At 40.6% G+C, this 144,179-nt stretch overlaps 2 protein-coding genes across 10 annotated transcripts; both read right to left on the bottom strand.

Moving 5' to 3' along the window:
* Nucleotides 1–397: 397 nt before the first annotated feature.
* Nucleotides 398–55,033, bottom strand: DHX9 (DExH-box helicase 9). 3 transcript variants are annotated; one of them, XM_029227349.1, is made up of 28 exons: nucleotides 54,902–55,033; nucleotides 52,197–52,329; nucleotides 50,756–50,896; nucleotides 38,331–38,445; nucleotides 35,178–35,290; nucleotides 34,416–34,564; nucleotides 31,971–32,017; nucleotides 30,312–30,448; nucleotides 29,937–30,026; nucleotides 29,670–29,831; nucleotides 29,454–29,531; nucleotides 28,721–28,912; nucleotides 20,584–20,725; nucleotides 20,057–20,139; nucleotides 15,795–15,951; nucleotides 13,593–13,693; nucleotides 12,073–12,286; nucleotides 11,796–11,890; nucleotides 11,419–11,492; nucleotides 10,062–10,214; nucleotides 7,621–7,781; nucleotides 6,684–6,795; nucleotides 5,931–6,092; nucleotides 5,689–5,816; nucleotides 3,362–3,591; nucleotides 3,070–3,185; nucleotides 2,134–2,334; nucleotides 398–998 (listed from the first exon to the last, which is right to left on the bottom strand). In XM_029227349.1, the coding sequence occupies exons 2-28, from the start codon at nucleotides 52,305–52,307 to the stop codon at nucleotides 701–703; spliced, it is 3,762 nt and encodes a 1,253-aa protein (XP_029083182.1). In that variant the 5' UTR covers nucleotides 52,308–52,329; nucleotides 54,902–55,033; the 3' UTR covers nucleotides 398–700. The 3 variants fall into 3 exon arrangements, with proteins under 3 accessions (XP_029083182.1, XP_029083183.1, XP_029083184.1); XM_029227350.1 differs by lacking the exon at nucleotides 54,902–55,033 and adding an exon at nucleotides 32,862–32,998 and having other exon boundaries at nucleotides 52,197–52,328; XM_029227351.1 differs by lacking the exons at nucleotides 34,416–34,564; nucleotides 35,178–35,290; nucleotides 38,331–38,445; ... (1 more) ...; nucleotides 52,197–52,329; nucleotides 54,902–55,033 and adding an exon at nucleotides 32,862–33,085.
* Nucleotides 52,196–101,570, bottom strand: NPL (N-acetylneuraminate pyruvate lyase). Of its 7 annotated transcripts, XM_029227353.1 has the most exons (13): nucleotides 98,716–101,479; nucleotides 97,502–97,556; nucleotides 97,049–97,133; nucleotides 87,390–87,463; nucleotides 86,170–86,257; nucleotides 82,974–83,031; nucleotides 76,908–76,983; nucleotides 75,175–75,267; nucleotides 74,249–74,397; nucleotides 74,071–74,117; nucleotides 71,430–71,514; nucleotides 67,647–67,686; nucleotides 63,369–64,683 (listed from the first exon to the last, which is right to left on the bottom strand). In XM_029227353.1, exons 3-13 carry the CDS (start codon nucleotides 97,114–97,116, stop codon nucleotides 64,499–64,501), a joined length of 963 nt encoding a protein of 320 aa, XP_029083186.1. In that variant the 5' UTR covers nucleotides 97,117–97,133; nucleotides 97,502–97,556; nucleotides 98,716–101,479; the 3' UTR covers nucleotides 63,369–64,498. The 7 variants fall into 7 exon arrangements, with proteins under 7 accessions (XP_029083191.1, XP_029083186.1, XP_029083187.1 ...); XM_029227354.1 differs by lacking the exon at nucleotides 97,502–97,556 and having other exon boundaries at nucleotides 97,049–97,167; nucleotides 100,083–101,479; XM_029227355.1 differs by lacking the exon at nucleotides 97,502–97,556 and having other exon boundaries at nucleotides 64,077–64,683; nucleotides 101,362–101,379.
* Nucleotides 101,571–144,179: the final 42,609 nt, after the last annotated feature.

Below are 144,179 nucleotides of genomic sequence, written 5' to 3' on the forward strand. Positions count from 1 at the left end.
AAGCTTCTTTGCCTAAATATAATCTTTATTCAAGGGTTACGTAGGTTAATTTTGATTAAAATTTTAAAATAATTTTTACACTGGAAACTAACTTAAGAAAAGAGAACGCTGACCTTGGTCTTAGATTTTTCAAAGACAAAGCTAGGTCAAAAGTTTTATTCAGATACAGAGGCCCATGTCAATTGTGTACTGGCCATATTTACTGCAAGAATAACAACTGCATTTCAAGGTTATTTATTCTAACTACTGTAAGTAAATAACATCAATTGGTGTACTTGTGAAACGAAGTACAGTTTTTCCTCTGATGTTTAAAACTAACAGATGTAATTAAGTGCCATTGTAAAATTTTTCTAATGTGTAAATAAGATCAACAATTAACTACATGGCCAGTATTCAATGTAATATTTTATTTCTATTGTATTAAACTAAAGTCAAGAAAATATCAAGTTAACTTTAAAGGCAAATCTTTACTCCTTAAAGAAAAAATACAAACTGTAGTACTTTTATAATAGAGCATGATATTTTACATAATATAAACAAAATCACCAATATACCTAAATGTTTAGCTTCCTTAAACTACGACAAACCACAGAACGGGTGAAAAATGGGTTTACTTATTGGCAGCACATAAACAACTTGGGAAAATGGGCAGCATGCATTATTTTACCTGTCTGTGCACAGGCACTGACACTCGCAAGCTTTAATAGCCACCGCCTCCTCTTCCTTGTCCAAAGTAGCCGCTCCCATAGCCCCCCCTCCCAGCTCCTCGCTGGGACCCCCCAGACCCTCTGTAGCCTCCCCCTGGGCCACCTCCATAGCCACCTCGGGAAGTCCCTCTGTAGCCTCCCCGGTAGGAGCTGGAGCCAGCCCCATAGCCACTGCCACCGTAGCCTCCACCACCCCCATAGCCTCCACCGCCATAACTTGAACCTCCCCTTCTATATCCACTTCCATTGTCATATCGAGCCATCTTGGGAGGACGTGGACCATCTCCATACCTAGCAAGAGCACAAAACCACCACTTTAGCAAAGCATCCTTAGTACTTCTCAACTAGTCACAAAATATAAACATTCAGTCACATTCGAAAATTTAATGCATAAAGGGAATGAAGCCAAAGGCACAAATACTGAATACATCATAGACAGGTTAAATATTAAAATGAGTTAATATCAGAAAAGCACTTAACACAGTGTGGCACACCCTAAGTACTATGCTTCATTAGTTTAAAGAAGTAGTTAACTCAGTTATAGGCAAAATGGGAAGCCAGAATCCATAAAGCACACAGCACTTCTATACATTAAGATAACAGTTTATAACCAAATGCAGTAAGCGAATCTTGATGGGGAGATTAAAGAATATTTTTGAGTGGCTAAAAAAAATTTTAATGGTTGTATATTAGATCGTGTTATTGTAACACATTTTTGGGGTGTGAACTAGTATTGTTTATGCTATGTTCTCAAAAGATACATGAAGCATACTGACGTAAAATGCAACTTAATCACAAACGATTAAGCAAAAGTGTGTAATATTTATATGAAAGCAAGTGTCACAAAATGCTGACAATCAGTGAAACCTAAGAGACTATATGGGAGTTGACTGTACTGCTGTTCTGCCTGCAGGCATCAAGTATTTCCAAAGAAAAAGCTGTGGGCAAAGCAACTTTCTGAAGGTGAAAAAAACTGAAGCAGATAAAACATTTTAAGAATTAAGAGAAACTTTATACTTCTTTACTTTTAGATATCTATGTTCTTGTATTTCCCTAAGATAAACCCTGATGCTTTTCATTTGAAGAATGAATTTAACACCTCATCATTTTTTCTTTGGAGATGGCAAAGCAGTACTGAGAAGAGGACTGTCTGGGGTCTTTCACTTTCCTGTCATGTGACCTATCCTGGGCTCTATATGTACTTTAAAGATCTCCTATCTCTAGCACGCACTGGTGTAATAGATCATTAACACAAAAGTAACACCCTTTTTTCTGAGTGTGTTAACCAGAACTAGACTTCATATTCAGCATTTGTCTAGAACTGTAACTCAAGTAACAAGGCCTCTATTAACTAACGGTGGGAATTTTAGGCCAGTATAAGATTACTGTACTCTGCTTAGTTCAAAGAGGTTACTGTGGTGCTCACCGTGTACTGCCAATCATAAGGTTGATACCAGCAGCTGAGGGCCGAGAGATCTGGCGGATTGTGTTTAGCATACGTTCATTAACGGGGTCCAACTGGCTGATGATATCAGGCTGCTTGGTTACTTCAACAACCAGAGCCTCCATGGCTGCCCGGAGAGCAGTGATACAGGCAGCAGCTTCATGAGATATTTGCAGTCTGATCCTGAAGTAGAGAAAAATGATTAAAAATGAGAGATGTGGTACACATAGAAAAAGACTATTATCTTTCAATTTCACACATGGCAAGTGATGGGATAAATTTAACTTCTTTCCAAGTACCAATACTTTCAACTAATGTAATGGCCCCAGAATTAGGCAAACACAGGTAGGAAGAGTAATAATCTAAGGTAACTTCTTGAAATTCGCTGCTAGCTATTGGCAGGAGTTGTGAACCACAAAGTCTATCGAGCAAAATACTCTTACAGATCACTCAGCCTCCAACAAAAGAATGAAATAAGACACTAAGATAGTTAGTTTTGCAAGTTTTCAAAAATATGACTGAGCCTACTAACCATTCGTTATATTCTATCAATTTCTGCCAAGTGCTTACTACCCACTCACCACTAGTCTCTAAGTACTATAAAGTATACAGAAAAAAGAAGTGCCCAAGCTCCAATCAGACTCTAATTCCTTAGTGTAGTATTCATGGTAGTGGATGCGGCTCCAATGCCTAATGCGTCTGCTTCTGCTGGTATAGTCAATTTAAGACTTGACTTTACTACCAACTATGAACCATACTCCTAAGATATACTACTCGCCAAGAAAAGACAGTGTTATAAAGCATCTCACTTGTGCCATCAAATTTTGCCATGTTTCACAAATTAAGTTAGATTAGCAGCTGAATCCCATTACATTTCAATTTAAGAATTCAGTTGAGTTCACATATGAAAATCCGTACCAGTCATCTACAAGCACAATCTGTCCATCAGACTGGACTTTCTTGGAGGCAAAGAGAAGCAGCTGCAAGGGGGTGACTAAGGTCATGCCTTTAGCAGAGATGGCCCGGGTTCGAATCTGAAGACAGAGAAAGAGGCAAGAGGAAATAGTTGACATTCCAACTGTCAATCAACTACCATATAATGATAATGAACTATGCTTTGAAAATTAAAACTCATGTTCCCACTGCACATTAATAAGTAAAGATAATCTGGATTTTAAATGTAAACTTTTCTAAACTAATCTTTTCTTACCTTTTCACCAAAAACAAAGAAGGGAGATGGGTACTTCATGTCTTGGCTGCTAAAAGGACAATTAACAGATGACTTGTGGATAAGCGCATTACGCCCTTCAGTGGTGAGAATCTTTCTCTTTTCCTTATGATAGCACACATTGGGGTACACGCCAAAGGCCAGGAGAGAGATAACAACATCCAGATTATTGTCTGGTCCAGTGTTAGTAAACACTTGTGTCAATAAACACTCTGTTAAGAGGAAGGAGATTAAAAAAAAAAAATCAGGTATCTGGCTAATCCTCACATTGCATGTATTTACCAGAATTAGATGACAATTAGAAGAATTAACTCCTCCTCCACCCTCCTTTTTCAAATAACCTGTCTAACTTCCTCTCTTCTCAGAACTCTTGCACTCAGATTAAATGCAAGGAGAAATTCTGCTGAGTAGCCACAATAAGAAAATTAAAATGTCTGTATTCTCTTATAGACTCAATAAAATATAAGCTTGGAGTAAGTATTTTTTAAAAAACCCCAATAACCATCTACTCTCAGAATAAGAGCTAGACTGATATGACCACAGTGTTCTATATGCTGTTTTTAAAAAGCTGTTCCTTCTACAGAAGATGGAGTGACAACTTAAGAGGAACCCACTAGAAGGTGGTGGACATCTTCACCCAAACTATGCTTTAGGCACATTGAAAGTACGATGGTAAGAGAGCGGATATACTTTGTTCTAAAAAACTTGAATCCTAGTCTTATAAACTTCCTAATTGAGTCTGGACATGTAACTTAAGCTTCTGTGTCAGTTTCCTCATCTATAAAATGGGGTAGTAATATATGCATCTCAGGACTGTTGTGAAGAGTCTATCACACAAAAATGTTTTTCTCTTTTCCTTTGATTTTGATTAAAAAGCTACGAATTGGGAAATCCCTGGTGGCACAATGGTTAAGAATCCGCCTGCTGGGGCTTCCCTGGCGGCACAGTGGTTGAGAATCTGCCTGCCAATGCAGGGGACACAGGTTTGAGCCCTGGTCTGGGAAGATCCCACATGCCGCGGAGCAACTAGGCCCGTGAGCCACAACTACTGAGCCTGCGCGTCTGGAGCTTGTGCTCCGCAACAAGAGAGGCCACAACAGTGAGAGGACCGCGCACCGCGGTGAAGAGTGGCCCCCGCCGCTCACCGCAACTAGAGAAAGCCCTCGCACAGAAACGAAGACCCAACACAGCCATTAAAAAAAAAAAAAATCCGCCTGCCAATGCAAGGGACACGGGTTCGAGCCCTGATCCGGGAAGACCGCACATGCCACAGAGCAACTAAGCCCGTGCGTCACAACTACTGAGCCTGCGCTCTAGAGCCCGCGAGCCACAACTACTGAAGTCCGCGCGCCTAGAGCCCGTGCTCCGCAACAAGAGAAGCCACCGCAATGAGAAGCCCATGCACCGCAAAGAAGAGTAGCTCCCGCTCGCCACAACTAGAGAAAGCCTGCGTGCAGCAACGAAGAAGCAAAACAGCCAAAATAAATACATTTAAAAAAAAAATTAAAAATTTTAGTCATTTACAACAGAAGAGAATTACTTTAGTTATCTAGATACTGCCCAACTACCTTCTGTCTCTCAACTAAACAGCTGTTTCTGGTTATGTGTTCCAGTTTTCAATGTTTCAGGAAATAACTCTGTCTCTTAATCTAACTGGAGAAAAGTACAATAGTTCAAATTCACACAAGAAATGAACAGCTGGATTACTATTCCTATATCACGTATCAAAGTCCTCTGTAATTGTCCACTAAAACCTTATTTAAAGCCAATTAAAATTTAACACAGTAGAGTTTACTTCACATCTAAAACTGAACAGATGGGCAAATTAATCACCTCACAAACCACTACTTGAGGTATTTCAACAAACTGTTCATTCAAAAGGTGCTAAAAACCTGTGTTCTTCACAAGTGGATGGATTTAAAAAATCCTCCCATCTAAAAGAGTGGATATGTGTACAACTGATTCACTCTGCTGTACAGCAGAAACTAACACAACACTGTAAATCAACTATACTCCAATAAAAATTAGTAAACACAAAAAGTCCTCCCAAAGTAGCACAATTCTCAAAAGGTCTATTAATCATCTCTGTACTAAATTACAATTTGAACATTATAACCTTTTGCATCCTGTAAAAGACTGAATTAATATGAAAAACTGATTATCACCAGAGTTCAAAGAAATAAGAAATAGCCAGGAACATAGAAAAAGCAAAGGGTCTAATGTTTGAAGCTAAAATATACTGCACTGTCAATGTGCATGTATTACATTAAGGTTACTTCAGATGTGTCTTAAGAATGTGAGACTCTTACCTTCTGGAAATCCAGAATTAATCAGAATCTCTTTGAGCTGAACTTTGGCTTCCCAGGTCATTCTAAGTGTAGCCATATTTAGTCTTTTGTGCTCACAAAAACGTATCTCTGCTTCTTCTCCACCCATTCTAAAACAAACAGGTTGTTAAGAGTCATTCCCAAAGCCTAAAGAACTAGATATAGATTACAAAACTAGAGACAGTTCACCCAAATCTTATAATTCTCCTCTTTCAAGCCCATACCTAGCATCATCCCAAGCTTGGAATACTGATAAAAGGGCCACATGATCAGAAAATCTGTTTCCAGCAAAATTTCGATGGATATAACCCAGTCGCTTTCCTTCACTGATGAAAGGCTCCGGAAAGCAGGTGGCAGCAGAGATGGTACAAACAGCATCTCCCACACTGAAACAGACAGGAAAATTCAGTCTAGATCACATTCTTGTTCCAGCAACTTGGGCAGTACTGTCAACTGTGGGTCAGTCTTTATTGGCTATGATATTGCTTTAATAGCACTGAAACTGGCTGAACAAAAACAATTTTACAGCTGCTCTCTTAACAGCTGCAAAAAGGGGAAAAATAATGAGTTCTGGTATTAATGGAAGCATATTTACCATAAACTGACCAAGTATTATATTCTTCCTTTCCCATTCTCCCTCATCTTACAAAATTTCTTAATCTTCAAAACCTTCTAATAACATATACCTGTTTTCCTAATCTTTCTCTTTGAAGGAAAACTACTTAACCTACTTAACTGCACTTCTCTTTTGAGAAGTCTGTGCTCTTTCCCCAAAAAAGTTGGGCCCAGGTGTCCATCCACTGACTGTTTGTTCTTCTCATTTCACACTTTTCTCAGTATCCAAAGTATGCCACTTCTCTACTGAAGAATATTTAGTTTTTTCTTCTATTCGAGCCCATCCTGTTTTTATTGGGAGGGGGATAAAATTCTAAAACTGTTTTACCATTTAACTATCAGCAATAAAACAAAGCACTTACTAGAAAATACACCCCATTATCATCATTTTGCCAAGACGAGGCTCAATGGGGAGCTTAGCCAGGATTCGTCCCAGAGGAGTCAACTCATCATTGGTATCTAATGCATCAAGCTCTGTGGGGAGATATTTCTTTGTGAGCAGAAACAGTAATGAACACCCCTTTAACCTAGGCAAAAATGAAACATCTGTTTATAGATTAAGGTTCAGATACTGCACTTAAGTTTTCCTCAACTGTCAAGCCAACTGCCAGCACCATGCTCATAGCCAACAATTCTCTTCACTCAGAAACAGAACAAAACCAAATTCTAGAGCACCTAACATGAAGAAGGTACTAGAATTAGGCCCTGTAGGCTGTAAAGCTGAGTACCGTCCATAAGAAGTCTATAAATACAGTAATAACTGTAATAGCAGCATAAACAGCTACATGCTCTAACAAGTCTGATAGCATCTGTTGATAATTTCTAGAAAGAAATGAAATCTGGAGAATAAAAGTCTGAAGTTCACACAGCAGGTGAGCGCGAGATTCAAAATTCAAATTCAGATCCCCCTGGACTCCAACGCCCTTATTTTTTTCCACTATACTACACTGCCTCTGTAAGTGTGATAAGAAAATATAAATAGATGTTCTATGAAATGTACATAAAACACTGTGGGTATCATGAGTAATTCACGTTCTGATCATTAACCACTGGTTAAGAGATAACGCGTGCCTTTTCTCCATTTTTTCCCCCAAATAAGACTCACATCATCCTTTTCTTACCTTATGCTGCTCATTTTATATACTGACCACACTAAGTACATTAAGCAACACCGGAAGTTTTGTTATCACAGCCCCGTGGACTATATCCTCTTCTTGACTCATTTGTTAAGTGTTACTTGCCAGGACAAGACAGATGGTATAATTAGCATGTGTTAGGCAGGTCTGTATTTGTAGGTACCTCTAAGTGTGTGCTCTGCTTCAATCACAGCATCCAAAGGCGGAGGTTCAATTGCCTTGGCCAGGAATTGGCCAATTCCTCCCAGACGCAGAAGTTTTATGCTCAAAGCAATTTCATGCAGTGGTGTTCGGAACATCTCCGGGGTCATGTGGGTTTCGAGTCTAAGAGAAAATAAGCATAAAATAACCATCTTCACTTGTGTACACAAACGTTTATTTAACAAAAACTTCACAGAGAGATAATCAGGAATATATAGAGCTGCCCTTTCCTCATCGTTTTACAATTACAAAAGAACGTTTTATATTTACTACAAAGACTCTCTGGACAAGACCCTCTTAAGTGGTTGAGTAGTGGCTTACGACTTCACCCTTATAGCTTGAAGGCATTTTCAGCTGAGTGAAGGAGGATGAAAAACTATCCCAAATCTCTAATGTTATTACCCCCACCCATGGCTTCTTCAGGTCTGGCTGCTGACAAACATGGCTTAAAAATGGTAGCAAGGGGCTTCCCTGGTGGCACAGTGGTTGAGAGTCCGCCTGCCGATGCAGGGGACACGGGTTCGCGCCCCGGTCCGGGAAGATCCCACATGCCGCGGAGCGGCTGGGCCTGTAAGCCGAGGCCGCTGAGCCTGCGCGTCCTGGGCCTGTGCTCCGCAACGGGAGAGGCCACAGCAGTGAAAGGCCCGCATACCACAAAAAAAAAAAAAAAAAAAAAAAAAGGTAGCAAGACCTTCTGTGGGAGATGCAGGCTAATTTTAATATCTCCCTGCTACCTCTTCCCCTACTTCCTGGTCTGTATAAATTTAGTGCCACTGGAAAGGATCTTACAGATTATCTAACCCTTTAAATTTTTAATAATAAAAACTATTAATATAAATCAATATTAACAATAATAACAATAGCTAACATTTACTGAGAGTTTACTACGTGCCAAGTATTGTTCTCAGTATTTTCCATTACTGACTCACTTAATTCACAAATCCTACGGGATTAGTATTGTATTACCTTCCTTTTTCAACTGAGGAAAGAGACACAGAAAGGTTAAGTAACTTAATCTCATTTTGTAGAATGGGGAAACAAAGGCCTAAAGAGTGTAAACGTTTAAGGTTATGTGATACATTAGGCACAAATAGTATAAAATCCAAGTCTCTACGTTTCCAATTCAGGCTTATTCTATATAAACTATTTATAATGAAGATTCATAGGAACCATTTAGAGGTGAATTCCAACATTGCTGGTAAGACCCAGATCAGCTTTAATCAGGTTTACATAGATACATATAGCGTATCTATTCCTCATCCTACAGAGAAAAGAACAAAAATCCCTTACAGATCTATTCATGCTGTTAACTAATTAGGAGCTGGTTTTACTCTAATATTATAGTACTTGTTTATTCAGGTCAAGGGACAAGACAACCTTTAAAAAGAACTAAATGTCTTCCAAATGTTGCAGCCAGTCTCCTGCATCAACTTCTGATGCTCAAATAAACTAACATTTGTAATTACTAGGGAGCCATATGTTACCAGTATAAAAGCAAATCAAAGCTTTGACCTTTCTTCAGTGTGCTATATACATCTGGTCACCTAAATTAGTCCGTCCCACAATTCTTCATTGTGGTACACACAAACACACCCCCTAACTCTACCTTTATTATCAACTGGTTAAAGCTAATGTACACCACACTGATTTCCAGAAACATACAACTAAATACATAACTTAAGCCTGTAATTCAGAGAGAGAAGTTATTTTTTTATTTTTTAAATTGGGGGGTGAGGTGGGAGGCAAGGAATAACGACTTTATTTGGAAAGCTAGCAAACTGAGAAGACGGTGAGCTCACACCCCAGAGAAGTATTTTTTAAACCAATTGGTCTCATCCACAAACATTCTCCAAAAGGATCTGTGGTATAAATGGAAACGGACAAGGTATTAACAGACTTGGATTTCAGTCCTGGAGAAGTCAGCTAAGCTTCTTAAGCTTTGGCTTCCTTACCTAAATAATGCCCTCTGTTTCTCAGGCACATAAGGAGGATCATATGACAGAGGTGATGTGCTAATGGGGGGGTAGGGGAGGGTGTCTATAAATACAAAAGTATTGTTATTTTAAAGTTATTTTTCAGAAAAGTTAACCATTCCATAAATATCAGTAATCCCAAAGTGATAAAGATGTGTGGTGTGGAAAACATGTTATGCTTTTAAAAGGTTATTAGTAAATAGTAAATTGGTATCAAACATGCCACCATTGATAATTTCTGATTTCATCCTTACCACAATCTCACTACCTAAGCTAAGTTTCCTCCAATTAACAGGAAGCACTTATGTTCTGAGTTCATTAAGTTTATGTAAGGGCAGAGAGGTGTGGGGAGGGGTGTGTGTGTAAAAGGCTAAAAAAAAAAAAACCCCCCAAAACACAACTTCATTCTTTACTCAAGAATTGGTCTTACCTCTCAAAACGAGCTCGGCTACAGAGGTGAAAGCAGAAGCCAGGCCGTACGCGGCCAGCTCGTCCTTTCCGCTGCTCGAGGTTTGTTTTGGATGCCCAAACTGTAGCATAATTGGTCATATTGTTGTGAGCAGTGAACAGCTTCACTTTTTGCCTAAATAGGAAAGAGCAGTTAATTCTAAAACTCACGAGTACTATCAATACATAACTATTACATTTCCACTAAGTGGCAGACGCTTTCCAGTCATGCCTACTGGCGATGTCTGTCTGTGAACAGCACCGCTAAGAATTTGACTCTGCACTCTTTCAGGCTGCCAACCTGCTAGGAGGCAATACAATATACATGTGCCACTTACCAGCTGGATGATCTCGGCCAAGTTACTAATCTTTCTGTGCCTCATCTGAAGATGAGTATAATACTATCACCTACCTTGCAGTGTTTTTATTTATGAACATTATGTGAATTAATGAACATATAGCACTTAAACAGGATCTGGCACGTGCAGTTAAGTGAGTGATAATTATCCAAAGCCAACTCTATTCCGAAGTTTAGTTTAACTTTTAGGCAATCTATGATCTAAAGGCTATGTGCTAAACTGGAACATGTAGCACTTCTGATGACCTCAGCAAGTGGTGTTGGCACGGTCCTCTTGAACCCCTAAGCAACCTCAGAATTTGTCAATGTTACACATAGACAGCTGGCACTAAATGACTGGGATTGGCACAAAAGAGGGGCATGCTATTCACTATTCCCGAAAGTGGGCATTGGCAAATCTTCTTCAATTGCCAGGAAAGGCTTAGGGGCTACAGAGAGAAGACATGAGGCACAAACTGGCTAGACAGAACAATGTTTCGACGTTTTTGTCCTCTCTGTGTATCAATTAGCATGTAATTACTTTACCTATACACAATGCCTCCCTGTGTATTTCCCAGGGTATCTCATACCAAATATGAAGTCTTAATCCTTAAGTAGTGTCCTACAAATAGGACACTTGTCATGAGCTAAATATTGGACATCTTTATACACCAAAGAGCATGCCACTGTGTGGCAGTGGTCAATGGAAACACCCAATGGGAAATGAGCAAAACACCAGTAGACAAGAATAAGTGGGAAGCAGTCAGAAGTTAGTGTTAAGCTTCGTCACTTTCTACCATAACTGATATGATGATCAACACCAAGAATCATTAATTACACTATAACTCAGTACATACAGATGCAGCACAGTAATTCTTATGGTAAGAGAACACAAGAGTTTTAAAAATAAGGTGTTTTTGATTCTGTTAACTGATTCTAGACACTACATGGAGTATTGTAAAGATTTACTGTATTCAAGGCAATGGGTTCCTTGGGAACTTACTTGCAGGAGTCAATGACATAAACAACATCATTTATGGTAATGCTTGTCTCAGCAATATTTGTGGACAAAATAACCTGTGAAGAAAGAAATGGTATTAAGAAAAATTACACTTCAGAAAGTATTTTCCTATTATGTACTTAAAAGGAATGGACTGCTTATGTAACAAATGACAACAGAATTACAGAAATCTTCAAATAAATCACTCATTCATTGACTGGATAATTGAAAAACCTACTAAGCTCATGAAGAAAGGACCCCTTTTTTCTTCCTCAATTCAGATGGATTACAATTTTTTTGGATAGCTCTTTGAAGGTCTGTAATAGTTGTCTAATATCTACGTTACTTCCAACCCCGTAACTGTAATGTTTACTACTTACCTTGGTTACTCCACCTGGTACTGGATCAAATACTTTGCGCTGTTCCTCTCGAGGAATCTGAGAATGCAGAGGTAGAATCTGATACCTATGGCTTCCTATAAAAATATGGAAAAGTTAAGGTCTAAAAATAGGAGCCAAGTTTAAAACTTCTATATTATGCATGTTTTTAATCAAAAATTGATACAACACTAAATTTTGTTTTCACATATTGGCTAGGGTGCAAGCAAATTCATTCATTTTTCACTCAAATAGTTGAGAATTCAAAGAAGACTCATACCAAAATGTGGATTCATTTCCAAATGCTTCTGCATAGTATAAATCAAATTCCAGCCAGGCAGAAAAACCAACACAGCTCCAGGAACATTGAGGGTCTCGATGTACTTAAGTAGAGCCTCGATGAGTTCAAAAGGAGTTTCTTTCTCATTCAGTTGAGCCATGCTCATCTTTGTTTCTGGACCATATTCATCACCACAGATCAGGTTGCAATTTGCCTGCAAAAACCAGGGAGACATATTTTGGACTGTCTCCATCAGTACAGCTCATGAGTTAAGTCTCCTTAATGTTCACATGACACCTAATGTCCTTATTGATTCTACCTGATTAGTCTTATCTGGCATATAGAAGAAATTTAATTTTCAAAAACTACTGCACGTTGACATACTGAATTTTTCTACTGACCAATACTTCCCATAGGACATGACTAAAATTCAAGCACAAACTCTTAAATTTGACTCTAAAAATTCTAATGGCTCCTTCTACCAAGCTTATTTGTATCTTATGACTATAAACTCTTGGTTTTTCAAAAATATTTTCCTTACTGATTAATAAACTGCTCCTATGATCCTCTCTTTGTATCAATTATCATGTAATTATATATACACAATGTCTTCCTGTGTAATTCCCAGGCTCACTCATACCGGCAGACAGGGTATTTGATCACCTCATCTACATCTGAAATAATGTGGTCTGTATTTTCCAAAAAGTCTGCCTGAGAACCAGTGATAAACCAAACCTTCAGTAACGGAAAATGAAGTTGTTACAATTGATTTTTCCCCCCCTAAGAAACTTTTTAATTCATCGGATTTGAGGATATAATTCATAATATAATTCATTTATATCCTCAAATCTGATTAAAAATACCCAATCCTAGGTTATGTTTATCATATTCTGCATTGTTGGCTGCCTTGTAGCATTCATTCTGTTCATGTTTCCAGATTCAAGATGCATTTTTAAATATCACTGGTCCAACTCTGAAGCACTACGAAATAAGTGTCACTTTTCTTTCCCGTTTCTTAGGAAATCCCTCATCATCCCCTACTTTAATACTCTCTCCATCTGCTAATGTCATTACCATACAGTCTCTGTAACCTAGGACTGTAGCTGCTGTTGCTTAAACTTTATTGTACGTATGGGTCACCTGAAGGTCTTGTTAAAGTGTGGATTCTGATTTAGGAGATCTGGGGTGGGGCACAAGATTCCACCTCTCTTCCAGTTTCCCAGGTGCTGTGGCCATGGAAAACACTCTGAGCAGCAAAGCCTTACAAAATGGGAGTTATTAAATATCTTACTCCTTTCTCTTTTTTTAACCTTTATGCCAGAGATGATTTAACTCATGGTATGAAAAGCGCTGAACATGGAATTCTTTGGAGTGAAATATATCAATTAATTCAAAGATAGACATTACAGTCAATTTTTAGAAGTTTTTTGTAATGGTAACTCACTGCGTGTTTTTACTAAAATCATTCCCTGCAATAACAGTTTTGCCCACAATGAAAATTCTTCATGAAATTCACTTACATCATCATCTTCACCACTATCATCATCCTTCTCCTTCTTCTTCTTGTCCTTTGGTGGAGGAATGAAGTGGGTCATCTGAATACAGTCTTCCAGAAAATATTCTGGCAGGACAATGCAGTCAGGTAAGTACTATCAACTTGCAGAACGGAGCAGTCTTTAAAACCCATTTTCTAATTCATAATTCAAAACTACTTCATACCCTTCCATCTGATTCTTCACAACTGCCAAGAAGCTTCAGTGTCAATAAACTCTTTTTCCAATCAAACTCAGTGTTTCCATCTCTTGGACCTTGGAGGAGGGTGAGGTATCTCTTACACATGTTCCCACAAAGCCAGTCAGGGTATCCGCTATACACAATATTCAAACATTCATGGAATGCATGCTCTATGTTGTATACTCCCACAGTGTGGGTGTTATATATAGAGAGAAATTACTATCAATACAATAATATACCATAGTCCATCCTTCCTCTATCAGGATGTACAGGTAAAAATGGGTTCCTTTTAGTTATTACTCTTAAAAAAGGATTTCAATGCGAAGGTTGGAACATCTACTGATCAATTATGCTCCTGAGGTTCTTTGAAGTGTTCCAGAAGTGTTTCAGAAGTAACTCATAATCTAAACACTTCCCCTCTATACCCTTAGAGCCCCAAAGTACCATTCTCATCTCATTATATCAAAGGTACATACTATCAACATGACTCATCACTGATGATATTAAACTTGATCAACCTGAGGTAGTGTTTGCCAAGTTAACTCCATCGTTGAGTGACTCGTTTCCCCCTTTCCATACTCTACTCTTTGGAAGCAAGTCATTAAGCACAGCACACACTGAAGGAGTTAAGCATCACTTTGCTGAGGTAAGAGAGAGTATCTACGTAATTTTTTTCTAGTTCTTCCACATGACAGCTTTGTCTTTATTACCCACTTATTTATTCAACCACCATATAAATTCATGGGTATCTATTCTATACTTTAGGTTATAATCCAATACTACGTTATCTACTTTTTTGTTCCAACTATTCCATTTTTGGGCACTGAGAGCTTTCATGTTGACTCCTATGTCCCTTTGTCCCCTTCACTGTTTTTTTATTTTTTGAAAGCACTTCCTTACTTTCTGTCACTATAAGGTGTTTCAGGCTCATCTTGTATATTCCCTGCCTCAGCTTCAGAATCAGTCATTTCTTCAAGGGCATCTGGTTCCTTTAACTGGAGAGTGGTATTGGAAACATGATCTGGGTGTTGGGCATGATCCTTGCTACTGGGATATCATTACTTCTAGGCCTGCTCAGCAGACAGAGCTAGAAAATATATCTATGTATGCTAATCCATGGATCCATACACATGTATATTTAGTTTTGTATCTATCCATTTCTATCTAAACACGAGTTCTCACTAATGTCTCCAATTGTAATCCAGTACCACAGGGTTCACTCAAGCCTTCCCTCATACTTACCTGTAACCTCCCACTCCAGCAGTAAACCTGGTTCCCACCATCTGTCATCCATTTAATTATTTTTTCAACGCCAGTATGCATGCAAAGCAGTTGCAGCATTATTAACCCTCGTGAGATATGAGCGCACTGACTTTTATTTCAGAGCTACCCTCACCTTCTGAATTTCAAGTTAGCATCCTGACGTAGCCATTCATCATTTCATATGTACACTGAAAAATTTTTAGCTTATTTTCATGCCCTCAATTAAACTGTGCTGTAATTAATTTTTAAAACCAAGCTACTAGATGACTATTCTAGAAAATGGTGATGACAAAATCTTCTAAATAAACTCTTAACAATCAGAAATATTTGACCTTGAAACTCATCTTCATCTCACTTCAAAATCTGCCTGCTCTGGCTCTAGGAAAGATTGATTCTCTAGTTAATTTGACCCTGGCTGCTTAAACTTTTAACAGTTATTTCCCATGAACATCTATAGGCATATTAATTTACACTTGACTATAAAATCTTACAAGTTAACTTTAGCTGTAAGGACAGGAAATTCACTGGATATGCAAACTCCTCAAGTTGTAAATGAAACTCACTACTGCTTGACTAAAACCCCAAGAACGCTATGATGCATTTGATACCCTGATTTGGATTTTATTTTAAATATCCTTTAAACTATTACTCCAATCTCTAGGATTAAGAAAATCCACACACTACAAAAAATGTTCCCCCTCCCATCCCACCCCCACAATATTTACCTTGAACTGGGTAAGTCCTCCCATAAACTTCAATGATTGGGCAACTGAAGAAATATTCACAGAACATGCTCGTATCAATAGTAGCAGACATGAGAACAATGCGAACTTCAGGATATGCCTGAACGACATCACGCAACACTACCAAAAGGAAGTCAGTCTATTAAAACACAAACACAAATGGAAAAATAAATGCATTGAAAAGTTCTTGCTCACAAGGTACAGCTAAAAGATTTCTTGTGTTAATAAGCCACAAGACATCAGTGAAATTCAGTTTCTTGGGCGGCTTGTAGAAGTAAGATGAAGGATTACAGTGGGATACGGTAACAGTTATTTTTAAGAACGTTGTAGCCTACTCGTGGGAATTAGAAATGAGCGCTACTAGGGTAGGGGAAGGGAAGGGAAGAGAAAAAAAAACCATTAACGAGAGGAAATTTTCAATGAAATTTATATTTTCAGTTGCACAAACTACTAAAGAAAAGGGGAAAGCCATGATGAGCCAAAAATCAGTTTTCCAATCACCTGTAAAGTGAATCTTACAAGTGCTGAAAAGGCTATATTTAGTCCATTCAAACAAAATGGTCAAGACATTTATTATTTAATAATGTAAAGTTTCCATCAACCCACCAAACAACAACATGAAAGCTAGAACTCTGATAAAACCTTTCTCCAGCTATGGGGTCTTCAAGTCCATCACTCTGTCTCCCCAAATAGAGAAATCCACCATCCTGAATCTTTTTAGTCCTTTTCATATACCTTTTCTCTGATCTATATGCATATCTAACTAGACATACACACATATATATGCATGCATACATATATTTTAAGATTTACCTATTCTATTCTTTTTTTTTTTTTTTGCAGTACGCAGGCCTCTCACTGTTGTGGCCTCTCCCGTTGCGGAGCACAGGCTCCGGATGCGCAGGCTCCGCGGCATCTTCCCGGACCGGGGCACAAACCCGCGTCCCCTGCATCGGCAGGCAGACCCCCAACCACTGCACCACCAGGGAAGCCCTGATTTACCTATTCTTAACTTTATGAGAAGGTATGATATTTTATGTAATCTTTGGGGATTTCCTTTTTCACATCCTATAGCACTGCTAAGACTCACCCACGTGTGAATCACCAGAGTTATTCTTTCTGATGACTATTTAAATATCCCAATGTGTGTATGTACCCATTAATTCACCAGTAGATTTCTGGTGCTAACTACTGCAAGTATGTGGGTTGTTTCCGGGATTTTACTCTTACAAACATTTGCTACTCTGAACATCCTAGTTCATGTCTCCTACGGTACATACGCCAAGTTTCTGTGGGTAAGTGTAGGTATGGAACTGCACTCATAGGATGTGTAAATGTTGAACTTTTGCAGACAATGCTCAACTGTTTTCCTAAGGCATTCCACCAGTTCATAAACCACTATGAGCAATGGATAAGAGATGCTGCTGCTATTTATATTCTCCAATACTTGGCATCATCACTTAAAATTTTATTAACCAAATGGATATAAAGTAGATGTACCTTATTATGGTCTTGGTGTGCACTTTCCTATTCGCCAATGAGACTGAACACCCCATCATATGTACTAGCCAAATATCATTCCTCTTTGTAAAATGCCTATTTCCTTGTTTTTCTACTGAGTCATCTGTACTTTGCTTACTGATTTGTAGGAGGTGTTTATATTTTCTATACTAATCCTTTGTTGGCTATATTGGAATCTTCTAGCTTGTGGTTTTCCTTAAAGTATCTTTTGAATGAATACACAATCTTAATCTTAATATAGATGAATACCTCAGTCTTTTGTTTCATGGTTAATGCATTTCATGTTCTAAGAAATTCTTCCAGAAGGTATAGAACTATGTTGCCCAATATAGTTGTGGCTGGCTACTGAGCACATAAAATGTGCCTGGTCTAAACTGAGATGTGTTCTAAGTGTAAAGTACACAGACAGATTTTGAAGACTTAATATGAAAAAAACCCGCAAAAAAAAGTCAATATATTTTTTATATTGACTACATGATGAAAATATCTTAGATATACTGAGTTAATTTAACCTGTTTAAAATATGATGCTAGAAAATTAAAAACTGCATGTGTAGGCCACATTATATTTCTACTGGATAGTGCTGTCTAGATGTCTACTTGAGTTTTAAAACTGCTTTGGCATTTAAGTCCTTATCTGGAGCTGATTTCTGTATCTGGTTATAAGGTAAGGATCCAAGTTCAAGTATTTCCTTATGGATGACCAACTGTTTCCAGCTCCATTTACTGAACAGTCCATTCCCTTTCCACTGGTCTGACGTGCCATCTATCACTCACTCTATTATACCGAAGCTGCATGCAACACACAATCTGTTTCTACACTGCATTGTTGTTGGTCAAACTGTCATCTCATCTACTATACTGTCTAATTATTATAGGTTCAAATTAAGTCCTGAGATCTGTAAAGCAAGACCCTTCATTCTGCTCTTCTACAGGAGTCCTTGTTATTTTTGGCCATAAATCTTCCCTATAGGTATTTATAATCAGCCTATTAACAAAATCTACTGGGAATGGATTAGAATTGCATTCAGATGTGGATCAACTTCAGGCAAACTGACATCTATATTATATTGGTCGTGAACACAATCTGGCCTTTTCTAATGTCTTGTAATGAAGTTTTATTTTTCCTGTATAGGTTCTGCATATCTTTTTGTTGGACTTAGTCTTAGGTGTTTGACATTCTGACTAGCGCAGTGGTATCTTTAGTTGTTTTCTAGCTGTTTGTAATGTACACAATGCAACAGACTTTTGTATATTAACTTTTTTTCCCAGCCATATTGCTAAGTGTTTCTCTTTTTTTTGGCCGTGCGGCATGTGGGATCCTTATTCCCCGACCAGGGATTGAACCTGTGCCCCCTGCAGTGGAAGTGCAGAGTCCCAACCACTGGACCGCCAGGGAAGTCCCCTATTATTTCTAATAATTGGTCTTTTAAGTTCTCTTGGGTTTTCCCCGTAAAGTGATGTTTAGATAAGGTTCATCTGAAAAAGAACATATGTTTCTGCAAAGGTGTTTTTCCATTTTTACTGTGAATAATACATTAATATAAACAATCTTTCAAGAAAAGTTGACCAAAGCCACTTATTTTGGGGGAAAATAGTAATGATGATCCATGATGTTTCTAGTGTGACCTGGAATAATTTAAACTCTAAGAACATTGGTATGTTACCAAGCTAGTAAAGAAAATACTGAAACATTTATTATGATTAAGTTAATTGGGGGGGGGAAACATTAGTTTTCAAAATATTCTGAATGACAAAAGCAGCAAAAATTTTATCCTACGGAACAGATTTGATTTAAAAAGGTCATCTGAAAGACCATGCAAACTTTCTTACTTGCTTTAGCTCAACCATAAAGATCAAAATTTTGCTAAAACTAAGTATGATGAACAACAACGGCTATGGAATTATTTTCTAAAGAGGATGAGCTCCAATGAACGTTTTAAGTAACAGTAGCTTGGAAACAGTTTGAATGACATACTGTCCACCCACTAATACCTTTGTGTGGATATGTAAAACAGTGCCATAAAAACAAGTCACTGATTTATGGTATCAATCTCTGAATTATACAATTGTATAATAAGTTAATTCTATACAAGTTTTGCCAAGGACCAAAAGAGGATAGGGTGTGAAAAAAATTCTAGTTTTTTCTTATTTCTGGCATGATTATCATTAATGTTGGAAAAGACTAAAGCTGCAAACATCCAAAAACACACCATTAACTATATTAAATTTAAAAATGTGGAAATTCCCTGGCTGTACAGTGGTTTAGACTCGGCGCTTTCACTGCCATGGGCCCGGGTTTGATCCCTGGTCAGGGAACTAAGATGCCACAAGCCAGGCGGCAGGGGGAAAACAATGTAAAGTTTATCACAGAAAAATTTTCAATTCAAAGAAAAACTGATTATTAAAATTCCATCAGCTATTCAGTGATAAATCATTAGTTCAGTTGCTGAATTATGCTAACTTAATGATCACTGCAATAATACTTACTTTACAATAAGAAGAGGTCTTTACTTTTAGAACTCTGTGCTTTTAACAAAGGGAAAAAAAGGGTTTAATGGCTTTGTTAAAAAAGGTGTCCAATATCTTAGTGACTGAAGTTCATAATTTTGATAGAAGTTGTAAGCTATGGGAAAATGGAAATAAAATAAAGACATTCTACTTCATTTCTCTTTATTCAGAATTTTAGCGCTGGTACCTTACCATCACTCTCAAGTTACTTACATTTATGTCTCTTTCATGTATTTCATCTACAATTACATGACTGATTCCTCGAATGCCTGCTTCTAATTTTCTCAGGAGTACACCTTGAAAAGAAAATCAGAGTAAACACTGGAGATGAGTTTCTATGTTTAAAGTAGGGAGGTAAGGAAAAGTGCAAAGAAACCAATTTCTAGACAATCAACTATGCTTCAACTACTATAACTCCAGCGTTTTAGGAAATAAATAATCATTGGTATATTTAAATTATTAAAGAAGTGATCATGCAGTCTGTAACACATTTGTCTAATGAAAACATATTTAACAGTTCCAGCAACGTAAGCTGATTTCATTTGCTCTGCACTACAACAGCCAGCAGGTACGTAACACCCTCCATGAAGAAAGAAATTGCCAAAAGTTCTATTTAAACAAGAATTCTGAAACTGGGTTCTTGATTTATTATTTCCAGTCATTCTGTGCTATTATCAAGTTTTCTTCACAAACACAATGTAAACCCCAAGTGAAAGGCCAAAATAAAACAGATTACTGACCCACAGTACAAAACATTATACTGGCATGAGGGCGGGGAAGTATAGACTCAAATCGAACACTATAGCCACAACTTTTTCCAGGCTCTTCTCCTCTCTCATATGCAACTCGCTCTGCCACAGAAACTGCACTGATTCTCCTGGGCTGAGACAAGACAAAAAAAAAAGTGATTTAAAAGATACAAAATTAGTTACACTTGTTTATTAGGGTTATTAAATCACTGTCGTAAATCTGACCCACTGCCAGCTCAGTAATCAACAGAAACAATAATAGTAGTGATAACATTTAGGAAGCTCCAAAGTTTATTAAAAAAAACAAAAATACCACTTAATTCTATTGTAGACAGTTAAAAATGCTGTTTTTCATTTTGTATATAAAGTGATTCCAAGGTTTTATAGAAAATAAAATTTCTTCACCATTGGCCCTAACCCTTAAATGGTATCAAAGTGATTTTCCAGTAGGGAAGCAGACAGATCACACGTGGAGAGCTTGTTCTTATAACTTCCTACCACAGTGCAGGCACACTGCACTGTGTTTAAAGAACTATTTAACTGAGATGTATGCGTTATTAGGAAGGTGAACAACCTCCTTTGCCATATCTACGATTCATTCACTTATTAACTCATAAAGCAGTCATAGCTTATCCGTATTGATATCACGTGCCACAAAAGGTGCTAGAGATAAAAAAAAACCTCAATGAAATCACTCCTCGTTTTCATGAGCTTATGTAGCTGGGAAAACTGAGTATATTACCTTTTCCAGCAATATACATGCTGTTAGCAATATATATGCTGAACCCTAAGGACAATTATGGGTTAAAATTTTAAGTGCTGGACCTTAACTTTTATGAAAACTTCCAAAGTGTCCCCTGTCTTCTAAATACACAAAACAGCATTTACTTGGTGGATACCATGGCTATTATGATATCCTGAATGTATAGCTATGGAGGTACATGCAGATTTAGACTAAATGCTTCCAGGTTGCCTTGTATTTGACTTTGTCAAAAAGTTCCTGATGATAGACTGTATTTTAGTTCCTAGACTGAGAAAGTTTTTTCCGAGTTCCATATTTAGTTAAGTACCTACGTGATTATACCCCAGGCTATATGACATGACCATTTAGGAAATCAGAGGCTAATACAATCTTAAAAAACAAAAACCAACCAAACCAAAAAAACCCCCAAACCAAAAAAAACAGTAGCTTCACTAGAGCTATCAACATCCTTTTTTTTTTTTTTTTTGCGGTACGCGGGCCTCTCACTGTTGTGGCCTCTCCCGCTGTGGAACACAGGCTCCGGACGCGCAGGCTCAGCGGACATGGCTCGTGGGCCCAGCCGCTCCGCGGCATGTGGGATCTTCCCGGACCGGGGCACAAACCCGTGTCCCCTGCATCGGCAGGTGGACTCTCAACCACTGCGCCACCAGGGAAGCCCTCAACATCCTTTGAATTAATATAAAACACCATATATTAATTTCTATATCCCCTAACACAAGAGTCCCTTATGGTATGTGGCTAGTAACACATACAGGTGAAGTGTACAATCACCTAGTTCATATTTATCCTGTTCAGCAAGGTAAAGGATTAAAAGATGCCATCTCGAACATACCGTACATTTTCCTGAGCTTATATTCTTTCTGGTTTATGTGCCTTGTTTTGCTGAACAATGCTAGCTTTTAATGACCATTGCCAACCAGTTCTCTGCACCTCACTAACTCTGAATAAAAGTGTTACATGAAGGACTGAGTTATGCATCTGTCCATAAAGAGAAGCATTCTGTTATATACTTATGTCAGGGAATGTGAAGATGATATTCCACTGAAGGTATAAAATACAAAGTTTTTTGGGCATTTTCAAGAAGTTCTTTGCATTCTACAAAGAATAGGTAAATGCTCAACACTATTATCGCTTTTCTCTCCTTTTGTCTTTCCTATAGTTTTCAACATTTCTACTAAATAGCTGGCTTCTAGAAAAAGTTCAACTCAATTAGGATATTGGACTCTTCTGAGGTATATTTCTATGCTACTGGATACTCAAGGATTGCTTTTACCAGCTTGAGGCTACTTTCAGGTCAATCACCTTTGTAGTTTCCAGCCTTTTAAAGTGAATATGGGTACAGTCCTCACCTCCCAAGACATCCACGACAGAGGCTGTTACAAATTAACATAAGAAGTGCTAAAACAACCATCTTCAGAAGCCCTACTGGCCAAATTTCCTTGAGTAAAAGTAGAAAACATCAATATCAAGATGACTATTCAAACAGCAAAGAAACAAATGACCCTACAATCTCCTTTCCATGTTTTGTATGCTTCTCTAACTTGTCGCCTTCCAATTTCAACAGCCCTAACTTCAAAATAAACATTTAAAATACATATTAAAAAGAGAAGTGCTTCTTTTATTCATAACTGATCCAACTGGAAATCAGTATGATTCTTCCTGAGGGGAGTATGGCAAAATGCATAAAACTTAAAATATGCATACCCTTTGACCCAACAATTCCAAGTCTAGGAATTTATTCCAATGAAATAATCCAATGAGAGTATAAAATGTATGTACAAGTATATTCATCCCAGCATACATAAATATCAAAATATTAGAAACAATCTTAAAGTATCTCCATCATTTAAGAATAAAATAAACGTTTATGCATAAAATGGAAAATTATGAAGTCATTAGAAAATTATTCTGTTGCTTTAATAGCAGGTGTGCTGTTACATAAAGGGGACAAGTTAGGATGGTGTACATACAGTATATGTACATGAAGTCTGAAAGGATAAAGGCCAAAAGTAAAAATGATTACTTCTGGATGGTGGGATTCTGCATGGGCTTTGGTTTCTTTTAAAATTTACTTTATTTTCTAATTTTTTTCCCAATGGGTATATAATACTTTTAGAGTCAGAAAAAAGCAACTAAAAATAAAATCTTATTCTCAGTATAATTCTTAGCTCATTATAAATATCCACAGGATAGGCATTTTGTGTGGGAGAACAATGCTTAATGTAAAAGACTATTAATGTTTAAACACTTCTCAGACTGCATGCTACCTGATAACCTATAAATAGGTTGCTCTATTTATCCCCTGAATAATTTCTCTCTTTTCCCTTGGATATTCAATAACTGTTTTACATACTGTCCTACAATGAATAAATACAAAGCAAGGTTCACCTTCTTTCTAAACCCGCAGAACTACCTTTCCACATATGGTTTAACTTGTCCTCTCTTAAATATTCTATAGTATATAGAAATATTCTATATTCTATAAATAAACATAAAGATTCAAGACTACACAGACCCCCCAGAACAATCATAATTAACATCTGTGTAACAACAGTAAAAACCATGACTGCATGTACTATTTTATTTGTGCTTCAGAGTAACAGTGAGATTTTTTTTTCCATTCTAATAGATAAAAACACAAGTTCACAGGTAAAGGTATTTTGCCTAAATTCATATACATGACTTCAGATGTAATACAAATTTTCTTTACTCCCAACTAAGCCTTTTCCCAATTATTCTGCCTCTTGTTATAATTTTATGTTGTATTTGGATTAAATAATAGAATAACCCATTTAAGTGAGACTAGTAAAAAGTAGTGGTGATGAAAGCAAGGGATAATGAAGTCATTCCAACAGAATACTTCAAATTATCCTCCAGCATATGAGCTTTTTTTTACATTTTCACTGCGTATTTATCTGCTCTCATTTGCTCTGTACAATCTTATTACTCTTGCCTGGAGACCAGCCATAGCAGTAGTTAGTTCTAAGTGATTACCTCTTCTTCACAATTCTATGTTCACTTTAATTAATTAAAACAGCTAATATTACCGGTAAAACTTTCCATACCACAAGCAGCTAAAGACCTGTCTCAAAGTGTTCTTTTGCAGTATTCAAAATCTGCATCCTTTATACCCCTCTTGACATTTATCCAGAACTGTAATTTCTCTTCTTAGCAACCTGTAACTGAAAGAGTACTGCTTTCAGAACTTTGCACCTCTATTTCTCATCTGGGTATTTAAATACATGATAATAGAACTAGGCTGCAATAAAATACAAGATTTCTAAGACATCAGATATCACAAAACATACCAGACTCCACTTTCTCTATTTTCTAAGTTCTGAGTTTATTTTACATGACAGACAGCTGTATCCTGAAATTATGGTACCTTGGGGTACGTGCAGGACTGCCAAAATATCCACAGATGTTAATTTAACATACTTGATTTGCATCCTAGCAATTTTTTTTTTTCTTTTGCGGTGCGCGGGCCTCTCACTGTTATAGCCTCTCCCGTTGCGGAGCACAGGCTCCGGACGCGCAGGCTCAGCGGACATGGCTCACGGGCCCAGCCGCTCCACGGCATGTGGGATTCTCCCAGACCGGGGCACGAACCCATGTCTCCTGCATCGGCAGGCGGACTCTCAACCACTGCGCCACAAGGGAAGCCCAACATCCTAGCAATTTTAATTCACCTCTCTCAACATCTTTAAGGTCAGAAAATAACTATTTCCTATTTTCAATTGTTGCACACTCACACCCTAAGTTTTAAGTGGCTGGAGTATGAATAGCCTGAAGGCACAAAAAGGATACAGTGAGTTTGGTATAGAATTTACACTAAAGCTGGTGGTAAGGTTACGAGTTAAGGTTTGAGCTACTCATTCTATTTTATTCTAGTTCATAATATCTCTCAACTTGTGCTCTATGACTTGAAATAACACATTTAACCAAGCACATAAAAAACTTAGGTAATGACTTCATGTGGTTTCCTATATATGACTGCAAGTGGAGGAAAAAGGAAAAATGAGGGCTTCCCTGGTGGTGCAGTGGTTAAGAATCTGCCTGCCAATGCAGGGGACACGGGTTCGAGCTCTGGTCCAGGAAGATCCCACATGCTGTGGAGCAACTAAGGCTGTGTGCCACAACTACCGAGCCTGTACTCTAGAGCCCGCATGCCACAAGGACTGACTCCGTGTGCCACAACTACTGAAGCCCGCGCACCTAGAGCCCACGCTCCGCAACAAGAAAAGACACCACAATAAGAAGCCCGCACACTGCAATGAAGAGTAGCCCCCGCTCGCCGCAACTAGAGAAAACCCACACAGGCAGCAACGAAGACCCAATGCAGCCATAAATGAACGAATGAATGAATAAATCAAAAGATGATACAACAGTGATATTACTACAAAAATTATTAATGCTGTCTCAGACTGCCTTAACAGAAGTACTATATAATACCACAATTATTAAGAACTGTATTCTACAATGACCAATCAGTATGTTCAGGCCTACCTTCTCAAGTAGGATGCTGATGCTTCCAATGTGCTTAACAACCTTAGACTCTATCTTCATGGCTGAACTATAGTTGTTTATAAAACAAAGGAGATATACTAGGACACTATACAAACTTTTGAAGACTTACTAGAGGTATGAGAAATCAGAGACTGATTTGGGGACAAGCACTAGGACAAAAACATGGAAGCCACAGAATGTCGATTTCATGTGACAGGTCAGTCATTTGTCCAAAATCAGAAGACACAGGCTACATCTCCACACAACTGGAAATTTTCAAGCAGAAGTAAGGTGACCATCTATTATAAACATTCCATCCTGAGTAGAAAGATGGAATAATTCTGTGAAGTATCTTTCAATTTCATAAATCTATCACTTTATGAAGCAATAAAGAACTAGTGGGTAAGTGAAAGCTGTTTTATACGCAAAAGAAGTACGTTTGTTACAGCCTACATACAGAAATCTGTTCATTTTACAGATGAAACCACCAGAAATGTCCAAATTATTTGGGAAGGGACACAAGTTAGTAAGCAAATTATACAAAGTTGAAGACCACAGTACAAAAACTATTTTTGTCTGGAACAAACAGAAGCCATTTTTGTCTGGAACAATTTGGATTTGATAAGTCAGACAGCAGGCGAGAAAAAATCACTTCTCACTTGGGCGGGAGTTAGTTTTTTTCATACTCATGACATGCAAACAACTTCTGAGTGAGACCATAGGTGTTCAGCTCATTTGGTGAATTCAGCATTTCTGTGTATATGGCTGAATTGTTTTGAATTTAAAAATGGAGAGTGGTAGTAAGGAAGGAGGGCAGAGCAGAGCTCAAAGTTCTTCTGTAAAATGGCGCCCTCCTGAACAATACACCTCCTGAAAAATCAGATAAGCATTAAGAGCAAGTGTATTTTATTGATGTACTTGAGGTTGGAACTTCGGCTGTGAGGCAAAGAAATCATAACCAGTTTTGGGAGTGAGAAGGGCAATCAAAGAACATTTTGAGAAGAAGAAAGCTAAGGGTCCTATCCCAGAAAAATGGAGACCTATCATTTTTTTCAAGCTTATAATATCATCCATTTTAAATGCATTCCTTCAGTCATCTTTTAAAGGCCCCGCCAAACCCAACTCTCCTATAAAATACAGAGGCCAATTTTAAGACATACTTCATTTCAGACATGTTTAAAAAAATATGGTTTGTACATGTCCACATAAATGCACGTGTAAAAACATCTTTTGCTATTTCAAGATTCATGACTCTCCCCTGAGTATCAATTAAGTTTCCCAGGTTAAGAATCCCTAAGTCAAGGTCTGAGCCAGCCTGAGAGGTAGTATCTGGCTACTTGCAATGCTCTCCTTTCAAGTGCCAGAAGTACAGGGTTAGAGCTGACAGGAACTGCTTTAACCGAAGAAGACTGCTCTTCCCTAAGCACTGCAACAAACTTGCAGGCACTGCTTACTGCTAGCAAGGTAACAACAGAATGTAGCAGTCAAAAGGGGGAATACTGAAGGCCAACTGTTTGGTTATGAATCCTAGTTTCAACAACTTCCTGTGTTAACCTTGGACAATTTTAAATCTCTTTGTGCCTTAAGTTACTAAAAGAGAAATATTAAATAATATAGTACTTACATCTTAGCATCATAAACTTTAAATGAGTTAAAAAAATATCAACTGTTTAAAACAGAAGCTGGATAGAACTACCATACGACCCAGCAATCCCACTACTGGGCATACACGCTGAGAAAACCATAATTCAAAAAGTCATGTACCACAATGTTCACTGCAGCTCTATTTACAATAGCCAGGACATGGAAGCAACCTAAGTGTCCATCAACAGATGAATGGATAAAGAAGATGTGGCACATATATACAATGGAATATTACTCAGCCATAAAAAGACACGAAATTGTTATTTGTAGTGAGGTGGATGGACCTAGAGTCTGTCATACAGAGTGAAATAAGTCAGAAAGAGAAAAATACCGTATGCTAACACATATATATGGAATCTAAGAAAAAAAAAAAAAGGTCATGAAGATCCTAGGGGTAAGACGGGAATAAAGACACAGACCTACTAGAGCATGGACTTGAGGATATGGGGAGGGGGGAAGGGTAAGCTGTGACAAAGTGAGAGAGTGGCATGGACACATATACACTACCAAACGTAAAACAGATAGCAAGTGGGAAGTAGCCGTATAGCACAGGGAGAGCAAGCAGCTCGGTGGTTTGTGACCGCCTGGAGGGGTGGGATAGGGAGGGTGGAAGGAAGGGAGATGCAAGAGGGAAGAGATATGGGAACATATGTATATGTATAACTGATTCACTTTGTTATAAAGCAGAAACTAACACACCATTGTAAAGCAATTATACTCCAATAAAGATGTTAAAACAAACAAATAAACAGAAGCTGGTGTATAGTAAGCATTCAGCTAAAGCCAACCATTTATCTGTTTTTCTATCTTTTCCTATCTTGTCTACTCTTGCTCTGACTGGTTTTTATTGAACATTAAGGTGATAAGATAAAGAGAACCAAGGTTTGGATGTAAACTTAAGGAGAAAGTACTCTGTTTTGTTCAATTCTAGGCCCAAAGACTCCCTCTAGTCCAGACAAAAAGAATCCTTCACATGGTTCAGTTTAGCTTATCCGTGAGTTATACTGGAGATTAACACAGACTTAAATTCCTTTCACGCCTTTCTTTTTCTTTTTTTAATTTAAAAGGGCCTAACACTCTACCACTTTCAGAATTTTATGTCACTACAAAGGGGAGTTGATCAAAGAATTAGGAATGGTCAGGCTTCTAGGTGTTTCCACCTCTCAAACCCTATCCACACCAGGCACACACCTCGTAAGCTGGCTTGCTACTTACCTGAGTTACTACAATATTACACTCTGCTGCTCGGTCATTCTGGATAAAGTCATCTAGAATAAACTGGGGAACTTGTGTGGTTTTACCACATCCAGTAGCGCCTCGGATAATAACAACTGGATTTTGACTAATTTCTTCCAGGATTTCACTTTCAAATTTCTTCACAGGCAGTAACTCTCTCTCCTGTAAGATCTGTATTAGAAAAGTTACACCTCAAATTTCTACCAATATACATATTAGAAACAACTATCTTAATTCTAAAAAAAATTTGCCATCTCTATAAAAAGTTATTCCTTTCCACTGGCTGCATATTCAAAATATACTTTTTCATAAAAGAATGTATATATTTATACCTCTAGTTAAACGGTCTCTTTCCATTAAATTTCTGAAGAATCTATCTTTTGGCCTTATCCACACCCTTATTTTCCTCCTTTTCTCCCTAGACATTACATATACATTCCCTTTCTTGTAACATTTTAAGTTGTTTCATTCAGAAAATACCAAAACACTACCAAAAAAAAAAAAAAGTTATTATCCCACATCTTCCACTTTAAGAATCACAGGCCCTTAACTCACAACTACCCTCAGAGGTAACTAGGATTAGCAGTTAGGTTAGTATCTTTGATCTACCTTACTAGAAAGGGCAAAAACATATTATTCGCTGTCCTTCTGCCCATACCTAGAAAGTTCTGAGACTGCGAGCACCTTATGTCTAAATACTTCACAGACTTACTGCTTGCAAATCATGATCCTGTTCCAGCTGATACATTAATTCACTCTTGAGGTCCATGCTTATTTGTTCTGGAGTAGCCTGTAAAATGAGAAGGCAACAATCACACAAAAGCATAATTCAGCTTCAAAATGAATCATTTTTTATCTAGATATCCTAATGAAATATATTCAAAAGTAAAACACGAGAGTCTGATCTCAAAAATAATGTTGCACTCACGTAAGCCAGGGGCCCCTCATCAATGTTGCTACTAGTCCAAGGATTCCAGTTGGATTGTGGAGGTGACCAAGGAACCACGCCCACTTGGTTCTGCCGCTGAGATGGCTCAAAATGAGCCAATTTGCCAAGGTTGAGTACAACAGGCACAGAAGGATCATCAGGCTATTAAAAATAACAGAAAACAAAACAAAACCAAAAAACAATACTAGTTGTTTGTCTGACTAGAGAAGTACAATACAAAGGTAAACTAAATAGCTGTATGCTTACTAGGGGCACGATCTCAAGATTTAGCTCTTGAATGATGTTCTGCAGCTGATGCTCCAAATCTTGAGAAAGGTTAACTTTGTAAGGCTCCACCTGCAGAAGAGGGATGGCCATGAAAATCATGTAACATACACACAAACACTACTCAAATCTACTACAGTAGGGTTAAGAGTATGCAGTCAACATTAGGTCTACAATAGTCCTAAAGCCAACAAGTCAGTTCCCTCGTGAAAGAATTACTTAATGATGATTAGTAGGGCCATTTCCATTTCTTGAGGCGGGAGTCCCAGAACTATCCAACTTCTTTAGCCAAATATTAAACAGAAGCTAAATTGTATCTTACAATGTCTCTTTGGGCTACTAAGTCTAAAGACTCACTGTCTCTCCTTCTTTCTTCTTTGTAAGTCCAGAGTAAGCTTCAATCACTCCAAGGTGGTAGAGTTGTCTGACAAGTGACAGCGCACAGGACTGTGCTGCCAATTTTTTATTTGATCCATGTTCGCGTGCAAAAATCCCTATAATTTAAGGTCAGGATTACCAACGACAGAAGGATAAATCGTCTAAGTAAAGAAAACATCTCAACATAAGCAACTAGGAGGTAAGGTACAAAAGCTGCCCTAAAATACAGAGTACGTTATGAGTTCTAAGTTCCTTTTCATTCTAACTGTTAACTAAAAGCCATACTTTAACAGCTTATCAACTAAATAGCCAACCATCTTGATTACAGGCACACACTAAGACACATACAAATCATTATCAAAGCAAATAACCTCTTTCAACAAAGTTGTTATTATTAACATCATTTGGCATTAAAACGGCAAGAAAAGAGTGTTTCACTTCTGAAAAGTAAAGGATCAAAAAGCAAATCAAAGGAAAGAAAATGGGCCCAAAGTGCCTAGACCAGGAGATACCAATCTTATTCTATAAAGGGTCAGAAAATAATTATTTTAGGCTTTGCAGGCCACATCGTTTCTGTCACAATTACTCAGCTCTGTCTCTCAAGCGTGAAAGCATTCACTGACAATACTTAAACCAGGGTTTGACAAACCTATGGGCCCAGGAACTAAAAATGTTGTAAAATTTTTAAAGAGTCATAAATATAAGACAGAAATAATGTGTGATATATGTGACCCACTAAGCTTAAAATATTTATCTGGACTTTTACAGAAGTTTGCTCTTCCCTGACATAAACAAATGTCTGTAGCTGTGTTCCAATAAGTTTAAAATAAACTCCCATTCACACAGAGTAATTTATATTTAAGGTCTAGGATAAAAAAATTCAACATCATCTCCTCGTGATTCATTCAAAGGCTTGATTCTATTAGAAGTCTTTGATATATTAAATTTAAGTAATCAGAGTTAGTTGCAGAATTCTCAAGCTGGAAAGAATCTTCAGCCATTTCTCCCAATTTTTAGTGAAGTAAATTGAGTCCCAGCAATGTAGGTGTGATTTATTCAAAGTCACAATACTCGCTAGTAACAAAACCAGGTACACAGGGCTATTCCATACTTTCAAGCATGACACACTGCTTGCTTTAAACTTACTAAGAATAAAGGCAATATATCTTTGCCTTTCTACTTCCTTTATGAATAACCCCAACCTATTCCTTAAGTGCTTCCTCAGGTAACCTTCTCACCTTTTCTTCTTGACTCTGTGACTCTTAAATGCTCACATTCACTTTTAGGCCTCCAATCCTGTCATCTGATTAACTCCTTTCTAAATGTCACCTAGCTAGCCTTACCCAAAGGAATTATATCTTTTACGTAGAAAGATAAAAAAACATTTAAAAATTCTTTGACAGTGGCAGATTCTTCAGTAGCCTACCACCTCTTACCCTTTGAAATGTAAACTAACACAATCTTTCTTTTCACATGCAAAAATGGGAAAGTGGGCCTTCTAATATTCTAAAATACCCTAAATGCTACCTTATATCATGGACTCCATCAAATTAATAAAGCTTACATATATGTGGCTCAAGACTTTAAAGCGAATACTACTCCACTATACAAGGCTCAGAGTATCAGGGAAGCACTTACTTCTGCCCAGCTGCTTGATATAAATGGTCATTTCTGCAATAAAGCTCCTGTAAGAATATATATAAACAAGGTTAGAAATTTCACTCTTAGAAATTATTAAATCCAGGACTCCCCAATCAGGCAGGCTTTCCAACTGCTTAGGCAAATCAAAGCAAAAAACCACTGTAAACACTTATGTCTGTTCAATCCTAGAACAAATGAAGTACATAAACTTCAAATAATGCACAACATGGCACGAGACAGCTGTAATCAAAGTTGATGAACCAACTGTTCACGAAAAGAAAATGTTAGGGTTTTTGGTTCTATATTTACTTACTTTTAACTCTTATTTCACAGGTTGCAGTCTGAATAGCTAGAATACATTCAGTGAAAAGGAATTTTCCACTCAGCTTGAGGCCGAGAAATAAAATAGGCCTAAAACTCCTTAAATTATAGTTGTGATTGTTTTAAGATTCCTTTGCATGAGCCACCCACTAATGATTTCAATCTGCTAAGATAAGCTAAATATATGCAGGTATGCGCACATACACATGGGTGTACAACCACTGTGCACATGTCAGTGGTTCCTGAGGCGGGGGTCTGATATCTGCCTGCAGTTGGAAGCAGCCCTTGATAACAAAAAATTTAGCTTACTTATATCACACTTTATTTAAATCAGGTCCTGGAGAACAAAATATTTTTGAAAATTATAGCTAAAATCGCTAGCAGATTCTAGGGAATAAATTTAGGTTTTAACAAGGGCAAAAATGCCCTTTGAAAACTATGCTTTCTGATCCCTTCCACTACTCATGTACATTCTAACCTTGAGTTTGTGCTGTGAATAAAAGGTTAGGTGAGACTTTAGAAAAAAAATAAATGTTAGATTCCTTCCTATACCTCATGTGAACTGACCTTCAGGCACAGCGGCTTCAGGGGTCAAAGGCCACTGGCTTTCAAGGGAACAACATCCACCCTTTCATTAATGACACCGATGCCAGTATGTTTCTCAGCCAGGCTTAAAGTCAGCACTCAATCTCATTCTCCTCCACCTAGGGGGAACAGCAACACCAGAAATCAGTTTACAATAGTTTCCCATGTGATTGCTTAGTTCAGCCTAAGCAGCAGCACATGTGTGTATGAACACAGACCTCTGGTGTTGCTGTCTGTTATGCCTTTAAATAAAGGACATATAAAGAGCAATGCTGTCCTAGCTCCCCCAACTTCTCTGCCTTCCTCATCATAGCCTGAATTCTTCAACTTTGTATCAGAAGCCAATAAGACACTTAAAAAAAAGTTTATAATAAGCTTGAGGCATACTTAAATTATCTAACTGTTCTTAAAGTCACCAAGTGCTACTAAGCCCAATCAGTGCAGAAAAACAAAATATTTTTTAAAAAAATCATCAACAAATGAATCTTTCCTTTATGATCTTTGAATCTTTCCTTTATGATCTTTGAGGGTTTAAAAAAGTCAGACGTTAAATTTGAGTATTTGAGAATTCAGGATTGAACAAAACAGTGCGAAGCAGGGGGAACCATGCTCTGAACATCATTTTGACCAGTGTCAAAGTTTTTTGTTAGTTATAATTATTTTAGGGCTGCTAGATGCAACCAAAGAACCCTTTGATTTTCAAGGGGAAAACTTTTGATGTATTTTCAATAATTTATTTCATATAAGAACAGCAAATTAAATCATCCAGATTTCCATTGTAACATTCCCTCCCTTCCAATAAAATATAGTGCCCCCAGAAGAGTCTAATCCATATGAGCCTTCCTGGGAGTAATAATTACTACACCCTGGAATGCTCTCAGGAAGAACAGCAAGCAGGCTGAGAAACATACTGTCACTGTTAGAACAACCTCCTTCCTTATGTTCAGTTTTATAAATTTAACAGAATAAAAGTGTGCTAATTTAACTCACATACAAAGATTGAGGCTCTCCTTCAACTTTACAATAAGCCCTTAAAACTTCAATAATAGGACTGAAGAGCTGGCAACTTTCCAAGCTGATGGGAACTTTGGATCTAGATGCAATGCCATCTACCTCTGAACACTCTAAACTTAAGTGTCTAACTTGACGCGTTGAAGAAATAAACATTATAACTGCCTCTAATACCACAGTGAACAATAAACTCACTACCTCTGGCTGATTTTTAAGTCAATTATGGACAAACCACTACTTGTGGCTACGAGTTTTGCCTCTCAGATTCATACGAGAACCTAAAAGTCTAGCAACACAAACAGCAGATTTTTGCATAACTTCTTACACAGCTAAAATCACACTCCTAAGTGAAAACCATGGTAAACTGCACATTACAAATCAATAACAATTTTTCTTGGGCAAAGTAACATATCTTTTCTCAATTTGCTGCTAATCCACAAACTGAACCAGATAGCACGTACAAAAATAGAATGACTATACAAAACCCTAACTTACTAAAGAAAGCAAAGAGTGAAACAAGCAAACCTGTTGTGATCAGGACCCACTTGGGTGTACTTATATTCTCCTTGGATCTTTTCTTTTTGGAAATATTGGTTCAGACGAGCCTTAGCATTTTCCAAGGTCCAGTTTCCATGTAGCCCAGCATTTAAATCCACTTCTTCGGATTCAAGGGTCTGTTGAATCAATGATAATTAAATTTGGCTCCACTAAGTTTAGTTTAGTTATGTACACTTAACGCACATAAATTTATAACAATAACTTTTTTGTACCATGCTTTATAATGCAAAAGTTGTTTTTTTAAGTTTCTAATCCTAGTCAAAATTGAGCCAGAATTTAGTTTTTACTCCATGTGATGGCCCTATTGTATAAACAAGCTATTAGTTAATGTACTGTATTTAAACTGTTCCAAAGAAACCTTTGACAAAATTTTTTACGCTGGTTTTAACACTTTACATATATCAAGTGGAAAAGTAAGTGTTCTGTCTTACAAAAACGCCTTTACTATGAGTGCTCATGAAAGGACCTTTACTGAGGCACCTACATTTCCTACAAAGCAGATGAAGAGATCTTTTATTAACACCATGAAAAATTGTTTTATTTCACAGGCAATTCTAATGACCAGATTTAACAGGCAGCTTAGGTTTATGGTGTTTCGGGTGAACAATCAGTCTCAAATAACTACTTCAAACAATCACCAACTTATTAAGTTGCACATATCTTAAACCTTGCCATGAACCAAGTCCTAAATCACATTCCAGGAGGTGTAACACAGGGTTACAGCCTTACCGCTTGTACTTCTTGCTCTTCTTTTCTTGAGTAATAATCCTTCAAATTGGCTCCTCGATCCCAGGTGGGCCCAGGAGCACCATAGCCAGAGGCCCCAATTCCAGAATTATTTTCTATTACGGGAAGAAAATGATTGTTCCCTTGATAAATCAAACTGTATGAAGATCTGTATGAAGATCCTAAGTATTTTTTAAAAATACTCCTAATTTAGATTTTAGCACTCCATTATTAGAAATCCAACGTTTCAGTTATTTGGAAATGGGCCTGAAACCTCTATGACTTACCTGAAAAGTGTTACATGACTGAATACAGGTCTAAATTGCTAATTCCAAAGATGGTATACAGGGGGGTGCTACAAGTAATGATCATAAGTGACTGATAACCCAGCATACGTTATCAGTGTAGCTTTAAGTTGTTGCATATGTACTGGGTTGGCCAAAAGGTTCATTCAGATTTTTCCTGTAAGATGGCTCTAGGAGCACTTAAAGTTGTCTTTAACTTCATTTAAAACAATTTTGTTAGACTGTATGTGACAGCTGTTATATCAGCGAGCATTTAATAAAAGACATATCAAAATTGGTGAATTTTTGTGTAGCCATTTTTTTTTTTTTTTTTTGCGGTACGCGGGCCTCTCACTGTTGTGGCCTCTCCCGCTGCGGAGCACAGGCTCCGCACGCGCAGGCTCAGCGGCCATGGCTCACGGGCCCAGCCGCTCCGCGGCATGTGGGATCTTCACGGCCCGGGGCACGAACCCGTGTCCCCTGCATCGGCAGGCGGACTCTCAACCACTGCGCCACTAGGGATGCCCTGTGTAGCCATTTTAATACTGAAGATGGAAGGAAAAAAAGCAACATTTTCGGCATATTATGCTTTATTATTTCAAGAAAGGTGAAAACACTACCGAAATGCAAAAAAAGATTTGTGCAGTGTATGGAAAAGGTGCGGTGACTGATCGAACGTGTCAGAAGCGGTTTGTGAAATTTCGTGCTGGAGATTTCTCCACGGTCAGGTAGACCAGTTGAAGTTGACAGAGATCAAATCGAGACATTAATTGAGAACATTCAATGTTATACCACATGGGAAATAGCTGACATGCTCAAAATATCCAAATCAACTGCTGAAAATCATTTGCACCAGCTTGGTTATGTTAATCACTTTGATGTTTGGGTTCCACGTAAATTAAGCAGAAAAAGCTTTTTGACCGTACTTCCCGCATGTGATTCTCTACTTAAACATAATGAAAATGCTCCGTTTTTATTTATTTTTTAATTATTACTTTAAAATTTATTTTATTTATTTTTGGCTGCACTGGGTCTTCGTTGCTGCTTTCTCTAGTTGTGGTGAGCGGGGGCTACTCTTAGTTGCACTGTGTGGGCTCTAGGCACACGGGCTTCAGTAGTTGTGGCTCGCGGGCTCTAGAGTGCAGGCTCAGTAGTGGCGCATGGGCTTAGTTGCTCCATGGCATGTTGGATCTTCCCGGACCAGGGCTCAAACCCATGTCCCCGGCACTGGCACGCGGATTCTTAACCACTGTACCACCAGGGAAGTCCCAAACGTTCTGTTTTTTTTTTTTTTGCGGCATGCGGGCCTCTCACTGTGTGGCCTCTCCCGTTATGGAGCACAGGCTCCGGATGCGCAGGCTCAGCGGCCATGGCTCACGGGCCCACCCGCTCCGCGGCACGTGGGGTCCTCCCGGACCGGGGCACGAACCCGCGTCCCCTGCATCGGCAGGCAGACTCCCAACCACTGCGCCACCAGGGAAGCCCCCAAACGTTCTGTTTTTAAAACAAATTGTGACAGGTGATGAAAAGTGGGTACTATACAATAATATGGAACGGAAGAGATCATGGGGCAAGCGAAATGAACCACGACCAACCACAACAAAGGCCTGTCTTCATCCAAAGAAGGTGATGCTGTGTATATGGTGGGACTGGAAGGGAGTCCTCTATTATGAGCTCCTTCCAGAAAACCAAACCATTAATTCCAACAAGTACTGCTCCCAATTAGACCAACTGAAAGCAGCACTCGACGAAACGCGTCTGGAATTAGTCAAGAGAAAACGCATAACCTTCCACCAGGATAATGCAAGACCACATGTTTCTTTGATGACCAGGCAAAAACTGCTAACAGCTTGGCTGGGAAGTTCCGATTCATCCACCGTATTCACTAGACATTGCACCTTCAGATTTCCATTTATTTAGCTCTTTATAAAATTCTCTTAATGGAAAAAATTTCAATTCCCTCCAAGACTGTAAAGGGCACCTAGAACAGTTTTTTGCTCAAAAAGCTAAAAAGTTTTGGGAAGATGGAATTATGAAGTTGCCTAAAAAATGGTAGAAGGTGGTGGAACAAAAGGGTGGATACGTTGTTCAATAAAGTTCTTGGTGAAAATGAAAAATGTGCCTTTTAATTTTACTTAAAAACCAAAGGCACTTTTTTGGCCAACCCAATAATAGCTGATTAAATGATAAAATGGTTTCTTTGCTAAGTATGATCCTGAAAGAAAGCTAACTACTAGTGCTAGAGATGGAAATAAGGAGAAGCTTAAAAGGTGTTGAAAAGTGATGAATCTTGACGAGAAAGCAGAATAACTAAAAATAGTAGTTAATATCGACTGAAACTCTATCAAGTTTATTATATGCTTTTCAAAAGTTTACTCTTCATAATAATCTTATAAGTAAGTACCACTGCTATTCTTGTTTCATAAACACTGGATCTGAGACTTAGGCAATTTGACAAATATTCCACTTAATCTACCCTACAGCGGACACACTAATAAAGTTTTGGTATATATAGAATTCAGCAATGACTGGGATCCATAAGGCAAACAAACAAGCCTACAATATATTTGGTAGAAATAAGTTAGAAACAAGAAAGGGCAGTAAATAAGACCCCTTTAACCAAATGTTCTAGCCTGTGCAAAATCTATCCAGAGATCAAAAACTAGTAAAAGCTAAAGACAGCAAGGAATTGAGCTGTACCAATTTATAAAAGAGATTAAATAATCTGGTGGTATTATGTAGTTTTTAGGTTCTCTGAAAATTATGAGTTTACTATAGTTATTTCTATCTATCCAAGTGAGAAAGAAAGATGATGACCATGCAAGATCGTGTATCTTATTCTCAGTCATGTGCACACGTTCAAGTCCCTTACCTGCCTTGAGAGCCAGATGTGGAGGAAGAGGTCCTCCCATGGTTGTTGGTAAACCTCCACCAGTATCTGCTGTGCTGTCAGGTGCATCAGTAATTGGGGGCGGAGGGGGTGCTACCTGCAAGAGTTTGAAAAGTCAAGGCAGTGTCAGTAATTTCGCCTTCAGAGACTATTAAATTCTTTTATTCTTAAAGGAGGTCCACGTGTCACCCCTCCTTTCCTCATAATATTAACATCTTTGTTTTTTCAGTATTATAAAACTATTATGCTCTCATTTCAGGCAGAAAAGGATAGGGCAGTAAAAATAGTCATAATTTTCCATCTGGAGATTATATAATTATGTAGATGAATACAGTTTTTCCACAAAAAGTGGGATCTTTTTTCCACAAAAAGTTTACGCTGTATAGTTAATTTACCTTTTCCACTTAGTATCTTTTTTTAAATAAAATATTTATTTATTTATTTGGCTGTGTCAGGTCTCAGTTGCGGCACAGGGGCTTCTCTCTAGTTGTGGTGCTCGGGGGCTCTAGAGCGCGCAGGCTCAGTAGTTGTGGAATGCATGGGCTTAGCTGCCCCGCAGCACGGGGATCTTAGTTCCCCGACTAGGGATCGAACTCGCATCCCCTGCATTGGAAGGCAGATTCTGAACAACTGGACCACCAGGGTCCACTTAATACCTTTATACCTTTATAATACCTTTATAAATATACCTTTATAATACCTTTATAAATATACCTTTATAATACCTTTATAAATATGTTCAACTTCCAAGAAGCATCTGTTAAGAGACGTCTACGTGGTAGACATTATTATGGGTACTGAGGATAAAATAATGAACCAACCAGATGTTCTGTAGTTACAGAGCTATATTCAAACAGCTAACATTCTAATTCTGTATTCTTACAGAGCTAAATAAACAACAAATAAATACACAGTATGTCAAGTATAATACAATACTACCAGAAAAGAAAAATAGGAACTGTTAGAGATCACAGTCTCCATGTTAGCAGACATTCAGATTGTAGCCAATCTTAAATCATAAAACAGCATTGCCATAAACTCTTTGTACTTTGGCTTATTTCTTTTGGGAAAAATTCACGAAAGGGAACTTCCTGGGTTAAAAGGCATCAAGATTTTAAAAAAGCACCATAGCGCTCTGCAGAAAAGCTGACTTCCAAGCTTGCACTCTATATGAGAACCTACTTCCCCACAGCCTCACCAATCCTCGGAATTACAGCATACGTCTTACATCTTTACCAGTATTAGTTTTGTTGTTATGGTGACCGGTTATTTTCATTTACATTTTATTTGCCCATTACTCTATCTGGATAATTCATCATTCCCACTAATTTCTAAGAATTTAATATTTCAGTGGTATTCACTGTGTCATACACGTTGCAAAATAATTTGTCCTTTTCCTTTTAACTTTGTTAAACGCTGCTTAACGTTATTTTGTTTTTGTTTCCGCAGTCAAATCTAGTTTCTGCTGTGACACCTCAGTAAAATGGCCTTTCCTATCCTGAGACCTGTTCTACGTTATTTGCATACACACATAGGCACATGTATGCATATACCATCCCTCCCCATCTTGAAACTAGTATCATGCAAATTTAGTTACTGCAAACTAAAAATAATTAAAAATCTTTATTAATATATAGTAGGAATGGCTAATACTTTTAACTTCTTCAAATTCTTCAGCAATAATTTTTCCTAATTACCCTTTTCATCTAATTTACCAAATATTATGTTAAATTTATAGAACTTACGCAGGGAGAACGGACTTCCTGACAATGAGCTGGCTGCTGTCTTACAATAACACTCCCACTGGCTGACATCTTCCAGTAACACGCGCGCCCAAATATGTGGCTCTACATTTCATCACTTTTCTATCTGCTGAGACAATTCCCCACAGGTATCTCAAGCTTTTTCAAGTTTTATTTAAACATTTTTTCAAGGATGCTTGGAGAGCAAATAAACTTGCAAGATGAAGACAGTATCTTCCTCCAGGGTAGGAGGCAGGTTTGTTTCCTAACAAGTATGATAAAGATAGCCGGCAGGTTTGCCAGCAGCCCCCCAACACTGGGGGCTTTCCTTAAGCTCAGGTGCCTCAGCTGTGATACAGACCCACTGTGTCCTCAGCATCCACCTGGACCTACTCCACACTGTCCCCCAAGGGGTTCAGGGACAAGGGGGAACTGAGGCAAACATGAAGAGTATGGTGCCTACTATCCCATGAGTAACATCCTTTGTCTCTGACTCAGAAGTCTTGTGTCTTCTGTCAGTATCTATGAAACTGTGGCAGTCTGAACTGTTAGCTTGCAAGTATGGTAAAATCTCAGACTCTTAAGAGTTCTTGATGCTATCCTTCAGTGAAAATCCATTGCACTGTTCTTACAGGTCCTACAAACTACATATGCACAAGTTCTTTATAATTTTTACTATTATAGTAAGATATGTGTCCAATTAAATTCTTTATAATATTTACACCTCATTTCTTTCTACATATTCCTTTTTATTTACTGCATTACACTGAGTAATGGTGGTGACAGTGGACACCTTGGTCTTGTTGTAACTTTACAGAAGTTCCCCTGGAGCAGGGCATCTCCAACTATCCGCAATGAAGAACTGGCTTTGAGTTTTTTCCCTTAATCCACTGGGGACAATATTTTTGTAAAATATACCAAAAATAAATTCCTAGAAATATGAAATAGAAAAACATAAAATACATGCCCAAGTTTTCTAATGATTAGATTCAACAAATACAAGTTTACTGTCAAATCATTAAGTATTTCTAAATTCTTATTCATCTCTGTATTTACCTCCTCACAAACTGTAACAAACACTTTGAGCAGCACTTTTTTAGTACAGTGTTCACTATTATTTTTGGATGATACCTCTTAGCATGTCTAGGAAGTATTTTTCTACTCCATTTCCTAAGTACCTTATTGGTAATAAGCACTTAATCCTGTCACAGGTGTTTTTTAAAACCTCTATTAAGTTGATCACTGAGTAGATATTTCTTCTAGACTCATCAATGTGATATAGTAAAAAAGTCGGATTACAGAGTTCTGACTCAGATCTGCTAGAGGTGTCATAAGATATGGTATGTGCAACAAATTACTTTTCTCAAATACGAAACATGCTGCATTCTCAAACCCATCTAACCATGTGAGTTTTTGATAAAGGACTGTGAATCTAGTTACTTTTTTCTTAATTAGACTTGGGATGAACTATTTATCTTTTACAAAGAACATCAAAAATTTTTACTTATCACTTTTACTGATACTTTTTTCCTTTCTAATTCAGCAATTTCTGATTTTGCCTGTATTAATTTCTTCCTGTTTTATCTGGTGTATCTTCCTGAATTGAAACTTATTAGCCCATTCATTTAAAAAACTATTCCTTGTATAAAAATAAAAGCATTCGATGATGTTCCTTTGAATAGAATATTCTTCTGGCACTCCAGAGTTTTGATAGAAAATGTTATCTAAACAGTCTGTAATTGTAATTTTAAATTTTCACTTAGAACTAAGAATTCAAATTTCCAAGTGTTTGTAATTTTTTGGTCCCTTTGCCACTGTCTCCCATTACCATCTTGGTTTTGCCAATACAAACATTAGTATTTCTAATGCTAGACAGACTGACACACTGAATTGATGTTTCTTTGTCTTTGTTGTCTTTGCTGCTTCCTTCCTTAAAGTTTGCTCTGATATTAATATTGCTACTCCTACTTTATTTTGTACTTCATTTGCCTGGTACAGCTTTATTTATGTCTTTATTTTCAATCTTTTTGACTGAAAGATTTCTTTATACAGATAGCATAGGGCTTGAGGCAAAGTACAGCCTACTCCTGGGACACCACTAATAGCCAGGTCCCAGCAAAAAACCAGTGAGCAGCACTGGTGCCACAATGTTTACTTGTCTTTCCTCTTTCCACCACCTTGCCACTCCAGGGCCACAATTCCATTCTACCTCATTCTCTATCTACATCAACTTAAGAAAAAATTTCTTCAAGATTGAGGTTTTGTTAGTGGGACAACCTCCTACTTTCCAGTGATGGGGAGTATTATGGATTAAATGCCTGTGTCTCCCCAAAATTCATATATTGAAATCCTAAGCTCCAATGTGATAGTACCAGAAGTCAGGGCCTATGGGAGGTGATAAGGCCATGAGAGTGGAGCCTACCTGAAAGGGTACAGTGCCCTTACTAAAAAAAAAAAAAAAAAAAAAAAAAAGCAAAGCAGAGAGCTTTCACCAGACATTGAATCAGACAGAACCTTTATCTTGACACTTCGCAGTTTAAGTGTGATAAGTAAGCCACTCAGTCTATGGTACTTTGTTATAGCAGCACTAAGACAGGAAGGATTTCCTTTTTTACATTTACTGATCTATTAAGATTAAGATGCAGAAAGGGGTATTAAAAGGCGTGTCATCGTGCATAAACTTGGCTCTGCCCTAAGGAAGGTTTAATGACATGAGAAAATGTTTATTATATTAAGATAAGCGAAAAAACAAGGTTATAAAATAGTATACGCAATTTGTATCCTATCATGTTAAAATACACATTTAAATATCTAAATAAAAATACAGATTTTAGCGACACTGGCAATACTATGGTTTATTTATGTTGTCTTTTTAATAATCTTTATGCTTTCTAAAATTTCTGCAATGAACATGTATTAAACACTGTAAAAAATGTTATTTTTTTAAATTCGAGAATAGTAAAACATGAACTACCAATAGATAAGCAAATAGACAATTCAAAGGAAGTTAGAAATAATTAACATTTAGAACAAATGGTCTACTTATTAATAACGAAAGAAACACAAATTAAAACACTATCACTTTTTCTCTCTTAAATTAAATAATTTTTAAAAAGACTACCAAACTACTAAATCTGTTGATATAGGTGGTACAGTGAAATGTACAATGGTTCAAGCATTCTGATAATCTTGCAATATTACATTAAGAATTCAACACAGTATTCGACGTAGACTCACCTACAGATTGATGTGACCAACCCCCCGCCCAACATAGATGACAAAATAGGTTCGTTATTTCAGAGGGCATACTGTTCCTATGAATAAATCAAACAAAATCCCCATCAAAAACCAAAAAGATTTTCATCTAATAGAAGGAAGCAAGGCCAGAAAAACTGTTCACTGTACATAATTTAAAAATTCAAGTTTACGAAAAGAGACAAGTTGTACAGGGAAGTTTCATAAATTCTCACTGCGGTCACTTTTTTGGGGAATGCCTGTTTGTTTAAAGTTGATCTATTGAGGTGAACGGTTTTGTTCAAGATGAAGAAATATAAGCTCCATGTCAAGTGATATCAAAAGATTAATTATGGTTTAGTCTAAGTAAAAGTTAAGGATTGATGCATTCATTACAAAAAAGATTCAAGTACCAATACCTGATAGAATGCAAAGCTTACAGAGTAGTATGAACAAAGGATGAGATAACTATGGTATGGAATACTTAAGGGTATAGGACCATACCCTACTAAGTGAGGGAATGATAGAACACAAAATTAAGGAGCAGTCAGAGAGACAGGAAGAAAATCACGAAGATGGGGTAATAGAGGAGACAAAGGAAGAGTGTGTTGAGATGGAGGATGTGAAAAACAAAGCTGAACACCGATTAGGTAAAAAAAAGGGAGGGGTGGGGGAGTATTCAGTTTACATTAAGAACATCTTTTTTTGGTATGGCAGAAAATACCACACGCAAAAACAAAGATATAAAGGACAACCTGGAAATAAAAATATTTGTAACATATCACAGATAAAGGATTACTATTGCTAATATGCAAATAGCTTAAAAAATAACAGAAAAATGAGTAAAATATATGAACAAGTTCATTGAAAAAGAAATGCAAATGGCCCTTAAATGCCAAAAGATCTTCAATTTCACTCAAAATAAAAGGAAGGCAAATTAAAGGTATACTGAGTTATCTATCACAGACTGACAAAAATAGAGCAGTGGTGAGGTGGTAGACTGAGGTTTCTCTACCCTGACACTACTGACATTTTGGACAGTTAATTCTTTGTTGTGGGGGACTCTCCCTGGCCTCTACCCACTAGATGCCAGTAGCAGCCCACCCCTGCCCCCTTGGTCAAAAATGTTATCTATATATTGCCACTGACACCCCACCCCGGTGGGGGGCAGCTGCCCCTATTGAGAACCACTGGAAATGACTGAAATGGTGAAAATTGCAAAATAATACAATTCCTATCCTATGGAGAGAGAAAACTGTAATAGCTTGCAAAATCACATGGGCATATATCTTTTGACACAGCAATCCCATTTCAAGGAATCTGTCCCACAGACAGATTAACAAAAATACAAAAATTCATATGCATAATATATAGGCTATTCATGTCAGCATTGTAAGTAACAGTAAAAAGATAGTACAAAACTCTATCAATAGAGGCTAGTTGAATAAACTATGGTACTATGGAAGTGAAAAACAGGTAGGTAAAGAAAAAGAAAAGTGTACACAATAAGATAGTGTTAATTTAAGAAAGAGTTGGGATAAGGGATAGTAATACATATACATTTTTTTCTTTTTTTGCTTATAGTTAGAAAAAGGTTGACCCAAAACTATATAACAAAAACAAAAAACTGGAAGACAGGAAAAAGGATGGAGGAGGCAGGAACAGAAGCCAGACTTTTCTAAATATACTTCTTTTGTTAATTTAACATCAAAACTATGTAACTATTTAATTCAGTTCTCCAATTTTAAAAAGGTGATCCCTAAAAATCAAAAGCAAAATGAAACAGATGAACCTGAGTATAGAGTTGAGAGTATGATCACGAACAGGAATTATTTCAAACTTTAAAGTGCAGTAATTTGTATGTCTATAGTAGGATACACCCTAAATATGAAAAGAATTGCAAAAAATGTTAAACTTTTCAGTAATCGTATTATTGGTGGTAGCAGTGGAATTTACAGTGGAGACTGTTGTACATGTATATCGAATAAAGCAACAGAGTAATTATGTTGGGGCACTGCAAGGAACCATGGTTTTTGGATTGGGGGAAAATGGACATACAGATCTACACTGAAGTTAAGCAAAAGCCCTGCAATTCTGAATTTAAACTGGAAGCATCAGGTTGAACTCAAAATATATCTTGTCTTGGAAAATTTTTTCCCAAGCTGTGTACACTGAAAAAGCTAAAACAGTGACCAATTTAGTAGTAACTTCTGGCACTCAGTTTGTGGCCTCTAAAAATCAACCCCCAGTGAAAAGAACCAGGGATCTTAAGAAATGGCTGATTCCAGATCTGAGATAGGAAAATTCAAGTTGAGCCAAACATATGGTATGCCACAAAGCATGAAAGTGATCAAAGATGAAGGTTAAATGAACTTAGAAATCAATGTGAAGAGGGTCCTACTGGTCCAAAATGGGACAACTTAAAATAAACATCAACAATAAAAATAATGGATTAAAATATGTTATATATTTGAATCAATGAGTTCATAATAATTGTGGGAAAAAACCTAGCTGGTAACCTTTGGAAGATGCTAGGGACAAACTTATTTCTTTTAATTGTTTTTTTTTTTTTTTGTTTTTTTTTTGCGGTACGCCGGCCTCTCACTGTTGTGGCCTCTCCCGTTGCGGAGCACAGGCTCCGGACGCGCAGGCCCAGAGGCCATGGCTCACGGGCCCAGCCGCTCCGCGGCATGTGGGATCTTCCTGGACTGGGGCACAAACCCGTGTCCCCTGCATCGGCAGACGGACTCTAAACCACTGCGCCACCAGGGAAGCCCTCTTTTAATTGTTAAAGGGAAAAAATCAGAACATTTATCTTGCTTTTCCTGTATAAATTATATCTCAGAGTGACTAAATTATTGATAAGGAGAGGTTCTGTTTTTGTTTTTTTAAGGCGGTTTCTTGTTATAAAAGTATTCCAGCCAGAAATCAAAGGAATGTGCTAATGAAATAAATCTACACGGTGATATCAATGGCTGCTAACGTCACATCATGCACCTCCTCCTGATGAAGTACAGACCATCACCTTTGGAAATTTCTTGCTCCTGCCCCTCTACCCCAAACAAATCTGAATCTGATCAAGTCTCTAATCTAACCACTAAATATGGGAAATAGAGGAACAGAGAAACATGTTTTATGATACCAGAGGGATATAGCTGCAAAATCTAAACTGTGGGAAACTAAAGAATAACATGCTTTCTTCAACAACAAATTCCAAAGAAAAATTAGAGACAAAGGAAGAGGGAGAGAGAATCTAATGATTAAAAGACTAGATATCAATCAATTGTAGTATATGGACATCATTTGGAGCATGATTTAAATAACCTATTAAAAATGGATTTATGAAACAATCAGGAAAATCTGAATACTGAGGGTATTTGGGAATATTAAGAAACTATTCTTCAATTTTTTTTTTTTTAGGTTTGATAATGGAATTGCTATGTTTTTTAAAGGATTATCTTTTAGGGATACAAACTGAAACAGTAACAGATGAATCACAGGATGTTTGGGATTTGCTACAAAATAATCCAGAAGGAAGAATATAGATAGAAATTATAGAGATGAGTCATGATTGGCCATGCTGAAAAGGGTTGCAACTGGATTATGGGAACATAGGGGTTCATATCATTCCTCTACTTGCTTTGATACACATTTGACATTTTCCACAATAAAAAATTTAAGTAGGGCTTCCCTGGTGGCGCAGTGGTTGAGAGCCTGCCTGATGATGCAGGGGATACGGGTTCTTGCCCCGGTCCGTGAAGATCCCACATGCCGCGGAGTGGCTAGGCCCGTGAGCCATGGCCGCTAAGCCTGCGCGCCCGGAGCCTGTGCTCCGCAATGGGAGAGGCCACAACAGTGAGAGGCCCGCATACCGCAAAAAATAAAAAAAATAAAAATAAAAAAAATTTAAGTATCCTTTGCATTTAGAAACAGGTCATTTTTGGCAAGTGCATTCTGTTGAGTGAAAACGCAAGTGAAGTGACACAAACAGGGTTTGGCAGGGATGGGGAGGTGAAATAAAGATGGTATCTAAAAGTAAAGACTGGCTTGTGATACAATATTTTTCCAAATTCATCCATTCTTCATTCATTCATTCATCTAACCAAAAAATATTAAATGCCTGCTATATGGGCCAGGAACTATTCTAGATGCTAGAGACACAGCAATGAACTAAAAACAGACAAAAAAATCCTCTGCTCTCATGAATTTAATTCTAATATGAGGATCTAGGGGGAAAAACTAGGTTAGAAGCAGGTTTTTCAATCTTAGTATAACTGACATTTTGGGCTGGATAATTCTTTGTTGTAGGATGCTGTCCTGTGCATTGTAGGATATTTGGCAGCACCCCTGGCCTCCACCTACTAGATGTCAGTGTCACCACCACTCCCTTCCAGTTGTAACAACAAAAATGTCTCCACAAATTGCCAAACATCCCTGTGGGACAAGATGACTTCCAGTCGAGAAGCAGCAGGCTAGAAGTTAGTAAGTGCTATGAAGAAAAATGCAACAGTGAAAGGAAATAAGAAGTACCAGTGTAACAGCAGATTTGCAATTTTAAACAGGATGGCTGAGGAAGAGCACTACAGGCAGAAAGAATAGTTAAGTACAAAAGTCTTGAGGTGGAAAAGATGCCAGCATATTTGAGGAACTGCAAGAAGGCCAGTGTAGCTGGAAGAAGTGAGGGAGAAAGCAGAAAATGCATATTCAGAGCATTTAATGGGAAAAATCTGAATGTGCTAAAATGCTAACAAGAAAAAACTGAAAGTAGGATATTGTTTATGGTATGACCAAGTAAGCTCCTACTAGACTGACTCCTGCAGATAACATGAGCTCTAGGAAAATAAAAACAAGAACTAAAACACCCCTAAAACCCCCTCGACTATACACAGGCACTAAAAAGTAAACAAAAGCTGGCAGATTCTGGAAGGAACTTGAAATGAGAAAGCAAGAAATAGCAAGGGTATAATTCCTGTTTATTATGCCTTTTAGCTCTAGGGAAGACCATGTGAGGCAGCTAAAACTCAACAGAAAACCCAGTCTTCCTGGCCTGACATATCAGAGGATAAGAATTTGGGGAAACCAAAGCTGCTATAAAGTACGAAAGGAATCCTGGAAAGGAAAGGAGCAATCTCAAATTCTGTGTATAAACTCTCCCCAAATCTATGGCTAACCCCTGAACTACATATATACAGGAAAGACTCCAAGCCTCCTAGTGTAGGATCAGAAAACTGAAGTGAGATTTGAGCTATCACTCAAAAGATAGTGTTATGCAGTTTGAGTCCAACTAAATTAATTGCTTAACAACACAATAACAAAACAAATACTCTTTGGAGGAATAACATTATTTAGAGTCTCCACAGCATAGTATTCACAATGCCCAGGATATAATCCAAAATTACTTGACATACAAAGAGGAGAAATCTCAAGAGAAAGCAAAATCAACAGAGCCCAAGCTGAGATGGCCCGATGTTAGCATTAGCAGTCAAGGATTTTAAAGCAGCTATTATAACTATGGTCAGTGACATAAAGGAAATTCACAGTCATATTATGAACATATGCTTATAATAAATGAAAAGGTAAGAAATGCTATCAGAAAAATGAAATCTGTTAAAAAAAAGTGATAATTCTAGAAATGAAAAAAACATCTGAAAAAAAAATCACTGATGGACTTAACAGCAAAATGGAACTGAGAAAGCAATCAGTGAACCTGAATACACTGATTATCTTCAACATATACTGAACATACATATATATATGAAATCACCTAATCTGAAGAGTAGAGAGAGGAGAAAAAGAAGAGAGCCTCCAGGACCTTTGGGATAATATCGGAAAGTTTAACATACACGTAACATAAGAGTCCCAGAAAAAGAAGACCAAAAAATGAGGCAGAAAAAAAATTTTTTTAAATAATAGCCCAAAGCTTCCCAAATTGGGTGAAAGACATAAATTTACAGATTCAAGAATTTCAGTAAACCCCAAGCAGGATAAGTACAAAGAAAACCATGCATAGTTATATCACATTGAAACTGCTAGAAACCAAAGATAAAAAAATGAAAGCAACCAAAGAAAACATTACATATAGGGGGAAATGATTTGATTACTGCTGACTTCTCATCAGACAACAGAACGTTATCTTTAAAGTGCTGAAAGAAAAGAGAACTGGCACCTCAGAATTGTATATCCAGTGAAAATGTTCAAGAAAGAAGGTAAAATAAAAATAGTTTTCCATAAAAGAATTAAAGAGAATTTGCCACAGGCAGACCTACACTACCAGAGGGAGGAAGAGGCTAAAAGAAACAGAATAGGTCATAACAGATGGAGCAAAGGCCAATAGCTTCAAACATTTGAAAGATATTTGCAACATTCTTTTCATAGCCAGAAAGAGTCTTCAAGGTCATCCTGTCCAACCCCTTCATTTTATAAATGGCTCAACCAATCTAATTAAAAATCCTGTAATTATCTAGTGGTACAGTAGACTAGAAAGTAAGACTCAATTTCTGGGTAAAAGCAATGGAAGGAAAAAAACCATGTATTTTTACCTTTATAAGCAAGTCAGAATACAAAAACTCAGTGAAAAGTGTTAAAATTGATAGATTATTCCTAAAGGTTTTATAAAAACTGGGTACTACCTAAGGCATCTACTTAAATCATAATGTGAATCTTTTTATAATATCAACACCACCTGAATTTTTGTGAAAATTCAAGTTTTCATTTTTTAATTAAATGACAAATTTATTTCTTAAAAGCATTACTGGAAAGGGGTTTTTGCTGCAAACTCCCAATATAATTAAAATGATCATGGTATCAAAAACACAAGAATGATATTCCATTGTACCAAATACTATTTTGTCTCTACTATCTAAGGGAATGTCAATGGGAGGAAATGTATCTTAAAATGTTACTGACTTTGGGACTTCCCTCGTGGTCCAGTGGTTAAGACTCCAAGATCCCAATGCAGGGGGCCCGGGTTCGATCCCTGGTCAGGGAACTAGATCCCGCATGCCCAACTAAGGATACTGCATGTTGCAACTAAAGATCCCACGTGCTGCAACTAAGACCCGCACAGCCAATTAATAAATATTTTTAAAAAGTTACTGATTTTTATATTCTGTTTAAAATGTTATCTTTGTAAGTACACAGAATACAACAGGCTCTGAAAAATCAGTTTTGAATGAATGAAATATATAAAACCTTAAGACATACAGATTAAAGGGATCTCCCAAGCCCACAAGTCAGGTACATAATGAGAATAAAATCCAAATCTTCAGGAAATCATCCTAGTTCTCCGAGAAAACAAAATGCCAAGGTTCACTCTGGAACACATTAAAATACTATTTGAAAACAACATCGAAAAATTATCACCCTGGGCCTCCATACATACTGGATTAGCATAACCTTATAACATATGTCTAAGTGCTTGGCCATACTTACCCCAATAGCTGGGACTTCTTCACTCTTTACTTCATTTATTCGAACCAAATAGTTAACAAAGTCTCTGGCAGCATTGCTCTGTGCATCCTTTTTATTGGTGGAATTACCCATGCCAGTGTAATTATATCCTTCCACTCGAACCTTTAACAGTCAAGAAAAAAATACCTTGAGAGATTGACCTGCGTAATTCTGGTATTTAAAAAATTCATAATTCACTAGTCCATTAAGAGACTACAGTTAACTGTTGGAAATATACTCTATAAACACACTGAAAATAACACACAAGAGAATTCACCAGTTGTCTTATTTAAAAAAGCTTAACTCGTGTTGTCTAGTAATAAACTAATCCAAAAACAAGAATGTTAACTTATGTGGCTCAGATATTCTCTTCTCACGTAACAGAATGTTCCAGTCTATGGCCATTACCACCCCAAACGTGCCCAATCTCGTCTCATGTAACAGAAATGTTCTACATTAAAATCTGACTTTATAAGACCCAAGAACAAGCTCTCTATTTGTATTTATTTTAAAGTACTCTGACTTGAAGCAATCAAGAATTGATCTACTTTCCATGGAAGCAACCTAAATGCCCACTGACAGACAAATGGATAAAGAAGATGTGGTACATATATACAACGGAATATTACTCAGCCATAAAAAGGAATGAAATTGGGTCATTTGTAGAGACGTGGATGAACCTAGAGACTGTCATACAGAGTGAAGTAAGTCAGAAAGAGAAAAACAAATATCGCATATTAACACATATATGCAGAACCTAGAAAAATGGTACAGATGAACTGGTTTGCCAGGCAGAAACAGAGACACAGATGTAGAGAACAAACGTATGGACACCAAGGGGGGAAAGTGGGGAGGGGCGTGGTGGCGGTGGGATGAATTGGGAGATTGGGATTGACGTGTATACACTGATGTGTATAAAATGGATAACTAATAAGAACCTGCTGTATAAAAAAATAAAATTAAAAAAAAAAAGAATTGATATACTTTCTACTGGAACTAGTAAAACTACAAACCGTTGGTCCAACTTTTCTAATCTGCACTACTGGTACTGTGGAAGCTGTGGAAGATTCACGTTCTAATTAGAATAATTTACCTATCAGATTGTTTTAAAAGTAATGCTCAGGGAATTCTCTGGAGGTCCAGTGGTTAGGACTCTGCACTACCACTGCCAGGGGGCCCAGGTTTAATCCCTGCTCGGGGAACTAAGATCCCACAAACTGCGTGGTGCAGCCACAAAAAACCCAAAAAACAGTTATGCTCACTTGAAAATGATTCATAATGAAGTAGACATAACAAGCAAGTCACAGTAAAGAAGATTCCCCAACGTACAACACATTAACATTTTCAAACAGAAAACATTGTTCTTTTAATAATAAAATAAGCCTCAAAAGTCACATAAATGTAAACTGTATTTTTTTAGTACCTCACACATGAATTTCTGCCTGTTTTTGTTCCCCACTGCTCTAATTTCATAGGTTGGGGTCATCTTCCTTTTGCCACACCAGGCGTACAGAAAATTTTTTACATCACCCATGATTCAAGTGTCTTCTTCAGACCTAAGAAACAAGTTAGTTAAAAACAGCATTATTTATAAGAACAAACACTGGAAATTACCAACCTGGAATTTACTGAAAATCTAGGTTAAGTACAGGATATTCTATCATGCTGCTATTAACACTGCCTATGAAGAAATTTTAATGACATAACTGGAAAGTCTACGACATGTTATAAGAAAAAGCAGGACACTAAAGTATGATCTAAACTACACAAAAAGTATGCATAGGTAAATCAAGACTGGAAAAGACATATCCCCCCAAGCGTTATCTTCAGGTAACTACAAGTGGTTTTTATCTTTTCTTGAAAGACATTTTATGGAACGTCCTACTTTTTACAAAAGGCACTTTATGTGTTTCAACTAATTTAATCCTTACAACAATGATAGATAACATTATACACAGTAGATCCTACTATATCATCTTTTTACAGAGGAAGAAACTAGGGCATAGAAAGTTTTAGTAACTTTTCTAAGTTATCCACTGTGGAGGTCTAAATTCAAACCCAAACTACTATATTAAGAAATGGTCATCAATCATTTTATATATAAATCCAATAGTTTATCCTCATTTGGATTATGTCTCGTAACAGACTGCCCTCTAAGTTGTAGGCAATATATTATGTTAGTAAGTCCAAATACAGCACTTAAACTGGAAACAGTAATCAATGAACTTAAATCTCCTGTGCCAAATCTCTACTTTAGGCCTTGTTATTCATTAAAATTGGAGAATATTATGTCTTTTTGAAGTGCAACATACCATACTTGTTGGCATTCTCCCTCTACTCCAGGTTATAAGATAGCAAAAGATATGGAGCCTGAGTCTGAGTTACAAGCAAGGTATCTGAGAGTAAATTAAGAACCAGAGAAAATATGCTACGAATTTAGTTTGCTGTGATGTGAGAAGAAACCCCACTGCTAGAGCATTGTCTCTGTCTTCTGTTAATGTTTAGTGCATTTTGTTAGCACCTAAGCCTTGTGTCATCCAACCTCACCCTAGTATAAAAAATTTATTCTGTAGTCATAGGTTAACCCTGGGGACATTCTATTAATGAAAAGCTGTGGAACGCTGATGATGTCTATCTACAAATTCCAACCATGAATAATTAAAAAACAAGCCCTCAGCGTGAATGAGTAGCATGAAATATGAAAGACTACACTATCAAATTCCTTCCTCCCTCGGTAGTCTCTTCTAACTCCATAATATTAAATATCAACTATATGCTAATGATGCCCAAATATATATTGAAAGTTCAGTCTTTTCTCTTTAAGCTCCAAAATGAAGCTCATCCAACTGCAGCACTAACGGACCCATCTGAATGCTAACTTGGGATCTCAAACAGAATTTTAAATTTCCTCCCAAACCTGTTCCTCTTCCCGCCAATCCCAGTGTTCCCATCTCCCTAAATGGCACCTCCAGCCACCAAGTTACTCACGTCACCATTTGGGAATTTCCCAGTCCCTCAAGATCCTCCATAGCTATCCCTTGTAGAGCCCTTATTATGTGCCAGTCGGTATCCTTAAAGGAGCATCTATGTGAACTATTTTACTTAATCCTTACAACACTGTATAGATAAACATTACTATTATTCCCTTTTTACAGGTGAGTAAACTGAGCCAAAGAATAACCTGCCCCGGGAAACAGAGCTCCTAACTGGGGGACCCAGAAATCCAAACCAGGTAGTCCTGATCTACTACTGATTTACTGGGCACTTCTGCCTCCAAAACATGTCTCCAATCCATTCGCTTCTCTCCCTTCTCCCTGCTACCACTACTGCCCACCTGGAGTACGGCAAGAACGTCCTAAATAATTCCCATTTCCACTCTGGCTACCCCTAAATCCATTCTTCTCTTAAATTCTCACCACACCCCAGTCACATGGCCTTCTTTCAGTTTCTTTCCAATCCCTGCCAGTAAACACTAACTAATCCCTTCTGCCTCTGCAGTTCTGCTTTTCTTCCGCGTCTTCACAGCTGACGCATTCTCCGCCCGATGGCCGAGCGGCTCAGAGGTCTACCTCTTCCGAAAAGCCTGCCCTTGCCACCCTATCTAAAGTAGCTCCCTCCCTTTACACTAATTCCTCATGATCTTTTTACCGAAACCTGCAGACATTTGTTTCCCTACTGCCACCCCCGCGCCACGACCGCAACCTCTGGGAGGGAAGGGCAAGGACTGTGCCTATTTACTCTGTCCACAGCACCCGCAGGACAGCACCCAGTATTTGTGGCATGGGCCCTAGGCGTGGGTGGCGCCTCGACGGGCTCACCCTCAGACGATTCACCCCCTTTCACTCTGTGGCGAGGGCGACAGCGCCAACGCCGCGAGCAAGACGGAGGAGAAAGTGGGGTCTGATTGCTCCGGAGCCGGGACCGTGACCAGCTGCGCGGAGAACCGGGGGCCACCTCGCGGCCCCGAACAGCGCAAGCGCGGCGCGGCCAACAGCACGCAACGCGCAATCCGGGAACCCGGCGGGGCGGCTCCCCTCCCCCTCCCCGCCCCCGCCGCCCGCGCCTGGCAACAAAGCCAGGCGGCAGAGCCGCGGGGCCCAACGAGTGACAAGGACGTCTTTCCCTTACCGGCGTCCGCTTCCTGGTACCCGAGAGCACAGCCCTCTTAGGACGGTCCGTGGCTTCGGCCTTAGCGACGGACACACAGCGAACGCAAACCCACACGCACGGAGTCAGAGGCAGCAGCGGCGGCGAAATGGCTCCGATCGCGGCGCCAAGGAGGGCGGGGTCACTACGCTAAGCATGCGCAGAAAGCGAGCTTGGGACAAAGGGCGCCCAGAGGGAGGGGCGGGGCTGCAGCTACCAAGCGGCTGGTAGAGTCTCGTCGGCTGGGAGATCCGCTGCGCCTGGCCCCGGGCGCCCCAGCCCTGCTTCTTCCTGTAGTGCAATACCTACTTTTGAAAGTTTTTTGCGAGTTGGGGACCTGTAGCATTTTAATGCAGCAAAATGTTTTGCAGCTTCTGTCATAGGGACCTGTGGTAGATGAGGTGCCCTTCGAAGACAGAACTGGAAATCTCAGGTGCTAACTTTATAGGGTTGTTGAGGCAATTGAACAGGGTGACATGTGAAGGGACTTTTATCATGTGTATGTGGCACACAATAGGTGTTCAGTAGGTGGTGGTGGAGTGAGTCAGATACTCTAACGTGAACGTCTCCTGGAAGACATAAGCTCAGTGAAGGCAGGAACCCTGCCTGGCTAGCTCGCTGCAGTGCTTGGTACATCCAGTGCTCAGTAAAAACTAGTTTAATGAATAGACAAAAACTGCAAGGTTGTTTTTGCTCACATTGGGTAGCCTCTTGTCTTCAGAGTCTTTGGAATAAATTGGATTCTTAACGATTGTAGTAGTCACTTAAGTTTTTGAACTCTAGTGCTTCCCATGGAGGCAACAATACAAAATATTTCACCAGGGGTTGTTCCACAGAATCCAGGCTAATCAATTATCAGGCCCCATCATACCTATCATCCTCATATTTCACCTCTTTCACTACGTTTTTTCCCAACTCTTCTAGCTTACTGTGATTAATCCCTTTAAAACTCTGTTGCTCCCATGATCAGAATAACACAGCATTCTCGAGCATTACTCATTCTTTTATTTTCTCCATGTGTTTGCTCTCTTCAAATAGGAACAAAATCATTCGGGGAAACACGTTAATCTTTTGTTTCTTTGTCCCCTTCCAGGGTGCTTAAAGCAGCAGGGTTTTTTTTTTATGATAAGTGAAACCCAACTAGCATAAGTGAATTGCAAGTGTTTTGTAGCAGATAATGAACACAGCATTTTTATTACCAACTTTTTGAATTCATTGTCTGGTAGACTGATTATGTGTTTCATTATTTTTTCTGGGGTTTTCTGTTGCTCTTTCAATTGAGAGTGTAAGGTCGGATCTTAACAAACGGCACCGCGAAACAGAGGAAAGCTTCAAGTGAGCTTTATTAGGGAGCGCTCCCGGGCGAGGTTCACTGGTCCGAGAGAAAGGGGCCAGAGAAGTCGCACCCGGGCGAGCGTTGGGCAAGATTTTATAGGGGAAGAAGGGAAAGGGCTGTGGTGAATCTGGGAGGGCGCAGGGTATTCCTTATTTGGTGGTCTTTTCGGGTATCCTGGGGGACCGTTGGTCCTGCCCCTCGAAAGGCGGGAAGGCTGGGCCGGGTTCAAAGTCCCCAGGTCAGTTTCTGGAACTGGGTGGTCCGGAATGTCTCCAGGGCAGTTTCTGGAACTGGGTGGTCCGGAGAATTCGGTCTGATGCAACCTGTGAATCTGATTGTGTTCCCCTACCTCGGGCCAGTTGGCCTTACAGAGAGTAGTTCCTCCGTCTTTTCATTTTACTTAACTTTATGAATTTAGGTGAAAACAGTTAACTGTTGTAGTCTTGAATAGGTGTTTTTATGTGGGAGCATCCCTATGTAGACTGTTTCCCCAGTGTCTCTGGTGTGAGGACTGGATTTCATGCGGACACCAGCCACATCTTTTCTCAGGGTGTGCTGGCCACTATCACCTTGATAGGGGGTGTGACTGGTGCTGGAGGAGCTAGAGCCTGTGCACGGTGTGAGGTGGGACTTCCTCTCTGTTCAGTGGCTGTCACCACACTGTCAGGGGTGGGCTCTGCTCCGAGTTGCTGGAGCGAGAGCCCTGAGGGTTGGAGTCAGGCTGGCTTTGTTCTCTTTAAGTGTATGTTTTTACTCCTCCCGGCACTGAAGCCTTTGCCTCAAAGGAGGGGAGTGGTGAAGTAAATGGGGCTCGTGTGGTTACAGATGTTCAATGTGCTGCCTTTGTAGGCATCTACAGCTCTGCTCAGAAGCAGCCCAAAGTCATGTCTTTTCCCCAGTTGTGGCCATCCCACATCTAATGCAAAGTTACGGTATGGAGTGGTTGGGGCCAGCGCATTCACCAGGCTGGGACTGAGGGTCATAGTGGTTTAAGTGGCTGGGCTGCCATGAGAAGTCTGGACTGCTTCTGTGGTGCTGTTTGAGTGAGTGCCAACAATGGCCACTGCTGCCCCTCCTGGACCACACCCCAAGCCCCTGGGTTACCTAGGCATCCCTAGATCAAGTCTTTTCCCAGGTCCTGGCTGCCCTAGGTCCATTGCCAAGCTGTGGTGTGGAATAAGTGGGGCCAGGGTGTTTGTTCTCTTAGCTCAGACTGGGGAGCATAGCAAGGAGGCAGCCGCTAGGGCAGACCTCTCTCCACCGTGTCTGATGGCAAACCAGCACCTGCGCACTCCTCTCAAGTGGAGTCTAGGCTCCTCCAGCCTTTTTATCTGTCCCAGTGGTCCTCCAAGCAGCCAAAGGGGCTTATCCTTCTGCGTAGGACCCCAGGACTCGAATGCCCAGTGTGTGGCTCGACCTGATCACTCCTCAGGGCTAGTGTCCACCTGTGCGATATCCCTTTTCCTTAGTCCCCTCCCAAAGTCACAGGTCTCCACCCGATGCCTTTCTTCCCATCCTACTGTAACAGGGAAGACCCAACCCTGACTCCATGTTGGATCTGCTTCTTTACTTTATTTATGATTATTATTATTTTATTTTTTGCAGTACGCGGGCCTCTCACTGTTGTGGCCTCTCCCGTTGTGGAGCACAGGCTCCGGACGCGCAGGCTCAGCAGCCATGGCTCACGGGCCCAGCCGCTCCGCGGCATGTGGGATCCTCCCAGACTGGGCACGAACCTGTGTCCCCTGCCTCAGCAGGCTGAGCCACCAGGGAAGCCCTGCTTCTTTACTTTGTTTGCTTTTTGTTGCTAATTGTTCACTGAAAGGATACTGTCTATACAATGGCCTGCCTCAGGGAACCCTGCCCCTCTGCCTGAATGTTAAACCAAAGTGCCTTTGTTCAGGGAAACATCCCAACCCTGTCCACCTGGGAATGGCTGCTAGAAAGAAGAAATTAACACATCCCCTCCCCGAGGCTGGGCATTCCAGGGGATATTTGCAAAACGTGTGGCCTTTTTACTTTACTTCCTTACCTCCTCCCCCTCTCTGTTCTATAAAAGAAACTGGCGTCCAGACCCCGATAAGATGGTTTTTTGAGACACTAGTCTGCCATCTTCTTGGTCTGCCGACTTTATGTATTCCTTGCCTCAGCACCTCATCTCCCGATTTATTGCCGTGTCGTGCGACAAGCAGAGCGAGCTTAGACTCGGTAACACTACCTGATTACATGGGAATCTTTCTTGCAGCCTTAGTTGCACAGGAGTTCTTCTGCCAGTTTCCGGTTAGTTTTCTGTGAGACTTTTTCCACACGTAGATGTGTTTTTGATGTATTTATAGGGGGAGGTAAGCTCCACATCCTCTTACTCTGCCATCTTGATCCTCATCCCATGGTGGGAGTATCTAACCATAGAAATAGGCAAATGCTACAAGTCTGGGCCCTTTCCCCCGCATCCTCTGCCAGAGCCAGTTACTAACCATTTACCAGCTTACCACTGGCCTTGGTCTGGGCAGGTCCTTCAGCTGCCCTGGGTTTAGTCTTCCCTTCCCTTGAGCCAGGGGTGGGGTGGATGCTGGTCTTCCAGCTCCAGCCTCCTGCCCTGCAGCTTGGGAAGTCGATGGTGAGTTGTGCTGCTTCTGAGCTGCCCTAGAGTCTGTGTCCCGAGCAACAAGGTGGTTGGGAATGGAACCTACATAGTACCCAACTGCTGAGGTTCCAGGGCTTTCCACGCTTCAAGGAGGACTTCAGCGGTGGCTGGGAGACCCTGGTCCTTTGGGGCTGGTGACATTTGCCAGCTGCCCATTTTCCTCTGAGCTTTGCATTCTCCTCTAAGGATAAGACTCTTGAAGCAAATCTTCTCTGAGCATCACCACCCCTCACATTTGAGGACTTCGGAGTTCTTCCGAGCACAGCTCTGCTCTCTTGTCTCTGATCAGTCCATCTCAGACTCCTATGCAACTTCCTCTGTAGGCACACCAAATGCCAATCATGCCCAGTTTCTGTCCTTAGCACTCTATATATGCTCTGCCTGGACAATCTTATTCTTCCCATGGTTTTAACTACTATCTATGTGTTGATACCCTCTAAACCTCTATCTCCTATCCAAACCTTTTGAACTTCAGATCAATATACATAAACTCTTGGTGGGCCTCTCTACATGATGTCCCACAGGCTTTGATTCCTGGGTGTCAATTCTGATTCTTTTATTATTGTGGTAGGCAACCTTCAACATGGCCAACAATGATCCTCTCCTCCTGGAATTCATTCCCTGTGTAGTCCCATCCTACATTGTTCTAGGGTTGTCCTTTTCGACTAATAGCATACAGAAGGGGATGGTAGGCTACTTCTGAGATTGCTTTAAAAGACTGTGGCTTCTATTTTGAGCTCTGGCTCACTTGTGTGCCATCTCTCTCTCTCTCGTGGATCTCTCTAGATCTCCCTTTCTGGGCGAAGAAAGCTGCCATAATGTTGTGAGAAACTGAAGCCTCTGGCCAAGAGCCAGCAAGGAACAGAGGCCTGCCCACAACTACAGGTAAGTGAATCTAGAAGCAGGTTCTCCAGCTCCAATTGAACCTTGAGATGAGTAAAGCTCTAGCCGATAGCTTGACTGCAACCTTCTGACAACCTCTGTGCCACAACCACCCAGTTAAGCTGCTCCTCGTTCCCAACCCTCAGAAATTGTGTGAATTCATAAATGTTTCCAGGTTTAAGCTGCTAAGTTTAGGGGTGATTTGTTACATGAAATAACAAATGCAAGTACAATCGTCCCTCAGTATCCACAGGGGATTGGTCCCAGGACCCTTGCAGATACCAAAATACACAGATGCTCAAGTTCCTTAAATAAAATGGCATAGTGTCTGCATATAACCTATAGGATGTCCTCCCGTATACTTTAAATCATCTCTAGATTTCTTATAATACCTACAATGTAAATGTTATGTAAATAGTTACCAGTATGAGGCATATTCAAGTTTTGCTTTTTGGAACCTTTTGGAATTTTTTTTTTTTTTTTTTTTTTAATATTTCCCTTCTGTAGTTGGTTGAATCCTTGGATGTGGAACCCGCGCATACAGAGGGCCAACTGTATCTTCCATATCTAGGTTCTGTTGATTCTTTCTAAATATTTTTCGTTCCATTCCCTCCCCTCCATCCCTGCTGCCACTTCCTTAGTGGCTCCACCATTGGTTACCTATCACAATAGGCCACCTAACAGTTTACCTGTTCCCAGTCTGTCTTCCAATCTACTCATCACACTGCTTCAAGAGTGTCATTTTTAAAACAAAAAGTCATGTCACATACCTTCCTATCCCATACACACATAAATACTTCAAATCTTTCAATGATGATGACTTTTTTCATCTATGCCTCTTTGACCTGCTTGTTCCTCTGAAATCACTTAGCAAAAGTCATTCTCTCATTTTGTTTGTTCCAAATAGTGATACATGGATCATTCAAGAACCCACAGATATTTTCCATTCCCCATCCTCTGCTGTTAGAAGCACAGTCAGAAATTCCCAACCTACGAAAAAATCTGAGGGTGGCACTATGATCTGGACTCCAGTAATAATAAATGCAAATTTCAATTCTTGGGTTTCATATCATTTTCGACTTTATTTTGGCACCTATTGAGTTAAAAGGTTTAGCAGCAATGTAATGCTTCTCTCTGTTGTATAAAGAACATACACCGAATGCCTTGGATAGCTATAAAAACTAACAATAACTAACACTTCACTGTGCCTAAGATGTGCCAGACACTATTCTGAGACCTTCTTCATATGTGTAATCCTCATAATAACCCCAGAAAATAGATATTATAATTCTCATGCTATCAATGAGATAAATGAATGGCTGAGAAGTTAAATAACATGTTGTAGGGACTTCCCTGGTGGCGCAGTGGTTAAGAATCCACCTGCCAATGCTGGGAACACGGGTTTGTGCCCTGGTCCAGGAAGATCCCACATGCTGCGGAGCAACTAAGCCTGTGAGCCACGACTACTAAGCCCGTGTGCCACAACTACTGAGCCTGCATGCCTAGAGCCCGTGCTCCACAACAAGAGAAGCCAAGGCAATGAGAAGCCCGTGCACCGCAATGAAGAATAGCCCCCACTCGACACAACTAGAGAAAGCTCCCGAGCAGCAACAAAGACCCAACTCAGCCCAAAGTAAATGAAATAAAATAATAAAATTACTAAATTTATATTTAAAAACATAACGCTGTAGTCACACAGATAGTAAGTGGTGGAGCTGGGACTTGAACCCACACAGCCTGAGGTCAGACATAGAAGCATAAGGCCAACCCTGCCTCCCACAAAACCATGTTATACTGTTTTCCATTTCATACTATATTAAACCCAACTCTCTACTACTCCTTGGACTGAAATCTTATGGATAACACTGGCTAAGAGGTGCTGTTGGACTCAGTAACAAAACCAGCCCCTGAAATCACTCTGACCTTCCGACCATCTCCAATGAACTAATCTCAGATTTCCACTTTGGAAAAGATGTTAAAAATCAGCTTTTAGTACTGTGATAAATAAGATATTTCACATCATTACTGTAGTTTTGACATTAAACGCTAAATTCAAAGATAACAATAAATTCATAATATTCCAAAATTTTACTTTTGTTTAAAGGCATTATTAGCAACCCACTGCTGTATAACATTCGTTTCTTTCTTTTTAAAAAAAAAAAAAAAAAAACCTGAAAGTTTTCTAATGGTTTTCCTTCCTCTAGAAGGCCAACACAAACAAATTAGCGTGATGTGACTTGCATTTAGGTGCACTCTGCACAGGCTTCCCAGTGACGTTGCTAAACACCTTTCCCTATTTTCCATTTATACCTTCTTCAAAATGTGTTAAAGTGTTGTTTACTAAGGGACCCTAAACAGAGGGTATCCACTCCTGAGCTTCTGGCACATCCATATGTTCAAACTCATCCAGGTAACCAGATGGCTAAGGGAACCACTAAAGAAATGAAATACGTTCTGGGCCAACTTGTTGGCCTGGATTCTCCTAACTCCATTTTGAAAGCTGCTAAAACTTTATATGAGCACACTATAGTGGTGGTGAGAGTCATGATTCCTGTTCATCACCCAAGACTTTGGGGAAAAAATGGAGAAAAAAGTGATCTGCAGCTACTCATAAACTGTCAGGTATCACCTGTAAAATATATTGGACTGTTATACTCTTGATTCTCTGTGGAAGTCTACTCCTGAAGACAACTTCACTCTGAAATGTCATTGGCAGAAAAATTCAGTAGATTATCCTCAAAAGCAAACTGTAAAAAACCACTAATGACACTGTATGTATTAAATTGTAGAATGGTTTTCTCTTTTGTGCTTCCCTGATTGGTTGCACTGGGTCTTAGTTGCAGCAGGCCAGCTCCTTATTTGCGGCTCACAGGCTCCTTAGTTGCGGCATGCATGTGGGATCCAGTTCCCAGACCAGGGATTGAACCCAGGCCCCCCCGCACTGGGAGCATGGAGTCCCAAACGCTGCGCCACCAGAGAAGTCCCTTGTTTCTACGGAGTTGGATGTTAAAATACATAGAGCTAAACTCAGCCCTTGGTCATTTTGTTTAACTAACTTTGTGTTCACAAGATCTCATTAATCATGTTAAAAGCCCTCCAAGCACTAATTTCAGAAGAGCAAAAAAAGAAAAGCAGAGTTCATTGCTTAGTGGATATCCAATATTTATCTTCACTGAAAAATTAATTTGGCTTTAGTATCATTAAGTAGGGATATGACATCCTCAGAACCAAAGACTAACAAAAACCTCACTTTTCTTCTTTCAGGAAATTAACGGCTATAGAGAAAAGTTTCAGTGAGGTAGAATATAAGCTCACATAAGCCACCGTTGTTCAATTTCTAATTCAGATACCTGACTCCTAAAGGTGAGAGAAATATGAGAAAACAGTGTGTTTTATTCCTGGGCAAAAAAGGAGTGAGGAGATATAAAGAGAAGGGTAGCAAAGATAATTAAATCCACTGATCATTTCAAATTCTCATTTTGCAAACATTTTCTTTTTAATTTTTAAAAATTAAAAAATATATAGAGTAAACTGATATGAATTTCAAATACTTTTCCTCTGCCAATGAGCAGACTAATTAGATAAGAAACAAAATAAAATCTTAGGTAGTTATTAGACTGGATAGTCCAGTTTAAAATCACTAAGGATTGACCATCAGTACACTTTGTTACTGGAAGGCATGTACCAGGGTTTGTTAGAGAGGAGACTGAGCAGCCAGTTATATAGTCCAGAAAAAGAAAAAAGTAAAGAAGGTGTGTAGAGAAAGTTAAAGTTAAATCTTTAGGTCCTCCCTAAATCTCTTATCACTGAAAAGTGACTGTGTGAAAATGTGACTGGGAAATAACAGTAAGTAGCCCCTGGGCTCACGGCAGAAGGGATGCTGGCTTTCATTTCCAATAATTCAGGGCACTGTTGAGGGACACTTTCTTCTCAGTGAGGAAAGGGGAAGTCTGTGGTGCCCAGAGCAGAGAGCTCTTTGGTTCTTCGAAACTTTGAGAAGTTCTCTATAGCAACAATTAAGAGACTTGAATTCATCTTTGGGGAAGGCCTTTCCTTTGTTATGTGAAAACCACCCTAATGGCCCTTTGGTTATAGTAACTGAAGCAAGTCTTCACCTAACCCAATGTTTTTGGGGAAAACTGCGACATCGCAATTAATCCGAAAGCAGATATTCTAGAGTTAGACTGAGCAGCCAAGTGAACTGGTTTGTTAACAGTTGTGCATAGTTGAGTCTCACTGTAATTTGGCATTAAAGTTAGCATGTCTGCCTAAATGCAATAGCTCAGAGTTGTCCCAGATTCCAAATGAATATTTATTAAAATGAAAGTACATTATGGTGGTTTAAAACTAGAAAACTTTAAAATAGGATTAACAACCAGAAATCAAGATAATGGGAGCTCCCAAAGGCAGATGGAATTAATCAATTACAATTTTCCTCTTGATTCCATATTATCCATTTATGCAAAAACTTCTCCACCAAAATTCTGTGACATATTGAATGACTTAGGGCTCATAAATCCTTTTAGAGTTTTTGCCCCTTCATAAATTAAAACTTTTAAAAGATCATAGTAGGTATTTAAATACCTGTTGATTGATGCAAGATTTCATTTGCTAGGAGAGTTTAGTTCAAACTCATCTAAAAAGTTTTTGAGAAATGAATGCAGTATTCAAAGTGGATTATATCTCAACGTACACACCCTGATTTGATAGAGAGGCACTAGCTACAAGCTTCCAAGTTTCCATCCTTTAAATCAGTGAAAGAAAGGAAATCTAGGCTTTTCAGTTTAGCTTCTGCATTATCAGTAAACTCCCTAGAGGCTTTCTGTAGTGGAAGCCGGGGTGGGCCCATTGGAATCCCAGAGACAAGAGTCATGATGGCTTTGGTCTGCGACACTCCAAAACCTAGACAGGAAAATATAAATGAGGAAACATGGCTGGCACTGTCCACTTTGCCACAAACACTCGAAAGAAGAGATCATATTCTTACAGTGATTACTATAACAGGATAAAGTGGAACTAAAAGATGGGAACATTTCTTGTCAATATGGCAGACTGAGCAGATGTAGGAAATCCCTATTCCTGCTTTAAACATACAGAAATGCTGGAAACTTTTTAACAAATTGACAAACTGTAAAACAAAACAAAGTGAGACTCAAAGTCAACCTCAGAAGCAAGAAGGAGGAACGAGAAGTATCAGGAATAAAGAGGTCAGAGTAGTAAGGAGTTGCTGAAGCCGGTGGTCCATGAGGATAATCTGATTCAGGGATACACTGTTGTGGATTGAATAATGTAGGACTTGGTCACTAGGTCACAATTTAGTTCAAACAAATCTAAGAAGTACCTGAGAAATGCACTATTTAAGGTAGTTTATGACTCAATGCTGCTGTTTTAGACTAGGGCAGGAATGCAAGATGAAGCCTTGAGTCTGTACACAGCAAAGAGCTGGAATTAAACTCCCCATATAAAACTGGTAGCCAGCCTTCTATGAAAAGAAATAGAAAAAAAAACTGGCCCACTGGTCTGAGAGGCAAGGAAGCATGACTTCTGCCAGGGTGTGGAAGGAAAAAAATCATATAAATGAAATCCCAAGCCTGTGCCATATATGAATGCTGGATCCATATTTGCATTATGTGCTTGGTACAGGAACCATACTAAGAAATATACCTAAAGACTGGTTAGAACTGATGAAACTATAGTGTCCTAGCAGAGGCAAATGTAAAATCATTTGATGGGACAACTCACAACCTAGAGTATAATGGATTCTCCAGAAAACAGCTGTCTCTGAAGATGAAATCAGAGTTAAAAATTACAAAGCACACAAGGAAAAAGAAGCTGCATGAGAGACAGCAAATGCACAACTGACAAATTTTACATCCTGAGAAAAGATGATACAAAATTCTGAAAGAGGCTTCACAGAGATAAACGTAAGAATAGAAGCTATAGGCTAAGAGAAGGGCATATAAATAAAGAACAGGAAGATCTGGAAGAAAAAGCCAAAAAGAAATGCTGGAAATTAAAAATATATAATCAGTAAAACTAAACAGTAGAAAACATAGCTCAAGATAGAATTAGTGATTTTGAAGGTAGATCTAAGGAAGTAATCCAGAATATAGCACAGGAAGATATTTGTTTTCTTAACTGGCTATTGCTCTTGGATCAAAGGTATGAGAAGTAACTTTCTTTTACTAAGGTAATTTGGTTACAGTAACAATTGAGCATTGGGAAGAAAAATACTAGCTTGGCTAAATATATAGAATATACTTTGCTAAATGCAAAATGGCCCTCCTAGGCTTATTATGAATGGTGGAAGACTGAGACCTACCTTCATGATAAGGCTTTATCATGTTTATTAAGATTAAGTCTCTCTTATATACAATGGAATATTACTCAGCCATAAAAAAAAATGAAATCTTGCTGTTTGTGACGACACAGATGGACCTAGAGGGTATTATGCTAAGTGAAATAAGTCAGACAGAAAAAGACAAATACTGTATGATTTCACTTATAAGTGGAATCTAAAAAACAAAAAATGAACAAACATAATAAAACAGAAACAGGGTTATACAGTGCTGCATGTCAGTTTTATCTCAAAAAAACTGAAAGAAAAAAAAAAAGTCTTTCTTTGACTAAACCATGAAAACTCCAACCCCCAAGGAAGTCTGAAACGAGCTCTTTAAAGATATGTTCTTTTAGATCATAAAAACTGTCTTCAAGAGGCCTCTTTTAAAATGCCAAAAATCTGGCAAAAGAGTAAATCCTTTCAGCTAATACCTTACAGCTATACTTTACAAAACTACTGCAGAATCACTGCTGGTATGCAAAGTGATCTTACGTGTACAGGTAAACTTTTAGTTCTTTAAAAAACTATAGAACTAGTAGTAGTTCAAAATCTACTTTAATGCATTTTAGGAACATATGCTAAACCCACGATTTTGTGAGAAGTATTGCTTAGGACAAGGGAATGATATTAGGTAATAATAGTACTGGTGATACACAAATATGACAAAAATCATCAAAGTGGAAAAGCAAATGGGAAGCATTGTCTTTGAAGGATAAAGAGTTGGCTGAAAACCCTGTGAGAATGAGGGGCGTAGTACATAATAGGTGCTTAGGGCTTGGGAGGAGTTGCCAGGAAGAGGCAGAAAGGCTCCGAAAGGAAGGTAGGAGGTCTGCCAAGAATAAACCTAAAACTTTTCCTGGACTTGACCCAGGTCCTCAGGTGGGCCAATCTCTTGCGGAAGTGGAGTGAATTGTGGCATTTATCATTTGTTATGGGATAAGACTTAGGAGACTGTGGAGAGGTTTCTCTACTCAAATTCACTGTATTTCCCTCAAACTTTACATTGTCATATTATTCAAACCTCCATCCATTTAAGCTTACTTGTGTTAATAAACTCTTTTAAAATTGCAGATACTCTTGGGAGAGCTGTCAGTCATTCACAGTTTAGTAAGATCTGTATTCAAACTGCCTTCCTCTAAACACTTAGGCTTACATCAGTTATAGTGTGGTAGTAGAATTTTAATGAGCAGAGGCAAGTAAAGGGAGGGAGTGTTGATGGTGTAGGAGAGAAGGGGTTAAAAAAATGGTGTGTGAGCAGAGTGGGGAGGTGAACAAAGTGCTAAGATGGAGGAGAGAGATTTGTAGAAGGTTGCCAAGACCTTCCAACTAGGTTTACTTTACCATTTTATAGGATTGGCCCTGAAAGTTAGGATTAGGAATAAAACTTTGCTTGTAGCTGATTAAAAGGTGTTCTTGTTGAACCCTCAGAGAAAGTGATGAAAGTCCCTCATCACCTTCTCTGAAACGCTCCGAGAAAGTCTATTTCCTTTACACTCTCCAGTAGGAGACAAAGCGGGAAACTTACCTAGTTTGACCACAAAGTTGATAAATCTCTGAATACAAAACTGGAAAGGAACAAACAAATCTATAGTCAGTAATTACTAAACTGTGATAATTTAAAGAATTTAGAGGTCAAATTGCAGAAACCCCAAACTAAAAAGTCCACACACCTTAGTTTTCTGAGGGTCTTTTGGAGTGGAGAACAGCCACGTGAGGATGACTGAGATCTACCCAGGATAAGGTAGGATCTTTTCATGTATATAAGCTTTTATGAAATGAGCCCATGAAGAAAAGAAGCTCCAATGAAGGAATTGTACAACAGAGTTAGGATGGGGAAGGTAACCTTTACCCACCTAGGTTACAGAGGTAAACTTATCAGCTAGTGCAGTTTCCAAACTGGGGTACTCTAACCTCTAGGGTACTTTCCAAGATACCTCAGGGGCACTTGGTCAAGGCTAAGATTGATGGCAATTTCTAGACCCTCAACTTCCATAAGTGCTATTTCTAAAATTGATCAGAATAAGAAGTTGCACATAATGGAGGTGTAGCTTGTCCTTTTATATTTCCCTTTTCACAGTCCTCCTACTTTTGAAAAAATAAAGACATACCTCTTATATCACTGCCTTGGGACACCTCTGGGAACCAAATAAAGGAGCAAATCAAAATGTTGGTATTGGCATCCACAAAGAGAGCTGACAGAGTGATTCCTTTAATTAATGGATAACAAGTCCTCTAAAGAATCATAGGGTTTTCAATTTTTTCCTTTCAACTTTGCTTTTAATGTTGTGATTCAGGTTGTCAGTTGAAAATCATTAAATGATCAAGCATATGACTCAAAAACTGCTCAAAGAACTGAGTGACATTGCTATACCAAAGTTTCTTCCATTCTTATCTACTAATATATATAAACAGGGTATCACAGCACTTATTTCTATAAAAGCAAAAAACAAATAGTATTGATGCTGAACTTTAACTCATCCTAGCATTAAAGGATATTCATCCACAAATTCATGAAGCAATTCTTAAAAAGATTCCCATTCATCTCATCAAGAGATGCATTTTCAATAACATTTTACTTTTATGTTGTTTTAATCAATTGTATACTAGTAATAAAAAATTCAATGCAGAATAAAATTTTGATATCAAGCCTTACAAACATAAATGCACATGTTCTTTTTTTCCCTAACATACAAAGTATGGCACATTACATTCAGAAGTCTCTACTTTGTTGCTTTTTTTACACTTAATGTATCATGGAGATCTCTCCAGATGTGTGCATATAAAAGTATCTCATCCTTCTAAAGGGCTGTATGTAGTTCCATTAAATAACTCAAACATAATGTATTTAACCATTTCCTTATGGGTGGATATTTGGGCTGTTTCTATCTTTTGCTAGTATAAAAAATGCTATAAGGAATATCTCTGTACATGTGTCATTTCACTTTGTAAATATAACAGATGGCATTTAAGTCCGTGAGAATGATGGACTTCCCTGGTGGCAGAGTGGTTAAGAATCTGCCTGTCACTGAAGGGGACACAGGTTCGAGCCCTGGTCCGGGAAGATCCCACATGCCGCGGAGCAACTAAGCCCGTGCACCACAACTACTGAGCCCGTGCGCCACAACTACTGAAGCCCACGTGCCTAGATCCCGTGCTCTGCAACAAGAGAAGCCACTGCAGTGAGAAGCCCGCGCACTGCAATGAAGAGTAGCTCCCGCTCGCCGCCACAACGAAGACCAACACAGCCAAAAATAAAGTCCATGAGAATGAGTAAGTTTAGCCCTAACTTTTTATTTATCTGTTTCTTCACTTGACTGCGAACTCCTTTAGGGCAGAGACCAGTTTTATTGAAATTATATATTCAGTTCAGCCCATGGTATATTAATAAGTGAGTAAATGAGACCTGCTCACACTTGCTTTCTGTAAGAAAAAACAGAATGTGGTAAACTAAACTGCTTACCAATACTGTTTTGGGTGAGATGATTTATTTGAGTAGGCTAAAAGAAAAAAAAGAAAAAGAGATGGAAATTGAATCAGCCAATAAAAGAAACCACTAAGTGGAAAGGTTCCGTATCAGAGCTGTTTCACAGTTTACTCCATCCTACAATTTTCACATCATTCAGCTCAGAACAGGTTGAAATTTTCAGAAATAATTTTTTCTGGGAAACTTAGGAAAAAGAAAATCGTATATGAAAAGAGATGGCAGGGACTTCCCTGGTGGCGCAGTGGTTAATAATCCACCTGCCAATGCAGGGGACACGGACTCAAGCCCTGGTCCGGGAAGATCCCACGTGCCACAGAGCAACGAAGTCCAGGCACCACAACTACCGAGCCTGCGCTCTAGAGCCCGCGAGCCTCAACTACTGAACCCGTATGGCACAGCTACTGAAGCCCGCGTGCCTAGAGCCCGTGCTCCGCAACAAGAGAAGCCACCGCGATGAGAAGCCCGCGCACCGCAAAAAAGAGTAGCCCCCGCTTGTCACAACTAGAGAAAGCCTGCGCACAGCAACGAAAACCCAAGGCAGCCAAAGATAAATAATTAATTAAAAAAAAAGAAAAGAGATGGCAGAGTCCACACAATTCAGACTTCATATCTTAATTTAAACCAAAGTCTTGCCAATGTTTAATCTAGTTGACATAGCTTCCTAAGTCCTTACGCTGTTCCTGCTTTCAGCTTCACCTGGTCTGGGGCTGAATAAAGGTGAATGTTAAATAAGCTATTTAAACTTTAAGTTAAGTAGGAAGTAGATTTAGGCTTGCTCAGTGTTCAGGGTTAAAGGGTAGGGATGTATTTAATCACTGCTTGCAACTGCTTCCTCCTGTTCTCTTCTTGGTTGGAGCTCAGGTCACTCCCTCAAACCTCCAGGATGCTTTGCAACTTCTGCTCTGTAATTTCTGATTGCCCTGATGGTGGCCTGTCCTGTTCAAAAGATCCCTTTTCTAAACTTACTGGGACTGACCACCTGCTCTGATCTTGCTTATGCCTTTCATTCTCACTCATTTTCTTGGGACACTCCTCTCAGTCACTTTTATGATCCTGAAAGTTCCTGGGCCTCTCGGCCTCCAGAAGTTTCTCTGTAGTGCCTACCCTATTTCTTTCCACCTTATTCTGTTTACCTAACATATACACACTACCAGCTGTGGGGCTGGTTCTACCCTTCGGTGAGGCTCTTCCTTCTCTGGACAGCTAGGCTGTCCTCCCTGTAACATTAACAGCAGCCACCATTTCCCCCAGGGGTCTTCCCTGGAACACTTCAGTTCCTGCCGCTTTTCTCTTCCTGTTTCAAAGCCAGTGTCTCCTTTTGGATCACCTATTCAGCTCTTGTTTCCTGCCTGGTGAAGTTTTCAGTTCTCAGCACATTTCCAGGGCAAAGAGGACTGACCTGCTCTGACTTTGGATTAAGTCTCCCCTTTGTAGATCACCAGCCTCATAGCTTCCTTATATACTCTGGTGACTCAGGTGTGAAGTTCTCAAGGGGATGGCATGTGGTCATTTCCCCAAAAATCTATCACCATTATTTCACAGTCATAAAAATACTTTGAATGTAGACTAAAAGTAAGATCATTTCTAGGAGGAACAGAAAAGAGTCATTCCTGTGTGGGGCCTGTCCTGATGAGACATGCAGGAAACATGGATAATGGGCACAGGTTTGGTTTTAAACAAGAAAAAGAAGGAAAATACAGAAAGAAGCAGCTAGGCAATCTTAAGGAGGGCAGGTGTGGTAGGAATGCTGATGAGAGAAAATAAGAATTCTCAAGTGGGAAAGAAAAAAGGCTATGATTTATATGAAGGGAAAAGAAAGCTTACCTGATGGTTCAGGGCCGAGGAGAAGTCCTTCCGTTCAAAAGCCTCCAACATCTGGTTTGTCTTTTTTCCCAGGTAGTTATAGGTACTGGAGAGAAAACAGCACATCTGCAGGATCAATAACTTAGAGAGAAGGTCCAGCTCCTCAAACCCCTCTAATGCTCAAAAGGGAAAAATCTACCAAGCCTTCCAGACGTCTGTTTTTAGGCCCTAATCTATTAAAGGATCAGGTGTCTTCAGTTCTGAGTTTTCCAGCAACACTAAGCAGTGCAGAGGACGCAGAGAACACCAAAAGGAATAAAGAAAAGGGAGAAAAATAGGAAAAGGGTCAAGTTAGAAAAAAGAAAAAGAGTGAAAGACAGAGGTGTATTTGGCAAGGAGTGATTGAGGGCAACACCTGGCCCAGGGCGCACACAGAGGTCCAATGCTAGGTTAAGAACTGTGGATAAAATGTAGTATCTGAGGGCTTCCCTGGTGGCGCAGTGGTTGAGAGTCTGCCTGCCAATGCAGGGGACACGGGTTCGAGCCCTGGTCTGGGAAGATCCCACATGCCGCGGAGCAGCTAGACCCGTGAGCCACAACTGCTGAGCGTGCGCGTCTGGAGCTTGTGCTCCGCAACAAGAGAGGCCGCGATAGTGAGAGGCCCGCACACCGCGATGAAGAGTGGCTCCCGCTCGCCGCAACTAGAGAAAGCCCTCGCACAGCAACGAAGACCCAACACAGCCAAAAATAAATTAAAAAAAAAAAAAAAAAAAAAAAAGTAGTATCTGAGGTGGGTCCCAAAAACCCTATGCTGAGGAACTGGGTGAATGTAGCACCACAGTAAAAGGGGCAAATACTAGCAGATTACCTAAATTCTTTGCCAAGTTATATGTTACCCAGAGACTAGTTTCTAGTAATAATATTAATATGGATAATAATAATACAAGGACCATTTATTGACTATTGTATTCCGGGTGCCTGACATAAACCATGTCTAATCCTCTCAGAGCCCTGTGAGGTAGGTGTGGTTTCCATTTTGCTGTGAAGAAACTATGTCTCAAAGAAGGCCAGAGAGTTGTCGAGAAGCTTACCGTCCCTTCATACTGCTTATTCTATTACATTTCAGAAAAAATGGAGATGAGAATGTTATTTGATATCGTAAAATGTTCTTGCTGACTTAAAAAAGAATCTCTAACTCTACCAATAAAGACAAATATCTTAGACTAATCACTGAGTTCTTAGAGAAACCAGCAAGGCAGAAGGTTCTAGAAATTCAGAACAAAGATGTTTCCCCAGTTTCTAATGACTTCTCCTACAGTAACTCAGGATCAGAAAAGAGTTTCAACTTGGTGTACCAGGAACAGAATATTGTTGGTACTTCATAAATGTAGTCCCTGGAGTCAATACAAGGCATTCTGAGAACGTGAAGTTCACATTATCTTCTCGTAAAAAAGTAGGGAAGAATAAAATATAATCATTGAGATAAGTTACCTGCAGATGTGAAACACCCAAAGTCGCAATATGTGCATGAATGTCTAAGGGGTTTCAGAATACTCTAATTTGAATCCCAGGGGTCTCAGATGTATCCTCATTTAGAGAGGAATGTGATCATAATTAAGGAGAAATTAAGTGTAATCAAATGTACTTTGCTTTCAGATTCTGTTGACAGAATAAAAATGCCTAGTATGGGGGCCAGAAAAAAAAAAAAAAAGAATTTCCAAGGTCAGCAGATCCAGGCATTCAGGGTTCCTTGGAGGAAATGGCCTGTAGTGATGATGGATGTTGCAGGCATCCTGGCTCAGTGAACGAACCATTATTTACCATTACATCCAACCCAACTACTCTTCATCAAAGCCATGCTCACCAAGATATGCTATGAGTATTACTTTGCTTCCCCTGTACTTTTCCCACAGGGAGGAAATACACTTTCAGTTAATGTAAATAGTTCAGTCATTCTGCTTGCAGGCACATTGCTACTGAACTAGGTTAACATGTGCAGTAGACATGCCAAATTGAATGTCCCTAGGCCTTCTGCTGAGTAGACATCAGGCCACACGATTCTACCTTCCTAGCTGCAGCTGACCGGACCTTACATGGACACCTGACATGGCAGTGCTATCCAGTGATATCCTGAGATGCCCCATTTGGGTCCCATGACTGGCCACATGCATGCTGAAGCAGAGAAAGCCCATCTGGAGAGAAAGGCAAATAAAGGGATGTCCAAAGGGCCACAGGTGGAGAACGGTCTGCCTTGGCTGTTGAGAGCTTTGCAGTTTTAGGTTCTCATCTTCTCTGAGACCTCACTGCACTTCCTCCCCTTGAGTTTTATGAAATTTTATAATAACTTACCTTCTTTCACATAAGCTAGTTTGAATGGCATTCTGTTATTTGTAACCAAATAATTTCTGATAAAGAAGTTCTGTGCATGCTCTCAGCTTCTGTGCCTCACCCCTAACTGCAACAGATGCTTCTTGTAAGAGTGACTGAGTCGCTAACAAAGTGCTAAGCCCTAGTTCATTCCTTTTCACTAAGAGAATGTGGCAAAGAAAGGCAATTTCTATTAGAAAAGGTGTACTTGCAAGAAATACAACTGCGCAGGTGATGACTGCTTCTGTGGGGGATTTTACACTAATAAGCATTGGGAAAAATGAGTCCTGCTTACCTGCCCACTGCTCCAGTTGCTCCCATCACCAGAGCACTCAACAGTTGCTGATCAGAAACAGACAGAGAGTATTAACTTTGATGAAAAAGAGAAGAGAAAAGATGCTACTATATAAGCGGCTACATCAATTGTTGCAGAGGGAAACTAACCTGCTGGGATATGCCAGGGGGAAACTTACCTCATCCACCCCAAAAAGGAAAGCAAACTGTTGCTGGCGATTCTGATCAACACATTGCCCGAAGTCTAAGAGATCTGTGTCACTGAATTTCAGCCCTTGGAAGGTGGGGATCTTATCCTGAATTCCATCCAACAACTCCTCAGCACGAACTGTTCAAAACAATAAATGTCTCATTCACCGGTACACCCCCAGAAAATAACAGAGAACATCTCATCTAGCGCCACACATCTGCACTGAGCTGCCAGGGGCTGCTCTCAGCTGCAACTGGCTGCAGATTGAACATATTGAACATGATCACTTGCTCTTGCCTCCTAGTTCCTCTGTACTTATCAAATTGTAACCCTAAATCTTCTGTTCCTTGAAGACAATAGATGGATATTTATAAAGCACAACTTCTATTTTTTCTTCTAAGGAAGTTAGAAAGGAATGGCATTTTAAAAATAACCTCCTAATAAATTTCATCTAACTGTAACAATCTTCTTGCTGGAGAAGTATGATAATGATAAAAGAAAACCTAAAAGAAAAGTGAGAAGAGATCGGAGTACCTTCCTGTGTGCCAAGTGCTGAGAACACAGTAGGGTACAAAGTAGACCCAATCCCTGTCTTAGTGGGGCTTACAGGCTATGTCTTCCCACATAAGACGGAAGGGTGTGTGTGACAGACACAAGTTGTCTGCTACAAGTACATAGGGGTCAATTCGTCTTTCATACTTAAAAATCTTCCATTATAAGGTGGTGTCAATGATTGATAAGGGCTGACTTATTTTTGATAAGAGTGACTTATTTTGGAGCTGTTGGAACCATCTAGTCAACAGTCTTATGCTTTCGTGATACAGGGTGAGGTGGGGTGGAGTCGGGGTTTCTTAGTGAAATAGGGTACGATGTGAGAGGTGAAGGTGAAGAAACATGAAAAGAAGCAGTACTTACTCTTTACCCCTGTCAAGGCAGGAATGTGATAGTAGTAAAACGGCAGTGCAGGGGCAGCAGCGGCCACCTCCTTTAGGAAGTTAATCAGGACATCTGAAAAAACAGCAGGAAAAGTCATGGTGTGAACAAGTGTAAAACACTGGCTTTCCCCAGTAAAAATGGAACCTTGGGACTTCCCTGGCGGTCCAGTGGTTAAGACTCCACGCTTCCAATGTAGGGGGCATGGGTTTGATCCCTGGCTGAGGAACTAAGATCCCACAGGCCGCGCAGCCAAAAAAAAAAAAAAAAAAAAAGAACCGTCTAATGAAATGCAACCATCCTTTTTGGAAGCCAAAAATTCTTGACCACTGAGACTGCTACTGCAATGTCTTTGCAATTCACTTTATTCAAAGTTTTATTTTCCTCTCTGTAGAAAGGCCAAAATAAGAGGATCAGTTTCCTACCATACTAAAGAGCTATTAAAAAACTGGTGCAAATCTTCCCACATATTAAGAGAAGCTCATGAAATACTCTTACAAAAATCAGAAGCCCATCAGGCAGGATCCTTTTCCTCTTACCCAGAAGGGTAAGTGTGGTCAGTGAACAGCAAAGACTTTGCATTAGGATCAGAATAAAGTTGTAACAGTAAATTCTACAACAAAAAGATAAACAACATCTGCTCAAAATGGGAAGTCATAAAAGTAGTGGCACATCTCAACCAGCGTTTGGTACCTTTCCCTTTTGGAGAGAAATTCAGATATATCAGAAGACAGTTCACTCTGGTTTACTGAGGAATTGGGATTTTCTACATCATCCAATTTGAGCTTCAGCAGCAATATTACTACAGATGATAAATAAATCCAGCAGAATTGCTTACATCTGGATGCCACTGAATAGTGGGAGAGAAGCTTATGAACACATTTGAATACTGTGATAATAAATATTTTGACAAAATTATTGTGTATTGTTATTTTTCATTTGTCTTATGCAAAATTTTTTAAAACCATCTGAAAAAAACTTTAAAAATGTTCATTCTAAATTCCCCAAATAGCAGTATTTAAATTACTTACCAATATTAACGACTATTTTACTGATAACAGATAATATTTCATGACAATCTTGACCTGTTATACATTTAGCTATGGATTTGTTTAATCATGCATGCGAATGACATTTTGTCTGTTTTTAATCCTTTTAAAATTTGTACTGCATTTTTGCTAATCAAAAGGATTAAAAAGACTCAGTATACCTGGAAACCACAAATAGTTTCCATAGAGAAAACAATAATTTGATATTTTGGAAGACAATGGATATTTCTGTGAAATCTCTTTTCAGATTCATCACTTAACTCAAATTTGAATAGTACATGTAGTCTCAAAATGTCCATTACTTATATTCCTCTTTTGCTGAGAAAAATGGTCTCATGCTTTGCCATGTGACTCTGACACTCTATGCAACTGATTGGCCAAAAGTGGACACCTGACCCAAACACAGGCACCTGTAGGTTGACCCAGGGCTTGGTGGATGAGCTACTCAGATTACTTGACAAAAGAGCTGAAGTCCTTTAATGGAGTCTTTTCTTCTCTTTTATGGGTCCAGGGAGGCTGAATATTCCGGAGAACTACTGTACCATTGCAACTTCATGCCTCCAGTCCATAAGACTTTACTTTCATGAGTTAAATACAACCATTTGGAATGAAGGCATAAAGAAGCGGACCATGTACAGCACTGTGCGTTTTGACCTATCTACCTACCTTTGTTCCATGGCTTGAGAAAGAAAGGTGCAATGACAGCGATGCCATCGGCTCCTATTTTTGCTGCATGTTGGGCCTTTAAAAGAAGAAAGAAGACCATTGGTCACAATTCTGATGTGTGTGAATGTGGGGTTTTCTCCACCTCAAAAGGCAATTCTCAAACACCAGCTGGGTTTCCTACAATTCAACTCAACTCTGACACTATCTATCTGGAGATACAGGTCAAGGGCTCAGTCCTACAAGACTAGCTCCCTACCCCCATTTCAAATGCCAGGTTATCACCTGTGCTTCTGACCTATGGGCTATAAATTAGAGGTTCCAACAACCCCCTCCTTCAGTCAATTAATTTGTTGGGGAGGCTCACAGAACTCAGGGAAACATTTTACTTATGAGATCACTGGCTTTTTATAAAAGGATATGACTCAGGAACAGCCAGATAGAAGAGATGCATAGGGCAAGGCATGGGGAAAGGGCACAACACTTCCATGTCTTCTCTCAGTGCAAGTGCACCACCCTCCCCAAATCTCCACAAGTTCACAAAACTGGAAGCTCTTTGAAATCTGTCCTTTGGCGTTTTCATGGAGGCTTTACTACATAGGCATGATTGATTATATCATTGGCCATTGGGGATTGGTTCAAATAGGGTCGATCATATCAACTCTAACTGAAAGTTCCAACCCCTAATTTTCATGCCTGGTGCTCTTGGCGACCAGCCCCCATCCTTAGGTACTTTCTAAAAGTCACCTCATTAACATAACAAGAGACACCTTTATTGTTCTTATCTCCAGGAATTCGAGGGTTTTGGAGCTCTGTGCCAGAAATGGGACAAAGACCAAATACCTGTTTCTTGTTATAGATCACAATTTCACAACCATCCTGGAGTAAACGATTTGTTACATTCACCTACAGCTTAGATACTAGAGGTTAACAACAAACTCTTCAAATTTGCCAACCGATGTACCACTAGAGAGTGGAAAATTACTACATTTAATGATAAATGTCATTACCAGGAAAATCCCAGGTGTTGCAAAGTAGAGACCTCTGGTGGAGGTGAGCTGTGTATTTAATCTTATTCTTCTGCAGACTTTGTCAGTACAAAAAAAACTTGCTAAGGAGACATGAGCAGTTCTTTTTTTTTTTTCGGTACGAGGACCTCTCACTGTTGTGGCCTCTCCCGTTGCGGAGCACAGGCTCCGGACGTGCAGGCTCAGTGGCCATGGCTCACGGGCCCAGCCACTCCGCGGCATGTGGGATCTTCCCGGACCGAGGCATGAACCTGCATCCCCTGCATCGGCAGGCGGACTCTCAACCACTGCGCCACCAGGGAAGCCCGAGCAGTTCATTTTGATAAACTATAACTGTTAATTATAGAGAAACTTGCACATGTCATTTCTCTTCTAGTGTTCAGCCCACTGGATGATACTGTCTTTCCTCTCCAAAGATATTAGTCATATTTTAAAATTTATATTACAGATTGGAAATGCAGTTGAGAAAGGCTGAGAAGAAAAAGATTATACATATCACAGAAGACACATTGCACTACTCTTCTGATATTTACTCACATTCCTTCAGAAAAAAATGAACATTTCCTCCCACTGGGCCCTCATAATATTTTTTATCTATTTCAAGCAGAGTACTTAAACCTAACACATTGTGAGGTAGTTGTGTATCTTACTGGTCTCCAAGTAGAGTGAAGTCCCTGAGGGCAGAGGTCAGATCTTATTGACTCTTGTGTTCAGGTCAGTCATGGTGCTGAGCACATAGCAGGACTCAGTAGATGTTGTTGATTGCTTTGAAACATGCCCCACTGCCTAAAAGGGAAAAACGGCTTTCCTCTGAGACTTAAGCTAGTGATATCTATGTCTAATAGATGTGATTAAGTTTCTCCACAAGTAAAGTAGGAGAGTCAAAAAGAGATTGGGATATAGTCCAAAGAACAGTCAAGACACTGGATAGGATTTTATTGACACAGGATTGGAAGTGATATATTTGAATCATTTATTTAGCACCTTGTTTAGGACAAGAGCAGTAGGGTAACCTTAGCTGAAAGGAAGGAAAAGAAACCACTTCAGAGACAGTCGATGGCAGTGCCCATTCAAGCATCATCCAATGGAGAGTTATGTCTAAGCAGATGCCAATATTACTGTCTCCTTGGCAAGATTATCCCACAGCAGGGGATTATCCCTATAGCAGGGGATTATCTCTATACTAAGATTATCTTTATACTATTCTAGTGTTGAACCCCATGGTTGACACTGTCTGTCATGTCATACATGACAATATTTTAAAACTCACATGACACACAGAAGAAAGCAATTGAAAAGAGAAGGGAAAAAAAAAATTTCCTCCATTACACTACCATAGTTGAAAGATCTACTGTTAAGAAGAACAAACCAAGTGTAAAAAGGATAAATCAAGTTTCCAAGTTCTGATTCTAGGCTTACTAAGCAATCACATAGTAACGTCTTCCCTAGTGGCTTGCCTAAGAGTGTTGAATTGTGGTTTTGCAAGTATACAGTATACATTCCATTTCTAAATTCAATTAATAGGAAACAGAATCAAACAAAACCCACAAGAAGATGTTGGGGTTAGATCAAGTCATTGCGCTCTTTGGAATCAGAATATCTAAATTCTGAGGACATGGTTATGTGGACAAAGAATGTCCCTGCCATTTCAGTAAACAGAGGATGCTTCCGCCAAACAGCCATCAGCCACTGCAGGCACCAGGTCGGTGCGACCTAAGGGGAACTCAGGATGGAGAAAAACATGCATATCAAAGGAATGGTTTCAATAAGCCCAATCTCTTGCACCTTACCATACAAGAAAACACTAAAATCATTAACTTGAGATGCGTGTTTTTATGATTAGCAATAATCTTTTGATGTTCAACTATATATTTTTTCCAGCCAAAAACTCCTATACATCCAGGCTCCTCCCTTACCTCTTTGGAACAGTCCCTCAGAGCTTGCTGAGTGGCTGTATCCCAGGCTTAAATCCTCAGTAAGTCTGCTGAATAAAACGTAATTCTCAACTTTTAGGTTGTACATTTTTTTTCAGTCGACAGTCCAAGCTACAACATCTTTGTACTTTCTTTTCTTACTTGATTCACAAAGACCTCAAAACTACCACATGGTTTACTTTTCTGCTAGCAACTTTAACTCCTTCCTCCCTCGCCACAATATTACTCCACCTAACCTGCTCACCTCTAAACCCAGAGCAATCCAGTCTTTGCATTCTTGTTCCTATGTTCTGGTTGAAGAGTGTACCTAGAAGAAAATCTCCACACCTGTGTGGAGTGGTGGTATGACAAATTTATGACTTACAACTTTGGTTGGTTTTTAGCACCACTGGGGCAATCCTTTTTAAAAAATTAATTACTTTAAAATTTATTTTTCAAAACTGTGACCAAGAAAAATACAACACTGGGAGTTCCCTGGTGGCCTAGTGGTTAGGATTCCGGGCTTTCACTGCCGTGGCCTGGGTTCAGTCCCTGGTCGGGGAACTGAGATCCCGCAAGCCACGCGGTGCAGCCAAAAAATAAAAATTTAAAAAAATTCACCATCTTAGCCATTTTTAAGTGTACAGTTCACTGCTGTTAAGTATATTCACATTGTTGTGAAATAGAACTCTAGAACTTTTTCATCTTGCAGATCTGAAAGTTTTGGAAGGAGCTGTCAGCAGGAACTCCATTTTATACTTTAGGGCTCCATCCTGTTAAACTGTGACTGTGCTGACCCTGCTGACGTAAAAAAAAAAAAAAAAAAAAAAAAGAAGCAGCAGCTCTCTGTTGAGAAAGGCATCCTGCGGAACTGTGCAGAAGTGTGCCTTTACTGATAACAAGTGAAACACACTTGACGAGTCAATAACTTGTAACAGGAAAAAAAAAAAAGAATACAATACCTTCCAGTCACAACTCTTCACAAAAAACTTTTGGAAACTAAGTGTGCTTCTCTGTTTTCCTTTAAAAACTCCTGCCTTTTGTTTCCCAGAGGGGACACTGTTCTGTGGTTGCTGGAATCTGTGCTCCCTGAATTGTAATTCTAAGACTCCAAATAACCATAAATTTGTTTTCTATGTCTGTGAGTCTGTTTCTGCTTTGTAAATAAGTTCATTTGTATCATATTTTAGATTCCACATATAAGTGATATCATATGGTATTTGTCTTTCTCTGCCTGACTTACTTGACTAAGTATGATATTCTCTAGGTCCATCCATGCTGAATTAACAGATACACACTACTTTATATAAAATAAACAACAAAGACTTACTATATAGCACAGAGAACTATATTCAATATCTTGTAATAACCTATAATGGAAAAGAATCTGAAAACGCATATATATATATCTGATCCTGCAAAACAGAAAACACTGTTGCATCATTTGAAGTTTATAGTAACACTAAGGGCTGCACTATTGTGGTTTATGCTGGTTTTAATAGTTAGCTAATATCTAATCTCAATCTCGGCGACCTCCCTGTAGGTGCAGTGGTTTAGAATCCTCCTGCCAATGCAGGGGACACGGGTTTGATCCCTTGTCTGGGAAGATGCCACACGCCGTGGAGCAGCTAAGCCCATGCGCCACAACTCCTGAGCCTGCGCTCTAGAGTCCACAAGTACAACTACTGAAGCCCGCGCGCCTAGAGCCCATGCTCCGCAACAAGAGAAGCCACCGCAATAAGAAGCCCGCACACCACAACGAAGAGTAGCCCCCACTTGCCACAACTAGAGAAAAGCCCACGAAGCAACAAAGTCCCAACACAGCCAAAAAAAAAAAAAATCTCAATCTCAAGACTACTAAATTCTACAGTGGTCTACTAAAAATTAATCTAATCAGGGATTTAAAAAAATGTCCAGGGGGCTTCCCTGGTGGTGCAGTGGTTGAGAGTCCGCCTGCCGATGCAGGAAACGCGGGTTCGTGCCCCAGTCCGGGAGGATCCCGCGTGCCGCAGAGCGGCTGGGCCCGTGAGCCATGGCCGCTGAGCCTGCGCATCCGGAGCCTGTGCTGCACAACGGGAGAGGCCACAGCAGTGAGAGGCCCGCGTACCGCAAAAAAAAAAAAAAAAAAAAAGTCCAGGGAATAAAATTTAAGGTTCAACCAAGCAACAGAATTTTGAAGGCAATAACTGCTTAATCTATATATCTATATATCTGTACCTATATATATAAATATAAAACTGAATCACTGCTGTACACCAGAAACTAACACAACACTGTACATCAACTATATGTCAACTTTTAAAAAAGGACCCCTAATAAATGCTTTTCTTTGTTTTACAGCCTGCTTCTTTTTCGCAGACGACAAACTCTATACCCCTTAAACAACTCTTCTTTCCCCCGCCCCCTAGTCCCTAGCGGGACTAACTCTAATTCTGTTTTTATGAATTTGACTACTTTAGATACCTCATAGTATAAGAAGAAGAATATAGTATTTGTCTTTTAGTGGCTGGCTTACTTCACTTAACATAATGTCCTCAAGGAGGTTCACCCCTATTGTAGCATGTGACAAGACGGATCTGCTTCCTTTTTAAGGCTGAAAAACATTCCATTGTATGTATATACCACCTTTTCTTTATCCATTCATCTGTCCATGGGCACTTGGGTTGCTTCGACCTCATGAACAGTGCTGCTATAAACATGGGTGGGGACAATCTTTTTCTGTTTAAGTTTTCTCTTCCATTCTCCAGGCAGCAATTCTCAGTTTTTACCACTTCTCATTTCTGAACCCCATTTCCATCTCCTTTATGCCCAGCAGATGGCCTTGCCTTTTACTTCCTAGAGAAAACTTAGGTTGGCTCAAGTTCTGTTCCTTACCTGCAAACTAGGTAGCTCCATAGCCATCCTTACTTCGCCCAAAAGAAGAGGTGCCTCTGTCTCCTATTAAACGCTCTGCTACAGCAGTTATCACCTTGGGCTACTCTCTTTATGGCTCTGTGTTGGCTTCCCTGCAGTCCTACACCTTACACTCTCCAGCATCCAATATTTAGCAAAAATGATATTGATTTTAACTCAAGCATAAAGATGGAGGCCCCTAAAGTGGTCTCTCCCAGATGGACCCACATACATACCAGTTCTTGTGACTCCTTCAAGCTCAGTGCTCCCACGTGAATTACTATCTGATCCAACCTGCAAAACAGAAAACACTGTTGCATCACTTGAAGTTTACAGTAACACGGAAGAGCTGTGCTACCTTGGTTTGTGCTGGTTTTAGCAATTAGCTAGTATCTGACTAATCTCAGTCTCAAGACTACTGAATTCTACAGTGGTCTACTTAAAATTAATCTAACCAGGGATTTTTAAAAAATGTCCAGGGAATAAAATTTAAGGTTCAACTAAGCAGTAAGATTTTTTTTTAGCATCTTTATTGGAGTATAATTGCTTTACAATGTTGTGTTAGTTTCTGCTGTATATAAGCAACAGGATTTCAAAAGCAATAACTGATTAATCAATCAATAGTCAAGTACCTTATTTTGACTATGCATGGTTAGAGATGCTGCATTTGATGGTGACAATGTGCATGAAAATAGGTGTAAAGCTGAGATATTTTTGGTTGGAGATAAAAATAAGGAGGTTCCTCAAAGAGTACAACCAGGAACCAGCCATATGAGAAAGGAATTCACTGTGAAAAGTTTTTTCCTATCTTGTGTATCCTCAGAATTTGGCCATGAGTGAGGTTTTCTCTGAGACCTCAGTGTTCATCTTTGGAGGTGCTCCACGGGGCCCTGTGGGAAGAGGCCACACTTAGACTGGTCTTCTGAGGGTAGGATCAATAAAACTCAGCTGTGAATGCAGTCATGCTGGTGAGTCTTCCAGGGACTCAGAGTGACACACGTGCTGCCCTCATGGGATGGAGACACCACATCCCCGTTAAGGCCCAAGCATTGAGTCCTCCTGTGATTCTTGACTTGTTCTGTCTTTGGTAAAATGGGACCTAGCCGGGAAGTGCTAGGATCAGGTCTGCATTTGTTAAGGATAACAGAAGACTTCTGAGAGGAGAAAAGGTGGCTGGCTGGTCTGCTTTCCCCTCACCAGCAGCTTTATTGCATGACCTCCTTAAACCTTTCACTACCCCTGTCTCCTGGCTTAGGTTAAAACAATCATGCATTCCCTCCCCCTCTCCACCCAGCTGCTGGGTCTGTGGCTTTAGTACAAACTTGTGATTTCCCAATTCAGGAGGACGAGGGTCCCGAAAGCCTCTGGTCCCCATGACTTACTTCCCTTTCCTAGTCACTGCAGCGGCTGCTCCAAATCTTGACTTTTCTCCTCAAGCTCTAAATTCCACCCAAGCCCTTGTTATTGGCAGATGTCCTCGCTTCCAAGACACCATCTTAGATAAAGATTCTTCCACACACAGACTCCCTCCCTTCTCCTCCTCACCTCTGTGCTTAGCTGTGTTACCTTCTATCTATGCGTTCCTCCCAGCTTCTTAGCTGTCTCCTAAAGCTACTCTGCTTACATTTGGGTTTATTTCAAGCCCCCGTGGAGACCTGCCATCAAAGGCATCAGTTCTCCACTCTCTTTAATCTCTTCTCCAATGGCACTGTCCTTTCAGCGCGGAAACGTGCTCATTACTTCCCTGCTTTAAGAGAAAAAAAACTACCCTTCTTTTAATCTTGCTTCCTCCGCTCTAATCCATGATTCCTTCTCTCCTTCTCCTCAGCAGCAAATTTTTTGGGGTGAGAATAAGCTACCCTCACTGGTTCCCCTGCCATGTGTCTGCGGCATGCTAACCTCAGGGCAGCTGCTTCCGTGACAATGACCCAACTGGCTCTGCTCTCTCTCAGGTTAGCTGGTCATTTCCTACTTTCTCAATCCTACTGACTCTCACAGCAACTAATAATGATTATAACAAACGTTACAATGAACACAGCACCCACTGCAAACAGTTACAGTGAACTCTTATATATTACTTAGTACTATACGTGTGGCACTGCTTGAATCCTCACCAGCGCCTCACAGGATAGGTACTATTAGTATTCCTGTTTCACAGACAAAGCACAGGGCATTTAAGGGTTGCCTGAGTTCACAGAGCTACTTAGAGGCAGACTCAGGACCCAACTCAGGCAGTCTGGCTCTGCAGGCCCTGCTCTTAATCTCCATGCTCCCCCGACGCTCTCTGAAGCACCCTTCCTTCCTTCGAGCAGACAGGATCTGCTCTTCACCTCCCTCTGACCCTTCTGAGGGTTTTCTGTCTGCGCCCACTTCCCTATCCCTCCCGGTTCTGGTGCTTTTCTTGATGTTTACCCTTAGCCTTCTTCTTTCCTCACTCTGCCTGTGGTCTTTAGACTTTTGAGGCCCAGGATCTGACTGAAAATTAGCTGAAAACTGAAGATCACTAGAAAGTGCCTACGTGGACACGCATTCACATTTGGCGTATAATTTCAGAGTATCCAAGTTGCTCTAAAGCCAATTAAGGGTCCCCAAAGTGGGCAGGGGCTTTGCACTGACAACCTCTGCTCCAGGCTCACTTGAGACTTACCTCCAATCTTTGCCTCCACCTAAGACACCGTCAATCACCCTTCTCTGATCCCTGTTTACACTATTTATCGGAAGGATCAGTGTTAGTTTTCATGGTCTGACATCTCCATTGGATGGTAAGCAACCTGAGGGCAGAGATCCCATTTTATGTCTCCAGTGCCAGCACAGTGCAGAACACACGATGCATGACAGTGCAGAACAGATCACACATCAAGCTTGGTTAATCGCCGTGCTTACTGAATTGATGCTGTCCTATTTGTTTCACCATGGCACAAACTGAGTGTTATAACCAAATCATTAACTCGCTGAAGTTTAGAGGATGCAGAAAGCTCCCTAAGACTACAAGAGGAAGCACCACAAATAGCATGCTGAGACACATGCAGAGAGAACTGTAAGGAAGCAACTGGCTGATAGAACCACCAGGACCCACCCTGAGATGGGAAGGAGTACGAGCCGCTCAGCGGAAGGGCTAGGAGCTCAGCAGCCAGTACCAGGGCCCTGCTCCACAGCCCTTTAGGCCAAGGACAGGGAACCAGAGGGACTGGCCTGGTAGATAAAACAAGAGGCAGTTTCCAGTTTCCCGATGGGATCTCTGAGAGCCGGGTGTGTCTGGCTGCCCTTCCACACGGAAAGGAAGGGCCCTCCTCGGCCTCAGCTCCTCTTTCCACAAGCTGACCTCAGGCCTGATTTGTGGTCGGAGAGCAGGGAGGCTGTGTCATCTGGGGTATAGCTGTGGTCTACGCAGCTCTCGCAGATGCACGTGTTTATCTTGATGGAGCCACTCACTTGTTCCTCCCTTCTGTCACCCACTCCTCCGCGACCCGGCAGCGCTCTGAGATGCTCAGGGACAGGCCTTCTCCTGTCGTGCCATTCACTGTTCCAAACAGAGAGTCAGTCAGTGGGACCAACCGATACCTTTCGTTCTTCCAGCACCAATGCTGGCAGTGCAGGGGCAGAAATCCCTGCTCGAGAGGAAGGGACACGGAGAAACACCAGAGGACAGAATCTGGGTGTGGGTGGGTGGAGTGATGCCATGTTTCCATTTCCACCTCAGACTCAGCCTTTTTTCCATCCTCACCTTGTCAAAAGGAGTGGGAAGGTTAAGTAGGACTTGTAATTTACAAATCTCATTGTTTTCAGGGACAGAGAGTATTTTAAATGGAGACAGAGGTAACTGCCCATGTTTCAGGCAAATCTCCGAGCACGCCAGGCAGTTCTATATTTGGGCTTGAATGGCAGGAAAACCAATACCATTCAGTACTGGGATGTCACGGTGGTCATAGGTGGCAGTTACTTATGAAGACAATGGTGTGTACTACAGATCTAAAACGACCTCTGTCTATAGACCTGGGTCCCTGGACTCTTTAATCAATAGAAATTGATAAGAGGCCAGATGAGAATTCAGGCAAGGCTTTACTGAGGTTCCTGCTGCGGCATGAGGGAGGGAGAACAAGAAAGAGGTGTCCTTGCTCGCTACCCAAGGTGGCGAGCTGGTTCCTTAAAAGGGGTAACAACAGGGGCGGGCCTGTGGGTTGGGCAGGAGGCGTAGCTTAGGTGTTCTACCCACCCCCTCGGTGCTGCTGGGTGCAGGGATCATGCGCGGTACCGGCATGCTCCCAGTACCTTAGAAGTGGCAGCTGGCGTGTGGCCTTTTTGAATCTTATTGTTCATAATTGCCCCCACTGCTCATGCGTGTAGTGATTTTTACTCCCTAATAGTTTCTTCGTAGTCTGTTGCTCTCAGAGACGTTTGTCCAGGTGTAAGCACTCCAGTAAAGGGTCCCAGGTCCCAGCCTATCTCAGGTGCACTACCAAATTATATAATCTCTTGATCATCTTTTAGGTCTAAAATTGATGAGACTAAAAATCCACAAATTTTACATGGCTTAGCCAGGCTCAACCATAACCTGTGACACAATAACACTGTGACCTCCTAGCTAGTAATCTGGTGACAGCTACTTTCTAAGGACTGAGCTAGAGATATGTAGATCTCTAAAGATGACTTACCAAAGATATTCTTCACTCCCTGTTCTTCTACAAGATAATCCACATACCGACCAATGACTGAGAAGTTGATTTCTCTGAAAGACATAAAGAAAAAAAATTAGAAAAAAAATGTGTATTTATTCTTTTCTAGATTATTCAATTCATCCCCACAATTATAAACTGCTCTCTCTTGTTCATAGTTATTCAAATCCACCTAACCAGTCTGAAATTCTTAGCCTGCTCTGAATAATGCTTGGGTTTTTTTCTTCCCTTGAGTCTGGTGGTTTCTCTACTCAGCCATATGTGCCTCACTTATGTGAGAAAAGCACTATTAGTTATCCACAAAGGTTTTATGTTTAAACTTCATCACAAGTAATACTTAAAAAGTAATTAGCTTTTGCCCTTTGGGGGCAGAGTGATGGTTGGGGGCATGGTTAAACAAGAACTTAACATTTTCCATGTGGCGAGAAGCAATCATTTCTTAGGCTTACAAAATAAGAACATTCAAACTTAGTAATTTAAGAATTTTAGCACTTAATATTTGTCACAATAAATGAAGGCTTAAAGCCATTTATATGTGTTAGTGTTAAACTGAAGAGGGATAATAGTTGAAAAGGAACTTTGTCATCACTTTGCCTTTCAAAGTGTTATCTGCGGAACAGCAGTATCAGCAACTGGGGGAATTTGTTGAAAATGAAGAGTCCCAGGCCGCACACAGTTCTCCTGGTCAGAATCTGCACTGTAACAAGATATCCACGTGATCTGCATGCACTGTGCCATCTGAAGAGTACTGACCTTGCAAAGATCTGATGCTTAAAATCATATTGAGTTTAAAAAATCTAGAAACTGACTCACAGACAGATCAGATAAAGTGACCTGTTCTCAATCAAAATACAGGTGGGGGGACTTGCCTGGTGGCGCTGTGGTTAAGAATCCGCCTGCCAATTCAGGGGACACAGGTTCGATCCCTGGTCCAGGAAGATCCCACATGCCGCGAAGCCACAAAGTCCGTGTGCCACAACTACTGAGCCTGCGCTCTAGAGCCCGCGAGCCACAACTACTGAAGCCCGCACGCCTACAGCCCGTGCTCTACAAAAAGAGAAGCCACCGCAATGATAAGCCCACGCACCGCAATGAAGAGCAGCCCCCGCTCGCCGCACCTAGAGAAAGCCAGCACGCAGCAACGAAGGCTCAATGCAGCCAAAAATAAATAAAATTTTTAAAAAATTTACTAAAAAAAAATACAGGTGGGGAGGATGGAGGATGGAGAAGGAAAATACAAAGGAAAATGGTGGGGCAAGTGTGTGCTAAATGTTGCAGAATGCATGGTTGCCAAGAACACTCAGTACTAGTTGGCTAGTACTTTTGCATTTTAGTCAGCGGGGCCAGAGAATCCTAATGTAATTTTAACCTTATTAACATTCTTTTCATCTTTACTTATTGTATTCCTTAAAAAACAAAAGGGAACCAAAATGTCTGATGCATATAGAAAACAAAGACATCAAAGTGTATATGTCAAAGGGAATAGGAACAAGAGATAAAAACAAAGAATGGATAGGCAACCACTGCCCACAACACTCAAGAGACAACTAGTCCAAGCTGCCACTTGGGAAAAGGTAGGTTTTAATGTAGTTAAAAGGCCTGCAAGGGGAGCAAACTCTCTCCATAATGGCTCATGCCTGAAATATCGTTAACACTGCCCCTCCCTGTCCCACTTGCTCAAATGCCGAATCTTCGCTTCTCAGTCTCACTAAGACTCCAAGATGGGGGAGTTAGCTGCCTAGACAATCCACCTCAGGACCTTCATTTAGGTCAGCTTGAGCCGCTCAACTTCTTGAAATCTCTCTGCCTCAGATATTTCTGACCACTTGGAACCACACCTTTACACCACACTAGCCCCTTGCTGCTTCCATCAGCTCTTCCCCACTTGGGACAAGCCCTGAGATGCAGGAACGATTAGCTGGGGCTTTGTTTGTGTGACAGTAACTTTGGTTTTGACCAATGATGTCCATCTACTCATGCAAGCAACTTCCCAATCGCAGATTGGAAACTGGAAATAAAGCCTCTGGGCAATAGCTTGTGTTGGAGTCACAGATTCAAACGCAGTGGCTCCTGCACACTTTCACTGAAGTCTTGACACCTCCCCAGTCCCACCCTGGCCACATACTGAGACACTGAGAGCAGGCCTGGCCTCTTCTGCAAGGAGGAGCCTGCAGAGCTCCAGATGATTGAGGCCTGGTAGGCACCGTACTCGCTTTGATGTGCTTTCTTTTGGTTTAATCTAATGTTTTCTTATTTGGAAAGGGAAGCTAGAGAGCTTGTTTCCATTTCCAGAAGTCCTTAAGGAAGACATTTAGTCTTTTTGGGTGCATGTGTGTATCCCCAAAGTGGACTCTAAACTCAGCAAGGACCCCCACTACCAAGTGGCACTCTATTGGCCAGTCCAGCACAAGTGCTCAGCACTACACCTGGCTTCAATTAAAGGCTCAATCATTATTGCTGTTATTATTCCTCAGTGACAAATTCCTCACACCCTCAGCAAAGTACATATCTCTATTATCATGAACATCACTCTGTACACTGTTTATGCCCACCCTCCAGTCTGGAGCAAGGACTTCCTGAAGGCAAGAACTGTGCCTTTTATACCTTACAATCTCTCATCTGCACCTGGCACAGCACAGACACTCAACAAAGGCTAGTGAAGGAGACTTGATGCAGGAATTTATAATGATGATGAAACACCTATAATCTCTGCTTTAAAAGCAGATTATCTCCACACTTGCTGGATGTGTTTACATTTCACTACCATATTAACTGAGCAAAGAAAATAGCATATATAAATAACTAAAATATTGAGAAAAATACAACAAAGGCTGTGACTGGTTGGAAAGTATAGAGGTTCAGCAGGGGACTGATAATTCCACTTAGGGAGGCTGGGAAGGAGACTTCAAGGACAAGGTGGATCTGGAATAAATAGGGTGAAATCCTATGATCCTCTTTCCCTCTGACTGTATTGAGAGCTGCTATTTGTCTGGCCCTACTCTGGTGTCCTCCTTCTAGAGAGCTGGCCACACCCTCAGGCAGATCTAGGCCAGCATGTGAACCCTCCAGCTCCTTCTCCTTCCTCAGAGAACTCCACGCTATTTTATGGCGTCAGTGTAGTGCTTTTGTCTACACTCACCCCCTCTCCCCAACTCCTTTAGGCCTTGCTGGATGACAAATACGATAACTCCACTCAGGTTAGGGGTGCTAATGGGTGATACATCATCTATTCCTTCAAGAAAGCAGTTTGCTTTTTCTTATAAAATGTCCCTAGCCTATAGGAGTGACACTAATGGTGGAATTCTGGGGCAGTGGCAGAGCCCCCCACAATGTCCTTGGACTTATGGTCTTTTGGAACTACCAAATCTCCTTACAGAGATCAGAGGTTGAAAAGGGATGGCTCCTAAATGTGTTTTGTTTGACTTTCACAACGTTAACATTTCTTTTCATGTTGAAAAAAAAAACAAAAAAACTTTGTTTGAAAAGCCAGACAAGGGAAATGCAAATCAAAACCACAATGAGATATCACCTCACACCTGTCAGAATGGCCATCATCAATAAGAACACAAATGTTGGCACGGACGTGGAGAAAAAGGAACCCTTGTACACTGTTGGTGGGAATGTAAATTCGTGCATCCACTATGGAAGACAGTATGGGGTTTCTCAAAAAAACTAAAAATAGAACTACCATATGACCTAGCAATTCCACTCTTGGGTACATACCTGAAAAAGACAAAAATACTAATTTGAAAAGATGCATGCACCCCAATGTTCATAGCAGCATTATTTACAATTGCCAAGATACGGAAGCAAGCTGTGTCCATTAACAGATGAACGGATAAAGAAGATGTGATATATATACAATGGAATACCACTCAGCCATAAAAAAGAACGAAATGTTGCCATTTGCAGCAACACAGATGGACTTGGAGGGCATTACGCTAAGTGAAATAAGTCAGGCAGAGAAAGACGAATACTGTATGATAGCACTTACATGTGGAATCTAAAAAATATAACAAACTAGTGAATATAACCAAAAAAAAAGAATACTCGCAGATACAGAAAACAAACTAGTGGTTACCGGTTGGAAGAGGGAAGGGGAGAGGGGCAATTTAGGGTTAGGGGGTTAAGAGGTACAAACTATTAGGTATAAAATAAGCTATAAGGATACATTGTACAAGGGGAATATAGCCAATATTTTGTAATAACTATAAATGGAGTATAACCTTTAAAAACTGTGAATCACTATATTGTACACCTGTAACTTAGATAATAAAAAAAAGAAAACCCGATGATCTAACAAGGCCAGGCCCGCATTTCCATACAGCACCAACTGGCTAGGAAGAGCAGTGGCTGTCTGCTTTGGAGGCACAGAAGCCCCCCGGGTCACCTCAGGGATTTCAGATACCTGCCTGACTGTAGGTGCGAGGTTTGCAGCCCTTGACAGAAGATGCTCAGGGCTCCAGTCACAAATGGGCCCACGGAAATCACCCAGAGGTGTTACCATATTTGTCAAAGGCACCCCAAACAGCAGGGCTAGGGTGGCAAGAGGATGCTAATTCTCTCTGAGGACTTTGCTCCCTTCCCTATTTTCCCACCCTACGCTACCTCCCTAGGGTGCCTGGGTTTATGTTCATTCTTGCAGGCACTGAACCAGTTATTGGGCAGCCACCACAGAGAGTGGAAAGAATGAGATTAGGTAATTATTCTCCCCACTGGCTGGCCGTTTGGGGCTTGCTGCTCCTGGAAGGTGAGAGATGGCATAGGCCAGTTCACTTGGAAAGGCTCCACTGGCTTTCCACTGCCTCATCTCTTCCTTCGTGAGCGCTACAAACACCTCTTAGCACCTATGGGGAGAGTGGCCCAGAACCAAACTCCATGCTTGCTGTAGACATTCTCATACTTTTTGTTTTGAAAACGTGAACAGATTTTTAACGCTTTAGTTTTGTTTTTTGTTGTTGTTCTTCTTCTTTGGCCATGCCGCATGGCATATGGGATCTTAGTTCCCCCACTAGGGATTGAACCTGCGCCCCCTGCATTGGAAGCGCAAAGTCTTAACTACGGGCCCATCAGGGAAGTCTTAACTACGGGACCATCATACTTAACTCCAATGTAATGTCTTAATTTCAGTTTTCATTGGTTCAGATTCTTTGTCTTAGGACCACGATTTTTTAAAAATAAAAGTACTTATCTTTTTTCATATTACAGAAGCTATATATTTTAGAAAGTACACACAATAAAAAAAAAAAACCACTCAGGATCTCCCTAGAGATTATTACTCTCATTAGTTTGATGTTTTTCTATTCACAAATACACAATATAGTATTTTCTTAAATAAATGTAGTCATATGGTACATAGTACTGTAATATTTTTTTCACTTAGCATTCCAAATTGGATATTTTCCCACATTCTCAGATATTGTTACTATACTGGCTGCACAGCATTTCATTGTATGGAAGAACGTAATTAATTTAGCTAAGCCTCTATTCTTGGACATTTAGTTTACTTCCAAACTATGTAAGAGGGGGGAACGTTTATCAAATGATTTTTGCCACAAATTGAGGCCTAGAGTAGGTGAATTGTGAAACTACATGTAGATTATATCTCTTCTCTTAGTGTATATGGATAATAGAATTTTTCTGAAGCAGCTTTTCAGAGAAAAATCCCTACTGCTGTACATTTCTTCTCCCGGTGCATCACACACGGTGAAAGACTTTCACTTTATTTGAGAACACGAATCAACAGGACAGATTCTTTTCATAACTGGCATGAGCTGGCATGCATATCAGAAAATCTGACGTTCTATCTCTTTGCCTATTATATGTATACTTCACCATTCAAAATCAGATGGAAGTTATGTGCCCTTTCTGGCAAAATGACTACTTGGTTACTTCAAAATTCCTTTGGCAGAGAAGCATGCAGGGACAATACCTACCCCACCTTGCCAGAGGTAGAAAACATCCTGTTCTGGAAATCTGGGTCATTTAGTCTCCCCTAATAGTTACAAAGACAATAATCTATACAACTCCGCATCCAGCAGGCCAGGCCCTTTCTGACTGGTTGGGTAACAGGTTTGTTGTTACTAGAGGGTGTTGTGAAGATTCCCATGGTGAAGTCAAGGGCATTTGAGGGAGAAAACACAACTTTTTTCTAGACATTTTGGCCAATCTGAAATGGACTTTCTGTTCTAACGACTGTGAATGTACCCAAAGGAAAGTGATTTCTTGAAACAACTAAGGAAAGCAAAAGTCTTTCACTCTAGTGTAGAAAAAGATGTGAGTTGGGATGGGTAGCGATAGACCTTTCTTTCCAGCTATGTGTTAATCTTTAGGATCTTGGTTAATCTTTAGGATCTATTTTTGCAACTGCAAAAATAGAGATAACAGCTCTCTCTCACTGAGCTGCTGTCGAGATTTAAGTGGAATATGTCCATTAAAATGCCCAGCATGAAGACTGACATATAATCTTTAGCCAATCAGTATTAGCTTCCTTTCCTCGTGAAATAAAATTATTCACTCATGAAATAACCAAATTTACCACACCCTGTGCTAGATGCTGAAGATACAAAGATAAGTAAGATACGTGCTCAGTCCCTGTGTACGGTCTGGTACCCAATAAATACCTGCATAAGGTTAAGTAGCTCATAGCCTGTTGGGAGAGACAGGCATGTAACAAACAGCTACTGTAACAGCTCTCATAAATAATTGTGATGTAATGTGAAAAGGTAGGCACAGGATACTATGGGACCACAGAGGAAGGACTCTATAATGCTTTCTATGGAAAATGGGGAAGAATCACCAGAGGATGGTTTTGACGGATGAATAGATGTATTCAATTGGAGCAGGGAATGGAGAGGGTGACGGTAGAAAAAGGCAGAGGAAACAATGTGTAAAGGCACAGAGGGAAGAAAGGGGATGAGGTGTTTGGGGAAATAGAAACGTGGCAGGAAAGGTAGACTGTAAAGGACTTCCTATGTCAGCCCAGGCTCCTGGGCTTTAACCTTCAGACCAGTTCATCCCAGACTTTTATGTGCTAAAGAATCATCCAGGGACACCGTTAAAATGCAGGTTCTGGTTCAGTGGTATGTAGCAGTGCCTGAGTTTCTGCATTTCTACCAAGTTCCTATGTGACGCTGGAGCTAATGGTCCATGGCCTGTACGAGTAGCAAGGCTTAGACAAAAGGGAATTCAGACTCTTAAAGAGTAAATCTAACAAATGATTAGATTTATTTATGAGGACTGGACTACAGTGCGGAGGATAGATTGGAGTTGCAGGTACTCAGGCATTCTTACTTAATGGAGATCACCACAATATTCCTAATAATATTTAACATCAGAGGACTTCAGGCTCTTAGCATTTGAATGGGCCTTAGAGATAATGTGGTTGAACTCTGTCTCTTCATAAGAAATGAGAGAAATTTACAAGTTGACAAGAGCTCCCCAGGGTCAGACAGCTAGTGGTATCAAAGCTGGTGGTCAAGAACCCAGATACTCTAACTAAAATCTTTTTAACCATGTTTTTTTTTTTTTTTTTTTGACCTACCTCCCCTTTAACCATGTTTTTGCTGACAACTTTCCCACTCTAGGACATCAACTTATATTCAGAGTTGAATCATTAGAATTATGAAGAAAAAATGTTCAGCCATTCTGAATTACGGAGGCCATGGTTTACTCTAAGAGCCAGGTTAGGAAAACTCCTATGATGGCTGGTCCCCAGGCAGAATTTCCAGGTGTTAGATTCCATGTGGCTCTTCTTTCTGTCCTGTCTCTTAGAAACACGTCAGAAACGCAGATTCCCTTGTGGGCAAGTGGGTTAATGGCTACCTGCTATTGGTGGGTGCTCCAAACCTGCTTCATACCTATAGGAATGTTTGGATAGAGCAGAAAGATGGAGAGAAAAGGGAACTAACAAAACTTACATGTCTACTATGTGCCATGTACTGACACACATTTTGATTTAATTTAAATTCTTACAAGGCCCTTATTAAAAAAAATGCATTTTTATTTTTATTTCACACCTTAGGAAAGTGAGGGTCCTAGAAGAGAAAAGAATTCATGAAGAAAGAGGAAATTGTGTAATGGAGGCAACAGGGTCAGAGGTATTTGGGAAACAGAGAAGGATCCGGAAAAACAGAGTCATTTTAGTTATATCTAATATGCGTGGGTCCTGGTGTCCCAGGAAAATGGCAGGATAGAGAAAGCACAGTGACACTCCGCAGGTCCCAGGTGAACAAACAAGACTTAGAAGAAGCCACTTCTAGGCTAAGAGGGGTCTGATTAAAACGGTTAAAGTAGCATCAACCAGATGTAGTGTTTTGAGCTTGCAAACAGGATCTTACTCCATAACAGGAAGTAAATCCTGTCTGCTCATACAATCACATGCCTTCCGTTTTATCTGCCCAACAAGTGGCTGACACATTGAGGAGGAGCTGACTTTAGTCTTTCTTAGGGCTTGTGGAAATGGAGAAGCAACAGAAAAAAAAAATTGCTATTAACCATTGAATAATTTACATGCCATCTCAGCAAGAATTTTATTCAGACCAAGTAAAGATGTGATTTTTTCAAGAATCTTAGAAGCCAGAAGTCTTGAACTCCAATGATCTCAAGGAAAACTGTGATATGGTCAACTCTGAATGAGAATGGTAAAAGTCATAAGAAATTTCATCTACTTTAAAGGGGTAGGGTTAAGGTTTACAAAATTCAGTAACAGAAGACCAAAAATGTAAAAGCCTTACTTAAAGATACCTTAAATACCTCATCTTCTGTTTACTTCTTATGCCACAATAGCAATTCAAACTTATTGACCTAAGCACATACTGACCCCATGCTAAACACTATTATATGGATTATCCCATTTTAATACTCGTAACTCCATGATGTAGGTATGACTACATTTAAGTTTTATAGAGGAAGAAAGGAGAAGCTTAAAGAAGCCAGAATTCTGACTGTTTTGGCAAACTGACTCCTCTAACAGGTTAAAACACTTAGATCCAGATGGTGGATGAATCCCCAACTTATTAATGCCAATGTCCAGGGGGGGAGTTATATATTGCTCATGGACGCCCGGGGCACATGGCCACTAACTGCTAGTACCAGCAAAGGGACCGCCATAATATTCACTGGAAAATGCTTGCTTGGGTAACAATTTCTCAGCAATCACCTGCTGTTACCTCCCTCTTGCAAGCTCCCAAACATTTAACCAATGTTGAAATGTGACTGTAAGACATGCCTAAGGGGGCCGTCTGGCAGCTACCTTCCCCACTTTCCTCACGGTAGGACAATTTCATCACGTCCACGGACAGTCTAGAGACAGGATCTAGAGGCCAGAACTTGATATCAAATCCTGCTAAAATGAGATTCTCCTCACCCAACTCCACTGGCCTTATTTGGGAAGGCCAGGGCTCTGCTGAAATGCAAGAATTTGCTTTGTGGGGCTACAGACACTGGGAGGAAGGCAAGCTGCCGTATCTTACCTCGTCTCCTTCTGCACTGTTTGTGAAATAGAGACCTCTTCTCTGACTTGGGGTCAGAGACAGTGCAGGGGCAGAAGAAGCTGCAGAGTCTAATCGACCGCTGCTATAGAGACCTTCTGACCATTGGGGTGGAGGGAGATCCCTTTAGTCCCAAACCATAGTTACCCATGCTCAGTCATTGGCGTGATGGTCGCAGCAACAAGACCTTGAAGTTTCTTCTTCGGGGAGGCCATTGAGCTGCTGAAAAAGTCTGGAAAACATACAGCGTAATTCCTCTCCTTCTTCTAGGAATGTCAATTAATGATAAAACTCCGGGTCAAAGTCTGTTCCCACAAAGTTTGAACTGTGAAAAATGCTTACAAGTATACAAACACACAGAGCAAATGAGAAGAATGTAAAATGTGACAGCTTCATTTTACAGAGGAGGAAACTACATTTTAAAGACAGGAGATTTGGAGACAAGAAGAGAGCAATGTTCTGGGAAAATACCATTGGAAAGGCCTCCTGTTTTATCTATATGGATGACTGAGGCAATCTGAAACCTCAGTGAGCAGGGGTGAATAAGAGCAGAAGAAAGAACCTAACTCAGCGAGGTCGAATATATAAAAAACTACTTACTGCTCAAGTTGAAATATGGTCAGGAGAAAAGAGACATTCTTATCTCTTTCTATACCTTCATACTGTTAAGCAAGAATCTCCCCTAAAATCAGTACTTAAGTCTTAAGGCTTCAGTGTGATCTACAAGACTATCTTCAGATTTACCTAACTATCCTTTCATATGCTGGTTTTGACCAGTTTTTCCCTGTTTTTTCCTAGCTCTAGTAAATCGCATCACAAACATTTATTCACCTCTCCCCCACTAGACCAAGCTCCCCCAGGACAGGAAACAGATTTCATTTGCCTTTGTTTTCTCTGCACTGAGTGGTTTGCTGGAAATCTCGTGTTCAATTAAAAAGTGATGAATATATGGGTGATTGAATGAGGTGTTCAGATTGTAGCTTGATGACGACTTCCACAGATGGGGAGATCGCTTCTGAGACAGTGAACCTGGCAACACTCATTTGAGGCAAAAGCATCCCTCACCACCTGGCAGAGAGTGTACCTGTCCACAACCAGCGTAAAAAAAGCCAAGAAGTTGCCCACAACAGGCAATGAGAGGCAAAAGAGCATCCTGGTTAATAGCCTGCATTCCATAGGTAGACTGCCTGGTTCAAACCACAGCTCTGCCACTTAACTAGTTATAGAAGAATTGTTATTTTTTGAGCTGTAGGACATGAAAATTCGAAGCCACAAATGCAAAGTCTAACAATTGAAGAAGAAAATAAAATATAATCAGACAGTATTTGGTGACAATTGTACAAAAGATGTTTGGCTTAGAGAAAATACCAGAGAGGGTATATTATAGTTCTGAGGTCACTGGCACATTTAAAAACACAAATGCCCACTAGCAACTTACATCTTACCCACATAATGTAATAATTATGAACTATCTCATTTTGTTTGTTCTTTATAACTGTTAATCTCATCTCCCCAAATAGGAGTATAAACTTCCAGAGTAGAGATCATTCCTTCTACTTTTTCTGTATCTCCCAAGAGTCCTGGCTCAGGTGAGCCCTTGAAGCTAGAAACAGGGCAGAACAAGGACAAAAACATGAAAGGGTACAGTGTGGCAAAACTTATTGCTTTTGTGAAAGGCCAACGATGATACCTCCCCTTATAAACAGATACATCCCTGGTGAGGCTTGCTCCTGAAATTAAGCCCAAATCCTTCAAGTAGCTTTGCTCTGTACTGAAGGGGAATAAAGGGGAACCTTAAGAGATATATAGGATACTAGGGTTTCTTTGACTTTTCCTAGTTTGAAGATGAGACTAACTCCTGTTGGAAGTTTTGGAAGAGAAATGTAATCACCTGGCCCATGGGGAAAATGCAAGGCCAATAACACAGGCCCAGTCTACCCCAGAGGAAGGTCTGAGCATCAAATGAGGTTGATGTTGTGCCCGCTGCGCATCTTCCCTTGGTCTTCCTGCATGCACCTCAACTCGAGAGCCCAAAGCGAACCTGCCACCTGGTCTTCTAAACAATTTCTTCCTTTGCTCCTTACAGTAGAGGGGTTAGAGCACCAGCTCTGGAGACAGACTTCCTGGGCCTATATCCTGGCTCCATCACTTACCAGCTGGGTGACTTTGGGACTGTTATTTAACCTCTCTGTACTTCAGTTTCCCCTTCTGTAAATGGGGATAACAAGCATCATATTTCACAGGGTTGTTGAGAGAATTAAATTACTTAATTCTTGTAGAATAATTAATAGCAGTGCCAGGCACATAGTAAGTACAGGTTCAGTCCCCTCCATGAAGTCTTGTCTGCTGACCACAGGACGTTAGCAAGTAGCATTCCTTTATCAGCACACTCCTTCCTGTCATCTCAGCTCCACTGGTACCCCCCTCCCCAACCCTGGCTACTCTTTTCTATTCAGAGTCTAAGTCATTTCAGTTCCAACTGTTATCTTCTTTCCCTGCAATCCTTCTCTCCCGCCTTACTGCCCCTCTCCTAACTTACCCTTTGTTACCTCTTATCTAGACCATTGGGCACAACTCCATGTCCAAGGGGCCCGTAGGGACTCAAGAAAGTTCAAGTGATAAGAGTCCAGAGAGCTAGGTTCCACATTAAAAGTCTCCTAAATTGAAAAGTACTAGGCTGTACACCCTAGATTTCCATATTCTTGTGCTTTTGGCTGCATTTCTTTCATATTTAGAGCAGTTACAAGGATATTCTTAGGATGGTCAAAAGCTTGGACTGGCAGATAGATAGATAGATATAGATATCCATATATCTCAAATTAAGTGCACTTAAATACAGTTTGATTGGTTAAAGATATGGGGCCTGGGAGTCACTGTCCTAATCTCAACTCTCTTCTTCAAAATAGTCAGGCTGCCAGAGTAACCGCCCAGTAGCTCAGACATTTCTGATCTTGCTTTTGCCCTGCCGGAAAAAGGCCAGTTAACTTCTTCCCGGCTTCCACAGGACAAATACCAAATTCCATGGTCTGGGTCTCCATACAGATGTCTTCACACCTGAAGTGCACTAGCCCAGTTGGTCCCCACTGCTACCTACCTTGTGCTGGCTTGTCCGGCTCTCCCACCCAGAATGGCAACATCTCCCACTTCAGTTCCTTCAGTATAACCAACTTTCAGAACTCACCTTAAAAACTAGAGAACATTCTCTGATGCCCTAAATGAAAATAACTTCTTACTCTTCAGAATTCCCTCAAACATTTGCTTTTCATTAAAAACTTTACATAAGAGATATTTAGCAAGGTAGTTTTGACTTGTCCGTCTAGAGTGTAAGCCATCAGGGGGCAAGAACAGCTTCAAAAATCTGTCTTTGCACAGAGCGATACACCAAGTAAACGAGCAAAGACTGCTGGCTTTGTAAACTGTGAAACTGCTACAGGAAGAGATGGGGTAAAAAATCACAACAATCGTAACTGAGAATGATCCAGATTTTGTAAATTCGAGTTTTAAATAAAAACTGGGTAATGTTACGCTTTCAAATTCGTCATAGTTTGTATCAAAAACAAATAGAGGACTTCCCTGGTGGCGCAGTGGTTGAGAGTCCGCCTGCCGATGCAGGGGACACGGGTTCTTGCCCAGGTCCGGGAAGATCCCACATGCCCCAGAGCCGCTGGGCCCGTGAGCCATGTCCGCTGGGCCTGCGCGTCCGGAGCACAGCAATGGGAGAGGCCGCAACAGTGAGAGGCCCGCGTACCGCAAAAAAACAAAAACAACAACAAAAAAACCCGCAAACAGAATGTTCTCCAGCCTAAGGCTTAATAAGAATTTAGAATGTTACTACTGAAACACTTGGGCAGGGCCTATTACTCTCGAAATCTTACACCTTTATCCACAGACAAGAATCCTTAGTGCAAAGAATTCAGGTTGCCTAAGTCAAATTCTCTTAAAAGGGAAAAGTTAAAAAAAAAAAATCTCTGGGGAAGGTGGAGGAGGAGGATGCAGCTCTGGGCATGAGGAATCACTCGAGAGAGAAATATTAATACTTGGAAAGGAAGAAACAAATAGAGAACCTAAACAAACAAACAAAAATGCAGAAATACAATTTCCCATCAAATGAAGGGATTGTATCACACTTAATCACTAAACTCTCTTCCCCCCAGTGGCTGCCTCTGATCATTTTGAAAAAAGGATCCTTAGGGCCCGGCTCTGTGGTCTGGACAGAATCCAGGGGAGTGGGTCCCTCCACCCCGCCCGTACAGACACTCGCCCGGGCCGGGAAGGTGTCGCGTTCACACTTCCTCAGGCTCCATTTCCCAGCTCCCCTGTCTTGCCCTTTGCGTCCGGCCGTTCGCGCCTCGCCCACCGCCGAGTCCAGTGCCCCGGCCCTCTACCCCCGTTCCCTGGCTGTCGGTCAGTCTCCATCCGTCCGTCCGTCCGTCAGTCCACGCCTGCGTTGCCGCGCTCACCCAGACGCCGCTGGTCCACCTCCGCCGCTCCGCGCCGCGCTCCCAACCGCGCTCTTTATCGCCGGGGCCGCGCACCACGTGCCCGCCCCGCCCCGGGGCCTTGGGGCTGTAGCGCCGCCCCGCGCCACCCCGCGCTCCCAAAGCGTTAGGCAAAGGTGGAGCTCCCTGTTTTTGAGGGGGCCCCCGAACGCCGGGGCCTGAATGAACATGGGCGCGCAGTCGCAGCTTCCTGATAGTTGCGCGCATCTGAACTTGCACTTGGGTGCCCGCAGCGCGTGCTCACCCGCGGCTCGGCCCTGCTGCAGCCCCCCTTCTTCTGCTAGGCCTTTCCTAGCACTTCCGCGTCCTGGGCTCCTTTCCGTCTTAACTTTTCTTCTGTCCAGGGCCCTGCAACAACAGGTATTTTGTGGTCCACTTGCAGGAACGTCAAGAGTTTATTTTCTAATATCAAGTGCTGTGTTAATCAGGAACACAGCCATAAACAAGTCCTCAGCTTTCTCTTGCTGATGTGAATTAACCTCAATTTTCCATAAAAGGCAATGGCTGATGCTTGTTTCATTTAGAAAAAAATGAATTTCTCAAAGTGCTTTCTGGTTTGCAAAGTGCTTTTATATCCATTAGGATAATTCTTTCATTGCACACAGCACCAGAAATTAATTCATTAATGAATTCATAAAACAGTTCTGTGTGGTGGGTACTATTTTTTTAATTCATATTTTACAGATGAGGACGCATTCTCCCATTTTATAGATCAGAAACCGATGTTTAGACAGTTAAGTGATTTGCCAAAGGCCATAGACCCAGTGAGTGGTTGAGCCGTAGTTTGATTTCAAGTAGTCTGGGAGCTGTTACTATTAACTGCTATTCTGTTATCCTGCAAAAAAGGAAGGAAGGAAGAAAGAGTCCTAGTGACACCTATTTGTTTTGTAGTGTTAAAAAGAATATTATATTCCAAGGGGACAATGTTAGTATTTTTTTTCAGTCATATTTTAATATATGCAAAATTAAGTATTTCAACACCCAAAAGATATAAGCCATTAGGGTTAATATTGTCAGCCAATAAGCCAGTATTCTGAATATATTTTATATAATATTTTATAAATAAATACATGTTTATATAAATATATAAATGTTTATATATATTTGGTAGTACACAGCAGTTCCTTATTATAATGTGTTAGGATTTGCTAAGAAGCAGATGCTAAAATGGGAGTTGCTGTGCAGGAGATTTTTGGGGAGAGGGAGCAGGAAAAGGCGGGGAGAGCCTTTAGGTTGTCATAGAGGGCTGACACCCTTGGAAGGAGAGATGGAAAGAAAGAGGGGAGGGTAGAAAGAGTCTCATTAGAATGGGGGGCGGTGCACATCCCAGTATCCACTGTCTGTCCTGAAGAAACTCACAGCCTCTACTGTGAATTGTGGGAAAGGCATTTATTTTAAAAAATATATACAGACCTGTGCAAAGATGCTAAGAAACCCTGAGGGGAGACTCTCAGTGGGCTAGTTGAGTGGGTGTGTGTTTATGTGTAAGTGTGTGCATGATGAGGCAAGAGAGTGTTTCAGGAAAGTCTTCCTGCGGGGGAGGCGACACCTGTCTTAGACAATTGAGTAGGCCTTAGAAGGGAGAGACAATAAAATCTCACTGCTGGCCTAAAGTCCTCTGACACTTTTCTGATGAGTGGCAAGGGCTCTGTGACATTTCATCTCTTGTTATCCAGTATTACTTAATCACCTTTATTAACTTTTCGTGCTTTTGTTTCCTGCCCCCTAACACCACTGTGATGGTGCTCCAAGCAGGCACCGGGGCCTATTTCTTTGTTTTTCCCACAGTGCAGAGAGCACAGTGTCTGTCCACCTGCAGGCCAGGAGTGTGGGGTTTGGAGGCATTGACTCCCTTCAACTCTCCTTTGTTTTTTTAAAAATATTGGGGTTCCACATCATATTTTGTTCACTGTAACTCAGGTTTGAAACTCGGTGATGTAGAGGAAAGAGCTTGGGGGATACAGAGCACTGTAATTGATCAGATTGGCCACATGTTCCATCCTTGGAGCAGGATGTGGAGCCAGGCTCCTGGACTGAGGTAAAGGGTGGTTTCCCAGAAAGGTTGCCCTCACCTTCTTGGGAGGTTGCTGAAAGGTTCTAGAACCAATTTGAATGTATGTGTGTCAGGGAGGGCGTTTTCCCACACTGACAAGGAGCAGTTCCCTGACACCAGCTGGGTATCCTGTAATTTAACTCAATTCTTACACTGTTAACCCAGAGCATCAGATTCCACAAGGGTTCAGTCCTGCCCTCCACTTCAGCTGCCACTTTAGAGCCGGGTTGATACCTGTGCTTCTCACCAATTGGCTGTAAATCAGAGGTTCCCATGACCCCCTCCTTGGGTTGGATTAATTTGCTAGAGGGGCTCATAGAACTCAGAGAAACATTTTCCTTACTAAATCACTGCTTTATTATAAAAGCATACAACTCAAGCACAGCCAGATGGAAGAGATGCATAGGGCAAGGCATAGGGAAAGGTTGACGAGCTTCCATGCGTCCCCAGCTGACCACTCTCTGAGTGAAACTGAGCAGGGCCCTGTGGGCCTCCGGGACACGGAGGCCTCTTTTTGTCCCCCATTTCTTTTTCTATTTTTATTTTTTTTTTTTGCGGTACGCAGGCCTCTCACTGCTGTGGCCTCTCCCGTTGCGGAGCGCAGGCTCAGTGGCCATGGCTCACGGGCCCAGCCGCTCCGCGGCATGCGGGATCCTCCGGGACCGGGGCACAAACCCGCGTCCCCCGCATCGGCAGGCGGACTCCCAACCACTGCGCCACCAGGGAAGCCTCCCCCATTTCTTATAGACCAGAGTCCAGCCTCCATGACCTTCCCTGAATTCCAAAGGGCAGATCTGAACAGTTGCTAATCAAGAGAGAAGCAGCCAAGAAACCACCTGAGGCAAGATTAAAGGGACCAGAGAAACTCATCAAGATTAGGAGGCCCCGGGCTTCTCTGGTGGCGCAGTGGTTGAGAGTCCGCCTGCTGATGCGGGGGGCGCGGGTTCGTGCCCCGGTCCGGAAGGATCCCACGTGCCGCGGAGCAGCTGGGCCCGTGGGCCATGGCCGCTGAGCCTGCGCGTCCGGAGCCTGTGCTGCGCGGCGGGAAAGGCCACAACAGTGAGAGGCCCGCGTACCGGAAAAAAAAAAAGAAAAGCTTAGGAGACCCGACCAACTGAGGCCCTGCACACACCCTAATCTTGTCAGCAACCCCACCCTTGGGGAGTATTGTTACAAAACTCCTCATCAAATCCTCCTGGGTGGGGACACATAGTTCTTCGAGGCAGGAGTCCCCTGTGTCCCCCTTTGCCTGGCAAAGTAATAAAGCTGTTCTTTTTTTACTCCTCCAAAGCTGTCTCCGCATTTCTATTTGGCACTGGTAAACAGAGGCCAGATTTTCAGCAACACCAGCACCTCCGTGTGTTCACCAACACAGAAGGTCTCCAAACCCTGTCCTTTGGGGTTTTTATGGAAGCTTCATTACACTGGCAAGAATGATTAAATCATGGCTATTGGTGATTTGAGTCAACCTCCAGCCCCTCACCTCTCCCTGAAGATCAGGGGGTTGAGACGGAAAGATCCAACCCTGGAATCACAGGTTGGGTCTCCTGATAAGAAGCCCCCATCCTTAGGTGCTTTTCAAAAGCCACCTCATTAACACAACAAAAGACACCTTGATTGCTCTCAACACTTAGGAAATTACAAGGTTTTAGTCACTCCATGCCAGGAACTGGGTGAAGACAAAATATATATTTCTTATTATAAATCACAATATCACAGTTGCCCTTATCAGAAAAGAAGAAATGGATTTCAGGCAGCTAAAATACTGCTACATTAGGGCACATTCATGAAGGAAGGAGAGCGTAAGTTGGATCTTGAAGTGTTGCTATCCATTGTGGACCAGAACAGGTCTGTCCTTAGGTGAGCCAGAGTTGTTTCCATTCAGTGTAAAGAACGTATAACCAGGTTATAGTTACGAGAATTTCTCTTGGAAATTCTGGCCATGCAGGTATGTCAGAGGGGCTGGTAGAAAAGCTGGAGTTCATTTTGCATCTTGTCAAATGCTTGTTCTGCATCTATTGAGATGATCATATGGTTTTTATCCTTCATTTTATTAACGTAGTATATCATATTGATTTGTGGATGTTGAACCATCCTTGTGTCCTTAGAAGAATCCCACTTGATCATGGTGTATGATCCTTTGGATATTTTGTTGAATTTGGTTTGCTAGTATTTTGTTGAGGAGTTTTGCATCCATGTTCATCAGAGACACTGGCCTGTAATCTTCTTTTCTTGTGTTGTCTTTGTCTGGTTTTGATATCAGAGTGATGTTGGCCTTGAAAAATGAGTTAGGAAGTGTTCCCTTCTCATATTTTTGGAATAGTTTGAGAAGGATAGATATTAAATCTTTGAATATTTGGTAGAATTTACTTGTGAAGCTGTTTGGTACTGGACTTTCCTTGGGGGCCTTTTGATTACTGTTTCAATCTCTGAACTAGTGATCAGTCTATTCAGATTTTCTATTTCTGATTCATTCTTGGAAAGTTGTATGATTCTAAGAATTTGACCATTTCTTCTAGGTTGTCCAATTTGTTGGTGTATAGCTGTTCATAATATTCTCTTATAATCCTTTGCATTTCTATAGTATCTGTTATTTCTCCTCTTTCATTTCTGATTTTATTTATCAAGGCCTTCTCTTTTTTTCTTAGTGAGTCTAGCTAATAGTTTGTCAGTTTTGTTTATTTTTATGAAGAACCAGCTGTTAGTTTCATTGATCCTTTCTATTGTCTTTTTAGTCTCTATTTCATTTATTTCTGCTCTGATATTTATTATTTTCTTCCTTCTACTAACTTTGGGCTTCGTTTGTTCTTCTTCTTCTAGTTCCTTTAGGTGTAAAGTTAGATTGTTTGAGATTTTTCTTGTTTCTTGAGGTAGGCCTGTATTACTATAAAATTCCCTCATAGTACTACTTTTGCTGCATCCCATAGATTTTGGAATGTTGTATTTTCATTTGTCTTCAGGTATTTTTTGATTTCTCCTTTGATTTCTTCATTGACCCAATGATTGTTTTGTAGCATGTTGTCCAGTCTCCACATTTTTGTGATTTTTCCAGCTTTCTTCTTGTAGTTGATTTCTAGTTTTATACCTTTGTGGTTGGAAAAGATGCTCGATATGATTTCAGTCATCTTAAATTTGAGACTTGTTTTGTGTCTCAACTTATGGTCTATCATTGAGAAAGTTCCATGTGCACTTGAAAAGAATGTGTATTCTGCTGCATTTAGATGGAATCTTCTGTAGAAATCTATCAAATTCATCTGGTTTAATGTTTCATTTAAGGCCAGAATTTCCATGTGGACTTTCTGTCTGGATGATCTATTCATTGATATAAGTGAGGTGTTAAAATCTCCTACTATTATTGTGTTGCTGTCAGTTTCTTCCTTTAGGTCTGTTGATAATTGTTTTATGTATTTTGGTGCTCCTATGTTAGGTGCATATATGATCACTGTTACATCTTCTTGATGAATGGTCCTCTTTATTATCATATACTGTCCATTTTTGTCTCTTGTTACTTTTTTTGGCTTGAGGTCTATTTTGTCTGATATAAGTATGGCTATACCTGCTTTCTTTTGGCTGCTGTTTGCTTGGCATATCTTCCATCCCTTAACTTTTAGCCTGTGTTTATCTTTAGGACTGAGGTGAGCCTCCTGGAGGTAGCATATAGTTGAGTCTTGTTTTTTATTCCATTCAGCCACTCTGTGTTTTTTGATTGGTGAATTCAATCCATTTACATTTAGGGTGTTTTGGGTTTTTTTTTTAAACATCATTTGGAAGCTTTTTTTTCCTTAATAAATTTATTTATTTATTTATGGCTGTGTAGGGTCTTTGTTGCTGTGCGCGGGCTTTCTCTAGTTGTGGCAAGTGGGGACTACTCTTAGTTGCAGTGTGTGGGCTTCTCATTGTGGTGGCTTCTCTTGTTGTGGAGCACGGGCTCTAGGTGCGCAGGCTTCAGTAGTTGTGGTGCGCGGACTTGGTAGTTGTGGCTTGTGGGCTGTAGAGCGCGGGCTCTGTAGTTGTGGTGCATGGGCCTAGTTGCTCCTCGGCACGTGGGGTCTTCCCAGACCAGGGCTCAAGCCCGTGTCCTCTGCATTGGCAGGTGGATTCTTAACCACTGCACCACCAGGGAAGCCCTGGGGTGATTATTGATAGATGAAGAATTAGTACCGCCATTGTATCTTTTGTTTTCTGATTGCTGTATACTTCCATGTGTTTTTGTCTGTCATTTTGGTTTGGTGGTTTTCTGTGATATTTTTCTCAGTTTCTAGAGGGACATCTCTTGAAAGGAGAAAAGTCCTGTGCATAAACTTGGTTTCAGAGAACCCTCTGGGGTCACAGGAAGGGAAGGTGTTGAGAGCAGTCATGCTCAATGTCTCCTGGCTCAGTCCTTTGGTGAACATCCACTGGGTTCCTAGGGAGAAGGAGCTCGAAGGAAAAAAATCAATTGAACAGAAGAAATGTACTTCCATACTTGTCCTTCTTAAGTGGGGATCTGTGATTCCAGTTTTTTAAAATAAGAGTTTTATTGAGATATAATTTAATAGTATACATTTCACCTATTTTAAGCATGCAGTAGTTCAGTTGTCTTTACTATATTCAGAGAATTGTGCAACCATCACTACAGTCAATTTTAGAACATTTCCAACACCCCCCAAGAACCTGTACCCATTAGTAGTCGCTCCCTGTTCCCTCCCACCTCCCTTCCCCCAGCCCTAAGCAACCACTAATATTTCTATTTCTATAGATATGTCTGTTTTGGACATTTCATATAAATGGAATCATTACAGTATGTGGTCTTTTATGTCTGGCTTCTTTCCCTTAGTGTAAGTTTTTAAGTTTTCTCCATTTTGCAGCATGGTTCAATTCAATTCTTTGTTCCTTTTTATGGCCAAATAATATTTAATTGCATGGATATACCACATTTTATTTATCCATTCATCAGCTGATGGAAATTTGAATTGTTTCCACTTTCTGGCTATTAGGAATAATGTTACTACTGTGTCCTTTTCCCAGTAGAGTTAGTTTACAGTTTATAGTCAGTGTATAACTGGCCTCTGTTTAGTTCCTTGGAAGCCCCAAGTTCTTACCAAGATCAAGGCTTTTACAGGTGCCCAGCATGCTCTTCATCTGGCTGATTCCTACTCACCTTCAGATCATGGCTTCAATGTAACTTTCCTAAGAGTTAGCTCATGCAGGCCCTCCCCATCTAGGTGATGCTTTCCTCCTCAAAACCCCCAGTGCTTTCCCTTCCCATCACAACTTATTAGTATGTTTAGTTCTCCCTATTAGTCTGTAAGTTTCTTGAAGACAGTAGCCTGTCTGTCGTACTACACACATCGTACTACACATAGTGCTACATGGCAGACACTCAACAAATAGTTGAAATAGTATGGAATGCAAAATTGATGTTGATAACCGAGAGCAGTATGCTACTAGCTCTATGCCCTGAACACAGGCTTCAGCACTGATGGGAAGGGGCTGCCTCCTTGTTGACTGGTGTTGATTCAATAGTCGGGACCCTTGTAGCTAAGAGGGATGGTGTCAGCACAGAAGAAACTTGGGAACACCAAGGACACAGGAGCTGGATGAAGAGGACAGTAATGCCTCTCTGAGAGCAAGAAGGAAGGGATTCCTGGCATGGATTAAACCAGGGGAACATTGCCTTGTTGCTGACTTGGAAACCCTCTTTCTGTTCTGCCTCTGGACTGATGTGCTAGTGGATTTTACACATTGTTTTGTCACCACCTAATAATAGGAAAACCCTTTGAAAATTTGGGCCTCGTTTGACTACTAGCAAGGGTGAATCATGAGAGTGCTATAGGTTGAAAACAGAAGAGAAAGTTAATAATGGGCTTTTTTTTTTTTTTGCGGTACGCGGGCCTCTCACTGTTGTGGCCTCTCCCGTTGCGGAGCACAGGCTCCGGACGCGCAGACTCAGCGGCCATGGCTCACGGGCCCACCCGCTCCGCGGCATGTGGGATCTTCCCGGACCGGGGCACGAACCCATGTCCCCTGTATTGGCAGGCGGACTCTCAACCACTGCGCCACCAGGGAAACCCTTGGCTGGGCTTCTTCGACAATATTCAAATAATTACAGAGGCAAGACTTCCTTTTGAAGGATGTTCAGCCTCCATTAGCTGTTCCCCACATGAACCTTAGGCCTTTGGGAAACACACAAGTGAGTCTATTCTACTTGTGACAATAGTCTGTAAGGTTCCCCAGAGATCTCAAAGAGAAATAAGCATGTCTTCCAAAGCATCCCGAAGCCCAGTAGCAGCTTATATTATGCGTAAGGTAAAAACTCACCACTAGATGGCAGTCTATCAGCAGAAATTGCTTTCTCTTTTAATGAATACTTTCTGGACGGAAAGTTTCTGGGAATATCAGTAAACAGTAAAAATATTAGCTAATCTTTTCTTTCTCCCATTTCCCCATCCTCCTTTCCCCCAAATCTATGCAGATTACAGCTTTAATTTTAAATGTTTTTAATCCTTGTTTCTCTCATTAATATAAAAAATAATGAGAAAAAAAAGATGTATAGAAACACAGAAACTAGACGTGGAAAATTCTGTTTCCCCACCCCACATACTAGCCCTTTGGGTTTTGACGATGAAGATGACTATAAGAAGAGGTATATTCAGTGGTCTTGACCTTTTGATATGTAGAGGATACTTAAAAATCTGGTTCAAGTCTATAAGTATTTTCTCTCTCAGGGAAAAAAAAATTCTATGCTTCCTTTCAGCATTTGAGGTGAAGATGGAGCAATTAGGAGAAATGCATTTCGGCTGTTTTATGAAAATTTATTATATGTACCTTTTGAATGAAAGGAAACTCCCTGGAAGGAATTCATTGAGGTAAGTGCAGTTCAAAATTTTTTACCCAAGGCTGGTTTGATTCTGGATAACATCTGAATTTAGGTGCTAATAGTTCAGGTTCGGGAAGGCTTAGGCCTCCTCTGTCAGCTGGTAGCAGGGACAGGAGCCCAGATGGCCTCTGGAGGGGGACTTGGGGAGGTTTTGCTGGTCCTGTCCCTCCTTATTCTTTCTATCCAAGCCGTCAGGGCATCATTATCCTGGTCCAGCACTCTCAGATTCCAGCTTTCAGTGGTATTTCCACTGTCCTCATTGGTCAAGTTCTTCTGGGTCTACTGGAAAGCTCCCATAAGTTATTCCAAAGTGTTACTCTTTATTCCTGTGCCCCATTTCTCAGGTTAGGTACCTTAGTTATAGCTAAATTATGTTAGCTCTGAAAGTAATACATACAGACTATATTTGGTCATGCATGTAAAGGTGACCAAAGTAGGTAAAAAAAGCAAAACACAGAACCGTATTCAATTCTTCCATCTGTATTAAAAGAAGTAAAGGTGTTTGTAGGGATATACCTGTATATGCAAATAAGTTATCTAGAAGGATAACAGTGATGTTCAGAATACTTAACAACTGGTTCAGCATTGGCACACAGGGATGGCTGCTGACCTTCGAGCTGGAGGGATGCTGGAGGCCCCCTAGTATCTAAGCTTTAACTCTTTAATGATTGATTGAAATTCTGGGCAGCCAGCACTCCACGGGCTCAAAACAGTGGCTATTTACCAACCTGAAGGGAAATATTTAACTATTTTAACCACCTGTGGATTATACTAGTGTATGCCAGCAGCTATCAACTGTTTCTCCTGGGAAAGGGGATTGAGGGAGGGAGGGACTTAATTTTCAACATGCCTTTTAGTACTGTTTGGAATTTTTGTTTGTTTCTTCTTTCAATTGAACCATGTACTTGTGGATAGAATTTCATTTTGTTCAGCTCAGAAGGTAAGTCTTTTCTTAGGATTTGGTTCTGGACATTTCTGTCTAGTCATCTGACTCCAGTCTGTCTACAGCCTCGGGGCCATCTTCATTAGTTCCATCTTGCGGGAAACTCCTCTACCCAGAGCTTTGCATAAGCCCCTCTGCTTGCCTGGCGGAACTCCCACCCCCATCCCCAAAGTTGGTGTCTGAATCTCCTTTTGCTACTTTTCTTGGACCTGCTATCTCTCCACCTACCAGACCTCAGTCCCATTACTAACTAGTGTAGGTATCACTCTGCTTAATCTTGTGACCAGGAAATAAGCACTTTTTTGTGTTCATACAACTTTTGTGTGTGTAGAACCTGTGTTTAATCAGCACTGCTGGTAATGATTATTATCTTAGTGGTGATAACTCACATTGCATTGGCTGTGCCTCCACCTGCCTGTGGAGTGGACACCCCTCCCTCCAGGTCTCCCCCAGTGTTCCTGGGAGACATGTGGTACCTCTGTTGTGCTCCCTCCCATCTTTCCCTGTGAGACTTGCAGCTCCTTGTTGGTGTCCCCTGCCATGAAGCCATTGGGGGGCAGTGTCTCATCTCAGCCACTGCCACAGCCACTCTCAGCCAAAGTTGCTCTCTCCTGGGGCCTAAAGACATGGAGAGAAGCCCCTCCTCTTCCATTTCACCACAGTTTTTCACCCAGGTCCCAAAGCGGCATGACTTGTACCCAGTGTCTCACTGAGCCCCTTCCCTCTCTACCTGCAGGCTCTCCATCCACAGGCTCAGACATGAGTCTACGGAGCTTAGGCAGGGAACCAAAGTTGGAGAGAAGATTTTTTTTCTTTCCCATGCCCCTTTCCGCACCCCAGGACTATTCCTTCCTATCCTTTCTCCACCCCCAAGGCGTCATAAAAGCATCTTCAAGCCGACCCTTCCCTTCAGTCCAATCAGCTCCTAGCCAGGTCCACTGCTCCCTTAGATTTATCAGACAGAGTTGACTCTTAGTGGTGGGCACCACTGGGCTCAAGCTGACAGCCTGACCACACACATTCCATTCACACTTATCTCCCTGTGTGGTAGTTAACTGTTGGCCCCGTCAGACTGTGGGTTCCTCAAGTATGAGTTTCTAACTGTGTGGTAGTCACCTTTGTCTCCCTGGCACCCAGGCCCTGCCTGTTTACACGGTAGACCTTGAAAAATACTTTTGAAAGAAAAATTGAACACAGTCATTTAGCACAGATACCCAAAAGAAAACAGCTCATCTTTACCAAAGGGAGACTCAGGCAACCCACCCAAACGGAGGAAAGCTATTCTTAAAGGGTGTCCTCTATCCTATAAAAGTAGCCCTTCAAAGCTCTTTAGGCTCCTTGCGTTCTCAGGTGGAGAAGATCCAGGGTTAGAGCAGCACTTTCAGAGAGGCTTAAACTGATCTTTTTTTTTCCGTTTTATTTTTTGGCTGCGCCCCGCAGCATGCGGGCTCTTAGTTCCTCTACTGGACCGCTAGGGAAGTCCTAAACTGATCTTGTTTTAAGAGAACAACTATTTGACTAGTTACATTTTATTGTGTACTTGCCAATCGAAAAAACAGGAAAGGGCACAGTATGGCAAAACGTACTGATCAGAAGGGGAAAAGCAGATGACACACAGGGACAGAACATTTTATTTGTATCATTCCTAGTTCAGAGAAATAAGGTTAATGCAATGCTCCTTCACCTACATGTTTATAGCGGGAGGTGAAAGTGACAGACTGAGGCATGGATTTGTTAATGCTGGGTATCAGGTGTTTCTTCGCTTATTATTTAGTTGAATAAGTCTGATGTCATGTGATAGACCACTAAGCATAAGCGATTCTTCAACCAAGAAAGAGAAAGAAATTGTATAACTATATGATTTGTTCTCTGAGAAGCAAAACCACGATTCACTGCAAAGGCAGACACTCTTCAACTGGTGTGTGAGACAAACAGAGGTATTCATTATGTTTATTATGATAATAATCATTCTTAACATTTCCTTCAAGGTGTAGCATTTGCAGAAATTGGAAAAAATAAGAATATTCCAGCAGGCTTACTGACACTCAGTGGTAATATCACAAATAATTACAGTCATTGAAATAATTTCAGAGATGAGAATGAGAGTTTAGTTTGAGAGAGAGAAAAAGAGAGAAAGAGAGAGAGAGAGAGAGATTTATTTAACAATCTGTTAACGATCCCGCAGCTCGTAAGAAGTCTCTCTAATTCCAAAGCATGACCTCTTTCCTCTACACGGCAATGCCTGCCCAATGGGAGAATGCTATCATGTAAAATCTTCAGATGAAAACCATCACGTGATCTTAAAAATGGTATTGTTTGGTGACATGTTTTGGTTTCCCTGTTCTATATACATAGAAAAACTTAGGTAGAGAGAAACGAAATGACTTGCTAGGTGATGAGCCAGGTTGGACTGAAGGATAGTGGCTGGAATGACCACGGTGCCAAGTGTTCTGTTCTCCAGCACCTTCTCTGTTTTCTACTCCACGTTCTAGATAACTCAGATGCTGGCTTAAAGCCCATTAGAGATCAACCAGTCTCCCAACCCACCCACCAACCAATAAACCAGCCAGCATTTGTCAAAGGCTCACTTTGTTGTTCTTGGAACAGTGTTTGTTTGGTGCTGTGGGAAATGCTGAAGCAAGACCAGACAGGGTCCCTGCCACCCTGGTGCTTGTAATCTACATGGAGAGACAAGACAAAGCTACATGACACAATTACAGAATCTGACAGAATATAATAAAGTGCTAAACTGTGTGGTGTAGGCAATTAGAGAACAAGACAGTATATAATAAAGTGCTAATTGTGTGGTACAGACAATAAGTATAATAGGAGTTCAGTGAAGGGATGGATCAGTGTGGGCTGTAGTCTTCAGGAAAGGCTTCTCATCATGTCAGGCTGCCGTGTTTATCCAGTGCATGATGGGAAACTGAATATGAAATAGAAGACGGATTAAGAGCAGAATAACTGTGCTGTACCAGGCATCTCCTCTCAGTCTGGGCGAGGACAGAAAGAGAAGGAGTTCTTTGACAGGTGGCATTCTCCATTAAAAAAAAAAAATCAAATTGAGAAAGGCCTTATTTTCTTTATTAATTGTGTTACAGAAAATTTCCTCTGAAACTTATTTTAAATGGCATAATGTGTTACATACACTAGGAGAGTTCAGTGTTTAAAGAAACTATGTTGTAAGTCCTTTTCATTAATGAAGAATACTTTTGCATAATAGATAATCACTTCCTAGTTTACACAGATTCCTTAAAGCAAGTAAATAGATACTCTTGAATACTACTGGTGGGACTGACAAACCTATTACAAGGTAATTTGGCAATGTGTACCTCAAATCTTGAAAATGTGCATATGCTTCAGCTTGTCAATTTCACCTCTGGGAATTTATCCTAAGGAAGTAATCACAACCAACTGCAAGAATAACTTTTCTGCAAGGATAATTATCACAAAGTTGAGAGAAGCTGGGGATAACCTGAACGCCCTCAAATAAAGGACTGAGGAAATAAATTAACACACATTTAGAAAATGGCATGTGTAATTACTAAAATACTGTAGAAAAATATTTAATATAGTGGAAAATATTTACAAAATGTGGGTAAGTGAAAAAAGCAAATTCTAAAACTTGTAGAGTATGATTTCTTTCTTTCTTTTTTTTTTTTTTTCTTTATGCGGACCTCTCACTGTTGTGGCCTCTCCCGTTGCGGAGCACAGGCTCCGGACGCACAGGCTCAGCAGCCATGGCTCACGGGCCCAGCCACTCCGCGGCATGTGGGATCTTCCCGGACCGGGGCACGAATCCGTGTCCCCTGCATCGGCAGGCGGACTCAACCACTGTGCCACCGGGGAAACCCTGATTTCATTTTTGATAAAAATATGTTTTATGCAGAAAAACTTACCTGAGTGGTGAAGATATATGGAATTTCCACTTATTTATGCTTTTCTGTAATTTCCAAATGTTTCCCAAGCTACACGGTTTGCTCTGTAGTAAGACATGTATTAAAATCCCATGGTCCTCTGATTTCGTTTGTTTTGAGAGTTTGAGTAGTCATACTCTGGACTGTCATCCGGTGAGTTTTCTTAGGGTGGGGCAGGCCTATCCTATAGGGATTCCTACAGACCTAGCAGCTGGAAGTGGAAGTGGAGGTGGTTGGAACTGAAGACCTCATGCAACAGAGGAGTTCCGGGCTAAGAGACAAGCATCAGAAGCACTGTTCCATTCTCCTTTGAATTAGAAACAATTCCTATTTAGCAGAATATACACCTTATTTCTTGAACTCACATCAGGTAGGAGATGTTTTAGACGTATGCACATTTTTTAAGGCTCACACAACATGAGGTTTTAATAGCAAAGCCTTTCAGAGCGGGGGCAGAAAGCCCAGGACATGAATCAATTTTTAAGACGTCTGGAATACTAAAAAAAAAAAAAGCACCGAAACAGAGTTTGAGAAGTTGTATTTTAAATGTTTATCTTGAACACAAGAACAGAAAGTAAAACTTCATTTGGAGATTAGGTCAGAAGCCTAAACTTGAGATCTTTGGTGAATGTGGGCTCAGAGACAAATCAGGCACTGCCTTGAAACCACATGAGGATGTGGAATCACCGAACAAAAACAACCAACGTCTGGAAAGGATTTTGGAATTTTTGGTCCACGGGATTTTCCATGTCTAAAATGAAAACAAAATACTCTTTTTCTATTCTAAGGACTTGATTTGGAACTGTTTTGAAAGGGGCCTTTCTCTGAAACATTTCAATACAAAAGTTCTTTATTTTCTCATCTTATGACTCAGTGTCTTACATTTTTTTAGGTTTTGACTAAGGTCTTCAAATATATTTGTTTGAACCCCTTTTCATTAGTAATTTTCTATTTTTACCTCACCATCTAGCTTCTCATCTTCTGTTGGCCCAGTGAAAATAAAACACAGCAAAGTTAGAATTTTACTTCCTTTTTTATGCTTCCCAAATATAGAGGAAATCCTTGGATACCCAGGTTTGGGGGAAGTCAAACCTTAGCTAAAACTGGGGCATGTCTGCCTCCCTTTTGAAGAATACCATCCTATAGGAAACATTCTGTGGGCAGCATCCCTGGAGTACAGGTGAGGACTTGTCCCTGCACACTCCCTTGTCTTCCCATTACTTGGGGTTAATTAACCCTCTGTGCTCCAGGCTTTCCGTTGGGTGGCATTGCACAGTGCTCAGCTGGAGGATGAGTGGCGTATAGCAAGTAATTAAAGCATTTCTGACAAATGGCAGACAGCTGACATGGACAAACCTTCTCTCCCACCACCTGTATGTAGAAGGCTGGATAAAACATGGCGGCCATTGAAAAGATATACAACCAGTATTCAAAAAGTAAGGGAAATAGTCTAGTTCTCAGTATGAAAAAGGAACTCAGAACCAGTGTGATAACTGTAGCTAAATGTTGCTGGACCTGAATGTGGGTCCGAGAATCTGGGGGCTGGGGTGTTGAGGCCCATGCAGAGACAGGATATGTGGCCTCAGGCCAGGTTTAGGCAGGGCACTGTGACTAAGCTTGTCAGATTTAGCAAATAAAAATACAGAATGCCAGTTACAGTTGAGTTACACGTAAAAAAATGAATATTTTTTTAGCATAAGTTTGTCCCAAAAGTTGAATGGTGCATACGTAAAGTAAAAGATATTTACCTGAAATTCAAATTAAACTGAGTATCCTGCCTAGAAATTGTCATATTGAGTGAAGTAAGTCAGACAGAGAAAGTCAAATATCGTATGAGATCGCTAATATGAAGAATCTAAAAAAAAATGGTACAAATGAACTTATTTACAAAACAGACTCACAGACTTAGAGAAAGAACTTACCGGTTACCAGAGGGGAAGAGTGCGGGGGAGGGATAGTTAGGGAGTTTGGGATTGACAGGTACACACTGCTATATTTAAAATGGATAACCAACAAGGACCTACTCTATAGCACAGGGAACTCTGCTCAGTATTATGCAACAACCTAAATGGGAAAAGAATTTGAAAAAGAGTAGACACATGTATATGTATAACTGAATCACTTTACTGTACACCTGAAACTAACACAACATTGTTAATCAACTATACTCCAATATAAAATAAAAAGTGAAAAAAAAATAACTGAGTGTACAGTATTTTGTACGATAACCCTGTGACAGAGTTCTGTCAATAAATCCTGGAGTCTACGCAGGGTGCCTCATCCGTGAAGGAGGGACTAGAGAAAACATTGACCACTGTTGTGAAGAAGCAGGAAGCTTGTAGTTACTCTCGTGGGTGGAGCCATGGGTGGGAAAATGTAAATGCCTCCCAGGCCTTACCATGAATAAACATAGAATTTAAATTTATACAACCTAAGGGATGTAGAAATGTCAACCTGAGAAATTACCATAAAAACTGGTCCAGAACCTTTGAACCCTCGGAATTTCACCAGAAACAAACTAATGTGTTGGGGGTATTTCTTCAACTTAAACACACAGGGATCCATTAGGATAAACAGCCCTGCTGAAGGTGAAGTCTTAATAAAAAATGACATACCAAATGAAATGAATCACCCTGAAGGGCAACCCGAAGATAAACAAGAAAATTAGCAACTTAAGAATTGAGCTAACTTTGAAAAATTGTGAAATAGGTTTCTTTTAAATGCCAGAGACATAAAGGAAAGAATAGAATGAAAGAATAGTTTATTATGAAGAAAAGAATAGGTTTGTTTGAGAAAGAACCAAATGGAAAGTACAGAAATTAAAAACGTACTTGTTGACATTAGAAACTCAAAGGGACATGTTACATAGCACATTAGACACCTGAAGAGAACAAGGGAACTGGAAGAAAGAACTAAGGCAGTCACCCCGAATGAAGCACAGAGAAATAATGAGGCAGAAAAAGACGAACGTGAACAGCAGGATTGGAGGTTAGAATGAGAAGGTGAGGCATCACAACATTGTAAATCAACTATACTTCAATAAAATTTAAAAAAAGAAGGGGATGCGTGCATGGACACACACGCACACACACACACGGAAGACATAAGGAAAGGGGAGGGTGGAGAGAACAGAGGTACGATTGTTAAGACATAATAGAAGTTGCTTTTAAAAAAGACATCCTAAAGCACAGATAGAAACTTATTTCTCTCCCATAAAAGATGTCAAGGACTGGTAAAGTGGCTCTGCTATTTTCAATCTGTGGCTTCTATTTCAGGATCCCACATGGCTTCTTTAGCCTTGGCTCTCAGGTCTGTATCCTAGGCAGGGGTGGTGGTGGTGGGCGAGTTTGCCGGGAAGGGAGAAGGGGCATGCATGCCCAGTTCCTTAAAAGCACTGTCCAGAAAATACACACATCACTTATATCAGAAAGCCATTAGGGAGGCAGGGAGAGGTTCTCTCCATATCCACCCTTTTTTTTGATGAAAAATAATGTTCAACCTAGAAATCTATATCCAGCTGAATTATCATTCGAGAATGAGGGGAAAATATTGGCATTTAATCATAAATAATTTTAAAACTAGACTCTTGCTAAAGAACTACCAAAACATACTTTGGTAAGATGGGCATTGAATATAGAAGGAAGGTGTGGGATACAAGAAACAATAATAGCTTCCCTGTATGCCTTGAACTCAACTGCACTTAAAAATTCATCTTGAAATGTATAAAGCAAAAATATGACAGAATTATGAAGATGAGAGGTACCTTGTAAAACACATCAGATCAGAAGATTTGGGTTGTGACCTCTGCTTTTACACTTTATTTCTCAGAACTTCAGGTTAGAACTAGGTATTTCTATAATTTATTCTAACTTTAAAAAACAACAGTAACTCTGGTTCATCAGTTTTACGTCCTTGTGCTGTAACTTTTCTGGTTTACAATGTGGGTTTTGGATTATGACAATCCTGGTTCAAATCTTTGCTCTGTCATTGATTAACTTTGTGATCTTGAGCAGTTTAACCTCTTAAAGCCTCAGTTTCCACATCTGAGAAATAGAAAAATAATTGTTCTTGTGTTAGAGTTCTCTAAGCAGTAGAAGCTGACTCTTGCTGAATAAGTGGAAAAGCATTTTATTTAAAAAATATTGGATGAAGCACAGAAGAGTTGAGTGGACTATAAAACTGGGCTTGAAGATAAGCCTGGTGGAACAATGCCACAAACCAAGCCACAGATCTAATGGAAAATTGCTGCTGCTCCACAGCTGCTACTTCTGCATCAGAAAATCACCATCACAATCCCTGGGTAATAGCCACCACTGCTGCTGCCACCATGAAAAACCAGACAGCTCTGCCTCCCCCTCACCAGCGAAGATGCAAAGATGGAATGTCCATGCAGAACTTCTTTCCTTGTTGCTTACTTCTGAATCAAAACCTTATGATGGCATCCCCGATTGGCAGTAACTAAAGCATGTGCCTGAATCCTAGCTGCAAGGGAGGCAGGAAACTTGCATTCTGACTTCTTTTCTTTAAATTTTAAAAATTTATGTATTTATTTGACTGCACCAGGTCTTAGCTGTGGCATGTGGGATCTTTGTTGTGGCATGTGGTATCTTTAGTTGCGGCATGCTAACTCTTAGTTGTGGCATGTGAGATCTAGTTCCCTGACCAGGGATCGAACCCAGGCCCCCTGCGTTGGGAGCGGGGAGTCTTAGCCACTGGACCACTAGGAAAGTCCAGCATTCTGTTGGAGTGATGATGACTCAGAATTTGGATATTTCCCCAAATATAGGAAGGAGACTCAAAAGATGATAGGCTGTCGTGAATAGGATAGATGCCCACGATCATCATCATATTTACTGTCCTGAATTTGAACTCCCTCCTATGTTTGGGGAATTTACCTTTTTGTAAGTCTTGCTAGGTGGAAGATCTTCACCTACAGCAGAAGCCAAAAAAAGACCAGATACTGGTTTGCCTGAAATTTTGACATGAGACTTAAGCTCTTGTCCTATGCTTTGTGACTGTAAGAGTGACGCAGAGAAGCAGGGGCAGTTTGGTAGTGTCAGGGAGGAAGAAATTTTCCTCTACCCTTCTAGGTTCTTCTGGCTGGTCTAAAAAATCAAATTGACAGGAGATTAACAGGAGACAATCAAACAAAAGTTTAATAACATGTATACATGGAAGAGACCCAGGAAAGCTCAATAACTCGCCAAAATGGCCAAAGCCCTCATCTTAAATACCATCTTTAGCTAAAGACAAAAGAGGATGTTGGGTGTAGTGGTTTGGACCTACAAAGGGGAGGAAGGCAATATACATGGAGATGGAAAAGCAAATGTTTGGGACTTCCCTGGTGGCACAGTGGTTAAAACTCCATGCTCCCAATGCAGGGGGCCTGTGTTCGAGCCCTGGTCAGGGAACTAGATCCCACATGCATGCAACAACTAAGAGTTCGCATGTCACAACCAAGGAGCTGGTGAGCTGCAGCTAAGGAGCCTGCATGCTGCAACTAAGACCCAGTGTGACCAAATAAATAAATAAATAAATAAAAATATGTAAAAAAAAAAAAAAGAAAAGCAAATGTTTGATAAATAAATGTTTGCTTGGCCATGCAGAGACAATGGGATAAAGAGAGGAATTTGTATGAACAGAATTTCCCAGGTTCCTCTCTAGTTCATACTATAGGTGTCTATGGTGATAACTCCTTACTGGAACAGGTCCTCTGTCTACTTCCCTTTAGGCAGTTAGGGGGAAGGTCAGTGAGTTTCAAAAATAATCAGCCTAAATTAATCTTCATGCCAAAGAGACACAATTTGGGGTGGCAAATTTTGCTCCCCTACAGTAGTCATTCTAGTGACAGAGTGTTGATGGCTATGACAGTGAGTGTCCAATAGCCAGTAGCAGTAATGACAATAGGGTACAGAGTCCACAGCTCTTATGATCATGAAGAACATCTTTTTCCTCATCTGAAAATGGGTACACCTTACTTTAGAGGGTGCATGTAAGAATTCATTGAAAAAATTGCATGTGAGAAAGGCCTCTAAAAGCCTCAAGGGCCTTCCTTATACATGCAAGGCATTATTCTCTTCCCCTGTCACAGCCTTGGGAACATAGCATAAAGTTTGGAGTTGTAGCAGAAAAGGAACAATCTATTTAAACTTTAAGAGAACAGATAAAACATGTAAGAGAAAACAAAGACTATTCATTTATTTGACCGTTATGTTTTGAAAGGTTATAAATGCAACACTACATAATTTGTTAACTGGAATAAATAACAGATCACCTATTTTGAAAAGCCGGCTACCCCATCATTATATTATACTCAATGTGCAATTGAGGTGTTTGAATTCCAGCTGTAATATGTCTTTTGAGTATATTCATTTGAAGCTCCAGATAAGGCTGATTCAAAATTCTCTGACATATTACAGTTACCTCTCAGTTAAAAAAAACTCAAGACATCTCATTGTCAGAATCTCACGTGATAAGAATGTACAGTTGAGATAGCAGGGGTTTTCATTTTGTTTTTGTTTTTCAATCCTCATTGTGTGGTGTCCCTTTCTAATATTTGTGTGTGTGGCTGCAGTTTTCTTTTCGTAGCATTTGGAGTGGAGAGTGATAGCTGGGGGAATCTTGAGTCCTCCAGTCAGTGGTGTGCTGATCAGCCAACTTTTGGAGAGAAAAAAGCCCAACAACTAATTTATAGCATTTGTCAACTGCCAGGGTTGTCAACCACCATGGCTAATTTCAGGTTACCAACGTGGTGTCACAAAACACGAATCTGGGAAGAGATGTGCAAGATAAGTTCTTGTTAACAAGAGGCAGACAGCTCCCAATGCACTCTCCTGGCAGTTAGCATCTTAAATGTTTGCTCTTATGGTAAAAAAACTTCATAGGCCATAAATCATACCATATAGTTTCATATATTTCAAAGCTATACTAGCCAAAAAAGGGGATTCCTAATAAAAAGTTTTATTCCAAGATAAACCCTTTAAAAGCTTTAAGCCTCTTGTCCCTCTAAACTTTTTAAAAAGTTGCTAATTTAAGTAAAACGGAGGCAAAGACATCTCTTTCAACCCTAGAGTGGTGAAGGGGTTTCTGTTCAGAGTGGGAGCCCTTTCCATGAGTTTCTGTGTGAAGGGGCCTTTTCCAACTATATTGAATCATTTCTTACGTTTATCCAGCACTTTGCAGTTTTCTTCATTTGATTCTCCATTTTGAAGAGGAGAAAGTTTGCTCGCGCAATGGAAGAATGGAGATTTGATTCTTTTCAAATCTGGTGCTTTCCCAGCTGCTCCGCACGGCCGTCCCAAGATGGCCAGAAACTTCCCGGTTGCTCTCTTGACATCCAACTCAGACAGGATGTTTTCTGTTCAACTGCCCGGAAACTTATTTCCTCACCCCCTTCTCACTTTCATAGGAGGAAATTCCCTTGGCCTTCGATGGGCTTGCTATTTTCTGTGTCTCCTTGGATCACATTCCTGACAAGGTCCTGGCCACTTGCAGATTGTCTGTGACTAGCCACTCCCACATCTCCACTCGGGACTGCGACTGGTCCCATGTCCCAGCAACGCTGTAGGGATGCAGTGCTTGAGAGCTTCCCGAGGAAACTTTAAGCCTCATCTCTAGAGATAGCGTGCTAGGCTGAGTCATTCTGCTGTCTCAGTAATAACATTAATCCACCATTATTAATGGTGCTGAGAATGAATTTTTATGATACCAGTGATTATCATACAAACTCAAAACCGTACCTCATTTGACTTTCCAAGCACCCGGAGAAGCAGCAGTCCTTCAACAGTTTCATGCAAGGAGGGGAAAATAATGACTGCATAGGAAGCCTGAAAAGCTTAAATAGCATTTAACTAATGCATTCATATGTTAACCAGATATTTATTGTGCATCTCTCATGTTCATGGCTCTGTTGAAAGTCCTGAAGACTTTCAGGGTCAAATGATGGCGTTTGTATTCCTCACGTTTTTGCAGAGTGGCAAGGCAGACATATGCATTGACAGTTGTAATTGAAGGTGATAGATACTACGGTAGAGAAAAGTGCAAGCATGGAGGAGGAGGTGTGTTACTTTGCCCAGGGGAATGAAAGAACCTTCACAAGAGTTCCAAGCTGGAGCTAGGATTTGAAGAACAAGAATGACACCAATTATGTAGTGCTTACTGTTTTCCATGAACTGTCCTGTTCTAAGCATTTGCCATACATTAACCTATTTAATTTTCCAAAAGCCCTTACAAGGTTGGTATGATTATCATCCCCATAGGAACCTGAGAAATAGAGAAGTTAAATAACATGTTCAGTGTCACCTACCTAGGGAGCTGTGGAGCTGGGATTTGTAAATTTATTTATTTTTGGCGGTGTTGGGTCTTCGTTGCTGTGCGTGGGCTTTCTCTAGTTGTGACGAGTGGGGGCTACTCTTTGTTGCGGTGCCCAGGCTTCTCACTGCGGTGGCTTTTCTTGTTGCGGAGCATGGGTTCTAGGAGCATAGGCTTCAGTAGTTGTGGCTCATGGGCTACAGAGCACAGGCTCTGTAGTTGTGGCGCACGGGCTTAGTTGCTCCGTGGCATGTGGGATCTTCCTGGATCAGGGCTTGAACCCATGTCCCCTGCATTGGCAGGCAGATTCCTAAGCACTGCACTACCAGGGAAGCCCTGGAGCTGGAATTTGAACACATGCTGTTAACCCCTGATTTGCTGGGATTATGGGGGTGAGTGGGGAAGGAGGGTGTGTGGAGGACATTCCAGGCTGAGGGAACAGCATGGGCAATGAATGGCCCAGACACGTGAGAGAACATCCCATGATTTTGTTTTGGGTTTTGGTGGGAAAGCAACACAGAGCCATTGATCATACATGCATCATTTTTCTTTCATCACAGAGGTTTTTCCAGAGGATATTAGGAAAGGAATTTGTCAACACCATTTCTCAAAATCTGAATGTTTTCAAATGGCTGCTGCCCAGCTGTTCACCCTGCTGAGTTGTATCTTGAGAAAGATACAAATTTCTTGATTTCCCATTATTCTTGAAATTGATTTATTCTAATGCTACTTGAGGCTAAAATTGCAAGATTTATTCCCACGGAAGATAGCATTTCTGGGAGAAAATTATTGGGGACAACCAGGAAGTATATTCCTGATCATGGCTGACGTTCTTGCCAGTGTCGGCTGTTGATCACCAGTGACACTGTGTGTCCCATGCAGTATCTCACCGTCACCTCAGGATAGATGACAAGCACCGAATGTGTGTGCTTTAGCAGCAACACCAAACGTAGCAGTATTTGGCCTAGAACAGCACTGAATGGGGGATAATCTGGCCAATTCCATATTTCTTGGGTAATTTTCTGTTCTTAATACACTGGATGGTAGGTCATTCATTCATTCATTCATTTATTCACTCCGACTTTTCCAAGTGCCTACTATAGTAAAAGCTAGTAGTAACGGTTATCATTGAATAGAACTGACCATGCGACAGGCACTGCGCTAAAGCACCTTAACACTTTTATCACATTTAATCCTCCCAGTAATCCCACGAAGTAAGAACGTTATTATCCCCCCATGAGGAAACAGAGGGATTAGGAAACCCTCTCCACGTCACATACTGGGTTGGCAGAGCTTGATTTCCATCCCAGACAGTCTTAGTCGAAAACCCGCCGTGCCGTGTCATCTCCTTCTGTCCGAGGTTACGTAGTAAGCCTGGTTAGGGATGCAAACAACAAACTGTAATCAAGTCGGAATGAGACAGGTATAGGGCACCGGTTCTCAGCCTTTTGCCCACTGAAACATATGCCAGCTAATGTGCATGCATGAGATGCATTCTCTGGGACAGCACCAGCATTCTGCATCATCTCCCCCCCACCACCCCCGAACCCTTTTACTCCACCTTCTTGCTCCAGGAAAGCATATTAGAATGCACATGAGTAAGAGTGGCATTATTATAGAAATGACATTGAATCAGAGCTAATTACAAAGGTGATAAATCCTTTGCACTTTTTCGTGTAAAAAGATAGTGGGTATAAATCTCTGGACACAAATAAAGCTATTCAAGAAATACGACATTTCTTTTGTTTCCATAAATCAACTTAATTTTGACTCTGGACACCCAACCTCTTGGACTGACAGAAAATTTCATTCTGGGCTAACCTCTCTCACTTCCCATGAAGTGAGGTCTTATGCAGGGCCAACAGATTGCGTTGGATGGTTCTCTATACTGGTTCCATTGAGACTACTGCTGTCTTGAACCCACAGGACCCCTTTGGCTCTTGGGACCCTGAAACCCATGAGGCATCTGGGAGCCTTGTGTGAGAACACGGCCTCCCAGCTTCCCCCAGGCTTCACATGGCCTTTTTCTCCAAGGTCCTTAGATCTGTCTCTCTTCCCCCTAACCCAGGGCTATTTCTTTTTTCTTTTTCTTTATTTAGGCCGTGCCGTGCGGCATGTGGGATCTTAGTTCCCTGACCAGGGATCAAACCTATGCCCCCTGCATTGGAAGTGCAGAGTCTTAACCACTGGACCACCAGGGAAGCCCCTGTTTCTTTTTCTTGGAGGGAAATCCCCTCCCCAGTTTCCCTCTGAGACTTTTATTCTTTCATCAAACTCTATTCTCCTCAATGGGTTTTGCTATTTGGGAGGAAAGGAAAGCTGGGAAGTTAAATATCTTTTCTGTTTTCTATTTTGCTGCTAACCTCTTGTAAGGCAAGTAAACTAGAATCTGCTTGAATTAGAGGGGGAAAATAGTAATTCCAAGAATAATGGAATTATTGGTCAGTAGAGTGGAATTTACCACTCCAGTGGTAAATTTACCATTCTAAGATTACTGGAAAAAGTTATCTTTCACTTCTTTTTCTCCTTCTCCTCCTCTCCTCTTTCTTCTTTACAAAATGTAAATAAGTTTATTTTCAATTATGAGGGATGCCATTGAGCAAATTAAGAGTAAAGATTACTACAGTTTGGCACGTGTTTTTCAGACCTTTTTTAAAATTAATTAATTAATTAATTAATTGGCTGTATTGGGTCTTCATTGCTGCGCATGGGCTTTCTCTAGTTGCGATGAGCGGGGGCTACTCTTTGTTGTGGTGCATGGGCTTCTCATTGTCGTGGCTTCTCTTGTTGCGGAGCACGGGCTCTAGGCACACAGGCTTCAGTAGTTGTGGCACGTGTGCTCAATAGTTGTGGCACGTGGGCTCTAGAGCGCAGGCTCAGTAGTTGTGGTGTACGGGCTTAGTTGCTCCGTGGCATGCGGGATCTTCCTGGACCAGGGCTCGAACCCGTGTCTCCTGCATTGGCAGGCGGATTCTTAACCACTGCACCACCAGGGAAGCCCAGCATTTTTTTTTTTTTTACTATGCATACATTCAACAATAGTTAAGAGATATTTATTGAGTTCTTACTATGCCTTGTAAGCTTGGATATGGAGGCTGGATTTTATATGAAGTATCAACCCATTGGAGAGTTTGAAGGGCAGTCACCTAGTCTATAAAAGTTTTAAAGATCACACTGGCTGTCCCGTGAAGGGTGGATTTTGAGGACAAGAGACTGTTATAGGGTCCAGATAAGAGATGATAGTGCCTGGGGTAGGGTTGGAGTCACCGAGGTGGAGAAGTGAGTGGGGATTCTGGATCTGGTTGGGAGGGTGAGTGAGCAGGACCAGCTGGGAACTGGATATGGAGGGAAAGGGCAGTGAAGAATTGAAGATGATGTCTAGGTTTGGGGCTTGAGCAGCTGCGTGAGTGGTGCCATCTCTAAAGATGGGAAAGACTAGGGGAGGGTGATGTCTTTCATTTCCTAAAGCTCTCCTCTGGAAGAGCGCTTCCTAACTTCCAGGACTGCCTAGAGTCTTGAGCAATAAATCTAGGGGGTGAATCCTGACCAGGGGAGACATAGAATAACCCAATGGGCTGCAGGAGGAACATTCAAAATTTCTATTTAAACTTTTCTTCTCATCCTTTTTAATGTACATTTCTGTGTATGCTTTACAGTATACATATAGTGCAGTGCTTTATACATATGCACACATATGTATACCGTTTATAAATAAGAGTGACTGAATAAAGGAAAGAATAAATGGAGTTATGGCAGACAGCTAGCTGTTCACCAAAATCTGTCCTTCCTTCCAGAATATATAGAAGCTGGGAAGCTGCTGCCCAGCCAGAGGCAACTTGCCCAAACCCCTTGTAAGTAGCTGTTCCCAGTTCTCCCCAACGGGAGGTAAATTGAAGGGCTATATATCAGTTATGGACCAAGGATTTTGAGAAGCAAGCATGCCTCCTTTGCACTGTTTCCCCTTCTGCTGGCTTAGATGCAGAAAATGGCCGGGTCCTGGGGGTGTTGGAAGACAAGACGGAAGGAACCTGCATCCCGGAAACATTGCTGGGAGGGTAGCCACTCACTCACAAGGAACGTCCACCTCAGGCTATTATCAAACGAAGAAAGAAACTTTTGTGTATTTGAGCCATTGTACATATTTGGGTCTCTTTGTTATTACAGCCTAGCATACAGGGAGCATGCTTAACATTTGCGGGGGGGGGTGCCTGTGAAAAATATTTGGAGGCCACTAGTTTAAGGACTTGCTAAATGCAAATGAAATAGGGTTGTTTTGTCCTGTCAGACGCAGGGTACAGCAGCTCACCATTTCTAAGCCATCCCCTCGCATAATCAAAAGCTGTAATTATCACGGAATGATGGTTAAGTCAGCTGAGTTTTATTTTTGAAGAACTGAAAGTAGTTTTTGAAGAACTGAAAGTTTTAGGAAGACTCACAAACTCAGATTGCCATTAATGATAAAAAGCGACTAGCCTTATTGGTAATCCAAGGGTCATGTTAGAAAATGTGGAAATACTCAGTGAACATTATTAGAAGAAATTCAGAAATTATTAGTGAAATTCAGCAAGATAGAACATTTGTTTGGCACAGATTTTGCTAACATTTGCAAATACTTTCATGGCCTCAGATTTTAGCTTAAATTGTCATCTTTCAAGGTCCATGGACTTTTAAGACCCAAGTGTTTTCCACTTACCTTAGCAAATGAAATAAGGGTTCTCTGCATTCCTTCCAGAATCTACAGTTGTCAGTGGGATTTAGTCATGGCTTTCCTCTTTCCTGGGGTTTAGATGGTGAGACTCAGAATGCCTTCCTTAGAGCATTTAGCATAGAGGAGGAATAGAAGGTGACATCCAGACAATATTCCTGAAAGCTGAGATCCACAGATAGTGGTTAAAGTCAGCGTGCAGCTGTATTGGCTGAGAATGCTGCTTCTAAATCCCACGAGATGATGGATGTCTTACTGCTATCCCTACTGCTCTCCAGAATTTATCAGCACAAAAGAAAAATGGGGAAATGTTAGAACTCCCAGAGAGAATTCCGAAATTCTTTTTCCAGCAGTGAGCAATGAAGGCTTGGGTGTCAGTTCTGAATGAATCACCGGGCATTTGTGTGGCGACAGGAAGGACTATGGAAACCTTGGTATTGTAATCAAGAACAGCAGGAACACCTGGACAAGTGAGGGGCCAGTGAGGTGGTCAGAGGGCTCGCATGGCCGAGCATTGTCATTCTCACCTGTGAATTTTAGCCAGTTGCCATCGAGGGAAAATGCATTGTTAATGTTAGGGACACAAAATCCTACGGCCCTCTCACTGTGGAGGAATAAATGGTTCTAGGGCATGGAAATCCTGCACGGATTCAGGAGTGAGTTGCCGAAGTTCTGGTGCCATGGAACTGGTCAAGGGCTGTGTGGGTGGGAATCCAGGGGCAGCTAAATATGGGTTTGAATCAGTCATCTTGGGTTTGGATGCTAGTTTCTTTCCTTTCCCCTTCCTTCTCCTTTCTCCTAGTAAGGGAGCTAAGAATAAAAATGCTGGAACCTGCTGTTTTATTTTTCACTCAAGAAACTGATTAATGAGGGCTGCTGGGTTTAATCAATGGTTGTCTATTTCAGCTTAGAAAACACTATTTTGGGGAGTGGAAAAAATATTGGCAATCATTCACCTTACCGAAGAGCTGCATTATGTGGCAAAGGGTGAAAGAAATAGACCTTGGAGAAGCCTGGGCTGAGATACTTGTTCCTCCAGCTGGTTAAGATATTCAGTAGCTGTGTGACCTTGAGTGGTTCCTTCACTTCACCTGAGCCTGAGTCCCTTCACCCAGGAAATGGTGTTAATAATATTACTCACCTCTTAAATTTGTTCTGAAAATTGAGTAAGAGCCTGATATGTTGGATAAATGTTAACTCCCTTCATTATCTACCTATCCTCCTTTCATCTTTTCAGAAGTAAGATAGAGGCTGCATTTGTTTATGGGTGCTTGGGTTTTGAGCCCCTGCTCCTGGTTAAATTTCCTGCTGAGTGTTTTCTGAACCCCTGCTCATCATGATGGAATCTGGAGAGTTAATATCACCCCTATTCATTTCTGTCTGGAGCCCTCCCCTCTCTTTCTTGCCTTAGGAAGTGAAAAATGAACAGATAACGAAGGAAAGCTTGCTTTAATTTCCTGAAGAAAAGCTGTAGAATAATAATTTGAGTACTTACTATTTGTTGAGCCCCGTCAACGTTGGGCACCCTCGCATAGTTTGTGCAGACGTGGTTTCATCGTACTTCACTGGTAATTCAGTGAGAATCCAATCAAATGGGAAGTCATGTGAAAGTATGCTGTAAACTGTAAAGTCCTGTATGATATCAGGTGTTATTGTTCTACATAGTGCCTTACATGTAATAGACAATTTTAATATTTTGCCAAATTTGTTTTTATCATTGTCTCTCTCTCTATATATATACCTTTCTCTTTCTCTCTCTCTGTATATATATTTCATATATATATTATTTATATAGCATATCTTCTTATATTTATATATTACATATATTTATATTTTTTCTAAACCTCTTGGCAACTTTCAGAAACCATGCCCCTTTGTCCCTAAATACTTCAGCATATATTTTCTAAGAAGAATATTCACTCAGGATAGTTAACAATGAATACTATTATCTAATTACGGGTCTCACATTTTGCAAGTTGTTTGCATAATTTTTTATACAATTCTTTTCACAGTGATGCTTTTTTATGTGGTCCAGAATCTAATACAAAATCGTACATCTGGAATGGTGTTCTGGCCTTTTTTTTGATTTTCATGACATTGACATTTTTGAAGAATTTAGGCCAGTTATTTTTTAGAGGTCTTTCAAACTGGGTTTTGTCTGATGCTCCCTCATGGCTAGAGTCAGATTACGCAGTTTTGGCAGGAATATTAAATAAGTGCTTAATGTTTCTTGAGCTAAATAGAAGACACGATCTGACATAGATTCTCTAAGTGTGAATTGTCAATCACTGGATGGTTTGAAGATTACTGGACAGGGAGTCAGCCCAGTGTGGAATCCAAAACCCAGTGTGGAAGCCAAGTTCTGCTATTAACCAGGTGATATAGAGTTATAATAATAAAAATGATGATGGTGGTGACAGTCACAATAACAACTTTACTTAGCAATATACAAAGTGATGTATATTGATTTATGGATGAGGAAACTGAGGCTTGGGAAGATTAAGTTCCTTGCCCAAGGTCACACAAGTAGAGAAGGGCAGAGGCAGGGGTCAAACCCAAGTCTCAAAACTAGGCTGCAAATCGTATGCTTCTAAACCCACGTGCTGGCACAGAAGTCCCATTGCTTGTTGGGAACTCATCTCTAAAAGGAGAAGAGTGAATTAAACAAACAGAATGCATAAGATACTGCTTTCCACCCTTGTGGATTTCAAGAATAACAATAGTTTTAAAAATTGGGGAACAGACACAGGACTTTACAATACTTTATTCTACCAAATAAGAATATTAAAATATAAAACAAAGTGTTATCTAATATCAGTACTGATTGATCAAAAGGACATTTTAATATAAAAATATAGAAAAGCCATAATTTCAGAACAAAGAACACTCTTTGAAATTGGATATGTTAGTTTTGTAACATGCTCAGTACCTTGTCGTTAATTTTCCCAGTTCACTGGGACCTTGTGAAAGCTCTGCCCAGAAGAGCCGCATCTGTGGCTGGAATTTGGGGAGTACTGTATGATGCTGTCTTCTTGCTCTGTCTTCCAGTGGCTTTTTTCTATTTGGGCAGGGAAGTGAACAGTGCACAGTGAGATGGAGCAGGGCTGGAGTAGGGCAGGGAGATACAGCATTCGGGAGTGTGGATGTTGTCAGCCCCTGGGATTTATGGGTTGCCTTTGATTCTCCTTCCTCCTTCCTCCAGAGTTCCTTGTTCACTACTCCCTGCCCTTAGCCCTCACTTTCAAGAAATAAGAAAGAGTTGGCAGGAGACCAAATATAACGTTACCATTTGGGTAGCGTAGGAACAGAATATCCCCTGTCTCATGTCTGAGGGCTCAGGACGGAAGGTCTAGAAGGAAACGTCTGTCAGTTAAGTTAGACACTTATCCTGGCACAGAGTGTATTTATTTTATATTTTATTTTTTCATTCTATTATATGTTTTTTATTAATATATTAAATAACCAAAGCTTGAAGTGGGTCTAATGACTCCTGTAATGTCAAAGTAGTAGTGATGACTGTAAACAACATTTTGCGGCATTATATCAACTGTAAAGTCGTATTAAAATAGCTTTGTCATAGGTGACAAAGTAATAGACGCTGCTGTGACTACCATCTAAGTATGACACCTACAATCATAATCTAAGGAAAGGCTAAATTTCAGTTAAAGGTGAGTGAAAATCAAGGTGCAATTTTTTTTCTATTTCAAGTTCATGGATTCCCTGAATTCTATCCATGGATCCCTTGGTGGGAAGAATCTGTGGACCCCAGATTAAAACCCCTGGTTTAAAGTCTATACTCCCTGCCCACTTCCTCATCTTCCATTCATCTGTCAAGTTTATGATTCCTCAGATATCTGTTGAGTGCCGACGGTGTATAGGGTAAGCAATGTTTTATAATCTGGCTTTTACTCCCATGGCCCACGGCCCCTCTTCTCGCCAAAGGCACAAATGTCCCCTCCATTCAAAGAATGTTTTTCCATCTTCATTATTACTGCATCTCTGTGCAGCCTCAGAAGCCAAACCATTCCCTCCTTGGAACTTTCTCCTTCCTGGGCTTCTGCAGTATTCCTCATGTCTGTGACACAGTGGTTTTAAACCCTCATAATGGCAGAACTCACACAGGGAGCCTTTTCAAAATGTGGGTCTGGGGCTCTGTTCTCTGGATATTCTGAGAATGTTTGCAGGAGGATCCAGGCTACACAAATAATTCCATTTTGTATCAATGGTTGAGAATCACTTCCTAAGTGACTGATGAGTGCTTAATGTATGTTTTACATCCACAGCTTTAAAAATAATCATCATAAACATAGCTATCATCTTAGACACATATTTTCTTTCTCCCACTGAGTTTCAAAGCACAGGTCTCAATCTTTTCTTGGCTTCGTTTCCCTCTTTAAAAGTGAAAACAAAGCAAAACTCCACCTCCTTCAACAAAGTGATTTATGTATAAATGAGGAAATATCTGCAAAATGCTTCTGGAATCAAATGCATTTTGTAAAAATAAAAATCATACTTTATTTTGGAAGCAAACTGGGAGAAGGTAGAGATAGATGATAAATTCCAGGGGTGGCTTGTAAAATGCTAATTCATTGACAATGGTAAGTAAGCAATGTTAGTCTCTATGTGAGAATGTGGGACAGGCAGGAAGTGAACTTTTGCTGGTGTGAGGTTTGTGACTAGCAGACCTAGTGCAAGGTCATAGAATTTTAAAGAAATATTGACTCTTAAAGTTGGAAGGAACCTTATGGTTCCATTCTTTATCTCATGCTTAAATCCTTGTGAAAACATCCAGTCAGGGCCACATTATCACTTTCATGAATCCCAGGCATATTTGCTTTGTAGTCCTTCTGCCTGCTAAAAAATATTTAAAATTATATTTTATGATGCCACTGGAATAAAACCGACTATCATCCAGGCTGGATTCATTATTATATATTTATTATTATCACACACATTTTTCTTACGATTTTAAAAGAAATCAAAATTAAAACATTTTTGGCGGCCCCCAAAAGAATCACGGGCCTTTGGCACTTGCCTTCTGTACTTTGGAGAAGTCCGCCCTGCTTCCAGAGAGGGGACTCATTCTTACAAAGCAGCCTATATATTCCATTTAAGGATGATTTTATTTGATAGAAAGTTCTTTTATATTTTGAGCTGAAGTTTGCTTTTTTTCGTTAAAGACTTTTATTCTAGTTCTTTTCCCTAGAAATAGTCTCTTCCTTCTTCCTCGTGTCCTGGGTACAAGAGCTTGGCTATTTGAAGCGTGAGCCATAGACCAGGAGCATTGACATCGCCTGATTAGAGGCTGATTAGACATGCAGAATCTCAGATCTCACCCTGTATCTACTGAATCAGAATCTGCCTTTTAAAAGCTCTTCGGGTATTCACATTATGGAGAAGCACTATACTGGCAAGAAAAACAGTAGCAAATATTTATCGAGCGCTACTCTATGCTGGACACTATTTTAAGTGCTTCATATGGATTGCCTAATCAATACTTTCAATAACCTTATTTATTTTTCCATTTTACAGATGGGCAAATTGAGGCACAGAGATGAGTGACTTGCTCAAGGTTTATCCAGTAAGGCAGTGATGTACAGGAATTCAAACCAAGCAGTATGACTCCAGGACCTATTATGTTCATTTTTCTCTCAAATTGAAGTGTAGTTGAAGTACAGTAATATTATATAAGTCACAGGTATACAATATAGTGATTCACAATTTTTAAAGGTTATACTTAATTTATAGTTATTATAAAATATTGACTATATTCTCCAAGCTGTACAATATATCCTTGTAGCTTATTTTATACCTAATAGTTTGTACCTCTTATATGCTCATTACCTCCGTGCTAGTTTGCCCATCCTTCTGTGCTTCTTTCGAGAAAAACTTGTTGCTGCCTTGCTCATAGCCCAGATTGCCAGGGCAGGGCATTTTTTTTTAATACCACTTAACCCCACCCTCTTGCTGTAGCTGATTGGAGGAGAGATGAATCCCTGATTCATAGCCAGGCAATCTATAACTAGACTATAACTTACCACTTGAGTGGTCTGCTAAAAACCAGTAATTGATAAGCTGGGCTTTGTTAGAATTAAAACCTTCTGCTCTGTGAAGACAATGTCACAAGAATGAGTAGATAAGCCACAGACTGGGAGAAAATATTTGCAAAAGACACATCTGGTAAAGGATTGTTTTCCAAAATATACAAAGAACTTTAAAACTCAAGGATAAGAAAACAAACAATTTAATTAAAAAATGGGGGCTTCCCTGGTGGTGCAGTGGTTAAGAATCCGCCTGCCAGTGCAGGGGACATGGGTTCAAGCCCTGGTCCGGGAAGATCCCACGTGCCGCGGAGCAACTAAGTCCGTGCGCCACAACTACTGAGCCTGCCCTCTAGAGCCAGCGAGCCACAACTACTGAGCCCGTGTGCCATAACTACTGAAGCCCACGAGCCTAGAGCCTGTACTCCACAAAAAGATGCTTACATCATATATCATCAGAGAAATGTAAATTAAATACATCTATTAGAATCACCAAAATCTGGAACACTGAGAACACAAAATGCTGGCAGGGATGTGGAGCAACAAGAACTCTAATTCACTGCTGGTGGAAATGCCAAATGGTATAGCCGCTTTGGGAAACAGTCCATGGTTTCTTACAAAATTAAATGTACTCTTACCATATGATTCAGAAATCTTGCTCCTTGGTGTTTATCCAAAGGAGTCGAAAACTTATGTCCACCCAAAAATACGCACATGGATGTTTATAGCAGCTTTATTCATAATTGCCAAAACTTGCAACCAAGGTGTCCTTTGGTAGATGAGTGGATAAATTAACCGTGGTACTTCCGGACAATGGAATATTACTCAGCGCTAAAAAGAAGTGAGTTACCAGGCTATGAAGACATGGAGGAAGCTTAAAATCGCATTATTTAGTAAAAGAAGTCAACTGAAAAAGCTACACACTTGGAATTATATAGTATGACTCCAACTATATGACATTCTGGAAAAGGCAAAACTATGAAAGCAATAAAAAGATCAGTGGTTGCCAGGGGTTGGAGGTGGGAGAGGAGAAATGAATAGGCAGAACGCAGAGGATTTTTAAGGCAGAGAAAATACTTTGTATGATACAGTAATGACGGATCCGTGTCATTATACATTTGTCCAAACCTATAGAATGCGCAAAACCAAGAGTGAACTCTAATGTAAACTATGGACTTAGGGTGATTATGATGTGTCAATGTAGGTTCATCAGTTGTAACAAACGTACTGCTCTGGTGAGGGATGTTGATGATGGGGGAGGCTATGCATAGGTGGGGACAGGGGGTGTATGGGGAATATCTGTATTTTCCTCTCAATTTTGCTGTGAACCTAAAACTGCTCTAGAAAAAGAAAGTCTTTTTAAAAAAGTAAGTCAAGCCACTGAGATTCTCACTCAATGGTATTTAAATGCAGCCACTTGGAAAGCATTTGTTAGCTATTAGAGGAAGAAGCAGATGGGGCCAGATGAGTCATGTGAAAGGTGACTTTTCTATAAGAAGGCACTTGAGCTTCTGCTCCTGTAGTGTCTAGACCACATTAAGTTCAAACCCAGTCTCTCACCATTTTTCTAGAAGGCCCAAGCCTATTATGGTTCCATCTCTTGGATATCCCTAGGAGTCTCCTTAGAAGCTCTGTACTAATCCTGTTTTACCTGAGCTAGCTTGAATGAGTTTCTGTTGTTTATTATCATAAAAACCAAACTGCAATGACATGCATTCACATACTTGAAAACACCCATGCATCTCCTTGAGAGATCCCTCTTAAGCAAAACACCCCCAATTCAATCAGTTAATCTTCATCCCTTGTGTCTACTCCCTCTCTTGGTCCTTCCTCTCTGGACCATACAGTTGTAGCCTTTAAAAATGGACTATCATGAAGGCTGGAACTGGCAGCTACTTTTATGGAGCAATTCGAAGGGAAAAAGTAGGTCCGCTAGCCTCCAAAGTTCTTCTTTAGCCCCTAGCAAGACTCTTCCCCAGAGCCTTAAAATTGGTTCTGTTTACAAGAGGGTCTTTAAAGGGGCTACAGTATAACTCGCTGAGAGTGAAGCCCTGTGCCAATGAGTAGGAAGGTCCTTTGAAGAAAAGCAGTGAAAATCAAGGGTGGGGAGAAGGGCCAGAGAGCAGTTTTTCCTAAGCCTGCTTTGGCTTGAAGGTATTTCAAAGTAGAAATCCTGGTGGAAGACTGTGTCCCCCAAACTCTGGGGAAGGAACAAGTGTGCAAACTGGCAGGTGACTGGTTTGCAGCAGTAGAGAGAAACTGTGGTCTCTTCCCCCTTGTGGTTGTTATGTTCAGGTCAGTACTAACTTTAGCCCTGCAGTCCTCAAATGGGGACAGTCCACTAGTGGATTAAATCCTCCTTAAATGACTGAGAAGCTTTCAGCCAGAGATCAGAAGTAAGAAAAGGAAATTATTTCATCTATTCTCTGCCTGGTGTGTGATGATTTCTGGGGAAGCCGGTTCTCCAGTGTTTTGCATAATAATAAAGCTTTCTATTCATGTAGCATTGATCTACCAGGAGCTTGAAGTCCTCCATAAGCATTTTATCAGCTACTCTCACGGGGGTACCTGGGAAGGGGGAGGAAGCAGGACCTTGGAAGGAGAGGGTGGGGGGGAAGCAAACCCAAGGACTTTTTCATTGTATAAATGGGCTCACAGTATTGCCCTTCTACTGGCTTCATGCTGGCTGGGTGTCCAGCCCACTTAGTAATTACGCACTACTGTGTAATTATCCTCATTCCATCATTTATTTGCCTCATTTCAACGTGGGGTAAATATCCTCATTCTTGATTGGGGAAACCGACGCACAGAGAAGCCGTGCAGGATGATTGAGTTCTCATGCCAGGCCATTGACAATTCTGGAGCAAATGTTATCAGATGTTCAGCTACTGACCTGTCTCTCCACCTTCTTCCTGCCTGTAGTGAGCAGGGGATGGTTCCAGAGCTGAGGTGGGCTGGTTTGTCCTGAAACAAGTCTGAGGAGAAAAGGCAAGTATCACTCGAGCTGGGAAGGCATGACCCCAAGGTGGTTGGCTGACCTTCAGACATGTGGTCCTTAGACCCATGTTGTTCTCATCAGATCAGGCTGCCTCTGTGGGGCTCGAACATTTCAAAAAAGATCTGAAGGGTGTTTCAAATGGTGCTGGGACATAAATAGCTATTGCAGAAGAATGTTGCCTCAGTGATAGGATGACTGAATCAGCACCACGTTGAATTAGCAGCAATCTGGTTTTCAGGGTAATAGAGTGATGGTAAATGAACATTATTACATTTTTACCCTGTGAATGAGTCCTTAGGAAAAAGATAAATAGCTTCCAGGTGTCTTGCCACAAGATTTAAACAACCGAGTCACTCGAACTTGACGGGGGAACAAGTGGTAGCATAGAATCTCCTCATGATTCAGCGGCTGCCAACTTGGACTGTCCCCAGTTCCAACTTTAGCATCTTTCTTTAGTCACTCTGCCATATAGTCAGTTCCCTTCTGTAGATGCACAATAGGAGGAAATTCTAATGAAGGAGACGAGACAAAGCTGACATTGTCCCGTCTGACCAAACATCCCCCGAGACAACAGGCCACCCATGCCAGGAAAGGCAGTTCCTGAGAGGAGCCACCTGGGGATATTCTGTGTCAGGGCCTTGAATCGTTGGTCATCCCTGAGCAGGCCTGATTGATGTGCCGCCTCCTCTGGTTGCCAAGGAAGCAAGGTAATCCCTCAAGAATGTCCAATCAGTGACTTCCCTGGCTGTCCAGTGATTAAGACTTTGACTTCTAGTGCAGGGGGTGCAGGTTCAATCCCTGGTCAAGGAGCTAAGATCCCACATGCCTTGCGGCCATAAAAACCAAAAAACATAACACAGAAGCAATATTGTAACAAATTCAATAAAGACTTTAAAAAAATGGTCCACATCAAAAAAAAAAAAAAAATCTTTGAAAAAAAAAAAAGAAAAGAGTGTCCGATCAGGTGGCTCAGCCCAGACTCTGTTGTGAGGGCAAGAGGTGGGACAGAATGGAGGGAGTATTGTCCTGGAAGTCTTGTCTCTATGTTAGCTAGACTTTAGCCTAACAGATGACATTAGGTGGGTTGGAACTCTCTGGGTCTTAGTTTTCTCATCTGTGGGGTTAATGACCTAGAACGGCTGGGCAGGAATTAGAGGACAAACTCACTTAAAAGCATGGACTATATGGCCTATTTCATTAGCATAAAGACATCCAGAGTGCATTTGTGTTGACTGATAAAACTGAGAGTCTACGAACTTATGGTTACTGGGTGGGGAGGGACAGATTGGGAGTTTGGAATTGACATGTACACACTTCTATATTTAAAACAGATAACCAACAAGAACCTACTGTATACCACAGGGAACTCTGCTCAATATTCTGTAATAACCTAAATGGGAAAAGAATTTGAAAAAGAATAGATAACATGTATATGTATCTTTGCAGTACACCTGAAACTAACACAACGTTGTTAATCAACTATACTCCAATATAAAATAAAAATTTAAAAAAACTGAGAATCTACATTTATTTACTGATGGTGGATTTCCAGGGGGCCATCAGTCCACAGAGAAGTTCCCAAAGAGATGAGTTTGGTGAAAGAACAGGATACTCCAAGGAAAAAATGTTACCTCTTGTGACTGAATTTTAAAAAATATACCTAGAAAACCTTTGGAAGCAATTAAGCCTAATATATAAAGAATGTTTTGCCAGTGGGCTTTGATTATAAAGAAAGAAAAATCCTCTGTAAAGTCAGTGGTCTGAAACTACTGTTGATGTCAAGATGGTAGTGTCACCATGACAAGTGCCAGAGAAGGGTGTTGGTCTTCACAGAGCTTAAAAATAGAAAATTTGGTAAGTGTCACTATGTCTTCTTTGTTGTCCAGGAAAGAGGGCAGGCCATTCTAGCTGACTGGTCCCAGTTCTTTAGACAGAGTGGAAAGGGGACAATTCATTAAGCTCTTTCTTATAGCCCAAGAAAAAGAGCCATTAAACATATTCCACATCCTCTGTTGTAATTCTACTTTCAGCAAACAATTTTGTGATCTGTAATTTGTTTATTAATCACTCTTAATGAGCACCTACTCTATGCCTGGCCCTGCTTACTACATACATTTCATGTGCATTCTCATACATGGCTCCTCACAGCAACCTTTTAAGGTAAGTATTGAGAACGCCGTTTTTAGACAAAGAAGCAGACTAAGGGTGGTTAAGTCACTTCCTCAGAGTTGCTCATCAGCAGTGGTAGAGCTGTGATTTAATACTGCTTGGACTAACTTTCAATGCCTTCTTTCTTTTCTGCATGCTGCTGCCTATTGGAAGGAAACTCCGTGATGCTTCTGGTTTTCTAATCTTGTACCAGAGTTGTCTCCCTGGCTAGAAACGAAGGAGTGGCCACAGTTGGTGAGAGTCAAGCCACCCAAACTGGTTATTTGTGGGTGAACTTGTTATTGTGTTTGAATGGATAGGATGGAACCAGATCAGACCTTGAACTGCAGTATTCTCATGAAGATAGTGTCTCTGTGGCCCTGACAAAAATAGGCTGTCAGTTCTTCCCCTTATATTTTGGCACTGATACCCTCTGGAAGGACTTGTGAAGACGCAAAACATTCTCTGTGTGGCATCCTTAAATGGGAAGCATACCGAAATTTACTTTTTCTCCTCGGGAAAGCTCCAAATTAAATGGATACAAGTAGCTTGGTATTATTGCTTTTGTTTTCACAGCTGCTGAAATAGCTCTGGCTTTCCGGGTTTGATTCATGATAACTTTGGTTGAAATTACATGTGTCTAAAGATAGGACATTCAGGTCAGAGCTCCTGAATGGATATTGTCCTTTGTTTAAATGGGATCTGCTCATTTTAGCTCAAAGAAGTCCTTGACCCACAAATGAATATGAAAAGCCCATAGAAGTCCCTCAATATGGATAATTTTATCTGTATGGTCTCAGCAATTCATATATATGGTGTTTGCATTTAAGAAGGTATTTCAACAATGAACATGAGGCATGTCTGACCCCCTTTTCATTGGGAAGGTTCATAGGTGCCTATATTGCATATTTGTACTGACACACAGCAATGAATTGCTTCAATGGTGGGTGATCAGAAAGGTGAGGGTGGTGGGAGGTGGCAGCAGACAGGGGTCTAAAAACCACTCTGTAAGATGGCCTGGGGGGTTTTAGCTCAGGGAAGAATTCTGAAGGAGGCAAGCTGTCTTCAGATACTCAGGGGACTCACTTCCCTGGGCAGAAAGAAGTAGGCTTCCCCTCTTTTACCTTAGGGGGCAGAACTTGGACTAAAAGAAGGTAGATGAAGGAAGACAGTCATTTGGGGAAAATCTTTAAATCAGGATGCATGGGGAGTTTACTATAAGGAACAATGCTTGGGCATTAAAGTTGTTTGGAATGATGGAGGGGGATACCTCCATACCTAATGATGTGCTCCCTATCACTGGGATGCATTCAAACCAGGGAAGCTATGGCTTGGATTCCAGCATTGGGTGAGAGGTTATACCCAATGACCTTAAGTTCCATTCCAATTCTAATTCACAGTTCGATTGAGACACTGATGTCCGTTACTCTTACGTGAATCAAATATGAGAAATCATTTAACAGTGTACGTTGGAGAAGAGTGTATTTATGCACTAAAACTTCACTATTTTAAAATAATTGAAGGGGAAAGCCAGTTTGGTTGGTGAAGTTGATTATGAAATGCTTGTAAATAATAAAAGGCTATTTTACGACTTTCAGGTCCATGGATGTGTGGAATTATGTCTACTGACGTTGCCTGATAAAGGTCCTGCTTTAATGAATAGAGAATGATTTGTAATCAACGTATCGGAGCACGAGACTTGCTGGCCTCTTCTTAGATGAGAATCAAATCATTTGTAATTCAGAATGTTTGGAAACAGTTGGTCTCTTAAGTAAATAAAGAGGCCCCTCAGATTTTCATTTCAAGTATTTATTTGCTGTCAGCTTTGCCTTTTTTTCTGTTGATAGTGCAAAGGGAAGCTTATATCAAAACGTCACAATTAAAAAACAAAGTGCACTATGAATAAATGAGGTTTTTTGCTATATTTTTGCCAGACGAATTCTGTTTGTTAGGTTGGATAATAGATTGCTCAAAACTCATGGAAGGAAACTTTCTGAGGAGCCACTGATATCTAGAGGGTGTGGCAAAAATTGGATTTAACATTTTTTTAATTCACTCATCAAACTTTAATGTTCAAAAGATCACATATTATATGATTCTATTTACACGGAATGTCCAGAAATAGGCAAATACATAGAAACAGAAAGTAGATGAGTAGTGATTGGGGATGGAGTGTGGACTTTGAGGGGAGGAACAGAGTGACTTCTGATGGATATGGGGTTCCTTTTTGAGGGGATGAAAATGTTCTAAAATCTGTTGTGGTGATGGTCACACAGCTCTGTGAATACCACTGAAAACCACTGAATTTTATACTTTACATAGGTGAATTGTATGGTATGTGAATTATATCTCAAAAATTATGGAGCTGTGTTATGAGTCAGAAACTGCCCTGGGCACTAGAAATAGAATGTTAACAAGACTTCAGAAACAGCTCTGGGCACTAGAAATAGAATGTTAAAAAGACTAAGTCCCTGCCCTCAGAGAGCTTACATTCCAATGGGAGAATCAGGTAATAAATGTGTGAGCAAACCTGTAAAAACATAACTTTAGGAAGAGATAGCATGCTGAAGAAAACTAAAGCAGGATAAGGAAATAGTGATATGTGTGCATGCATCTGTGTATATGTGTTTGTGTGTGTGTGTCTGAGTGTATATAGCTATAGCATACCTGTCTGTATGTGTGCATGTGTGTATGCATGTGTATATGTGCACATTGTGTATATGTGTGTGTCTGTGTGTGCACACATGTTCTCTATTTTAGATAGGGTGAATAGGGAGGACCTCTCTGGATCCTCCGAGAATGAGCCATCCAGGTGACTGGAGTAAGTACACCTCAGGCAGTGCACACCCTAAGGCAGGAATATTTTTGGCCTGTGCAGCCAAGAAGCGGAACAGGGCACTTGTGGGAAATAAAGTTGGAGAGGTTGGCAGGAGTCAGGTCATGCAGGGTAATAACCATGATGATAATATCTGTGAATTATTTTAAGAGCTCAGTCTTAGCATTGATAATCACTACTAACTTTGCAAGCCTTTTTTGTAGTCCATAAAGTCCTTCTCACAACCATTATCTTGTCTTATGCTCACAACAAAAGAAGTGGCAATTAGTCTTCTCAGTCTAGAGATAAGGAAAATGTGAGAAATTGTCCACAATTCTTCCTGCTCCATGAGACTGTGACCCCACTTCAGAACATGACCCATGTCTGGGAATTCCTGTTTTCTCAGGCCCTACGTCAGCACTTGGCGCAAGACATAGGCCCAGTGAATGTTTATGGAATTGACTTCTCTGAGGTCACAAAGTGAGTGGACAACCAAGCCAAGACTGAAGTTCTGGTCATCTCCTTCCACACCCTATTCTGTTTGCGCTGACTCATGCGACCATGTTACTTTTCCCATCGAATCACAGAATGATGAGGATGACAGAGTCCTCAGGGGTTATCTTCCCCGTAGGTTGACGTTTACGTGTTCTGAGGCCTGTGGGAGTTTACGCAGTAGTTTCACAGGACTCTGCTAAAAGGTGTTGATCAGCCTCTCTTATAATTACACAATCCCACTTTAACTGAGGAGAAAGTTTTGATCAGTATATTCTATTAGGTGAATTTAGCATAATTAATTTTTATCCCTGACTTTTACAGTTTAGTCATTTTCATCTCTGCCTTACCATCCAGCCAGGCGCCCTCTTAGCAAATCCTACAGTCTCTCACCTCTTAGCTACATAACAAGGTGATGAAGGACATGAGTTCAAACCCTGAATCGAGTTCAAATCCTAGCCTTGCTCTTAATAGATGTATGACATTTGACAATTAGTCATTCTGAGCTCCAGTTTCTCCATCAGTAAAATGGAGATAATGATATTATTGATCTCATAGGACCGTTTTGAAAGTTAAAGGTGCTCAGATCAGCACCTAGAACAGAGTAAGCATTCAGTAAATGTTAGCTATTGTTAGCTAGTATGCTTATCCACTTGCACCTCTCCCCCCCCCCCCCCCAGTACCACTCACCGTAGAGTTGTGGCTAAGGAGGCAAGACATGAGATAATTGCTTGTCAGTGCTTCTCAGTACGCAGAATTTAGGATGCTACCATGGAGGGACAATTAGGTGGTTCCAGTCCTTGGATTGGAACACAGCATGTGCACAGATGGAAACTAGGTTGATTAACTCCTGAGCATTCTACAGGGGGTTTAAGGGAGGGTGTGATTACTGAGTCTACCCAAGTACAATCTTCCATATGAATCTCTGCGGCTGTTATTAAACTCTCCAATTGGAGGCTATTTTTACCAGGCGATGATTGGGAGTTGGGGATTCAGGAGAACAGCATGGGCGGGGATAGAAAGCCATTGATAAAAAGAGCCATTTGCCTCCCTTCTCTTTTCCTCTTTTAGATTCTGGAAGGAACTGCTCTTTCTGGTGTCCGCTGCTGTTTTGTCTCCTGTTCGAAGACTGTCGCTGTTGCCAGGTAACTGCTGGCTCCTGCAAAGGCTTCTGGGGGAACGGCCAGCGCTTGGCTGCCCGATGGCTGGGTGACTGAGAGGGAGCTGTCAAGGCTGACAGGAAAGGAAAACCAGGGCTGCTGAGACGGTCTCTAGGCTTACGGAAGAAGGGGAGGCCTGAAAAACACGGAGATAACAAGGAAATCCTCAGCACCTCCTTTTCGCATGCATATTCATCTCTGGCACAAATAAAAAGCTAGTAAATATAAAATACTTTGGAAAAGGAATAAACAATTTGACTTATTCTTTCCTTTCTCCTTTAAAAATAAGTCCCCCCAAATTCCGGAAAACGTGTGTGTATGGATGTGACTGTTGGTGC

The sequence above is a fragment of the Monodon monoceros genome, unplaced genomic scaffold, assembly GCF_005190385.1.
Source record: "Monodon monoceros isolate NGI ecotype Baffin Bay Population unplaced genomic scaffold, NGI_Narwhal_1 Super_Scaffold_18, whole genome shotgun sequence".
NCBI classification, from domain to species: Eukaryota; Metazoa; Chordata; class Mammalia; order Artiodactyla; family Monodontidae; genus Monodon; species Monodon monoceros.

What these genes read in the sequence shown, in the direction of transcription:
- DHX9 (XM_029227349.1), bottom strand. Translation starts at nt 52,307, where the DNA reads ATGGGTGATGTAAAAAATTTTCTGTACGCCTGGTGTGGCAAAAGGAAG. An exon ending in AGAAGAAAGAAGGAGAGACA is followed by an intron (nt 30,027 to 30,311) that starts GTGAGTCTTTAG and finishes CCTCTTCTGCAG; the next exon opens with GTGGAGCCTTACAAAGTTAA. An exon ending in TAATTCTGGATTTCCAGAAG is followed by an intron (nt 3,592 to 5,688) that starts GTAAGAGTCTCA and finishes TCCTCTTAACAG; the next exon opens with AGTGTTTATTGACACAAGTG.
- NPL (XM_029227352.1), bottom strand. Translation starts at nt 101,570, where the DNA reads ATGTTCATTCAGGCCCCGGCGTTCGGGGGCCCCCTCAAAAACAGGGAG. An exon ending in GGTGGACCAGCGGCGTCTGG is followed by an intron (nt 87,464 to 101,361) that starts GTGAGCGCGGCA and finishes TATGTCTTTCAG; the next exon opens with AGAAATCAACTTCTCAGTCA. An exon ending in CAACTTTGTGGTCAAACTAG is followed by an intron (nt 64,684 to 67,646) that starts GTAAGTTTCCCG and finishes TTTCCTGTCTAG; the next exon opens with GTTTTGGAGTGTCGCAGACC.